Source organism: Gymnoscopelus braueri (genome assembly GCF_963280865.1).
Source record: "Gymnoscopelus braueri genome assembly, chromosome: 24".
NCBI lineage: Eukaryota > Metazoa > Chordata > Actinopteri > Myctophiformes > Myctophidae > Gymnoscopelus > Gymnoscopelus braueri.
The window spans coordinates 14,939,948-15,084,126 of NC_137626.1; the positions used below are offsets into that span (position 1 = coordinate 14,939,948).

General features: G+C 43.0%; 2 protein-coding genes across 8 annotated transcripts in view; one reads left to right on the forward strand and one right to left on the reverse strand.

The window, feature by feature from the left end:
- Positions 1-1,969: 1,969 nt before the first annotated feature.
- On the forward strand, positions 1,970-69,313 carry LOC308080136 (NACHT, LRR and PYD domains-containing protein 3-like). Of its 7 annotated transcripts, none has more exons than XM_080421896.1 (18): positions 1,970-2,040; positions 4,518-4,629; positions 12,495-12,606; positions 33,378-33,503; positions 37,367-37,422; positions 37,675-37,812; positions 57,565-57,632; positions 57,713-57,810; positions 58,139-58,279; positions 58,424-58,471; positions 58,889-60,677; positions 60,773-60,943; positions 61,044-61,214; positions 61,316-61,486; positions 61,586-61,756; positions 63,157-63,330; positions 65,331-65,386; positions 67,060-69,313. In XM_080421896.1, the coding sequence occupies exons 8-18, from the start codon at positions 57,771-57,773 to the stop codon at positions 67,602-67,604; spliced, it is 3,477 nt and encodes a 1,158-aa protein (XP_080278022.1). In that variant the 5' UTR covers positions 1,970-2,040; positions 4,518-4,629; positions 12,495-12,606; positions 33,378-33,503; positions 37,367-37,422; positions 37,675-37,812; positions 57,565-57,632; positions 57,713-57,770; the 3' UTR covers positions 67,605-69,313. The 7 variants fall into 7 exon arrangements, with proteins under 7 accessions (XP_080278022.1, XP_080278027.1, XP_080278028.1 ...); XM_080421901.1 differs by having other exon boundaries at positions 57,754-57,810; XM_080421902.1 differs by having other exon boundaries at positions 57,757-57,810.
- A 13,848-nt stretch (positions 69,314-83,161) lies between these two features.
- The window catches only part of dmd (dystrophin), a 500,806-nt gene continuing 439,788 nt past the window's right edge, over positions 83,162-144,179 (reverse strand). Inside the window, exons 69-84 of the mRNA XM_080421894.1 lie at positions 127,294-127,355; positions 126,988-127,062; positions 124,759-124,960; positions 122,197-122,282; positions 121,465-121,622; positions 120,013-120,179; positions 117,958-118,069; positions 108,811-108,947; positions 107,706-107,744; positions 104,957-105,022; positions 101,486-101,551; positions 96,640-96,798; positions 95,369-95,612; positions 93,815-93,929; positions 90,166-90,255; positions 83,162-86,546 (exon numbers count right to left, since the gene is read on the reverse strand). Of these exons, the coding sequence (XP_080278020.1) occupies positions 86,449-86,546; positions 90,166-90,255; positions 93,815-93,929; positions 95,369-95,612; positions 96,640-96,798; positions 101,486-101,551; positions 104,957-105,022; positions 107,706-107,744; positions 108,811-108,947; positions 117,958-118,069; positions 120,013-120,179; positions 121,465-121,622; positions 122,197-122,282; positions 124,759-124,960; positions 126,988-127,062; positions 127,294-127,355 (1,876 nt within the window). The 3' untranslated portion in view covers positions 83,162-86,448. The remainder of the gene's footprint in view (positions 86,547-90,165; positions 90,256-93,814; positions 93,930-95,368; positions 95,613-96,639; positions 96,799-101,485; positions 101,552-104,956; positions 105,023-107,705; positions 107,745-108,810; positions 108,948-117,957; positions 118,070-120,012; positions 120,180-121,464; positions 121,623-122,196; positions 122,283-124,758; positions 124,961-126,987; positions 127,063-127,293; positions 127,356-144,179) is intronic.

The window sequence follows — 144,179 nt, forward strand, 5'->3', positions numbered from 1 at the left end:
TAAAGTAGGGTATGCTCTAGGATGGGCGTGGCTACGTTGTGATGCTTTGATTGACAAGCTACACAACCAATAGCATTCATTCCCCACCCCCGCTCTGGTCCCTCCCAACCAATAGCATTCATTTTCGGTTGCTTAGGATATGAAGCGATATGACGCGATATAGGGTGCGTTCGGAAATACAGCACTGAGCACACTGGCCAATACAAACTAATAGGCGAGTGCGCTCCGGTGCGCAATTTCCGAATGCACCCATAGAAAGATGGCTTTCTATGGGTGAAAGAAAAATAGGCTTCATTTACAATCTGTAGAGTCTATGGGCAAAATAACAAAATTGCGGTGTGACTGCGCCATTACTCCACTACAATTAATTAAAAACTTTAGTTACTAGTTACTTTGTAGATTCTGATTTTTATTACATAACATAAATTAACCACTTCAGCCCATTTAGGCTACATTTCGGCCATTTGAAAATATCCGATCTACAAGCTCACAAGCTTGTAGATCTGCTATTTTCAAAAGATGTTTTATACATTTGAAAACTTGTGAAATGGGATATTCTGCATAATGAGTACTTTCTACTTTTGGTACTTTAAGTACAGTACACTTTACTTTTACTCAAGTAAATTTTGAATTCCGGACTTTTATACTTGTAACAGAGTATTTCTACATTGCAGGATTGATACTTTTACTTAAGTGCAAAATGTGAGTACTTTTTCCACCACTGCTGAGAACCCAATGTGTTGAGAAGAATCAGCGTTGTTCAACTTACTTGCGACTTTTTTGGTCGGACCTTTTAGACAAAAGTATTATAAATGTAACTGTGTTGTTTTACATTCTTTTGCCTAATAAAAATTTCAATCAAAAATCAATCATGCAGCAGCATATTGGACTGACTGGGGGGCTTTGAATATATCAGTCATTTTGTAAAACAGCCTCCACCACAGGACAGACACACACAGGCCTTTTCTTGTCCTTTCAGCTCCACAACTCTTTTTCTTACTGGGAATGGGCTTGGGGTCCACATTTGATAAAGGGTGCGGAAAGCGAAACAAGCCATTCACATCTTGATCCTTCCAAAAAAACTTTGATTACAGATTTGGACCAATGAATCCAACTAACAGGCGCCTATCCTATGTCTGACAGCGCTGCGCCGCCGTTTTCTGCCACAGTGCCGCCTGGAGCCTGCAAAAAAAAAGAACAGACAGGCCAGGCCAATCAGACAGCAGGCCACCAGGGATTGTTCCGCCCCTCCCAACGGCCAAACCTACTAGTCTCTTATAGTTGGGTGAGTTGACTTTGTCAACTTTGAATGTTACTGAAATAATTCACAGAAATTGAACGTTGCCTTTGACATATAGGCAAAAGCTCTCTCTCTCAATCATGTTTTCATAATACCATAGTATAGCATTATTTTAGGAGCCCTGTTGTGACTGTTGTAATGAGGGAAACATTTTGTTGACAAGATTTGATGGTATGTAGGGAATAGAAAAGCACTGGACTGCATATAGAACTTTTGTGTGACTGTTGGTAAATGGAATAATGATTTCCGGTGATTACTTAGCCAATGTGGACATGAATAATGCTGTAACTGTTCAATTCATATGGATTGCTCCTGTGACATAGTCTACTGTACAGTAGAAGTGAGTGTTGTCGTGACTACTACTGTAGGCCTACAGTGTGTGGTATATCTTTGTATTTTCTTTTTTTTTGACAAGAAACATCTCAGACAAAATGTACTATTGGTATGGTCTGAAGCACTGTCAGGCTGTCACATGTGTGCACGCACAAGGCATGTGTGTGAGTGCGGGCGGCAGGCACATTCATGTGTGTTCATGTAGCCAGCCTGAATTACAGGGCCAGTCCGGGCCTGCCACTGCGTATTCTGGGTTTTGGGTTGTTTTTCCCAGTAAGGGGGGGGGGAGAGAGAGAGAGAGAGAGAGAGAGAGAGAGAGAGAGAGAGAGAGAGAGAGAGAGAGACGGCGAACAAAAGACACACAGACAGAAGAGACGGACATTTTGCTGTTAAAACTTCTGAAAAGAGTGAGTAGAAATGTATCTTTCTATTCTAAAACCACATTAATAGGTTCATGTCAAGTTATAATAATAATAGTAATAATAAAATGTTAAATACTTGGGCTGTGAGTTATTTGCAAGGTTGATAACAAAAAGGAGATTTCATTACTGTGTCAATTACTGAAAATAGCAGATCTACAAGCTCACAATGCATTACAACTGCGACATCTACAGCTTGTAGATCTGCTATATTCATCCCATAACATGTCACATGTGACACCGTCATACAGCGGAGCATAATCGTCACTATGATCTGAAACTCCCATTGTCATCAGTCAAGAATGTGTTTCCTGTTACTTCTCACTCTGCCCTATGTGTGCGTGTGCGTGTGCGTGTGCGTGTGCGTGTCTGTGTCTGTGTGTGTGTGTGTGTCTGTCTGTGTCTGTGTCTGTGTGTGTGAATACAGAATACTTTGATAATGTTTGGAATGTATCAACATCACTTCAGTTTAACCACTTAACACTTGCGTGTCTAAGAGGCCTAATACTAATAATGAAATAAAAATGATAACTGTGTTGTCCCCATAAATCTAACCTCTAAATGTTGTATTTCATCTGAGCAATGTGCGCTGCTGCCCCAGCCTGCATGCGTGCGTATTTGGCTCAAAACGAAGTCGGGTCCTATAGCTATACCCGAGGCTTGAATCATGAGCTCTAACCTCTGATTGCCTTTCAACAAAACCATTTGATCACCAACATGTTACTAATTATAGAGAATGTGAAATTATTGTAATCGGTTGTTTATTCCCTGCGCAATGGATGAATTGTGTGTGGTTCAAAAGTCTCTCTCTCTCTCTCTCTCTCTCTCTCTGTGTTGCCATGTCTGCGTTTTATTAGCGACTTTGGGCTTATTTTTCTATGAAGTCTGTCCATTGTATAAACGTGTGCGGACAACAACTCGCTTGCTTTCAACATCAGGGCATCTCTCTCTCTCACACACACAGATAGACAGACAGACAGACAAACAGACAGACAGACAGACAGACACAACGTATTCAGTCAAATGTTCATAGACCTGGCTGCTTATTTCTCTTGCAATCTGGCAACACTGACGAAAGGGAGTGAGTAGAATCCTCAGTGTTGATGACTTCAAGTAATAGTCTGCACATATGCGGAACAGCCATTTTGACCTGTGTAAAAGGTCTGTTTGTGGTGGTGATGCGTCATGGACTTAACCTATGAATGTATTAACCGTGTATTTTCGCTTCAGCGACCAAGCCGTTTCATGCGCGTCTGGACACAAACAGCAGGCATACATTGAACTTTGAAAAGTGAATCTGTGTAACGTTAATATTAAGTAAATATTGTTTACTTTGTCGCTACCAGTGAATAATCTTTAGGCTATAATCATTCATGTAACGCTACAGCGATCATGCTGTTTTATACGTTTTTGTCATAACGAATTTACATACAGGATCTGCAGTTACCATTCCAAGTTACACATTCACATTCCCAGTTAGCCTATATTATAATTTTTCTGCCTGCAGTCTAAACCAAATGTGACGCATTGTGAGCTTGTAGATCTGCTATTAAACCCTCTACACTTGCACTGTACATGCGTTCTTTATCCATCTTCATCAAATCTCTTGCAACGTCTTGTGAGCTTGTAGATCGGCTATTTTTGGCGAATGTTCCCCCCAGAATAGGGATGCTGGGTTCAAGTGGGTAAACGTGGTTAAAGTATAACATTATTTTCAATCTATATAATGGAAACTGACAGAAGTCAAGTTTTATCCTCTTGACATAAACTGTATCTTAGGAGAAGAAGCTGTCCTACTGTTTGTCTCTCCTACACTGTCTCCCTCTCAGCTGTCCTACTGCCTGTCTCTCCTACACTGTCTGTCTCTCAGCTGTCTTACTGTCTGTCTCTCCTACACTGTCTGTCTCTCAGCTGTCCTACTGTCTGTCTCTCCTACACTGTCTCCATCTCAGTTGTCCTACTGTCTCCCTCTCCTCCCTCTCAGCTTGCATACTATCTGTCTTTCGTGTGTGTGCGTGTGCGTGTGCGTGTGTGTGTGTGTGTGTGTGTGTGTGTGTGTGTGTGTTTGTGTGTGCTTGTGCGTGTGTGTGTGTGTGTTTGTGTGTGTGTTTGTGTGTGTGCACGTGCGTGTGGTCAATGCAAGTTAATGCATGTGGATTGGCTTGCGTTTCAGACGCGTTGTCTGTCCACCGACCCCCTCCATCAGAGTGTAGCGTGTGTGTGTGCGTGTGTTTGTTGTTTGTGCTAATGTGTAGGTGGGTGGGAGGTTGTGTTTGATTGGTATGTGCGCATAGACGTCTCTGTCTGTGTCATTTTACGTAAGACTGCCTCTATCTGTTAAATCCTGTTAATAGATTGCTATGTGTGTGTGTGTGTGTGTGTGTGTGTGTGTGTGTGTGTGTGTGTGTGTGTGTGTGTGTGTGTGTATGTCTGTGTGTGTGTGTGTGTGTGTGTGTGTGGTCCAGGTGCATATCCTGTGTGAGCAGCCAATGGGGCTGCCAGTGGAACACACTGGATCACACCTGCAGTGACATGGATGACACCGTGACGGGCCCCAACATCATCAAACACGACGAGGTGAGTGACCCCTCGCAAACTGTATTCCCATGACAGTGGCTGCAAGAGCACTGCTGCCAGATTGTGCGAGAGAAACAAGCAGGCCCGGTCTACGAAAACAAGCCCAAAAAGAAGAGACTGCTGTAGGTCGCATGATCACACGCAAAGGATCATGCATCAAAATCTGTTTTACCACTTTAAAACTATATTCATTGGCTAGTTTTTGTGAATAAAAGTGAAACATTTTAAATACACAAACCTTGGGTTCCCTGGCACAAATTGTTTTCAGATGGGGGTCTGCGGACGAATGCATATTAATTTGGGGGTCCTTGACATGAAAATGTTAGAGAACCTCTGGTTTAAACAACATTAGGAAGCAAGCTCAAATAAGCAATGACACTTTAGAAACAGGCCCCCCAAAAAACGCAACCCACAACTATATTTACAATTTAGGCATTTAGCAGACACTCTTAATCCAGAGAGATTTACGGTAAGCAGGTCAATACGGGGTAATACATCAAATGCAAGCTACTTAACAAGCAACTTTACAGAAAAACAAGTCGTAATAATAAGCAGACTTGGCAACACTGCTGAAGAGCCTGCCTGCTATGAAGGTTGACTTGTGATTGACACATCACATTCCCACCAGTACACAGTAGAATATCTACCTGCCTGTAGAGAAAGCATGAAGTTGTTCCGCCCCTCCCAACGGCCAAACCTACTAGTCTCTTATAGTTGGGTGAGTTGACTTTGTCAACTTTGAATGTTACTGAAATAATTCACAGAAATTGAACGTTGCTTTTGACATAGGCAAAAGCTCTCTCTCTCAATCATGTTTTCATAATACCATAGTATAGCATTATTTTAGGAGCCCTGTTGTGACTGTTGTAATGAGGGAAACATTTTGTTGACAAGATTTGATGGTATGTTGTATGTAGGGAATAGAAAAGCACTGGACTGCATATAGAACTTTTGTGTGACTGTTGGTAAATGGAATAATGATTTCCGGTGATTACTTAGCCAATGTGGACATGAATAATGCTGTAACTGTTCAATTCATATGGGGCAGCAGCGCACATTGCTCAGATGAAAGACAGATAGACAGATAGTATGCAAGCTGATGGAGACAGTGTAGGAGAGACAGACAGAAGGACAGCTGTGTGTGTGTGTGTGTGTGTGTGTGTGTGTGTGTGTGTGTGTGTGTGTGTGTGTGTGTGTGTGTGTGTGTGTGTGTGTGTGTGTGTGTGTGTGTGTGTGTGTGTGTGTGTGTGTGTGTGTGTGTGTGTGTGTGTGTGTGTATGTATGTGTGTGTTAGTCCATGGGCCCAGGCCAGAATTTTCACTAATCAGGGACACTCAAGGTGGCAAATTCTAGTTTGGTATTTTGAAAAGGTCTATATCCCTAGATAATATTTCAACATGATAGCCCTTCCCAAGTAGTAGCTTAGTCCCAGTTATCAGCCTTCAATGACACCAACCATAGATACAAAGAATGAAAGAATCGTCTAACCTTTTTTGAATAGAACATGTCATACAGAGGGAAAAAAAACATTATTCAATCTCTTTCTTTCACTTATGAACCTTATGAACCACACATGAACCCTAGCATGCCTATTCTGGAGCAAACATTCAGCAAATGGCTTGTCTACAAGCTCACAACACCTCACGTTGTGATACAATGTGAACAATATTTTCACTATGCGGGGTCACTCAAGTGCAACATTTGCAAATTCTAGTTTTGTATTTTGAATAGGTCTATATCCTTAGATGATATTTGATCATGATAGCATTTCCCAAGTGGTAACTTAGTCACAGTTATCAGTGAAGAAAGCAAGCCACTTTTTTTAACAGAACAGGTTCTTGGGAGCTGGAAAGGGCGGTCTTCCACACCATTATGTTGTGTCTCGGTTCCCCTAGGGCGGAGCGTAACACTGGCGGAGACAATAACCTTTTCAATGCAGACCGATCCATGTGAATCCAACAATAGAAAAGGAAATGTTATCCGATCTTTGTGAATACAATTATAGAGACAGCTTTGGTAACATTGTGGGAATAATATGTTGACCTAATAAGTTTTACAAGCTGACATTGTTCTTCCTCTTTTTTATGACCAAAGCTTTCTGGGACACAGCCTGTTATTGGTATCTTAAGTATCATGGATATATTGTGAGATTTTCTTTAATTGTTTTATTTAGCAGGGTTTGTTGTTAGTTTAATGGAAGGGAAGAGCTGTCTTATCAGTGTCTGCGAGAGAAATAAGCAACCTGCAGCTCTATGAAAACTATTCCAAAAGAAGGGACTATTATTATAGGCCAAATGAGCACTTTAGACCTATACACATATACACATACAAGCTCACAACAATGCGTTGTGAGCTTGTAGATCTCTTATTTTAAAACATATATATATATATATTGAAAAAAGTGACAAATGTTTAATATTTTTTAAACATCTTAACAACACAAATCTTATACATATTAATTTCCTAAACATGAACATTTTTGAGAACCACTGACTTAAAAAAATGATAGGAAGCAAGAACAAATAAGCAACTACACTTTAGAAACAAGCCCAAAAATATGCAATCCACAACTATCAATGTTTACTAGCTACTTTACTCTCTCTCTCTCTCTCTCTCTCTATGTGCATGTGCGTGTGCGTGTGTGTGCGTGTGCGCGTGCGCGTGTGTGTGGATGTTTTACTAGCATGGGGTCAACCATGCTGAAGTCGAGGAGATGATGAGGTAGACATGTCTCTATGGTCTGAGGACAGAGAAGTAGGGAGAGTTCAGCTTCAGCCCAGCATTTAGTCCATGGGCCCAGGCCAGAATTTTCACTAATCAGGGACACTCAAGGTGGCAAATTCTAGTTTGGTGTTTTGAAAAGGTCTATATCCCTAGATAATATTTCAACATGATAGCCCTTCCCAAGTAGTAGCTTAGTCCCAGTTATCAGCCTTCAATGACACCAACCATAGATACAAAGAATGAAAAAATCGTCTAACCTTTTTTGAATAGAACATGTCATACATACATATATTCAATCTCTTTCTTTCACTTATGAACCATGAACCACACATGAACCCTTGCATGCCTATTCTGGAGCAAACATTCAGCAAATGGCTTGTCTACAAGCTCACAACACCTCATGTTGTGATACAATGTGAACAGCATTTTCACTTTTGCGGGGTCACTCAAGTGCAACATTTGCAAATTCTAGTTTTGTATTTTGAATAGGTCTATATCCCTAGATGATATTTGATCATGATAGCCTTTCCCAAGTGGTAGCTTAGTCACAGTTATCAGTGAAGAAAGTGTGCCACTTTTTTTTTAACAGAACATGTCATACAGAGGAAAAGAAAATTAAAATTTCTCTCTTTCATTCACTTCAATAATAATAATAATAATAGCTTGAATTTATATAGCGCCTTTCATAAACCCAAGGACGCTTTACATCAAAAACAATGAACAACTAACAGACAAACAAACAAAACAACAAACAACTATAAGCCATAAGCCTGAGAGTGTCTTTTCAAGGCAGCCTTAAAAGAGTCCAGTGTTGGAGCATGCGGCGAATTCCTATTGGGAGAGAGTTCCACAGGGTGGGGGCTGCCACACTGAGCGCTCTGTCCCCGAAGGTTCACTTGTTTGGCTTGGGGACAGAGAGGAGGTCCAAGTCTGTGGACCGCAGGGTCTGTGACAGAGTCGGGTCTATAGGCCAGGTACAGGACTACTGTGCAGATAATGTGGGGAGATAATGGCAAAAAAATGTATGTCCTAAAAAAGTATTAAAGCTACTCATTTGAAAAGGCTATCATGTTTCAAAGTACTTATATGGACCCTACAAACAAAATGGTGCCAAAGAGATTTTGCCACCTTACGTGTCCCTGACTTCTGGTCTGGCCCATGGACTATGTGTGTGTGTGTGTGTGTGTGTGTGTGTGTGTGTGTGTGTGTGTGTGTGTGTGTGTGTGTGTGTGTGTGTGTGTGTGTGTGTGTGTGTGTGTGTGGGGGGTCCAGGTGCAATGACACTTTAGAAACAGGCCCCCCAAAAAACGCAACCCACAACTATATTTACAATTTAGGCATTTAGCAGACACTCTTAATCCAGAGAGATTTACGGTAAGCAGGTCAATACGGGGTAATACATCAAATGCAAGCTACTTAACAAGCAACTTTACAGAAAAACAAGTCGTAATAATAAGCAGACTTGGCAACACTGCTGAAGAGCCTGCCTGCTATGAAGGTTGACTTGTGATTGACACATCACATTCCCACCAGTACACAGTAGAACATCTACCTGCCTGTAGAGAAAGCATGAAGTTGTTCCGCCCCTCCCAACGGCCAAACCTACTAGTCTCTTATAGTTGGGTGAGTTGACTTTGTCAAATTTGAATGTTACTGAAATAATTCACAGAAATTGAACGTTGCTTTTGACATAAAGCTCTCTCTCTCAATCATGTTTTCATAATACCATAGTATAGCATTATTTTAGGAGCCCTGTTGTGACTGTTGTAATGAGGGAAACATTTTGTTGACAAGATTTGATGGTATGGGAATAGAAAAGCACTGGACTGCATATAGAACTTTTGTGTGACTGTTGGTAAATGGAATAATGATTTCCGGTGATTACTTAGCCAATGTGGACATGAATAATGCTGTAACTGTTCAATTCATATGGATTGCTCCTGTGACATAGTCTACTGTACAGTAGAAGTGAGTGTTGTCGTCAGGGGCGTCACAGGGGTCACAGGGGTGTAAGTGGGACTGAGTTACTAGGGCCCCCCCTCAAAAAAAAATGTGGGTATTTTTTAAAGAAAAAATAATCTTAGGGGGGGCCACAGTGAATCTTTGTCCCCAGGGCCCAGAATTTGGTGCTACGCCCCTGGTTGTCGTGACTACTACTGTAGGCCTACAGTGTGTGGTATATCTTTGTATTTTTAGTTTTTTTGACAAGAAACATCTCAGACAAAATGTAGGCTACTATTGGTATGGTCTGAAGCACTGTCAGGCTGTCACATGTGTGCACGCACAAGGCATGTGTGTGAGTGCAGGCGGCAGGCACATTCATGTGTGTTCATGTAGCCGGCCTGAATTACAGGGCCAGTCCGGGCCTGCCACTGTGTATTCTGGGTTTTGGGTTGTTTTTCCTAGCCTGGTAAACCCCCCTCCCTCCGGAAATCTCATTTGCATTTGATTTCAGGAAGTAGGCTGTGAAACAAATGTGTGTCGCAAGCTTCTTCCATTTGACGGTGTCAGGTTATGTTTTTCCCAGTAAGGGGGGGGGGGGGGGGGGGAGAGAGAGAGAGAGAGAGAGAGAGAGAGAGAGAGAGACGGCGAACAAAAGACACACAGACAGAAGAGACGGACATTTTGCTGTTAAAACTTCTGAAAAGAGTGAGTAGAAATGTATCTTTCTATTCTAAAACCACATTAATAGGTTCATGTCAAGTTATAATAATAATAGTAATAATAAAATGTTAAATACTTGGGCTGTGAGTTATTTGCAAGGTTGATAACAAAAAGGAGATTTCATTTAATAAGTCAATTAGTCAATTACTGAAAATAGCAGATCTACAAGCTCACAATGTATTACAACTGCAACATCTACAGCTTGTAGATCTGCTATATTCATCCCATAACATGTCACATGTGACACCGTCATACAGCGGAGCATAATCGTCACAATGATCTGAAACTCCCATTGTCATCAGTCAAGAATGTGTTTCCTGTTACTTCTCACTCTGCCCTATGTGTGCGTGTGCGTGTGCGTATGCGTATGCGTGTGCGTGTGCGTGTGCGTGTCCGTGTCCGTGTCTGTGTGTGTGTCTGTCTGTGTCTGTGTCTGTGTGTTGGAATACAGAATACTTTGATAATGTTTGGAATGTATCAACATCACTTCAGTTTAACCACTTAACACTTGCGTGTCTAAGAGGCCTAATACTAATAATGAAATAAAAATGATAACTGTGTTGTCCCCATAAATCTAACCTCTAAATGTTGTATTTCATCTGACCAATGTGCGCTGCTGCCCCAGCCTGCATGCGTGCGTATTTCGCTCAAAACGAAGTCGGGCTATAGCTATACCCGAGGCATTAATCATGAGCTCTAACCTCTGATTGCCTTTCAACAAAACCATTTGATCACCAACATGTTACTAATTATAGAGAATGTGAAATTATTGTAATCGTTTGTTTATTCCCTGCGCAATGGATGAATTGTGTGTGGTTCAAAAGTCTCTCTCTCTCTCTCTCTCTCTGTGTTGCCATGTCTGCTTATTATTAGCGACTTTGGGCTTGTTTTTCTATGAAGTCTGTCCATTGTATAAACGTGTGCGGACAACAACTCGCTTGCTTTCAACATCAGGGCATCTCTGATCTCTCTCTCTCACACACACAGATAGACAGACAGACAGACAAACAGACAGACAGACAGACAGACAGACAGACAGACAGACAAAACGTATTCAGTCAAATGTTCATAGACCTGGCTGCTTATTTCTCTTGCAATCTGGCAACACTGACGAAAGGGAGTGAGTAGAATCCTCAGTGTTGATGACTTCAAGTAATAGTCTGCACATATGCGGAACAGCCGTTTTGACCTGTGTAAAAGGTCTGTTTGTGGCGGTGATGCGTCATGGACTTAACCTATGAATGTATTAACCGTGTATTTTTGCTTCAGCGACCAAGCCGTTTCATGCGCGTCTGGACACAAACAGCAGGCATACATTGAACTTTGAAAAGTGAATCTGTGTAACGTTAACATTAAGTAAATATTGTTTACTTTGTCGCTACCAGTGAATAATCTTTAGGCTATAATCATTCATGTAACGCTACAGCGATCATGCTGTTTTATACGTTTTTGTCATAACGAATTTACATACAGGATCTGCAGTTACCATTCCAAGTTACACATTCACGTTCCCAGTTAGCCTATATTATCATTTTTCTGCCTGCAGTCTAAACCAAATGTGACGCATTGTGAGCTTGTAGATCTGCTATTAAACCCTCTACACTTGCACAGTACATGCTTCTTTATCCATCTTCATCAAATCTCTTGCAACGTCTTGTGAGCTTGTAGATCGGCTATTTTTGGCGAATGTTCCCCCCAGAAGGATGCTGGGTTCAAGTGGGTAAACGTGGTTAAAGTATAAAGTTATTTTCAATCTATATAATGGAAACTGACAGAAGTCAAATTTTGTCCTCTTGACATAAACTGTATCTTAGGAGAAGAAGCTGTCCTACTGTTTGTCTCTCCTACACTGTCTCCCTCTCAGCTGTCCTACTGCCTGTCTCTCCTACACTGTCTGTCTCTCAGCTGTCTTACTGTCTGTCTCTCCTACACTGTCTGTCTCTCAGCTGTCCTACTGTCTGTCTTTCGTGTGTGTGTGTGTGTGTGTGTGTGTGTGTGTGTGTGTGTGTGTGTGTGTGTGTGTGTGTGTGTGTGTGTGTGTGTGTGTGTGTTTGTGTGTGTTTGTGTGTGCTTGTGCGTGTGTGTGTGTGTGTGTGTGTGTGTGTGTTTGTGTGTGTGCACGTGCGTGCGGTCAATGCAAGTTAATGCATGTGGATTGGCTTGCGTTTCAGACGCGTTGTCTGTCCACCGACCCCCTCCATCAGAGTGTAGCGTGTGTGTGTGTGTGTGTGTGTGTGTGTGTGTGTTTGTTGTTTGTGCTAATGTGTATGTGGGTGGGAGGTTGTGTTTGATTGGTATGTGCGCATAGACGTCTCTGTCTGTGTCATTTTACGTAAGACTGCCTCTATCTGTTAAATCCTGTTAATAGATTGCTGTGTGTGTGTGTGTGTGTGTGTGTGTGTGTGTGTGTGTGTGTGTGTGTGTGTGTGTGTGTGTGTGTGTGTGTGTGTGTGTGTGTTTGTGTGTGTGGGGTCCAGGTGCATATCCTGTGTGAGCAGCCAATGGGGCTGCCATTGGAACACACTGGATCACACCTGCAGTGACATGGATGACACCGTGACGGGCCCCAATATCATCAAACACGACCAGGTGAGTGACCCCTCGCAAGCTGTATTCCCATGACAGTGGCTGCAAGAGCACTGCTGCCAGATTGTGCGAGAGAAACAAGCAGGCCCGGTCTACGAAAACAAGCCCAAAAAGAAGAGACTGCTGTAGGTCGCATGATCACACTCAAAGGATCATGCATCAAAATCAGTTTTACCACTTTAAAACTATATTCATTGGCTATTTGTGTGAATACAAGTGAAACATTTTAAATACACAAATCTTGTATGGGGGTCCCTGGCACAAATTGTTTTCAGATGGGGGTCTGCGGACAAATGCATATTAATTTGGGGGTCCTTGACATGAAAATGTTTGAGAACCACTGGTTTAAACAACATTAGGAAGCAAGCCCAAATAAGCAATGACACTTTAGAAACAGGCCCCCCAAAAAACGCAACCCACATACAATTTAGGCATTTAGCAGACACTCTTAATCCAGAGAGATTTACGGTAAGCAGGTCAATACTGGGTAATACATCAAATGCAAGCTACTTAACAAGCAACTTTACAGAAAAACAAGTCGTAATAATAAGCAGACTTGGCAACACTGCTGAAGAGCCTGCCTGCTATGAAGGTTGACTTGTGATTGACACATCACATTCCCACCAGTACACAGTAGAACATCTACCTGCGTGTAGAGAAAGCATGAAGTTGTTTGATACTGTATGAAATTCAATGACACACACACGCACACACACTACCTGACTGCTCGACCTCATGTGATCTTGCCGTAATGTGTGTGTGTGTGTGTGTGTGTGTGTGTGTGTGTGTGTGTGTGTGTGTGTGTGTGTGTGTGTGTGTGTGTGTGTGTGTGTAGGCACGCTGTCCTGTCTGTCATCTGTGTGACATTATTAGAATAGATATTGAATGGGATTTTGGATATTGTGGCATGAAATAATTGTTGCCTTTTCCTGGTTTCAAGCCCAATGTTATATATTTTTTAGATGTTAAAAAATTAACAATCTACAAGTTCACAACGTATTGTGCTTATTTTCTTATGTTAGATGTGTTTCCGTCACAATACAATATTATCGTTACATTGTCAATATTAAGGTATTTGGTTAAAAAGAATTGTGAATATATTTTGTTGTTGTTTAATGGTCTAAAATCAGTCAGTGTTTTTATTATCAAAGAGAATATGCAGCTCTAAATTTGTCTCTCCCCCATCCCCAGTGTCAACCATAGTGGATTATGTTGTCTTAAACAAGGTTTGAGGAAGTATAACCTAAAGATCCTTACACACTGGAGGCAATTTATTTGTATTACACACACACCACTGGTGTGTGTGTTCATGGAATCAAAGCAGCATGGCACAAATACAGCTTGATAGGGCATTTGTAGAAAAACATGGCCGACACACTGTCAGACAGACAGACAGACAGACGCATTTGACTATATAGTCTTCAAGCTCTTTTTTCTAGAGAGGGTCTGATTGGACTTCTTACTGGTAGGTATAGAGTGAGGTAATTGGGTTGGGTACACAGAGCAGTAACACAGAAGATACAACAGGCAGTGACAAGTCGTGGAGACTGGAATGTGATTGTTACTATGATAACAGTCACTCTGTCTGCCTTCATCTGACTCAAGCACAGTAGGAGTGTAAGTAGACAGTCATGCTGGCTATCTGTTCATCTACAGAGTGGCCTCTGACACACTGACACCTGCTTTTTAAAATGTATTTTTTATTAACCACTTTCAATTCAATCCAATGTTATTAAAGTGTCAAATCACAACAAGTTGTGTCAAGACACTTTACATGTAGAGCAGAGACCCGACAGTCCCACCCTGAGCAAGAAATCTTGTGACAGTGGCAACGAAAAACTCCCCCTTAACTGGAAGAAACGTCAGGCAGACCCAGGCTCTAGGGTGGGCGGCAGTGGCGTAACGGAGGGGCAGCAAGTGCTGCGGTGCGGGGGGGCCACCAGCAGGGGGGGGCCCCGCCTGCGTTGATACAAATATTTCTACAGCAAAAAAAAAAAAAAGTTGATTTATATTGGTCAAATAGAACCGAATTAGACCCGAATTAGACCGAATTATACCCGAATTAGACCCGAAAATTTTCGGTGTTGTGCACGCACATGCACGTGCGTGGGCCTCACGTGAAACTCCCGCGGGGAGGCCCCGCGATTCTGCGTTACGCCACTGGTGGGCGGCCTTCTGCCTCGACCGTGTCGGGGGGAAAGAAGAGAGGGAGAGAGAGATAGGGAGAGACAGAGACAGAGGAGAGACAGAGAGAAAGAGAGAGAGAGAGAGAGAGATACAAGTAGTAGCAATAACAATAGCAAATATAATAGTTTAAGATAGTATATAATAATATAATATAGTACAAAAATAATGTTATATAGTAGGCTATATGGTATAATATAAGAATGTTGAGATAATATACAGTATAGCGGTATAGTATAATATAGTAGCAATCCACTTAATCCCTATAATATGACGAATCGTGAAAATAGCTGATTTACAAGCTCATCACTTCACTTCACATTGCGAGCTTGTAGATCAACAATAAAAAAAACACTGACATTTTTGTTTAAACATTTAATAAAAATTCATATGCTTTCCTCACTTTTATTTGGTATTTTCATTCTCTGCCTCCATCTTACTCTTGGTTATTTTGATATCAAATTGCTCATACTTAATGTTCAGATAAAGGAGGATTAAAAGGGGAAAATAATGCTAATAATGAAGTTGACAGAACCTGCTGTATATTTTAGGCTGCCAAGAGAAAACCCCCCAAAAATTGATACTTTGAAGGATGTCCTCTCTGACAATGACACATTTTCACCTATAGCGGAAGCACTGCCTATATAGTATGGGCTGTTAGCAAGATTGAAAAGGGTTTGTTCCCATTTTGGGTGGGAATCCCAATTTGTAACTTTACCTTTCAGGACGGGAACCCCTTTTGGGGTTCCTGTTGCTATTTACAGTATATAGCAAAATACATTTGTTGTACGTTTTTCAGAAAACTTAGGTCAGGATTTAGAAGGCGTTTTTAGAATCGGCCTCAGGTCTAAATGGGTTAAATGAAGTCATTATTTAGCTTAAAGCACAGGATAGATTATGAAGCAGTCTCCTTCTAATGGATTCACAAAAATAGTTAAATGGAGTTGCATAGTGTGCAACTTAATTTATGTCAAGAGAGGAGAGGAAGAGAGGGTACAGGAAATGGGAGGAAAGGGAAATGGGAGACCTGCTTAATCCCACAGGGGAAATTCTGTTTTCAGCTTCACCCAGTTGATGGCCTCTCAGGTGGTTTTGAAGAGCACTCGGGGGGGGGGGGGGGGGGGGTTCATGGACAGGCCTTGACACATAGCCAGGGCCAGGAGTCGAACCTAGGATTTTCTGTTCACCAGGAGACTTCTCCAGCCATCCAGCGTGTGCGCGTCCACAGGCGCACATGCATGTGTGCACATTGGCCATTTAATTTGCATGACAATGATTCACAATGAGTTGTACACCAGCATCTGTGACACGTTGTGAGCTTGTAGCAATTATTGATGTGAGACACGTTGCGTAACCAAGTATAAATCAGACTTTAGGATGTACAGTACTGTAACTGTCTGTGAGTGCATTGTGTCAATAATCAGATCCGTAGACTGACCCGTCACCCGTGATTATATCAAAATCCACAACCAGACCCGCCCCGCCCTTCAAATAATGGACTCGTTGTCCGCCCTGTTACCCGTGAGTACATGCAGCAAATAGCCTACAGACAGTCACTCAATTTAAAGGTGCTTATTTTTTACTTTTTTCAACGCAAGATAGCATTAGCAGCCTTCAACAATACTCAGCGGTATACATTCAGTGGTCGGGTTCATTCAGAAATCTGCGCGTCAAGTGAAGAACATAGGTGGACAGCTGACATAATTCACAAAAACCCGTTGAACAGATCCGGTTCAACCTTCAAATTAAAATCATCTCACAATGTAAACAACTACACATGGGTATTGCGTTATGCGTCGTGCGTAAAAAATAGAAACAAAATATCAGAGTCAATTTAGCAACCACAACACAACAGCACTCAATTTTACTCAACAAAAATAGTTTCATCCATGGTTCCCCATGTTGGGTGTGTGTGTGTGTGTGTGTGTGTGTATGTATGTGTGTGTGTGTGTGTGTGGGGGGGTGTGTGTGGGGGTGTGTGTGTGTGTGTGTGTGTGTGTGTGTGTGTGTGTGTGTGTGTGTGTGTGTGTGTGTGTGTGTGTGTGTGTGTGTGTGTGTGTTCACCGTGTGCATGTGGCTGTGTTGTGACATAAGTGAGTGACGTTGTTTGGGAGGAAACAGTGCTCTCATTCTTCAAATGGCCGAAATGTAGCTACAGTATATAGGACTGAAGAGGTTACTGTATGTTTTGTAATAATAATCAAAATCTACAAAGTAACTAGTAACTCAAGTTTTCAAATAATTGTAGTGGAGTAGAGTGGGCAGCATGCCAGTGTGTGTCATAGCAGAACTAATCGTGCCTGTATGAGAGAAAGCAAGTTCAACTAGTTTCACATGGCAGTCAATGACACACAAGTGCGCGTGCGTGCGTGCGTGCGTGCGTGCACACACACACACAGGAAACAGAGATGAGAGAGAGAGAGAGAGAGACTAGTGATTATATAAAGTCATAAAACAAGAAAGATGAAAGTATTGTGTGTGTGTGTGTGTGTGTGTGTGTGTGTGTGTGTGTGTGTGTGTGTGTGTGTGTGTGTGTGTGTGTGTGTGTGTGGGGGTGTGGGGGGGGGGGGGGGAAGTATCATACCAGAACTAGGAGTGTCACAGTGGAACAGTCATGCCCGCCAGGTGGGAACGGTTGAGGTGAGTGATCATTACTCACTATCGTGAGTCTGTCTGCCATAAATAGAAAGCATTTACAGCACATAGGTCGGACCACAGTGGATACAAGTCCCCAGGACTTTTTTGTGTTATCATTTTAGCCTTAATGTACATTATGACTATACCACGTGCCGTTTACATTTCTGACTAATAAAGTATTCAATAAAAGAACAGTTTGCCTAAGCAGTTAAATGATGATACCAGCGACTAGTAGTCCAGGAGCAGAACTCAGAATCAACCTTATTGTCACATCACAGGTTTACACGTGTAAAGAAGTGGGTTAAATTAGTTTTTGTTGAAAGCTTCATCTTTTTTTCATGTTTTCAGAAAGAAGAAAAGAAAAAAATGGTGAGGGGCAGGGAGAGCAAGGATAGAAAACAAACAGCAAAGAAAAACATGTCAAGGCTTGATATCAACAGCAGCAGTGGTTACTGGTTAGTGAGTGGAAACCTGTCAAATATTTGACATTTCCACATGTTAGCACTGCTGGGCAACATCTTGCTGCTGTATAGTTTAATAGGGCTGGGCAATATATCAATATTGTGATATAGACTAGATATTGACTGGAATTGTGGAGGTCGTATTAACGCCCTATGACAATTGTTGTCTTTTCCTGGTTTCAATCCCTTAAGCCATATCTTTCAAAAAATGTTCAAAAACAGCATATGCATTGTGAGCTTGTAGATCGGCAATTTTTATTAAATGTTTGGGGGAAAAAATTATACTATCGTCACAATACAATATTTTTGTTTAATTTAGTTTATTTGTAAAGTAATAACATCAGTTAAAACCAATTGAGGATGAGACACTATACATTTCAGGACTTATTTATATGCCCATATATGGTCATGTGCATATGGGACTTCAAACTTGGCGTGCACAGCGGCAAGGACTCGAGGGAATGGAGTGCCCGCCGTCAAGTAGTTCGGATATCCAGTTGTCCAGAACCGCTGATCCAATCAATATGCCCATATATGGGCATTCCAATATATGGGCATATACTGATGAATGTTGTATTGTCACTTTTACTTAAGTAAAACATTTGAGTACTTTTTCCACCACTGCTCACTTGCTTGATTGAATTACAGGTGTTAATGTTATCCCTTGGTGTGTGTGTGTGTGTGTGTGTGTGTGTGTGTGTGTGTGTGTGTGTGTGTGTGTGTGTGTGTGTGTGTGTGTGTGTGTGTGTGTGTCTCTCTCTGTCTGGCTGTCTGTCTGAGAAGTGCCAGTTTCAGTGCTACTATAATGTAACTGTGAAAATGTCCACTCACTAAAATTTGTGTAATGTAGATTTACATTATGTGGCCTATTAAACTAGGACCATTGAATCTTGTTTGTCGTATTAGTATTATTCATTATTGTTTGTTGCCAAAATTCATTAGACCCTGCTCTAAAAAAGCCAGCCCCCCCCAGTCAAAATTCTCTGGAGCCGTCGAAACAATAACTAAAGGCTTTAGGGGTGCAAAAACCCTGGGGGGTGGGATCGGAGTAGTTCAAGTGAAGCTGCTTCCTTTGCCTTACTGAGAAGAGGAACAGCAGAGGGAATAAGAGAGTGAGGTTAGTTTGAGCAGAGTGATTTAAGACGTGTGTTCTGTGGTGAAGCAGACATGACTCCTGCCTGGCCAGCAGCAGACAAATCACGTTCAACCACAAAGCATTCAACATCTAATTGAATTTGTTGAACGATCTGCAATAGCAGTTTCTTTTCTTTTTCTTTTTTTTTTGAGAGAGAGGCTACAATGTGCAGTTTGGTTGATTTTTGACTCCTTCTGTAAGGATAATTATTGTTTTAATATATGGAATACACAGAAAAAAATGCTAAAAAGACAGGAGAGGCTGTTGATTATTGTTATATATAGCTTATATTTGTGGGCTCGCTGCACACAATATCCTCACTATTTAGACTATATATTCTCCCCAAAACATTGGCACCCTACTCCTCCTACATACTTTCACTTAGAAACTAAATTTAAACTGTAAACAATCCAGCTTACTGTGGACACCTATGCTTGTACTTTTCTCTTTGAAATGTTTTACAGTTTTTGAAATATTTAACTTTTAAAGCTTAAGTGATAAAACTTAACCTTACTGTGGACATGCACACATGAGATTTTTACTTTGAAATAATTTGTAGTTTTTTAAATGTTTAACTTTAAGCGCCCAATGCATTGTCAATGGCCATGGCCATTAAACTTGATCTATACCTACCTGCTCCATTGCTCTATACTCCAGGGAGACAGATTGCTCATATGATGGTTTGCTACTGCCTGCTTTCGATTCTAAGACCTTGTGGTATAGTCTGGTTCACTATGTAATTTTGTTGGATTTTTTTGAAGATTTGCAAAACTATACATTTTTGGAAAGGTTATTGTCTAAGGAATCAGAAAATCAATGTTGCCATTTGCCCAGATGTGTATACGGCGGCCATATTGGCAATTACAAAATGGCCACCCTAAAATGTACGTTTTTTAATATCTCGGCCTCTAAATAAGCTGGAACATTGATTTTAACTGCTAAACCTACATTTTCAGGGTCAAGGAATCCAATGGTGCAAGTTATTATTTCATTTTTTTTATCATCCCATTGACATAATCCACCATATGGGTAAAAAACAGCACAGCCCAGGCAGTCAGTCAGATACTAACTGTTCTTTTTATTTATTTTAACTGTGAACTTTGGATGTTTGTGTAACCATATTAAACATCATGACATGTGTAATCATAGACAGTCTCTATGCATCATCATAATCATCATCATCATCATCATCATCACTTTCGTGCATCACAGCTTGGGAATCGTCATCGTTCTAGCACTGGCTGCTGCACTGACACATTTCAGTACAGGCTAAGTCCTTAGCTTTGCAGGAACATCTGCCAGAAGAACAGTCAGATTTACACTTGCATTGAACCATCTCAAGGATGGCCTTTGGAGCTGGGAGGACCTCTGTGGTCGTTGGTTTCAGCATGCCATCCAAGTGTTTGAAGTACCCATTTTGCAGGGGATCCAGCTGTGGATCCTGCAGAGCAATGGCTGCTTGTGCCCATGCCCTTGTTTGGACATGGACTCTCAAGATGTGCTGCTTCAGAGCTCCAGGTGTTGGAGGGAGCTTGTCACTTTCTGCCCTGTGTTTGCAGAACAGATGCCATCGCAGTTCAGGGATTGTCTTGATGTTGATACCCTTGTGTTGACAGCTCCAGTGTTGACAGCATTCCTTCTGTCACTTCTGCTTCATCCAAAAGCACTCCAGACCCAACTTTTCCCAGCCCGGATATATGGAACAGGCGTGCGGACGCCGAGGACGGGCCGACGGCAGGCGAGAGAGAGGCCTCCGGTCGGACACGGCCGGGCGGCCTGGCACCCTGGAGGTCCTCGGCGAGCCCAGGACGATCTGGGCTCGGCAGTGGCCCCCTCCTTTGAAATTCTCTCCCGGGACTATCGGCAACCTTTCCCAGCCCGGATATATGGACCAGCATGCGGACGCTGGGGACGAAACGCAGGCAGGCCGCCCCAGATTGCGGGCCTGCCGGCGGCCGCTAGTCGCTGCACTGTGACCCGGGAACCAGGCCGCCCCGAAGGCCGTGGAACCCACTACGTTCTGACCGATTGGCACTCGTAGCCCGCCTCTTGCAAGGGCCCCGCCGGCACCTTGTGTGCTTCGGCGGACGCTGCTTGCAGCCTGCGGGCCCAACCAGGCACGGAGGGACCACGTGCGGAGAGGCCCCGGCCTGTCCTCCGCACTCCTCCGCGGCCGACACCGGCCTAACGAGACCGAGACGCCCCGTCTGCGTGTGTCGCGTACTCCGGCGACCGACCAAACAGCTGCGAAACGGGCCATGGGCGCCGATCCCCCGTAACATCCTGTCGACCTGGGTAGAGGGCAAAGGAGGATGTGGCGACCGTCGCAGTGCGCGCCACCGGGAGCTCCCGCCGCCCCTCTCACGGGGGGCCTTGGCGGTCTCCGCGGACCGGCAACCCCACGGTGCGCACCTCAGCTGGGCGCGCTCTCCGCGGCGGAACAGGAGGCCTACCTGGTTGATCCTGCCAGTAGCATATGCTTGTCTCAAAGATTAAGCCATGCATGTCTAAGTACAAACGGCTTGTACAGTGAAACTGCGAAAGGCTCATTAAATCAGTTATGGTTCCTTTGATCGCTCCTCAGTTACTTGGATAACTGTGGTAATTCTAGACCTAATACATGCAAACGGGCGCTGACCTTCGGGGATGCGTGCATTAATCAGATCCTAAACCCTCGCGGCGCGGCGCTCTCGGGCGCCGCGTCGTCCGCTTTGGTGACTCTGGATAAACTCGGGCAGATCGCCCGCCCTCCGTGGCGGCGATGTGTCATTCGAGTGTCTGCCCTATCAACTTTCGATGGTACGCTACGTGCTTACCATGGTGACCACGGATAACGGGGAATCAGGGTTCGATTCCGGAGAGGGAGCCTGAGAAACGGCTACCACATCCAAGGAAGGTAGCAGGCGCGCAAATTACCCACTCCCGGCACGGTGAGGTAGTGACGAAAAATAGCAATCCAGGACTCTTTGGAGGCCCTGTAATTGGAATGAGTGGACTTTAAATCCTTTGACGAGGAGCCATTGGAGGGCAAGTCTGGTGCCAGCAGCCGCGATAATTCCAGCTCCAATAGCTTTAATATCTTAAAGTTGCTGCAGTTAAAAAGCTCCTAGTTGGATCTCGGGATCGAGCTGACGGTCCGACACCAGTCGAGTCACCGTCCGTCCCTGTCCCTGCCTTCCGGCGCCCCCCCCGATGCTCTGAGTGTCCTGCTTGGGGTCCGGAGCGTTTACTTTGAAAAAAATAGTGTTCTAAGCAGGCCCGAGTCGCCTGAATACCGCAGCTAGGAATAATGGAATAGGACCCTGGTTAATTTTTTTACTTCCTTGTTAACTTAAAACTTAAAAATTCTGTATCTAGGCTCCTGAGTACTTTTTTTTTCTCAATGAAACATCTGAAATAACTCTGGCATTCAATGTGTTAACTACTTTCGCGGCCCGTGTGGTTGGCGACTAACTTCTTAGAGGGACAAGTGGCGTTCAGCCACACGAGAAGGAGCAATTAGGAACAGCTGGAATATGAATTGATAAATGATTTTCTTATTTCAAAGATATTGCAAGAAAACAACCATATCTGGTCATTTTGGACTCAGTCATGCATCTAAGGGTTAATGTTGTAAAGTTTTGTAGCTTTATAATTACCACCATTGGATTCCTCGACACTGAAAATGTTGGTTTAGGAGTTAAAATCAATGTTCCAGCTTATTTAGAGGCCGAGATATTAAAAAACATACATTTTATGGTGGCCATTTTGTAATTGCCAATATGGCCGCCATATACACATCTGGGCAAATGGCAACATTGATTTTCTGATTCCTTAGACAATAACCTTTCCAAAAATGTATAGTTTTGCAAATCTTCAAAAAAATCCAACAACATTTTAAATCAAAGCATAAGGAACCAGACTAGTACAGAGTCAAGAGCTCTTTCAACTGAGCTACCCAGACACAAGAAACATTGTCATTCCGTAAACGTGCAATTTTTTATACTGCAGAATTTTTTACATCACCAAGTTCGCATAGGTCTGCTCTCCGATTTAATACAAAGATCTAAGCTGCGGGATGTATATATTTTTAGTTATGACCATTAATATCAACCCATGTCCCTCTGCACTCTAGCAATTACTGCACCTGGTCTTCTTCTTCTTCGAGTCCGTAGCAATCTTAGGCCTAGGCTACACGTACATGGATCTTTTTCTAAACGCAATTTTTTGGTGTTTTTGGCCGCTAAAACGGATATTTTTGTAAACGGATAAATAAGTGAAGGTTTTCCAAAACATGCGTTTCAGTGGATCTGTGTGGACATGTAATCCGGAGATTTTGAGAAACGATGACGTCATCGCGCATTCGCACATGGTCATTATAATAATAAATAATATAATAATACATAAACACCAGACCGCTCATGGTCATTATAATAATAAATGAAGAGAGAGAGAGAGCAACACTTAAAGTCTATGAAACAAGGCACGCTCATTTATGGCAAAATAATGTCATAATTAATAATAAGACAGTGGTGGGAAAAGTAGCTCATTCACTGTGTGATGAAAACCCTCTTTCTCTGCGCCGAGTAGCACACACGGCACGCACACGGGTTGAATGTGGGGTCTGTCGTCCTAAAACACAATCGCCCTGGGTCAAAATCCAGCGACCATGGAGCGGCCGCGGGTGGCCCGCTCAAAAGGTGCGTGGGGCGGGGAGTTTTGGGACGATGGAATGAATTGATGAAGTAAAACTCATCTGTTTGCGTAGCCCTGAAACATGACTGTCATACCATGACAGTCATGGTGCTTAGAGTCCCTGCTTTATGGTGGTGTTGGATTTTTGTTTACATTGCCAACTCTCACATGTACATAAACGTTCAGATTTCAAATATAAAGTGCTTACCCCTGAGCCACGGACGTTACAAGGCGATCCGGACCGCGATAAGTACCCGTATCTCCCGTATTGTTCAATAAAAAGCATTTTAATCCGATCGCGGCCATTTTCTCCAAATTTTCTCCGATGCTTTCAACAATGCGACACTAATGGTTGGGGGGTGTATTGCACTCTGATACATTACCAAAAAAAGGAAAAAAAGAAAAGAAAATGGCTGGCGATGGGATTAAAATGCTTTTTATTGAACAATACGGGAGATACGGGTACTTATCGCGGTCCGGATCACCTTGTAACATCCGTGAATCAGGGGTAAGCACTTTATATTTGAAATCTGAACGTTTATGTACATGTGAGAGTTGGCAATGTAAAAAAAATTGAACACCACTATAAACCAAGGAAGCGTCATGTGAACCAACTGTTTGCGCTGCAGCTGCGCCCTAATAATGTTGTTTTCGTTTATGTTCACGTATGCTCAGTGGTGATGCTATTAAAATAATGCAGCTATTGCAGTATTGGGCCTTAACATGTGATTAAAAATATGTATAGGCTATATGTATTTGGCCCCTCATATATAAAATGTAAATATAAAATCTGATATAAAATTGAAACTTGCAGCTGATCAATGCGTTTCTGCGTCTACGTGTGGACAGGGATTTTTTTAGAATCTTTGTCATGTGGCCAGGGATTCTTTTTAAAAACGGAGGACTAAAATATCCGTTTAGTAAAAGATCCATATACGTGTAGCCTAGGCCTTAGATGTCGTTCTGCCAGTATCGGGCACAGGCCACAGCTGATGGGGTAGGTTCTGCCAGGTCTTCTGGGCTGCACCGGGGGGGGGGTCGGCACATTCTAGCAGGTGGGACTTTCCACCACGGAGGAAAGCCTTGTATTCGTTATTAAATGGCCTGTGTGATCCGGTCAAGGCCACGCCTACTGAAAAAAAAATGGGGGGAAATCCTCTGTTTCCGGGTGTGCGGGTTCCGTTTTTCCGGTGGCGCTTTGTTTTGGTTCCCCCTGTTAGCATTTAAATGCTAAATCGAGTATAGCTACTAGTTTAGTCTCGCCAGTCGCTACGAATTGGAATAAAGGATGGATATACCAAACAAACTATTTCTACAAGCTAAACTACGCATCAAGGGTTTTATTGGGTTTTAAAATCTTTTCGTTTTTTTCCACACGGGGGGGGGGGGGGGGGGCTAGAGCAGCTCTGGAATCACCCACGGTGACTCTGAGAAGGAAGGGACAGATGTATCACCGTGCCACCATGCCATGTGCCAACATGGCTCCCCATAAGCTTCCGTTCTATCTCCTTCACAAAAACCTCCGTAGCTCCGAAACTCATTTTGGATGCACGATCGCTCCGCCATTGTGACTCACGTGAGAGATGTTATCGTTCCAGGCGTTAGCCAGGACCATCGTGCACCGTGCACGCATTGTTTTACATGGATTGCTCGTCTTGGAGTCTACAGCTTTTAAACAACGCAGTGCAGCGCAACGCAACGGTGAGATTTCTGGCACCGAACGTAAACTGTTATTATAAAATTCTGGCACCCGATGTGTTAATACAAAACCTACAGTAACCACACACAGCCGATCTACGATGTGACACGTTATGAGCTTGTAGATCTGCTATTTTCTGACATTTTTTGTACTTTTACTTTGGTACTCAAAGTATATTTTGATGCTAAAACGTTTGTACATTTCAAGCTCCAAAACTCTCACCCCCCACAGACACCCCATACTCCACCACCATCCACACCACATGACATACCCCCTATAGTCATACTTCGACTATTCAAAAAAGCAGATCTACAATGTGATGCGTTTTGAGCTTGTAGATCTGCTATTTTGGAAAAAGCTTGACAATCTTTGGAAAATGTGAGTACTTTTACTTTGGTAACTTAAATTGTGATGTCAATAAGTTTGTACATTTCAAGCTCCAATTTAACACTAATGGTGTGTAATGGTCAGCTATGCAAGCAGGTGTGTAACTGATGACAATTAGGAGAATGATAACAGGTGCTCCCAATCTGATCAACCGGAGGCAGGTCTACATCCACACTCATACCAAGTCAAAATGAATTTGTACTTTTTATACTACTATTTTTTTGGCTTTAAGCGACCCCACATTGTTTCTTTACAAACAATATTTTCTAGTTTGGAATAAAATGCCTTAAAGAGATTCTAAGTGTAAAGGTTGATCAGAATTTGCAGATTGTTGAGTTTTATTTTTCTCACACCTCTGAGAAACAGTCCAATGCAGCAGGTAAACAGCGAAGGCCTTTTAAATAAAAATTACTAAGACTTGGGAAAATAACAGACTTATACAAAACTTGAAAGACTTAAAGCACATCTAAAGACAACAAACCATACAGTGACTGCACAAAAAGGCTATCCCTTAAAGGGAATTTTGGCCCAGAGTTTTACCTTTTCTATGATGTTATGATATCCTAGGATGAATGGTAGGCCTACAGTAGAAAAATGTCATAACTCCATCCTGGGTCCGCCACAGCTAAAAACGCGCGGCAATAGGCCTTGCGCTAGATCGCATATTTTGATAGCTTTTTAAAAAAAAAATTTTTAGATCTGATGTTCATAGTGACAGAACACTATGCAACGTGATTGTCTTGAATGCACCCCAACGGAAGTCTCGCTAGACGAGATTGAAATCTCGAGATTTCAATTTCAATCTATCTTGGCACGCGTTTTTAGCTGTGGCGGACCCGGGATGGAGTTATGATTTTTTTCTACTGTACCATTCATCCTAGGATATCATATCATAGAAAAGGTAAGAAAACCGTGGGCCAAAATTCACCTTTAACTAAGGGCCCTGGCAGCTCTGTCTCAAGACTGTTAACGCTTTGCCTGCCCAAGTACGACTGGCTGTCTGTCTCTAGCTAGACTGAAAGAACGAGCCCAATCGATGGTCTTGAAGGGGGGATCCAAACCCAGCCGCCTGATTCCTGCGGCGCTTCCTATTGCTTCACCAATCTATGTCCCCGCCTCCCCTTTCCCCCGGCCTGTGCACGGAGCACGCTGACGTCGCCAAATTTAGAGCGACGCCCGATCTGCACTCTGATTAGTTAGGAGATAACAAGGTCCTAAGACCAGCGTTCCTGCAAGGTTCGCCCAGCCTTTTTTTCTTTTGAAAAAAAAAAAAAGGCATGGGTTTCCGAGGCTAGTCTCTAGCAGCCTCCATTAAATAGGGAGTGGATCCTACCACAAGTACAGACTCCAATAGATGCCTTAACAGACAATGTCACACTGATAAGAACCAGTATGCGCGCGCAGGCCGGCACCAAATGAACCCCACCGCTCATAAGATGCAATGTAAAAGTGGTCACAGCCTCACGTGTAAAAATGCATCGCATTAAAAGTTTCAGATGCTGTTTTTCTCCCAGTGTGGAGGAAGAATGCTTAGGATTTTTACTGTGATCTCTCGCTCTTGAAATATATATTTCTTGGTTTCTGTTGTGTGTAAACAATAATAGCAATTCAAAGCAGTTGTCCCCAAAACCCCACCTCCAGTGGCTGTCATAAGAACGGAGGGAGCGCTCTATGATCATGGCACCAGAACCTGCTCTTGCTCACGCAGCTGCAGCCCGTCAAGCCTAATTTATGCCCCGTCCCGCGAAGGTGTCGCGCGCAGAGGACGGCCGAGAATTGCAGACCTCCAAGCTCACAACGGTCTCACTCACGTGGTTGTGAGCTTGTATGTCAGCTGTTCTCGGCGCTGCAATACCGTTGCGGGGTAAAGTACATATGTCTCGCTAGGGCGCACCTCACTTGCCAACACACAAGAGGGGGTTGAATGAACTGAAACCGGCGCACCCCAAAACAACAGGTTTGGGGATTTGTTGGGAATTGATTACATGAAACAGTCACCTGTGCATCCAGTCTCAATGTTTGTAAACAAATAATTGGTCTATTAGCTATCAATTAGCTTTTACAGACATAATCTAAACTTTAAATAAATGTTGTACAACACTGAAAATGAATCACATTTTTACGCACCCATATAACCACTAATACTTTAACTAGAAATATTGTTCCTGAAGAAACGATGTGGGCTCGCTTTAAAGCCAAAAACCTGTAGTTATATAAAGTACAAATTCAATTTGACTTGGTATCTCTGTCTTTGTGTTGTGTGTGGGTGCAGACTTGCCTCCGGTTGATCAGATCGGGAGCACCGGTTATCATTCTCCTAATTGTCATCAGTTAAACACCTGCTTGAATAGCTGATGGTAGCAAGGGGATGGAGGGGTATAGACCACAGACATATAAAGGTAGACGCCTCCTCTGGCTCTGAAGCGTCGGCATCTCGGACGCACTTCCGCTTCCTCTATGCTTCCGGGGGGCAGCTGGAAATTTCCTTGTGCGTCACAGAAGGGGGCGTTCAGTAGGCCAATCAGAGGCAGGTGGGGGCGGGACAACTAGATTCTGACAAGTCCTGGGAAAGACGCGCTGTGGTTGGCCAGTAGTCAACACGCTGTGATTGGCCAGTGCCCGTTCCCCCCGGAAATATGGCGGCCACCATACCAAACGGGTCGCGCCAACGAACTGCAGAGGCCAATGAGGTATCTAGGTTTCTATATCTATGGTATAGACCATATTCACACGGCGGCCATATTGGAATTTAACATTGAAAGTGCCGCCACCTGGGGTGGCTACTTTCATTGACTTCATAGAAACATGGCCGCCGTGTGAATATGGTCTATAGGGGGCAGGAGTACTGGGTGCGATGTCCCCCTGGCTCCAGTGAGCTTGTAGATTAGCTATTTACTATGGTTTAAAGTGTGTGTGTGTGTGTGTGTGTGTGTGTGTGTGTGTGTGTGGGTGTGTGTGTATGTGGTGGGGTATGTTGACCAATACACTTAGTGTTAAATTGGAGCTTGCAATTTACACAATTATTGCCATCAATATTTTACCCACCGATGGGGGAGGAAACCATGCAAGGCACCTGCTCATCGGGAGCAATTAGGGGTTCAGCATCTTGCTCAAGGACACTTTGACACTAATTCTGGGGAGCCCGGAAGACTGTCAAGCTTTTTCCAAAATAGCAGATGTACAAGCTCATCACGCATCACATTGTAGATCGGCTTTTCTTTTGTATAGTTTGTATGTCATGTATACCCCCGTATGTCATGTGGTGTGGGAGGTGGGGTGGCGGTGGAGTATGGGGTGTACGTGTGTCTGTGTGTGGGGGGGGGGGGGGAGTTTGGAGTACAAACGTTTTACAAACGTTTTAACATCAAAATATACTTTGAGTACCAAAGTAAAAGTACTAAAATTTTCAGAAAATAGCCGATTTACATGCTCATAACGCGTCACATTGTAGATCGGCTGTATGTGGTTACTGTAGGTTTTGTATTAATAATAAAATCTGCAAAGTAACAAGTAACTAAAGCTGTCAAATGCTGTCATCGTAGTGGAGTAGAAGTAACAAAAATGGAAAGGAAAGTAAAAGGACCTCAAAATTAAACTGTGCATGGTAAGCACTTGCATAGTACTTGAGTAAATATACTCAGTTACTTTGCAGCACCACTGCCTGACAGCCAATGACTGACAGATTAGGTAGCAACAGCTGCACTGATTGCTAGTGTGTGTAGGTGCATGGGTTTATATTAATGGTCTTAACTAAAAATGTATACATCACACAGCTGAGATCTTTGGATTAAATCGGAGAGCAGACCTGTGCGCACTTGGTGATGTAAAATAAATATCTGTAAAGAAATGTGGCTACAGTGACTTTACAAAAACAAGGGGCATTTCTCCTCTGTCCTTCTCTCTCTAGGGGAGTTTTCAGTTGAAATAACATTGGCCGGGTTTCCCAAACGAATTTGAGCTTGTGCGCAGCCTAGAAGCTGCGTAAGAGCCTCCACGCACCTGCGCAGTAGCAACCCCGCCACGCACTGTCTTCGTTAGTAGCAGCTGTGTGTGCCCAACGTGCCATCTAAACTGGCTTCAGGAGGCACCATCGTCGTAGGTTCTCATTACGTGTGTGCTAAAACTACATTCGCGAGACAGCATGCACGTGAACACCTCCTGGACGAAGTCTACGTAAAGCCTACGTAAACTACGTAGTGCTGTCCTACGCTACACAGCAGTTTAAACACCCTTTGCGAAAGTGAAATGGATCATAAAAATACCAGAGCCAACTGTCAGATGTCCTGAAGCAGTCCACTCCAAATACAACTTTTGAATAATATATTTATGAATTAAATTTACAGCGGTGAGGTGACATCTGCAAGGTAAATAAAACACTAAAGTGTCCCCATTATGCAAGTAAATTAAATATACTTAAAATACCAAAAGTAAAGGAATGCAGAATGTCCCATTTCCCAAATTTAATATGTATTAAAATCTTTTGAAAATAGCAAATATACAAGCTTGTGAGGCGTTGTGAGCTTGTACATCTGCTATTTTTTTAAAGTTTTTTTTAACCGTTCATAAACATGGCAAGCGCAAGAGCTGTCACTTTGTGAGAGGAACTGGGGACTTTAATCATAATGTTTAACTATAAAACTTCGAAATTAAGGAAACATGTTTAGCTCAGCATCATTTATATACCTTTAGTTAACTTGGCATATGCTTAATATTTTTATCAGACGATCGGATCATCCGTGAGAGTACAATTTGTAAACTTCGGGTTCATGCATAGAGCGTTAGTGAACTCTCTGGGTACAGTCACACATGTCCGTAAAGCGTCCGTCAAGTTGCCGTACGGACGCCAGAAGTCCCATCCATTCCCATGTTAAAAAAAAAAAACGGAACTGTACTTCCGGTTTTAAACTTAACATGGGAGTGGATGGGACTTCCGGCGTCCGTACGGCAACTTGACGGACGCTTTACCGACATGTGTGGCTGTACCCACTAACGCTCTGAACGAGGGCTAGAAGCAGCGGAGCCGCCCGCCCTGTGTGTGTGTGTGTGTGTGTGTGTGTGTGTGTGTGTGTGTGTGTATATGTATGTATATGTGTATATATATATATATATATATATATATATATATATATATATATATATATATATATATATATATATAAATTAAATGCGTGTGTGTGTGTGTGTGTGTGTGTGGTCGGTCGGTCTTTTCATAGATCTATTTCGCTACGATGGGTGTTACTAGTGCCCCACGGCGCTTGTAACAAACTGCTTCGTAGGACAGCACTGCAGGGCTACGCCTCTCCCAGGAGTAGGCGGAGAGTAGGATACGCCATTCTGTCTCCCGAATGTAGTTTTAGCAGACACGTAACGCCGTGGACGTGGGAACCGATAACACGTTGGGCACAACCAGCTGCTACTAATGAGGGTAGAGCGTAGGTTTCGCCGGGTCCCAGGCTCTTACGCAAGCTGCGTAGGCTGCGCATGACCTGAAATCTACGTGGCTGCTATGGTACTGCGCAGACTGTGTGGACACACGTAAGACCCGTCGTAGAACCTGCGCAGATGCTCAACGCAGCATCTCTACGAATCTCTTTGGGAAACGCGGCCATTGACTTTCCCATTGACTTTTTGGGGTGTTTAAATTAAATATTTAAAAGTACAAGCATGCATGTCCACAGTAAGCTGGATTTTTTTTTACAGTTTGAATGGAGTTTCTAAGTGAAAGTATTTAGGAGTAGTTAGGTGCCATACATTTGGGAGAGAAATAAATAATGTAGAACATCAATAGTGTGCTCGCTGCTGCTACAGCGAGCCCACAACAAGCACACTGCTAAACACATATACAAACGCCCCTTCTCCTCCACAGTAGTTGGCACGTTCCCTCCCTTCTTAATCCTTCCATTGTGTTAGGGTCATTGTTGACCCGTTTTCAAGTTTAAATAGGTAAAAAGTACCCTTTACATTTCTTTATTGGAACTAGGCTTCATGATATCCTCAGAAACAGCTATTTTAACACAACAAAATTAATTACCACCATTTTAGTTAATTCTGATGGTCTCTATAAAAAACAGACATCTGTGGTGTTAACTCTTTGACTGCGGACGACGCGATAACGCGTCAACCGCTACTTTGTCCAGTTGGCCGTCGACGCGTTCGACGCGCTGGACGCGCGTTCATTGTTTAATCTCTGATTGCGCTATGCTGCTTAATATTCAATGTTATTTTCGAGTTCCACTTACTTCACGGACATCTGCATCCGGTTTCATGACCTGGATTCCGTTTCCGGTTTTTGATTTTTTCCCCCGGTCATTTTCGTCCAAAATAGGTAAAAAAAAAAACGGTTTTTCACACGGTCTAACAGACAAACGGACAGGTTCTCTTCTATAATCTATGGTCTGGGTGACGATCAGTCATCGCCGTCGTGTATCACATCGTAATTTTGGTGATCAGGCCATCTGGACGGACGTCACATCCGTTTTCATGTTTTTCCCTGTCTAATCTCCCAAGAAGGGTGACAGTAAACCAACGACCTGATCAAGCTGTCATGTGCTGCTCTCTAGTGGCGGATTTGTGCTGTGCCTTTAAATTATGTGTCTTTAAATTATTTTCATGAGAAAAATTCAAAATATAAAAATAAAAAAACACGAAAATTGCTGGCACTGGGGGAGTACTTTATGAAAATACTCTGGCAGTCAAAGAGTTGTTAAGGGTCAAATTTGACCCGGTAGAGAAGTGTGGCTCAATTCCCCCCAAATTGTCAATATTCAATGTTAACATATTTGAGAGTGAGAGAAACTTGTCCTCAATTTGCATTTGCTATTAGGATTAAAATATGTTTTGGGGTTTAATAAAAGTTTGGGTTTAAGAAAAATAAATTACTTTTTACCTTCTTTGGTATACGGGTCAATTTTGACCCTTAATACCACAGTCACTATTTTTAATAATATGAAAAGAAATTAAGTTAAACTAAATCAAGTTTTTTTTATTTATTTATTTTGGAAGTGTGTTCTATTATAGCTAGATAACATCATTATCCATTGTCTTCATTATAGGAAATGTAATTGAAAACGAGATATATTGAAAGATGAAACCCTAACCCTAACTCAAAATAATATTTAAAAAAGTGTTTACATGGATATGAATGCATAACAAGTCAGCTATGAGGTGGGAGAAAAAAATTAATGAAAAAAAATATTTTGTGAGTTAAATCACAGGTCAAATTTTACCCGCTAACACCAAAAGTGTATGCAGGTTTCTAACACAATGACAGGGTTAACCAAATGGACTAGCCTTGCTCTGTTTCGGCAGTTCCAGGTCTCATTCAGAGGGGTGCCAGTACTGCAGAGGAAAGACAGGTGACAAACAAACATTTCAGCTCGGTTCCAATAAACAAAGTTTGAACCCCTGAAGTCTGAGTTCTACATTGCCCTTTTAGTGTGTCTGTGTATATGGCACGGGCTGCCCCGTGACACTAAGCACGTTACAACCACTTAATGTTAAAGTTGTTGTTCATATCCACAAACTCCTATAACAGAATACTGCTCCTTCTGACCTACTGTACATGCAGTGAATAATGTAAGCTGTACTGCATTTACAGGTTTGACCAGGTTGACGTCAGAGGAAGTTACCGACAACACCCTCAGATGAACTCAGACACTCTGTCTGGATAGTTGAAGGTGGATCAGCAGCGTCTTTTCTTTGTACGTCTCCTCTGCAGATGAAGGTAAAATGTCTTGGACTTTAAACTGGATATGAATTAACCTGGATCCTAGCAGGAAATATTTCAAACGTTTCATGAGTAATTTATGTGGTTTTACATAACATGACTGTAGAAATGCCTATAATTATCTATATTCTTTTAAAATATAGATTTAATATTTACAGTCAAGATTAACTAGTACATCAATTCCTCAAGCCCAAAACTGGCATTCTTCCACTTCAGTCTTGCATTGTGCTCTATTTGTCATAATGCACCCCTTTGTCAGGCATTTGGCATCCGATGCGTTGACTCAGAGGATGGATTTATGTACCATGTTGATGATGATGAAATGATCATAATGTATTCCTACCTAATTGGTATGCAACTCAGAAGGTGCTGAGTCGGCAGAAGTGGACTTGAACCTGTGAGTCTCGCCTGAGCAAGACTTCAGCCGAGCAAGTGACTGCGCTGAGCCTGCCTTGTTGTCAATGTTTTTAATTTGTTTTAAATGTCTTAACGGGGCAGCTTTGCCTCATTTTCAGTGTTGAATCATGTTGAGTTGAGTCATGTTATCCCCTACTCTTCAAATGTAACCACTTGGTCAGGTAATCGCCTGTGTCAGAATGTGCAGAACGTAAAGGGCTCTATTTTAGCCAGTGCCTTACCCGTTTCCGTTGGCATTACCCGCTGCCCGTGAATTACGCACAAGGGAGCTGGCACTGTCCCTAAACGTATCTTGCGGCCGCTATACCCGCTATTCTTTCGTTTGCGAAATCGCATAATGGATTTTAAAACCACCCGCTTTGCCAAATTCGTTTGGTAGAGCACGCCTGCAATGGACATGTCGGGAGTCGGCAGGGTGCACAACCGCACAACATTCAAGGTCTCCCTCTCCTAATTCTCAAAGAATCTCTGGGATTCTAATTTTCCTATAATCAGCTGAAGTGAGTGTCAATTCCGTGCGTCAATTGTGTTTATACAAATATATCAATATATCAAATATAGTTTTATTGAAAGGCAATCAAAGGCTAGAGCGTATGAAGCAAACGTCGGGTATGGAGGTTGTCCAATGTTATTAGTATGTTAATAGTGCGGCAGCAGAATTCATATCGTAATTAAGTGATGTGAATGTGATTGTTATCACAATTTTACTGTAATCCACAAAAATGTGACTGTTAATTCCTTGTGTCAATAAATTGTGTTTTTATCAGCAGTTGCCAGTTAAGCTTATCGAAGACTAATACAATTTCTTTTGATCTGCGTTTGCTATAACCACACCAGACCATTTCCTTTAATTAATCCAGAACACAAGCAGATTGCTGTAATTTAAAGTTATCTATAACCAGCAATGTGTGAGTGATAATTATGTGTATCAAATATAAATTTATTCCAAGGCAACGTCTCTCTTCCATGGGCAGAGAGCAGTGTTGCCAGATTTTGTGAGAGGAATAAGCAGCCAGGTTTATGAAAACAAGCCCAAAAGAAGCAAATATAGGCCACACGAGCACTTCAAACCTACATATGCCGGCTATATGAAAATAGCCGATCTACAAGCTCACAACCGCAACCCGCAGCTACCATTATTTACAAGCAACTTTACAGAAAAACAAGCCCAACGTGGCTTATAATAAGCAGACCTGGCAACACTGGCAGAGAGGTTGAGAGCGTAAGATTGCATTGGGGATAATGGCTTGCAGTCTTCTCTTCAAGGCAGAGAAGACCACACCTATGCACAATGTAACGGGTAGCGCAGGTGTTTTGGGGTTAAGGCTGGTGTCCGAAGATGGCAACTTTTGCACTTACAACTTGTGCAATGCTAAATCCCCAAATAGTGGATTTAGCCACTCTTGGCTAAAATAGGGCCCAAACTCTGTTCTGCAGTTGTGCGTCTCAGTAGAACAGTGTAGATTATCTGCAGGTGAAGTGCTACAAAATCTGTAGTTAGTGTGGTTGCCCTAACAGGGCAACCAGACTATAGTAATCCTTACACTTTATTAGTGTGGTTGCCCTAACAGGGCAACCAGACTATAGTACTTGATGAACTTTATTCCTCTATCCGGATAAACAATACTTCGGGCTGCTACTCCTCCCACAGTTTTCATCCCCCAATGTTGTGCCATATCTCAAAATGACCGTCTTGACCTGGAATCGTGCGCTTGTATATTGATTTATTAGTGCATTAAATTTCCCCATGCGCTTTAATGTAAAAGTGAAAAAACTCAAATTCAAGTATTTTTTTCTCAGAAACCGTAAGAGCTAGAGTTACCACATTTGGAGGGGAGGTTCATAATTTAGTCCGAAATTATTGAAAAAATAATTACACTAATCGGCCACATGGTGGCGCTATAACAGTGCCCTTTACGTTTTGGCCTATAACTCTTGAACCGTAGGTCGTAAAATCAAAATGTCTTTTTCCCTGGATTCCTTGGGTCACTACGCATCTCCCCATATAGGCCACGCCCATTTGCGTCTGGATAGATTTTCCGCCATTTTGAATTTTCTTCAAAACACACTTTTTGCACCTTTTCCTATTTTTTTTTTCCAAATCTCACAAAAATCGGTACACGTGATCTATGGACTCATGCGATAAACCTATCCAAACGGCATTTTTATAGTCCTTACCGTTCGTCCGTAAATGGCTTCCAAAGTTAGCGGGAGGGGCCCATTTTACAAAAAAGCCCACAAATCACGAACAAAACGTCCAGTCAATCCCAAATTTGAATCACATGTCAAGTGTGGTTTACTCAACAAATCCACAAAAGTATTTCCACTTTGATCCATAGGGGGCGCCACAAATGCTCAAAATGTAACCTTTTGATCCAAAAACCATAATATGTTGGGGGGATCAATCCTCTCAAAATGAAACGCAAGTGATCTCAGGAGTTGCGTGACAATGTAATTGGCGCAGCCTCTGACGGTATTCCTCCCAGCGTATTCCTCGAGTCCCGGCGGCAGCGACCCGCGTCGGCGCAACCACACTCTGCAATTGCCCTGAATTGCGACGCGTCTAGTTATAATAACAACACTGCTTGGTTTTGGCTTTTAGCACAGGATGATGTGATTGTTGTGTGTGATGGATAAACATACATAAATCACATACTACTTGGGTTCATGACTGGATTGGACTGTCGGTGTGTCAGTGTTGTGACAAAAGGAAAGTAGCTGTGGCTGTTCCTTTAATAAAGAAAACATGTTTTATTTTTGTTTCCACAAATACTATGATAAAATTTTTATAATATGGACTGACGTTTTAAGATCCTTATACTGACAATATTTGTTATACTGTATAATGCAAATGATAGTGAAAAAACTGAGGAGAAGACAATCTTAACCACTTAAGCAAAAATAGCAGATCTTAGATATATTTTCACTCTTTCTACACAGGAACAAGTGGGGAATGCATGCCCCACCTGGTTATACGATACCCATTGTACCCAGTTGTACCCAATGTCACATTAGCCGTCTGTCTGTCTATCTATGTCCCTTTTATCGAATCTGCAGTTCTGGATAGCCGGATCGCTATGCCATAGCTGATATTTGCAGATGTGTACGTTCATTATATAAAGTGTTTCTAATTGTGTCTTGGCAGTGGGTCAAAATTATGTATATATATTGTTGCAGTCGGGCAGAAACCTTGTATCTCCCCGTTTCAAATGTATGTTTTATCGTAAATTAATGCCTGGCTTAGTTCATCATACAAGAGTGTTGAACAAACGTAGTGAAAATAGCAGATCTACAAGCTCACAATGCAACACATTGTGATCTTATAGATTGGCTATTTTCACTATTTTTAAAACAATAATAAAAAAAAGGAATTGTTTTGGGCTTACAAGGTTTCCACCCGACAGCAACGATATGCATTGTAATAGTGATTTCTTTGTTTTCAGTGATGTCCAGATAAAATCACCAGGCAACAGATTAGGTTGTTACTAAACCTTCCATGGTGAGTCGTGCATGAAGTGTCAGAGCTGTATGACAGCTTGAATGAGTTTTACACATAAACATTTCCTTCATGCAGTGAACAAAACATCCTCCTTGGGACTGATAACACACCATGTCACAATCCATATTTACAACTTCAATTACTATAAAATACATCTTAAACTTTGTTTGATCTTTCCCTATGCAAATATTTCTCATTTTTATGTGATTAATGAGCACCATCTAGTGGACTCATGCTTGAATTTCCCCCCAGGGATGAATGAAGTCAATGTGTATCAATGGATGACAGAGTGAAGACCTGACCAGGAGGGAGCTGTTTTGTCCTCAGTGGAGATCCTGAACACAGTGGAGCAACATCAACTTCCTGAAAAGCCACACGAGGACTGACCAGGTAATGACATTTTGGGGGCAAACAATAAGAAGAAAGAATTTGAATATTATGTTAGAAACAGCTCTGGTTCTCATTTCAAAAGATTGTGATTTATTTCAGGAACAGTCAAAGGTTTCATTTAAAAAGGCTGTATAGCTACTTTTTTAAAATTACCCGAATTCATCACTTGTGTCACCCAATGTTATTTAGAAGAATTTCATTTTCCCTCAAAATTAAAATACATTTTAAAACTTTAAAAAAAGAAGAAAAAAATTGAGCATGACCGATCTACAAGCTCACACTGTAAGCTATCAAATATTTGTCACTATTTTCATATCAAGAGTACCCTCACACAGATGTCGCCCTTCTATTGTCGAGGTCCGCCCAAGGGCGGATTTAAGAAGTTAGGGGCTCCAAGCAAAGCTCTGGACGGGGGCCTCCCGCACCCCCGCGCAAAGCGTGGGGGTGCTGGGTTGCGCGAGCGTATTTTTTTGGTTGTTTTTTCAATTAATTACATTTTAATTAATTAATTAATCTTTAATTAATTAATACATATTTTTTCATCAATCTTTTTTTATGCCACGACCCCATTTTATAGTGGAATTGTTTTGGCAACCCCACACTATTTATTTATTTATTTATTTATTTATTTATTTATTTATTTATAGTGCAATTTCAAAGTGGAAATAAAGGATATCTTAAAATAAATTTTAAAAAAAGCCTATTTTATGAATGAAATGAATATAATTCCACATTCCAATGAATTTGCCAGGATATGGTTATCTACAAGCTCAGCATCTAATAGGTCATCATATTTTACTGTCTTCATGACAAAATCTATTATTTATTTTGTTAAAAATATATTATATATTTTGTCATATACAGCCTACATTTGCAAACATTTCAGTGCTGAGTAGACCACATTACATTTGTGCAACACAATTTGAGCAATATTTGAGCATTTTAAATATCATCCATTAAGATCCATTTCTGACGGCAGACAGTTTAATTGAGACAATATGCGTCGCGATGCATCACTGCTGTGTGCAGAATGTATACTGTACAGTAGGCCTAATAGTTCCTTCTGTAGGCAACTTTAGCCAGCATACTGTATATTAGTGGTGGAAAAAGTACTCACATTTTTTACTTAAGTAAAAGTATCAATACCACAATGTAGAAATACTCTGTTAAGTAAAAGTCCGGAATTCAAAATAGTACAAAAAAGTATTGGCATCAAAATATACTTAAAGTGCCAATAGTAAAAGTACTCATCATTATGCAGAATGCCCGGTTATTATTGCGTAAGCTGCAGTAAGGTACTTACTATGGGATATCATCGCCCCCTGGTGATCACACAGAGCACACAAAGACTCCCGAATTCAATTTCCTATTGGATAGGGTCGTGTGACGCAAAACACCGGCGATCGGTTGTGGTATAAATACCACTGCGTCATATGAGCTCGTCCTCTTCTTCCACTCTGCTTACGCGACTGCGCACGGAGCCGAACTAGCACTACGGAGAAACTTGACGAAATCCAACCAACCCAAAGCAAGGGCACTACCGTGCTACTCTACGGGCGCTTTCGTAAAACAGTTTCAGTTATTTTAACTCTCCCGAGTTCCTTCAACTTTATTATTACTCTTATTATTACTTTCTTTCCTATCCTCTCCGTTTTCTCGCCACGAGGCGCATGGCTAAAGCTAAGCTAATCTAATGCTAAGTACTAAACAAAGAAGCTAGGCTAGGTCGCTACCTAGCCTTTTGTTTGTTTTGCCTCGTGCTCGACGGAGAAGGGAAGAATGGAGGCGCCTCGTCCATGCGCCATGCGAGGGTGCGACTACCTCGTAGCTGCGGATGACGACCACCGCCTCTGCCTGTCCTGCTTGGGGCCTAACCACGCCTGGCTCGCCCGTAACCGAGACGGAGACGAACACGGGTGCGACCCCTGCAGGAGCTTCTCTGAGGCCCAGCTGGAGCGACGCCTGGCCAGGGCCACCTCGCTAGCTGCCTCAGGTAACGGCTGTGTTAGCCCCGAGGCGCCGCCCGCCAAAGCACCAAGGGCGCCGGCGGCTAGCACTAGCCTGGGGGCCATGGGCCCTCCTCTCTACTCGGCACCACGTTCCAGTGGAGCCATCAGCAAGATCCGGAATGAGGAGGCCTTAAGGACCACCTCCTCATCCCCGGACCCAGACGCCGCTGTCGAGGCCGTCGGGCCGTCCCAAGACAGCGACATCCTCGTCTTCTCCCCCACCACCTCCATCGCCGCCTGGGGCGACACTGCCACTCCGGACTGCAGTGACTTCGAAGGCGGCGCCGAGGAGGACGACGACGCCCTCGTCGTGGTGGCGGACGAGGAGGGGGACGTAGGCCTCACATCCTACCAACAGTCACAGGAGGTAACGATGACCAGCCCGGTTCCTCCTGTGCCTTCGCGAGAGACGGCGGTGACCCCGGAGATTCCTGGCCAGGCGAGGATATCCGAGGAGGCCATCTCCGTCGTGCTCAAACGGGCTATCGCCAGATGCGGCCTGGCACAGCCCATGGAGCCAGCGAAGCTGTCCGTCGGGGTCCCCATACCAGGGTTCCAAGGTTTGACCCCCCTCCCCCCTCGAGCAATCGCGTCCAAGTGGCTTCCAGAAGCCTGCAGCGTCAGGGACGCGGTGCAGTTCTCCTGGGCGGTCAGGAAAGAGCCGGACAGACTGGGGTTTGTCTCCGACATCCTGACTGGGTCCGACCTGGGGGTCGCGGGCCTCCCGCCGATGGACAGAGACCTCGCTGCTGCCATCGAGAGGGCCAAGACGGGGTCGGTGAGACTGAGCCATGGGAGTGGCCCTGTCTTCGTCTACCACGGTAAGAGGTCCACCACCACCACACACGCTGCTCTCTACAAGGCCTCTGCTACGGCTGTCAAGGCCTTGAACGTGGGTTCGCTGCTCCAGGGCTCGGCCGCAGCGAAGCTTAAAGAGCGGATAGCCCGGCCCCTGCTGGACTCAGACAAAGCGGCGGATGTGCACTCCGCCTCTCTCGACGATGCAGTGGAGCTCACGAGGCTGGTCCAGCTCGCGATTCTCTGTTCCTGCAAAGCGCTGTGTGGACGGGCCGAGCCATGGCTCTCACGGCGGACCTGGAGAGACTCCAGTGGCTCGACCTAGCCGCTGGGTGCAAGGCCATACTGACTACGGGTCTCAGAGGCCTACCACTCAAAGCCGGCAACCTGTTTGACACCGCAGCCGACCTGATCACCAGGACCAAGGCAGCGGAGAAACAGCTCGAGGAGACAGCCGCAGGCCTCCTCTCACTACCCACCGCCCCCACTGTGGCCAGGCCGCAACAGCAGGGAGCTGCGGGTGGCAAGCACGCCTCTGGACGCAAGCGTGGCGCTTCCAAGGCATCCAGCACCAGAGCCAGCTCCTGGGAGCGTCCTCAAGGCTCCTTCGGCGCTCAGGATGTCAGGCGCAAGGATGAGAAACGCGTTCCACCTCCTCCAACCTTGCCTAGTCGCAGGGGGAGGCAGCCGAAGTGACACTCATCGCCCGGTTATCGGGCCCCCAGCTGATCACCCCGTCACGGCCTCCGGCATCATGCGGGGTCAGCTTCCCACTTGGGAAAAAGAACTGGCGCTTTTCTTGTCCAACCGGACGGAGTCGAGGACCAGTCCACCGGTGCGAAGAGACTAAAAAAGACAATGAATACGGTTCAAAGTCATGTGTGTCTTTATTCACAAGTGATGAGTGTACAAAGTGTGCTTCCTGTGTGTGGAATAAATCTATTGCCAAAATCACAAATGCCCATTTTTTCCCATGTCATGAAAAGTCAAGAAAGCATGTTTCCCGGGGGGAAACACTGTCCTCTGCAAACATTCATGAGCCCTCAGTGTTCGCCATGTCCTCTAACCAGTCAGGACGAAATCCCCAACACTGTAAGGACAGATACTGTGCATGCTGTAAACATGATGAGTCAATCGCAGGTAGAGAAACCTTTGCTAATGAATCAAAAAGGGGGTTCTCTGTAGACAAAACTTTAATTCCATCTGCATCACTGCAGTACCTTCTTCCGTCCGGCAGAGGGCGGCAAAACGCCTCTGGGGCTCGGAAGAGGCACAAAATGGCCGCCTCTCTCAGCCGCCCCAAAATGGCGGCAGAGAGGTGGAAGTTTACGTCACAGAGAACCCCGGTGTTACACCAGCGAAGCTCCCCAAGGGGAACATTAGTTTCGCTCCGGATAGAAACACAGCACGAAAGGTCCGTCCCCCTCGACCTCACCAACATGGCGGACGAGGTGCGACGGAACTCACATCAGCAAACCCCGGTGTTACTCCATCAGCACTCCCCGAGGGGAGTTGCGATCCGGGTAGGTACAACACCGCGGTTGGTTCCGATGTTACGTCACGCAGAGCGACAGCGTCTCACGTTCCCATGGGAACGGACGCTCGCTCTGTGACGACACCGACATTAGCCCAGCTAGCGCTAACGAGCAATGCTACAGGGCGGATGTCGACGGTGTGTGGGATTCCCCGTCTACGTCATGGGCTTCCCCCACTGTCGAACGGTCAGAACCCGACGGGGCAGATGACGTCAGCAGCCCCCATCTTCCCCTTGAATCCCCTCGCTCAATGTTTTTCCAAATGGAAAGCTTGCGAACCGAATCCTTGGGTACTACGTACCGTACTAAAAGGATACAGGTTGCAATTCTCGAGCATACCTCCACTAACAACCAAAGTTGTGTTCTCCCGAGCGTCAGGCCGAGCGGCCATAACGCTGAGGGAAGAGGTTCTGGCTCTCCTGAGCAAGGGTGCAATCAGGGGATTATCTCCGGATCAGAACCGACTGGGTTTTTATTCCGAGTACTTCCTGGTGAAAAAGAAAGGGGAGGGCGTAAGACCTATTCTGAACCTCAAGGGTTTGAACATGTTTCTGAAGGTTTTCAACTTTCGAATGCTCACAACGGCGACGTTGTTGCAAACGATACGTCAAGGAGATTGGTGGACGAGTATAGACCTCAAGGATGCCTATTTTCACGTCCCAATCTACCCGCCGCACCGCAAGTTCCTGCGCTTTGGCTACGAAGGGAAGGTGTACGAGTACACGGTGCTCCCTTTTGGCATGTCACTGAGCCCCCGGGTGTTCGTGAAATGCACAGAGGCGGCGATAGCTCCGCTGCGTCGGCAGGGTCTGCGTCTGGCGACGTACATAGACGATTGGCTGCTGGCAGCGGAATCGAGGGAACAGGTAGCGCGGCACACGGAGGTGGCCATTGCGCACCTGCAGTCCCTGGGGTTCACAATCAACGCTCAGAAGAGCGTTTTGATTCCATCCCAACAAGCCACCTTCGTGGGGATATCCTTGGATTCCACCACGATGGTGGCGCGCCTGTCCCAGGACAGGATAGCGAGCTTCTTGGCATGTGTGCGCTCCATGCGCCTGGGACGCAAGGTCACGTACAGAACATGCATGCAAGCCGCGGGTGAGTCAGGACCCAAGGTGGGATGGTTCTGCTGGTACCGTGGCCTCTCCCCCTGTTCAGAGACCTTCTGAGACAAGGCGGAGACGAGGTTTACCACGAGCACCCCCAGACTCTGGATCTGTGGGTTTACCCCATGAGAGGTCGAGTCTGACCTCGCAAGGCCTGCCCCCTGCAGTGGTAGCCACTATACAGGGGGCTAGGGCAGATTCTACCAAACGTCAGTACGACGTTAGGTAGAATATGTTTGTGACCTTGTGCCTGGAGCAATCACCTCCGGTGGAGGCTTTTCAGGCCCCTGTGAGAAGCGTTCTGGTCTACCTGCAGGACAGGTTGGACCATGATTTGGCTTTCTCTACCATCAAGGTGTACCTGGCAGCCATCTCCGCTTGCCACGATGGATTCGATGGCCAGTCGGTGGGCGCGCACTGGCTGGTGCGACGGTTTATGACCGGCGCCAGGCGTGCTAGGCCAGTGAACAGATCTTTGTTCCCTAAGTGGGACCTGACTGTGGTGCTGGACACACTGTGTCGCCCCCCCTTTGAGCCTCTTGAAACGTTGGATCTGAAGATCGTGAGTTTCAAAACGGTGCTCCTGGTGGCCCTTTGTCCGGCAAAACGCGTTGGTGACATGCAAGCGCTCTCTGTGAGCGAGGAATGCATGTGGTTTTCAGACGACGGCAAGAGGGTTTTGTTGAAACCCAACTTGACGTTTGTGTCTAAGACGTTACCAGAGATGTGGTAGTCCCTCAACGCTTTGAATACTTCTCCAAGTACAGCACGCTCATCACGGCAGTGGCACACCTGATCCACGTAGCACACACTTTCGCCCTGAAAGACAAGCAAGCGAAGAGAAATGGATGGCCCATGGCCATCATCACAAAGACCTCTCCAGGAGGAGATGGCCTGGTACAAAAGGTCAAAGCAGAACTCATCAACGACGGAACTAAAAATACTTTCTCTCGTCCTGTTACAGAAGTAGTCCTACTTCTGTGTCCAAAGACTGATTCTGTTAATTAGTGTGGGATCTTTGAAGACCCCAAGCGGGGAGTGTTCTACCCCCTACATAGTAGTGGTCATGTTTAATTGATAATTGTGTGAAACAGCACCACCCTGTGGTATATGTGCAGGGTTTCTTATTTTCTTGATCTTCAAGTGACTGCAATTAAGGTACAATATATTACACCTGTGCTGCTCAATCACGGTACAATACACTACACCTTTGCTGCCTGCAGTCAGTAGTCAATGTCTCCAGCTCCAGTGAACATGTTGTTTGTCTCCCCTCTTGCTAAAAGCAACGTCTGTGAGTAACTTGAATGTTTGATTATGTGATAGCAGGTTATGTGATGTTGTGTTTGCATTCATACAAATGTATTTTACAGCAGCTAAAGTGAAATCTGTCTGTAGATTAGCTCTGTTTGTCACATGCTTTCTGTATTGTAATAGTAACTTGAAAATGTCTGTATTGTTGTTACAGTTTCACAAAAATGTACCAGTAAACTTCATAAAGACAACGCCTTCTCTGTGGAGTTTGTTGGGAAATGTTTAGCTGGTGGGCTAGCTGGCATTTGCAGCTAGTGAGGCCTACACACTCGCTCTCAAACATTTCGAGAGCCACATCGTGGGGTGTCATGTCCTGGTCAGAACGGACAATACCACAACGATGTGTTATGTCAACAAACAAGGAGGCTTGGGTTCCCTTGTGTTGGACAAGCTAGCACGCGAGCTGACGCTCTGGAGCGTGCAACGCTTGGCACGGCTGCGCGCCACCCACGTGCCGGGCCACCTGAACACCGGGGCGGACCTGCTGTCCAGAGGGGGGCTCCGGTAAGAGGATTGGTCGCTGTGCCAGAGAGCCGTGGATATGATCTGGGCCCGGTTCGGCCGGGCTCAGGTCGATCTGTTTGCGTCCAGAGAGAACGCGAAGTGCTCACGGTTCTTCTCGATCAGGGCCAAGGACCAGTCCTTGGGAGTAGACGCTCTGGCGCACGAGTGGCCGAGCGGTCTACTTTTTGCCTTTCCGCCCCTGGGTCTGATCCGTCCGACAGTGGAGAGGATCAGGACCCAAGGTGGGATGGTTCTGCTGGTACCGTGGCCTCTCCCCCTGTTCAGAGACCTTCTGAGACAAGGCGGAGACGAGGTTTACCACGAGCACCCCCAGACTCTGGATCTGTGGGTTTACCCCATGAGAGGTCGAGTCTGACCTCGCAAGGCCTGCCCCCTGCAGTGGTAGCCACTATACAGGGGGCTAGGGCAGATTCTACCAAACGTCAGTACGACGTTAGGTGGAATATGTTTGTGACCTTGTGCCTGGAGCAATCACCTCCGGTGGTGGCTTTTCAGGCCCCTGTGAGAAGCGTTCTGGTCTACCTGCAGGACAGGTTGGACCATGATTTGGCTTTCTCTACCATCAAGGTGTACCTGGCAGCCATCTCCGCTTGCCACGATGGATTCTATGGCCAGTCGGTGGGCGCGCACTGGCTGGTGCGACGGTTTATGACCGGCGCCAGGCGTGCTAGGCCAGTGAACAGACCTTTGTTCCCTAAGTGGGACCTGACTGTGTGCTGGACACACTGTGTCGCCCCCCCTTTGAGCCTCTTGAAACGTTGGATCGAAGATCGTGAGTTTCAAAACGGTGCTCCTGGTGGCCCTTTGTCCGGCAAAACGCGTTGGTGACATGCAAGCGCTCTCTGTGAGCGAGGAATGCATGTGGTTTTCAGACGACGGCAAGAGGGTTTTGTTGAAACCCAACTTGACGTTTGTGTCTAAGACCGGCGCGGTTGCCAGGGCCCCAGCGGAACTGGGGGCTTTCCATCCTCCGCCGTTCGCTTCGGCAGAGGATAGACGGTTGCACTGTCTCTGTCCAGTAAGGGCCTTAAGGCTCTACTGTCAGAAGACGGCGGTCGGCCGTGAGTCATCTCAGCTTTTCGTCTCCTTTGGCCGGGGTCAGAGGAAGGCGGTGGCTAGACCGACTCTGTCCAGATGGATCGTGGAGGCGATTCGGTTGGCATATGTGAGTAGCGGTGCCGCTGTCCCGCTGGGACTGAGGGCCCACTCTACTCAGGGTGTTGCTGCATCTTGGGCCCTCTACAGAGGGGTGTCGATGCAGGAGATATGCTCTGCGGCTAACTGGTCGTCTCCCTTGACCTTTGCATCTTTCTACAGCCTGGACGTGGCGGCATCTGAGATGCCGCGCACGATCTTGGGTGTAGCGGCTGGCTCAAGTTAGGTGAACACAGACATGTGTGACTGCATGTGGTTTCTTCCTACTGGTGAGCAGCAGCTGGTTCAGGTCAGGGGATGCGAGGCATGCCTGGGGGCATGTTCTCTCTCACTGCCTGGCTGGCCTTTTCGGCCTTCAAGGTTAGGAACACAGACATGCCTGGTGGCATGTGGTTTCCTCCTACTTGTAGGCAGCAGCCGGTTCAGGGGGAATGCGAGCCATGCCTGGGGGCATGTTTCTCTTTCCCTGCCTGGCTGACCTTCCAAGCCCTCTCTAGACCAGCTAGGCATGGTCTGGGAGGAGGAGGCCTTGGTTTCTCTGTCACAGGCCGGTCAGACCGGGGGTCTGGTCGGGCTGGTGACTAGGGACAGGACTTATGTCTGTCAAGATCTTACCATAAATCCTTTTACATCCTGACCCGAAGGGTCGGGGTTGCCTGGGGGCCATGGTCTTGCCGGGGGCAGGGTTGGTAAACATGGGTTCCACCGGGGGACGTTTATGTGTCCCATAGTAAGTACCTTACTGCAGCTTACGCAATAATAACCCAGGGTTACGTATGTAACCCCGGTTTTATTAGTAACGTAAGTAAGGTACTTACGTTTTTAACCCCCTCTGTGCGCAGTGTGGCGTGCAGAGTGGAAGGTTTCAGAGGACGAGCTCATATGACGCAGTGGTATTTATACCACAACCGGTCGCCGGTGTTTTGCGTCACACGACCCTATCCAATAGGAAATTGTATTCGGGAGTCTTTGTGTGCTCTGTGTGATCGCCAGGGGGCGATGATATCCCATAGTAAGTACCTTACTTACGTTACTAATAAAACCGGGGTTACATACGTAACCCTGGGTTTTACAAGGTAAGGTATCACAAGTATAAAATACAATGTATTAAAATATTTTGAAAATAACAGATCTACAAGCTCACAACGTGTCACATCACTTGTGAGCTTGTAGATCGGCTATTTTCAAATAGCAGTACTTGAGTACATGTACTTTACTTAGTTACTTTCCACCACTGTCAGCACTAGATTAATTACTTACTCATCTTCTGCAAAGATGAGAAAGAGAACACATTGTTCCATAGGCCCACATTGTCTTGGTTTCAAAGAGCATGGTGGTAAATATGAACTTTTGCCCCAAAGTTTTTATATTCCATAATGTCCCACATCTGTGTTGTTTACTTTTACTCGTGCATGGGGAACGTAGGCTTGATGCACGTTAGTCAAGGGGCCCCCAGAAATCTGTTTCCTTTCAAAACGATGCGCATTTCAAAATAAGAGTTTTTTTAATCTAATCTTGTATGTAATGTGTAGTGTATATAGATGTATTGATATTGTTTTTGTTTGTTTATGTTGTTTGTGTTTGTATTGTATTGTGATTTCATATCAATACAAATTTTTCCAAAAAAATAAAAATAAACTGACGTTTAAAATTTAGCAGCATAGCAGGACAGATCTGGGATCGTTTTGACGGAGATCATACCTCTCCTATACGACCACCCGTGGCTGCTGCCATTACGCAGAGACATGCTGACACAGGCAGGGGGGCTAGATATTCTGTCCTCGACCGGAGAGTCTAGCTCTTTGGGCTTGGCCCGTCAGTGGATGAATCTGATTACCGAGGGGCTGCCTCAGAACGTCATCTCTACCATACAGTTTGCCAGAGCCCCGTCCACGCGTAACAACTATGATGGGAAATGGCACAAGTTTGAATTAAGGTGCGAGGAAACTGGCACCATACCGTTCCAGGCTCCTGTGGCTGTCATTTTGTCCTTTCTACAGGACCTCATGGACAGGGGTAGGGCTTTTTCCGCAATAAAAGTCTACCTGTCAGCCATATCGGCCTGCCATATTGGCTTGATTGGAGAGACAGTGGGTCAGCACCACCTAGTATGTCGGTTCACAAGAGGGGCCAGACGTCTCTTACCAGTATCTAAGTCCCTGGTACCATCATTGTCACAGTTTGGGCCTGTCCTCCCCCCCCCCCCCCCCGCTTGTGTTCCTTGATTGTGTGACTGAAACCGCCTGTGCGCCCAGCTGCGAGCTGTTGGCCTAATGACTGCTTGGGTGGATGACCTGCCAGCCGTCTACATCGACGATCGGCCTGTGCCCTCTCCACCCTCGTCAGCCGACGACCTGCCAGTGCCATCGCCAGCCGTTCATATCGACGACCTGCCTGTGCCCTCTGCTCGTTCCTGCTGTGCGGTACTCTACTGCTGCCCCCCCCCCCCCACCTTCCTCGGGTTCCTCTGCCCTCTGCTCCCCTCCCGTGTGAGCGCTCGCAGGCCTATACCCTCGCCTTCGCCGTGGTCAACGCCAGGGGCCCCTGCGTGGTGGGCTGGCTCTTGGTGGAGGTGGTTGCCTGGGCTAGTGTTTGCAGTACCCCGTGGCCCAGTGACTTCGAACGCCTGGCTGCTTTTGCCCTCTGCGCCACATAGTGCCAGAGCCCTGGCAGTCCCCCCCCCCCCCCCCCCCCCCCCGAGGATCTCCGTCCCTGAGTGGCCCGTTTTGTTGCCCCCTGTCCCTGTCCTGGGACGACTGGAGGCCGCGGTGAGGGGGTACCGTCACAGTTTGGGCCTGTCCTCTGCTCGGCCCTCCCCCCCTTGTGTTCCTTGATTGTGTGACTGAATCCGCCTGTGCGCCCAGCTGCGAGCTGTTGGCCTAATGACTGCTTGAGTATTTAATGAACTTCCTATATTTTGCCCGGTGCGGTTTTATAACCTTATGTCACGACGCCGAGTGGCCCTGTGTTTGCTGTCTGTGTTCTTCCTGTGTTCCGGGTCACTGTTTAATTCCCTCTATGCGAGGTGTACCTGTGTTGCTCTTTTGCCAAGTAAAGTATTATAATTTCTACAACTCCTGTGTCCGCCTCCTGCATCCTTTCCGTGTTTACTAGTGCGCACCGTGACAATCATGGGACCTGGGCCTGGTATTGGATTCCCTGTCTCGGTCACCCTTCAAACCGCTGAGTCAGATTGACATGTAACATCTGTCACTCAAGACTGCGCTACTGATGGCTTTAGTGTCTACTAAAAGGATCAATGATCTTCACGCGCTGTCAGCACATGAGAGGTGCACGCAGTTTAGTGAAGGAGCAACAAGGGTGGTGGTTAAACCCAGACCTGGATTTGTACCTAAGAACCCCTTGGTACCCATTGTCCCTGTGGCCTTGGTGGCGTTTCATCCGCCCCCCTTTGGGTCGCAGGAGGATGAACGATTACACTTTCTCTGCCCGGTACGGGCTCTGAAGATGTACATTGAAAGATCAAAGACTTCTAGGAAGTCGGATCATCTTTAGAGGAGTCTCCATTCAGGACATCTGTGATGCGGCCAGCTGGGCTTCGCCCTTGACCTTTGCCAGGTTCTACAGTTTGGACATAACTGCGCCTCCAGTGGCGCATACGGTCCTCAAAGTAGCTTCCAGGCATGAGGCAGAACCATAGGCTGTGATCAATGTCTCCCATAGCGAGACATCGAAGTGAAATATAGAATATAGAATCGTAACCCCGGTTCTATGATATATTGAGCGAGATGTCTTGCCAAGACACCCTTCTTGTTAGACACGAGAAGAAAAGAGTGTTATCTTGAAAGTGGTGAAAACTGACACGCCCCGACATATAATACTGAGGAGGGCGGGACCTTTGTTAGGGACGCATCAGAGTCCAGCCAATAGGAATTGCCTGGAAGTGTATAAAGTAATGCTTCTTTGTTCACGCCAGAGGGCGCTCTCCCATAGCGAGACATCTCTCTCAATATATCATAGATCCAGGGTTACAATAGTAACCTTGTTCTTGTATTCTTGTATTTGTTTTACTGAGTATACGGTTAGAAATAAGTTTAGGGTTAGTTGTAGTTTTACTGAAGTTACGTTTTGGAATAAGGTTAGGTTTAGGCATAGTTTACTGAGGTTACGTTTAGGAATAGCAAATTAATACCACCGGATTTGCCCTAGGGCAAGTGTGTTTTGGGGCGAGTGTTTTGGTATTTGTCTGTAGTGGGCAACTGCGCGTGCATCCGCAATAATGCTATCAGGATCAGATTATTAGATATTATCAGATATTATAAGTATATTGGGCTTAGTACCAAAGAAGTTTTACTCTGGGAAGGTGAAATCAGACTCCTCCATTCATTGACCCAAGTTTATATATTTGTTGGCCAAAGACCTTTTGTAATTTTCAAGGTTTCTTTATTATTACATCTATTGTTACATATACATGAGAGTAAATGTAAATGTCATAAACTCTTCACAAAAAGTTCAGAAACTTAACTTCAGTTGATTATTTCTCCTCTTCAATAATACCAATTGGCATTGTATTTTATATATTTTTTATTGTTGATTAGTGACCTTTACAACTAGGTATAACTTGTAATAATTGTGCTATCGTTGAATGAGCAAGAAATAAATAATATCTTGTGGCCACGAGGCCACAACATAGTATTTTGAGGGAACGAGTTGGTGCACGGTTGGTGCAATTGATACAGTAGCCAGGCGCACAACGGCACAACATTCAGAGGCTCCCTCTCTCCTAATTCTTAACGAATCTGTGATTTTAATTTTCCTATAATCAGCAGAAGTGAGAGTGTCAATTTCTTGTGTCAATTGTGTTAATATAAGATGATAGTATATTCAAAGAAGACAATGATTTGTGTTGTGTGTCACGTGCAATGCCATTTGCTTGGCCTGTGACTGGCCTATTAGTCCGGCAGCCCCTGAGTTGGGATTGAGAAATGTGGTGTATATATTTGTTGTTATTGGTCCAACATACTGTTTATATCTGTCTGTCTACATACATTTATGAAACCACCTGCTGACCAGCTGTCAGCATTGGGCAAAAAATATATATATAGAGGACAGATCGAGGACATACGCGATATGTTCTATGTATATGGAGCTGAAGATGTGTTTCTCAGATCACAAAAAGTTAATATTGTAACACTAAAGGAGAAGATTTTTGATAAGGTCAAACTTGCGTACATATCGACAAATTAAACATGATTATCACACCGAAAACTATGTTTTATTTAACCTACCAAAGAAAAGAAGATCACTCTGTGCTCAGATTAGAGGTGGTATACTGCCACTTTACATTGAAACAGGTCGCTATGTTGGGTTGGATGAAGAAGATCGAATCTGCCAAATGTGTGATCTAAATGAAATAGAAAATGAGTATCATTTTGTTTTGTATTGTCCTTTTTATTGTAGGGTCCGTAAAGAGTTGTTTAATAATGTTAACTATGCTGATATGTTGGACATCAATGACTCACAACTTATTAACTGCTTATTTGAAAAAGATGTATTTAAACTGGCAAACTACCTGGAGAAAGCCTGGGATATGAGGAAAAAAGCATTGTACAGCCAGTAGGAGACATGTAATTCATGTTATGTTTTGTTTTGTTTTGTTCGGTCGGTAATTGTTGTATATGATCAGCAATACCAGTAACCAGTATATGAAACTATTTTTGTGAATGAAAAGGTGTCATATAATCCCATGAGGGATGGGCCACGAGGTGGCATGACACTTAAATAAAAATAATTCATTCATTCATATAGGTGGGTATATGTGACCATACCTCTTTATTACAAAAATAAACTAATTGGACACAGAAATGTAGTTTTACATTTACTTTTCATATTGAAATGTAATCTAGGCCTATTCTATGAAAATCAACTTGGTTGCTAAAAAATATTCTATTTTTGTAATAGAGAGGTAAGGTCACATATACCCACCAATAAAAATGTTTTTGCCCAATTAGTCCAGGGGCCAACACTGATATTTTCACAAATTGGTACCACCTAAGGTGACCGTAAAGTTTTTGTATTTTTGTCTTCCTACATGTCTCTAGTTTATATTTTGGTATGATAGCCCTTCCAATCTTGTAGCTTAATGGCAGTTATCACTACCTACCGGCTAATGTATCCGGTAGGAGACACAAAGTAGAATATTTGTGTCTCCTACCCCGGGCATCAAATTATTGCGACAAAAAACAAAATATATCCATGTATTCAAGGCTTCATGGGGTGTGCAATTGATAACTTCTCAGATTTTTGGTGTTTGCAAAAAGACAGACAGAAAAGTTGACCCTCCTTCGATCTAGAGTGGTCATAGCTGAATGGGTAGAGAGTCCCCCTGGAAAACTTAAAGGAGGAGTTCACCCAAAAATTTTTTTATTTTCTATCAATTGCACACACCATGAAGCCTTGAATACATGGATATATTTTGTTTTTTGTCGCAATAATTTGATGCCCGGGGTAGGATATTCTACTTTGTGTCTCCTACCGGATACATTAGCCGGTAGGTAGTGATAACTGCCATTAAGCTACAAGATTGGAAGGGCTATCATACCAAAATATAAACTAGAGACATGTAGGAAGACAAAAATAATGTTGAGAATTTGAGCCTATCACCTGCTTAGCTTTCCAAAAGTGCTTCTAGTCAGACGCTGCAGGAGGAGGGGGAAAGATGTTCACTTCAATGCTGTAGCAGGCCATTTTGTTGTAGATATGGTCTCCTCCCTCTATTCAATTATTCTACTTTGATACAAATGTAAACAATAGACATAGCCTCCTACCTTTATTAACTGGTGTGCTGTGGTTATAGAAAAACGCCGATCAATCGACATTGTATTTGTCTTTGATAAGCTTAACTGGACACTGTACACCCAACGTTTGCTTCATAAGCTCTAGCCTTTGATTGCCTTTCAATAAAAACATATTTGATAGACATTATTATCACCCACATGTTACTGATTATACAGAATGATATATTATTGTAATCCATAAATTATTTCCTGCGCAATGGATGAATTATGTTGCGGTGAAAACTCTTCAGCCACACTGAATAGCTTGGACACTATACCAACATTTGCTTCATATTCTCTACCCTTTCATTGCTTTTGAATAAAAACATATTTGTTCGACATAATTACCACCCAGATGTTACTGATTATAGAGAATGTTATATTATAATCATTTATTTCCTGCCTAATGGATTAATGAAACTATAGGTTACTACCGTAACCCCGGTTCTATGAAATACTAAGCGAGAGGTCTCGCTATGGGAGAGCTCCCCCTGGCGTGAACACAGAAGCATTAATTTTCTTGATACACTTCCAGACAATAATCGTTGGCTGAATTCTGATTCGCTCCCCTGACCGGAGGTCCCGCCCTCCGTTCTATATAATCAGGGGGCGGATCTTAACTCATTCCTTCAGAATAAGACTGTCCTCTTCTCGTCTGCCTTTAACAAGAAGGGGGTCTTTTCGAGACCTCTCGCTTTGTATTTCATAGAACTGGGGTTACGCTAGTAACCTATAGTTCTATATTCAATACTTTGCTTCAAGGTCTCGCTATGGGAGAGATTTCATAAACTCCCTGATTATAATCCCGAAGTTTCGAGTTGCCAGCCCAAAGCATGCCTAATGCCTGGAAGTGACACCTAGGACCGTATGCGCCACTGGGGGCGCAGTTACGTCCAAGCTGTAGAACCTAGCAAAGGTTAAGGGCGAAGCCCAGCTGGCTGCATCACAGATGTCCTGAATAGAGACACCTCTAAACAGAGCCCAGGATGCCACCATACCCCTCGTGGAGTGTGCCCTCAGACCCACTGGGGGCAACGTACCACTACTGGAGTAGGCCAACTGAATGGCCTGCACAACCCAGTGGGAAAGTGTTTGTTTCGAGACAGGTTTACCACGCATGCGTGGCGCCCAAGCCACAAACAACTGGTCCGACTTCATCGAAGTCCTTGATCTGTTTACATAACACTCTCAGTGCCCTTACCGGGCAGAGACAGTGCAGTCTCTCATCCTCCTGTGACAAGAACGGGGTGGATGAAACGTCACCAAGTTCACAGGGACACTAGGCGCAAGCGGGTTCTTGGGGATAAAACCAGGTCTGGTTTTAATTACCACCCGGCTGTCGCCATCACTAAACTGCAGACACTCACCATGTGTTGACAAGGCGTGAAGGTCACTGATTCTCTTAGTGGAAACTAAGGCCATCAGTAAGGCAGTTTTGAGCGCCAGATGCTTCATGCTAATCTGGAGCATCGGTTCAAACGGCGCCTTAGACAGGGCGTCCAGCACTAGACCCAGGCCCCAGGAGGGCACCAGGGACTTGGATACTGGCAAGATACGTCTTGCCCCTTTCATGAACCGACATACTAGGCGGTGCTGAGCCACCGTGTCTCCACGTATGCCAATGTGACATGTCGAAATGGCTGCCAGATAGACTTCTAAAGTGGAGAAGGCCCTGCCCTTGTCCATTAAGTCCTGTAGAAAGGACAGAATGACCGTCAAGGGGGCCTGATAAGGTATAGTGTGAGTCTCTTCACACCATTGCTCGAACCTGCACCATTTCCAGTCATAGAGTCTACTAGTAGTCGGGGCTCTGGCACGCTGTATAGTCAAGATGACACGCTGAGGCAACCCTTCGGTGCCCAGGTTAATCCTTTCACGGGCCAAGCCCAGAGAGCCAGGCTCTCCAGGTGTAGGCAAAGGACCCGCCCCCTGCCGGCTTTAGCATGAGCTTGCGTAAAGGCAGCCCCCGGGGGCGAACGTCCCCGGGGGGAAAAAAAACGTTCAGAACCCAAGATATTATGAAGATTTGCTGCTCCATTCACTTCTTGTTTTACTTATTACTTAAAAAGGCTGTATCTCGGCTCCTGTGTACTTTTTTTTTTACTATGTATTTTTGGCCCAGACATGTTATTTTCAAAGGCAGACAATTAATGTCGACTAGGTCGTGATGACCTCGTTGACATTTGTGAAACCACACAGTGCAACCCTCAGTGATTAGCAACCACCAGGGGATCGATCATACTGCAGATGAATATTCTGTGACTACTTGAAAATCTAAGAAATTGAAAAATCTCTGGCACTGGGACAACACAGCCAGAAATAAGTCTGGCACTGAATGAGTTAAAGTATTTGGGAAATATTCTGTATCTTGGCTCCTGTGTTTTACTATGTATTTTTGGCGAGACATGCTATTTTCAATGGCGTATAACAAGCGAACGGGAGGTCGCGGAAGCACAGTGAAACCCTCCGTGATTAGCAACCATCAGGGGATCGATCATACTGGATATAAATATTCTGTGACTACTTGAAAAGATAAGAAAATCGTTAAAAATGCTGGCAGAGGCTGCAGCCTGTTTTAGAAAACCCCTGGCAGTGAATGTGTTAACATTTACATTTTGTAAAGTTTGAATGTGCAAAGTCCTAGCCGCCTGGCCTGGTGGTGGAGCACATGCACATGGGATGAACTGCAGGAGGTGGCGTCGTCCACCGTCACCCCCGTCTTCAGGGCAGCTATTGCTGCTGCCGCTTCCCGTGTTCGCTCTTATGGGTGGCTTTGCAACCCTGCTCCTGGGGCGGGCCCCTGGGGCCTCTCGGCGAACGGAGGCAGTGGATCAGGTCCCTGGTAGTTGCCCTGGCCTCTGTGGCCTCCAGGCCTGCTGGCAGGGACGGCAGGTGACATTGAGTGCCACGGCCTGGGGTCGGGGCTCGTCGATTTGCAGGTGTGGTGAAATGTGATGTCTTCCTGGGGATGGAGGCCCTCAAGGCCTCTCCCTGCTCCTGCTTCGACTTCCAGTTGGCCGCCAGGGCGGCGATGGCGTCCCCAAACAGACCCTCCTGCTCCGCGGGTTGGTCCATGACGCCGATCCGTTCCGTCTCGGGGAGGCGGGAGAGGTCTAGCCACCTGGCTCTTTCCGTGGTGACGGGGAACGCCATGGCGCCGAACGTAAGGGGAATAAAGTCCTTTGCCCTGGCCCCCCCTATGCCGTCGAGGAGGGAGGCCTGCGGTGCGGCCCTTTCTTCTGGACGGGGCCAAACCACGCCCGAGCGTTCTGCCGCTCGGTGGAGTAGCTTGTGCACGCTAGCTTTGTCGAGCTCTAGGCCCGGCTCAGCCGACGGGAGCAGCTTCGTGGTGTTTGACGAGTGGACGCTGTGTGGACGGAATGGAGGTCCTGCTGTAGGAGGGGGAAATTACGTTGTCCTCCTCGTCCTCCTCTGGAGAATCGAAGGAGACTTGGGTGTCTCCGTCATATTCGTCCATGGCTTCGTCCTCGTATGGGTCGAAGATGCGCTAAAGCATATCCTCCTCGTTCAGCGGATCGGCCATCTCCATTGTACATTCCCAACTCAGGGCCGGGGATGGAGCGCGGAACAGAATTCCTACCCCTCGAGTAGCCCCCGCTTCACGTGGGTGTGGCCCAGACAAATCACACACTGGGTGTGCTTGTTGGTGCCCGGCATCGCATCTTTCACAATGCTTCCGCGGGGGGGTGGCGGCGTTGGATCGGGTCCTACACCTGGTCCCGGACGCCATGCTCTTAGCTCGGCCTCTAGGGCTTTGACTAAGGCGTGGGTGGGAAGTGAGGTCGGCTCTGGGCCTCGACTCACTCTGCTGGGTAAACTCTGAGGAAGGCTCCTGCTAACCACGAGTTTCCCGTCGAGCTAGCTTTGGTAGCTGCAACATGTGGAATCAAGATTAGCCTCGGGCTATCGCACGTTAGTCATTCGCTAGCTTTCCGTGCTAACGAGCGCTACTAGGCTAAGCTGGAGTTAGCAAGCTAACTTGTTAGCGATCGAAGCTAACACGTAATAAAGAGCCTGAAGCTACTAGCTCAGGAATATTACGGAAAGAACCATGTGTTTTAGCACTTACGGAAGTCAGAATCACCTGGATTTGTTAGCGTCTCGCAGTCACAGAAGACGATCCTGGTCTGCTGAAACTTAGTTAAGCTAACAAACCTTCGGCGAAACTGAGGAAACGCTCTGCTTTCAGACGAGAAGAGGGAATGAAGGAATGAGTTAAGATCCTTCCCCTGATTATAAAGGACGGAGGGCGGGACCTCCGGTCAGGGGAGCGAATCAGAATCCAACCAACGATATTATCTGGAAGTGTATCAAGAAATGCTTCTGTGTTCACGCCAGGGGGCGCACTCCCATAGCGAGACCTCGAGGCGGAGTATTGAATAAAGTACTGAACGGAGCGAATGGCATCACGCGCAACACAAATCATTGTCTTCTTTGTACAGTGTATAGCTGTTTTATCTTTCACCATCTGTATCTTTCTAATTCAATGTAGTCAAAGTGGAAGTACTGTAAAACTACACCGCCTGATCTCTGATGAGAAACGCCATCCCAATGGAGACAGTGAGCATTATTTATTTACCTTTTATATTATGACTAAGGGATCAATGAAGTCAATGTTAATGTGAATCAATGGATGACAGAGTGAAGACATGTGACCAGGAGGGAACTGTGTTGTCCTCAGTAGAGATCCTGAACGCAATGGAGCAACTTACTGAAAATCCAGATGAGGCTTGTCCAGGTAACAATGACATTTGAAAATATGATTAATTAGGTTATATTATGTTTTAATTTCTAGTGACATTATTGCGACACATTATTATCAGAAAGAGTTCGCTTAATTTCAGGAGCAGTTAAATGTCATATTAAAAAATGCTATCTACATAAATCACCTGAATTCATATAATTCATATGTGTTTATAAAGTCTGTAGGGTGTATTTTGTTTGCCAATAAGTTGTTTTTATTTTTGTTAGTCATGTAAAGCTGTAATTATTGCATTTACTTTATCTCTCTGAGAGTTTGTAACATTGAATGGGATACTTTTACACTCAGAGTTTTATTAACACAGGTCCTTCAGTGGTACCTGCAGTTCCTCCAGCTCAAGTCAAAGCCCAGAGTGGAGGCATAGTGATGTCTCCTACCATCTCTGGTCACATTGGTGGTTCTGTTAACATCAACATCACTGTCAACTCCACAGACAGAGACAGAGGTACATATTTGTTACCAGGCAAATGTGGTATTTCTACCGTTAAGATATGAATGTCATTCTACCTAGATAATGACAGTAGTCCTACTGCATGAATGTCATGCTCCCTCACAGAGCCCACTTCATTATTCTCTTCTCGTTATGCAGGATTTGAACTTCCATCTGAAGACTCGGCTAACAATCCTGCTGAGAGCAGTAAGAAAGTCTTTATTTACTGCTTTATTATAACAATATCACAAAGTGATGGCAACACAAGATACATTTGAAAAACCATACAATAAACAATGCTGTTATTACTAGCACCAGCCTTTGTTCAGTGACCCTTTTAACCAATTGAACCCTCTTATAAGATGAACATTCGGCAAAAATAACCAATCTAGAACCTCACACCGTGTTACAGCGTCAACACCGTGATGCGTTGTGAGTTCGTATATATTTTCAGAGAATATATTTAGTTTAGACCTTGGGAATACGGTGAACTAAATACAAGGCCCATATGAATATGGTCAACTAAGTAAGTAGAGTTTAGTGGTTAACTTGAGAATCACCAACCCTTCTCCACAATTACCATAACATGCCCTTAATGATGTCCTTTACTCTTTGGTCCTTTAGAACCCCTTGCTGCTGTGTATCAAGAACGGTTTAAGTCTAATCTGAGGAAGAAGTATCAGGTTTTGTGCAAAAAACAAGGGAAAAAAACACTTCTGAATGACGTTTTCTCAGAGATCTACATCACAGAAGGTGGGAGTGGCGAGGTCAATAAAGAACATGAGGTCAGACAGATTGCACCAGCATCCATGCAACCAGCAATACCAGAAAAGATAATCAGCTTTGAGGACCTGTTTAAAACATTACCTGGAGAAGATGACCCAATAAGAACAGTGATGACGAAGGGAGTGGCTGGCATCGGTAAAACAGTCTTAGCAAATAAGTACGCTCTGGACTGGACAGAAGACAAAGCCAACCAAAATGTCCACTCCATGTTTCCATTCTCTTTCCGGGAGCTGAATAGGAAGAAGGACACAGTTTTCAGCATGTTGGGGCTTCTTCATCATTACTTTCCTGTAACCGAGGAAGCAGAAATCTGCAGCTCTGACGGGTCCGGAGTTGTGTTCATCTTTGATGGATTAGATGAATGTCGGATTCCTTTAGACTTCGAGAACAATGAAATCTTGACCGATGTCACAAAGCCAGCGTCCGTGGGCGCACTGCTAACAAACCTCATCAAGGGAGACCTGCTACCCTCTGCTCACATCTGGGTAACCACTCGACCTGCAGCGGCCGATCAGATACCTATTGATTATGTTGACAGGATGACAGAGGTGAGAGGCTTCACTGATGCTCAGAAGGAAGAGTATTTCATGAAGAGATTCATTGATAAGGATGTGGCCAAAACAATCTACTCACAAATCAAGAAATCACAAAGCCTCCACATCTTGTGTCACATCCCAGTCTTCTGTTCCATCATTGCTGCTGTTCTGGAGAATGTGTTAAGAAAAGGAGAACAGGATGAGAAAGGAGCAATACCAAAGTCCCTGACTGCAATGTTCATCCACTTCCTGGTTGATCTGTCCAAAAAGAATGATAGAAAGTATACCGACAGCACTCAGACGCTTTCTGATAGGAATCCACAGAATAGTGATGTAATTCTGTCTCTGGGAAAACTGGCTTTTGACCAGCTGGAAAATGGCAACCTGATCTTCACTGACGAAGACCTGAAAAAGTATGGCATTGATATCAGAGATGCTGCTGTGTGCTCAGGAGTTTTCACACAGATCTTGAAAGAGGAGTATGGGTTGTACGAGGACCAGACGTTCTGCTTTGTCCATCTGAGTGTTCAAGAGTTTCTGGCTGCTCTTTATGCCTATGTGTCATTCATCAACAATGGTGACAACGTACTGTCAACCTTCAAGTTGTCAAAGCTATTTAGAGGCAAGGAAGATAACTTCTACCAGAGTGCTATAGACAAGGCCTTAGATAGTCCCAAAGGACACCTGGACTTGTTCCTCCGTTTTCTGCTTGGCCTCTCATTGGAGACCCATCAGACTCTCTTACGACGACTGCTTGATGTGAAGACAGGAAATAGGTCTAAGGCCAATAAGAAGGCAATTGAGTACATCAAGAAGAAGATCAGGAAGAATCCCTCTCAAGAGAGAAGCATCAATCTGTTCCACTGTCTGAATGAGCTGAATGACCATTATCTAGTGGAGGAGCTCCAACAGTCCCTGAGTTCAGGAAGTCTCTCCACAGACAAGCTCTCCCCTGCTCAGTGGTCAGCTCTGGTCTTCATCTTGCTGTCATCAGAAAAGGAACTGGACGTGTTTGACCTGAAGAAATACTCTGCTTCAAAGGAGTGTCTTCTGAGGCTCTTGCCAGTGGTCAAATCCTCCAACAGAGCCCAGTAGGTGCACTGGTAATAACAGTTTAGATTCAAGATTATGTTATTTTATTTTAATAGAAAAATAAAATACAACAATCATTTATTTTTTTCTTCAGGCTGAGTGGCTGTAACCTTTCAGAGAGATGTTGTAAGGAGTTATCGTCAGTTCTCAGCTCCAGCTTTAGTTTGAGAGAAATTGACCTCAGTAACAACGATCTACAGGATAAAGGAGTGGATCTGCTCTCTGCTGGACTAACGAGTAAACACTGTAAACTTGAGACTCTCAGGTCAGTAGGTGCACTGATAATAAATGACACTAGATTCAATATTATGTGATCTTATTTTAATATTAAATAAAGTATAATAATCATACATCTTTTTCTTTAGGCTGAGTGGCTGTAACCTCTCAGAGACATGCTGCAATGAGTTATCGTCAGTTCTCAGCTCCAGCTGTAGTTTGAGAGAAATTGACCTCAGTAACAATGATCTACGGGATAGAGGAGTGGACCTGCTCTCTGCTGGACTGACAAGTAAACACTGTAAACTTGAGACTCTCAGGTCAGTAAGCACCGATAATAACTGGTAATAGATTCAATATTATGTGATCTTATTTTTTATTATAAAACAAAGTATAATAATCATAGATTTATTTTCTTCAGGCTGAGTGGCTGTAACCTCTCAGAGACATGCTGCAATGAGATATCGTCAGTTCTCGGCTCCAGCTGCAGTTTGAGAGAAATTGACCTCAGTAACAATGATCTACAGGATAGAGGAGTGGACCTGCTCTCTGCTGGACTGATGAGTAAACACTGTAAACTGGAGACTCTCGGGTCAGTAAGGACTGATAATAACTGGTAATAGATTCAATATTATGTGATCTTATTTTAATTTAAAATAAAGTACAATAATCATAGATTTCTTTTCTTCAGGCTGAGTGGGTGTAACCTCTCGGAGACATGTTGCAATGAGTTATCGTCAGTTCTCAGCTCCAGCTGTAGTTTGAGAGAAATTGACCTCAGTAACAATGATCTACAGGATAGAGGAGTGGATTTGCTCTCTGCTGGACTGGCGAGTAAGCACTGTATACTGCAGACTCTCAGGTCAGTATGCCGGACCCTGTTCCAGAAGTGAACATTTAAATCCTTGTTTAAATACATGGGGAGTTTACCCTGACAACTGTTTCAACCCAACCGTGTCAGTGTAGTAGGAGAGTTGAAAATCACCAGCATACTGATATACTGGGGTAAAGTAGAAGAACAATTTGCACCAACAGTCACCTGCCTGCTTGGATCAGGTCTACTGGCCCTGAGTTGCTTGTCTATTGTCTATAGACCTCTCAAAAATGTATATAGTTTAGGCTTGTATGAATGAATGAATAAATTAATGAAAAGAAACATTTATTTTGGGACACTGATTTCATAGACATTCTGCTACATCACGTTCTGTTTACAGGGTATCAAGTGTATTTAATTGACTAGCTTACAAGTGTCAAAGCTCCATTCACTCCATTTGCAAGTAAAACAAAAGATAGTACCTTAAGGCAGTCAATAGCAAAACCACTCTTTGGTCACACACTAAACATTTCCCAGTTTTTATTTGATGTGACATTTGAGAAGTATCTGTCCTTCTCTTCCCCATTTAAATTCCTGTGTACCTTCTTGACTTACTGGCAGCACAAGGCATTTGGTGCTGATGTTCCAGCGGTTTGTAAGATTAGCGACAGACAGACACTCTTCTGGAAGACTCACCTCAGAATCGTGATGCAAAAATAATATAACCACTGTCTACAGCTGCACTTATACTTGAACACACACACACACACACACACACACACACACACACACACACACACACACACACACACACACACACACACACACACACACACACACACACACACACTCTGAGAGGCCTTTCTCACTGTTTTAGAATGCTGTCCTGCACCCACTTCTACAGCAGGTGTGCAGCAACTGAGAGAGAAAAAACAAGACTATAAAGTTTGACTTTTACACATCAAAGGACTGACACTGAACTGATCAAGATATACACTTCTTAAGTTTTAACATAGCAAGGAATCCTGAATGAAATAATTATTTGTTGCAGGAAAGACAATGCAATTTATGTACTTTTACTGTAAGTACTTTTTTTCCTCCACTTTGAAACAGAGAAACATTGATGATACACAAGACCCTGGAAACAAAACAGAGCGCGCGCACACGCACACGCACACACACACACACACATACAATAACTTCACTTCATGTTTCATTTCATAATTTCAGTTGTTTAAATAGTATTATGCATACACGTACAGTGTGTGTAAACTGCACTGTATGTGTGTGTATATGAGTAGCTATGTGTATGTATGCGTGTACAGCTGTCTGTGTGTACAGTCATACAGTAGTTAACAGTACGTAACTGTGTGTGTGTGTGTGTGTGTGTGTGTGTGTGTGTGTGTGTGTGTGTGTGTGTGTGTGTGTGTGTGTGTGTGTGTGTTTAGATTGTCAGGCTGTCTGGTCACGGAGAAAGGCTGTTCTTCTCTGGCCTTAGCTCTGATATCCAACCCCTCCCATTTGAAAGTGTTGGACCTTAGCAAAAATCATCCAGGAGACCGAGGAGTGCAGCTGCTGTCTGCTAGACAGAAGGATCCACACTGCATCCTGGGGACTCTCAGGTATGGAGACACTTGATGTCACTCAGGGCTCTATTTTGCAAATTTTAAGTACCAAGTCTTATGACTTAACTTAAGACCTGGAGGCATGGCCAATGCTGTTTGGCTATTTTGAGTGACCAAACAGCATTGGCCACACCTCCAGGTCTTTTTTTTTCTTCACGGAAGTGAACAGTGAACCCCTCCGTGATTAGCAACCATCAGGGGATCGATCATACTAGAGATAAATATTCTGTGACTATTTGAAAATCCTGGCAGTGTGGGCTTTTTGGGCCATTTAGTGAATGGCAGCGACCCTCAAAATAGGGCCCTCAGAGTCCTAGGCCCTATTATACGTGTCTTAACTACCGCCAGGTCTTATTCCTTAATTTGCGCACTGCACCAAGGCGTTACGCGGTAAAACGGCCTTGAATTACTCATGGGTGTGTTTGGGCGTTACTTTAATCAATCCAACCAGAGTATCCGCTGCCAAGTGTTATTTCCAGTGCTATTTTCCGGCGTTAAGCGGTGAGACCAAAATAGAAAGAAACCTCACATTGAATGTTGATGTCTAATTATATGACTGTCTCATGTCCAAAACACATAGATATCTCTCGACAAATCAACAAATATTCACATTCTCAGTTGCTTATTATTAAAGCATCACCCCCTTCTATCTATCTCAGTGCAACAAGTGGACACACATCGCATTTGCTCAATGCTGCTACCGATGCCCAAAATATCTGATCTCCAAGCAAAAAACAGTTGCCGCGTGTGCTGTCACCGGCCGACGTTTTCTTTTTGCTTGGTATATGTCTTATTCCTTAACACATTCACTGCCAGGTATTATTCATCCGCTGGTGCCAGCGTTTTATACCTTGTTTAGACCATCTTTGGAGAGCCGCAGAAGCCACGACGTGCACGCGGATGTAAACAAACAGTGTCTGGGGGGTGGGGGAGGGTCTCGTCTATCCACCAGAGAAAAAACTTTTTACCGCGATCGGCCATTTTGTTTCTATCGCCCGTTAAAAATGGCTCGTTATCACCAAAAAAAAGGAAATCAGAGCTGGATGTGTTCTTCTACAAATCCTAATATAGGAATGGACGGAAGTGACGTTTTTTGGGATGACGTCACATCCGTCCATTCCTTCTATCAGAGTTGAGGGATCCTTTTTTAATTTTTTTGTATACGTGGTTCTACGTCAATGGCGGTCAACGGTTGGATCTGAAAGGACGTAGATCTACGTCCTTGGCAGACAATATGTGTTAAGTGTTTGCGTTCAGCGCAACTTGTATAATAGGGATTGCGCATAAGATGGTGGCGTTATCACTTAATTACCGCATAAGACGTGGATTTAAGATGCACATAACTCTTTGACTGCCAGAAATAAAACATAATTTGCTAAGCCACTGCCAGCGTTCGAGTACACCATCAGTACACCATCACCGTGATGGTATAGTATTGCTTAAAGGTTCTATGACATTCATTTTCACTTTTTTTATTTTTTATGTTTTTTGGGGGGTTTTATGACCTCAATTACACCCAAAAAATCTGAACTTTGAACATTCAGTGGATTTTCTGTGGTCTGGGGTTTTCTGAATAATTAGGCTGAAAAGTAATCTGAGCTTGGCCCTTCGACAGTGAGGTCACAGCCGATTAATCCCGCCCACTCTCCTCCTCGCCCCTCCCCTCCCCTATCCTTTCCTTTGGGGGGGGCGGAGCAGAGGCGATGATTGACAGGCAAAATCCCTCACCAGCGACACCCGCAGGCAAAGATTTCTTTTTTCATTGCAGTTGAAAAGGCTTTAGAAATGTGAGAGAAAAACACCTGCCATGGATCAATGGAGTGGAATTTTTTGTTAAAACTTTCTATACACGTTTGAAGGACCATGACAAAGACTTTTAATGTGTGGTAAAACTGAACGTCATGAAACCTTTAATGTTTAATAGTGTGTAATCATTATCATTTATTGTTTCTATTTTCGAAGAGCAAATAATGACTTTGTCTCTCCCTCACCCCCAGTGTTGACCATGATGGAGTGTGTTGGCTGAAACGAGGTTTAAAGAAGTGTCCAACAAGTAAGTGTGTATTCAGTTTTATTCATTGAATCAAAACAGCACACATCCATGTACCACATTCTGTCAGAGGTTTCAATTAATTAGTCCCCCCAGGATTCCGCAGATAAAAAGTATTGATTCCACGGAGAACAATCCTGATTCTGCGGAGACCAATCCTTGATTCCGCGGCTTGATAGTTAATTTTCCGCAGACTTTAAAAACAACCTAAAATTACCAGTTATCAAGCAAAAATAGATTACGTTTTAATAACCAAGTAAAATCCTTTATGAAATAGATACAATTACAATGTTATACCATTCTAAAACACTAAAATACCGTGGAACCTAGTAATTGAGTCAATGCTACTGGTTATAAATAGAGGTGGTCCGATCAGGCCGATAGCAATCACCAATCCAATCATGTGGGAGGGCATTTCTATTTTTTATTATTATTATTATTTATTATTATTAGGTTGTGAGCTTGTAGATCGGCATTTTTCACAGTTTAAGTTTCGAAAATAATGCTCAATTAGTTAATTCCTACTGTATTTTTGTAAGTTTGGGTCCACTCTTATATAGATGAGTCAAAAGTAGCCTACAACATTTTTCTTACAAAAAAAAAACTGCAATAAATTCAAGTAAAGTATAGACACTCAAAATATGTTCTTTAGTAGGCCTACAGTACTCAAGTACACGTACTTAGGTACTGTCCACCACGTTCTATTTGTACACTCTCAGAGTTATAAATGGGTTAGTACCATTTGGTTCCATCTGTAACCTCTCAGAGTTCTATGTACATGGGCAGTTAGCACAGGGAAAGTACTGTAATCAATTTGCGACGTGTTGTAAGCTTGTAGATCTGCTATTTATGAATAGCCATAAGTGTAAAATACGGTAGTGCTGAAGTGGTTTATTAATGTTTTCAATTAATGATGTAAATGCAAAGTAATAATAACTAAAGTTGTCAAATAATTGTAGTAGAGTAAAAAATATATATTTTTCCCGCTGAGATGTAGTGGAGTAGAAGTATAAAGTATAAAAAAAGTAAAGTAAAAGTACCTCAATATTGCACTTGAATACAGTAGGCTACTAACTTAAGTTTCTTTCCACCACTGCATATGGGTTAGTGTCCAGTCGGTTCAATTTGTACCCACTGACAGTTACAAAAGGGTTATGGTCCATTCTGTTCATTGTGTACCCTCTCAGAGTTACAAATGCGTTAGGATTGATTTGCTTCCATTTGCACCCTCTGACAGTTGTAAATGGGCTCGAGTCCATTTGGTTCCATTTTGTATCCTCTTCAGAGTTATGAACGCGTTAGGATATATAATAAATTGGTTAGGAACCATTTGGTTCCATTGGAACCTCTGACATTTACAAATGAGTTAGGGTACATCTGGTTCCGTTTGAAGCCTCTCAGACTGTCAAATGGGTTAGGGGTCCATTTGGTTCCACTTATACCCCTGACAGTTACAAAAAGATTAGGGTCCATTTGGTTGAAATTGTAGCCTACTGTACGACACGCTGTGAGGTTGTAGATTGGCTATTTTGAATAGCTTAAATATAAAATAGGGCATTAGTGGTTAATGTATGTGAATTATCATCTTTTCATTTATTATTAATAATAATATTCATACATCATTATTAAGTTGTATTTGTAAACTGCTGTTGTATTGTATTTTGTTTTCTCATCAGATGTGTGTGAACTCACACTGGATCCAAACACAGCACACAAAGAGCTCACTCTGTCTGAGAACAACAGGAAGGTGACACGTGTGGAAGAGGATCAGAAGTATCAAGATCACCTAGACAGATTTACAGTCTTGGGACAGGTGATGTGTAGAGAGAGTCTGATTGGACGATGTTACTGGCAGGTAGAGTGGAGTGGAGATGTTAAGATAGCAGTGACATACAGAGGAATGAATAGAACGGGGTCTTCGGAAAACAGTTGGTTTGGACATAATGACAAGTCCTGGTGTCTGGACTGTGAAGGTGATGCTAACAGGTACACTTTGTGGCACAATAACAAGCTCACTGTCGTCCCTGTCAGACCCACTGGCTCCAACAGAGTAGGAGTGTATGTGGACTGGCGAGCTGGCACTCTGTCCTTCTACAAAGTGTCCTCAGACACACTGACTTACCTACACACCTTCCAGTCCACATTCACTGAACCCCTCTATGCTGGGTTCTACTGCAAGGGGACTGGCTCCTCAGTGTCTCTGTGTCAGAAAGAGGTTTAGGTGTGTGTGTGTGTGTGTGTGTGTGTGTGTGTGCAGGGCCCGATACAGAAATTATGAACTGGGGGGGCATTAACAACACATTAATCGCCAAGAACGTAGTCCTACGGTCCGTTAAATCCAACTGTTAAGCGCCGAGACCGTAGCCCTACGGGCTGCGGTCTTTTCGCGCATGCGCGGTCCGGGTGCACTTTCGGATTTTTTTTGATCCACTTCCGTTTCCGGTTTGATGACCGGAAATAGAATTATTTGGGATCCGGTTTTGACGATCACGCCCGCTCCCATTCTACAGACGAAACTGAAACTCAATTCTCTTCCTGTAGTTTTTTCTCCTCGCATTTCACTGTTTAACGTAATCCGCTCTAACTACAACATGGATACCCCGTTTGACACGCGATCTTCACTGGGAGATACAGGGAGATCTCGCGGATGTAAACAGACCGTGTAGAGCTCAATCTTAAGGATTTTAACAAGATCTATGGCGACATGAAAAAAACAAAAAAACAACAAAAACACCTTGGCACTGGTGAGTACATTATGAGATTAACCTCTGGCGGTCGATGTGTTGTTAATAAATGCTGGGGGGGCGGCTTTTTTTTTGTTTTGTTTTGTTTTTTTTTTCTGTTTTTTCGGCTGTTTGTGTATTACTGCTTCCTATTGTTCTTTTGGGCTTGTTTTCCTAGGCTTCTTTCTCTCGCAATATCTGGCAACAGTGCCCATGGAAAATCAGGGCAGAGGATTATTTGAATTGTGCAATGATACATGATGGAATATGATTAAGGATTATTTTGATTATGGTAAGCTCACATTTCATATCATGACATAAATGTAACTTTCAAAAAAAAAAAAAAAAAAAAAACATTTTTTATTTTAAAGATTTTTTTTTGGGGGGGCAGTCAGGGCATTTGGGGGGGCATTGCCCCCCCTTGCCCATGCCTAGATCCGGCCCCAGGTTCAGGTCCTGTGTCCTGGAGGAACACTGACACTATTTCTCACACACGCACGCGCACACGCACACGCACACGCACAGTCCATTAGGTCACATTTGTACTCTCTCAGAGTTATGATAGAACAATGAACACTGAACAGACTGTCGAGTCATGCAAGCACGCACACACACAATCACAGTGAGGTAACTTGCTGAAAATCTGATCTACAAGCTCACAACACATAGTGCCGTCGTACGACAATATAAAGTAGTCTTGAGGGAGAAACACAGCTGTATAGTACAATGCTCACAGTTACACATGGGTTAGGATCCATTTGGTTCCATTTCTACCCTCTGAGGATTATAAATGAGTTAGGGTCCATATATCCATTTATGTCCAATATAGTTGATATGTTGTTCAGAGTCACAACTAAATGATGTTTGCTGTTTGTTTCATGTTCACATAAGAATCAAGCATGCATAGAGTCAATCGGACATTTATTATGCCATGTTGTTGCTTTTTAAACTCTGTCATATATAAACTACATGATGTTTGATATAAAGATGTTCTGATTCTCTTCATTCACGTGGGAGTCTTGGCTTTGGATGTCTTTTTCCTTGAAGTGTCAAGAACAGTAGAAAATGTCACTATTGATATAAATATTGTCTTGCCGTAATCACTCACTATGTAAGGTTGAGTTGGACAAGAATGTCACGATAACTGCTAATGATGTTTGTAAATTGTTAAGTATTATGACAATAAACTTCAACTTGTTTCATTCTCTTTGAAAAGCACATCTGTTCATTATTCATATTTTCTAATACATAAATAATTAATATCCTTTGTCTAAGATTAATCACATCACAATTGTGCAAGGGTGTGGGGGGTACCAAAGATAGTTAATATATAGCGTTACAATCATTTTAACCACTTTAACCATATGTTATACTTTGGCCATTCAAAAATAGCAGATATACAAGCTCATAGCGTGTCACTTCGTGCCACGCTATGAGCTCGCAGATCTGCTATTTTTTTTAAATCATGAACATTTGTGCAAATCTTTGTTAAACATCTTAACTCAAATCTTTACTTCTGGAGGTCCCTGGCACAAAACCTTTTCAGATGGGGGTCCGCGGCCATATACATTAAAGGTTAAAGCACTTTATAGAGTGTTTGTTCAGTAACAGGGGTCTCCCTGTCTCTCCAGCTCTTTAATAAACAGAAAATACATTTTCAGGTGGGTTTCCAATCAGGAAAGAGAAGCCATTTATCAGCTTACATTTTTATAGTGTTTCAGTTCCAATTTTGTTTGCTCATTTCTTTGTGTCATCACTTCCAATTTCACTTAATTTTACTTAATCTATGTCTGTATCCTGTCTGAGTTCTCTATACTGATTGGATAAAATTGGTGTCCCGACCTGAAAATGCATTGTCTGTTTAATAAAGAGCTGGAGAGACATGGAGACTCCTGTTACTGAACAAAAACTCTATAGCAATGAGTACTATGAGAATATAGAGCTATTTAACACTTATTTTAACCAAATAAAATCACTCACCTTTAAAGATGTCAGTCTGTCATCCAAAAACAGCTGTACAAGCGCACAACGTGTCATGTCATGAGCTTTTAGATAAACTATTTTCACCAGATTTTCAGCCCTGAATCAGTGCATGTTTGCATTTAATACAATGATGGCTCTGGGGAAGAAGCTCCGTTTGAGTCTCTGTCTTTGCTTTGATACAACTGTAGCGCCTCCCAGAGGCCATCAGGAGACAAGGTGAATGAGAGTCCTGTCTAGTTAGTTTCCTGGTGAGACGAGGAGCTACGGACATTTTAAATGCAGCCCTACCCTTCTTGGTAAGACTTTATATTAAGGTCGAGTCTATAATGTGTTATAACCACACTTATAAGGCATTATAGGTTAATATAGCATCACAATCATTTTAACCACTTTAACCATATTTTATGCTTTGGCTATTAAAAAATAGCAGATCTACAAGTTCGCAGCGTGTCAGATTGTGATGCGCTGTGAGCTAAGGTATGCTATTTTTGAAAAATCTTGACAATTCTTTTTAGATTTTTGAATAAAATAACTAAAACAAAACATGTTTAACACACATCTTCACTTCTGGGGGTCCCTGGCACAAAATATTTTGAGATGGGGGTATGCGGCCAAATACATATAATTTGGGGGTCCTTGACAAAAAGCGTTTGAAACCCCTTGGCCTAAGAGGAACACTATCCTCATCTTGAGAGGGGCTGCCACTGCTGAACATCATTGCTGTCAGATGTAAACCTTGTATGTCCAAAACAATAACTTTTCAAGAAACGGAAAAAACAACCTGTGATCCAATGGATCTAATGTAGTTATTATTCAGTCACAATCTCTCGTTAATACTTTTCAGTTGTTAAATGTTATTAAAAAAACCCACACTCACACTTAACCACTTTTACTTCAAAGCTGTTACTTTCCTCTTCTAAGCGCTGACATGTTTACCATTGAGCTAATAGAGCTGGCCTGCTTGCTCAGGGGATACATTGAATCTTGACCATCAGGTCAACATTTGTGTCAGATCATGTGTCTATAGGTGTGTCTATAGGTGAGACATGACCTTTGACACGATCTAAATGTCTCAATAGCAGAGCAGGGATATAAAATACAACCACCCCAATTGTATAAGTTATATTGTATTAACATACTCTACCTTACAGATTGGACTAAATTACATTGTATTCATTAAAAAAAAAGTGACATAGTGCCGCTTTAAGTTCGTAATCATCGGTATCACAATTCACTAATAAAAATAAAATCACAAGGTTTTTTAATTTTTTTTACATTAGCACATAATTATGCTACTGTATATTGATTTTATCATATAAATTAAAATCTTAGTGTATTCCAATTATTCAGGGGCCCACTTGCAATGCGTCGCGATCCGACGAGTTGTGAGCTTGTAGATCGGCTATTTTTGCTACTTTTGTGTGACACTGTAGTAGTGTAGTATGACAAAGTAGGACATTACTTTACAGAAAAAGTGAAAAAAAAGGTTTAAGCATTGAGATACAAGGTTTCTGCCTCACAACAACGATGTGTAACCTAACTATAGAACACCTACTGCTGGGCAGAAACCTTGTATCTCCGTATTTTAACTTACTGCAGTGTTTAAAATATTTCCTACAAGCTCACAATGCGTCGCGCTGCAACACGTTGTGAGCTTGTAGATCTGCTGTTTTAGCCATTTTTTAAATATTTGTAAAGTGAAAGTGGTTAAGAGCATTTGTTGTCAAAGTGGGGTTCCAGGGGGTCCCCAGCAAAAGTAGTTAGCGTCACAATCATTTTAACCACTTTATCCATTTATATGCTATCAAAAATAGCAGATGTACAAGCTCAGAGCACATCACTTTGTGCCACGCTGTGAGCTTGTATAGACCTATCTGCTATTTTTTTTTTATCTTTGGAAAATGTTGAATATATATATTTCTTTTTTTAACATAAATCTTCTCTTCTGGGGGTACCTGGCACAAAACATTTTCAGATTGGGGTAAATATACAGTATATCAATTTGGGGGTCCTTGACATACACAACCACTGGTTAAGAGTGTCTTAATCTTTTTCATGTCAAGGACCCCCAAAATGATATGTATTTGGCCGCGGACCCCCATCTCAAAATATTTTGTTCCAGGGACCCCCAGAAGCAAAGATTTGAGTTAAAAATGTCGCTTTAAAAGAATATATATTCAAAGATTTGTACACATTTTCACGATTTTTCAAAAATAGCAGATCTACAAGCTCGTAGTGCGGCACTCGGTGCCGCGCTATGAGCTTGTAGATCTGCTATTTTTTAATAGCCAAAGTGTAAAATAATGCTTTTTAGCTCAAATGAAAAAGTGACACAGATGCGTTCCAGGTCTTAATGGGTTAACAAGAGCTTGTGACTAAGGAAACTAAGACAGGACTCTCAAGCACCTCGTCTCCTGATGGACTCTGGGAGGCGCTACAGTTGTGTCAAAACAAAGACAGAGAGACTCAAACAGAGCTTCCTTACCAGAGCCATTATTATATTAAATGCAAACACATGCACTGATTCTGGGCAGGAAATCTGGTGAAAATAGCCGATCTACAAGCTCATGACATGACACGTTGTGAGCTTGTACAGCTGTCTTTGGATGACAGACTGACATCTTTAAGGTAAGTGATTTTCTTTGTTTAAAATAAGTGTTAAATAGCTCTGTAGTCTGATATAGTACTCATTGCTATGGAGTGTTTGTTCAGTAACAGTAGTCTCCATGTCTTTCCAGCTCTTTATTAAACAGGTCGGGACAACAATTTTATACAATCAGGATAGAGAACTCAGACAGGATACAGATTAAACAAGTGAAATTGGAAGTGATGACACTAAGAAATGAGCAGACAAAATTGGAACTGAAACACTATAAAAAATTAAACTGATAAATGGCTACTCTTTCCTGATTGGAAACCCACCTGAAAATGTATTTTCTGTTTATTAAAGAGCTGGAGAGACAGGGAGACCCCTGTTACTGAACAAACATTATAGAGCAATGAATGCTATCTCTATAAAGTGCTTTAACCTTTAATATATATGGCCGGGGACCCCCATCTGAAACGGTTTTGTGCCAGGAACCTCCAGAAGCAAAGATTTGAGTTAAGGTGTTTTACAAAGATTAGCTTTTTGTGTTCACGATTTTTCAAAAAATAGCAGATCTGCAAGCTATGAGCTTGTATATCTGCTATTTTTGAATAGCCAAAGTATATAGTTAAAATGGCTAAAATGATTGTGACTCTATATATTAACTAACTTACCCCCCGGTACCCCCCCGGGGGGACCGATGCTTTAAGTTTTTAAATCAACAGACATAATCAGCACAAACGCTTGCACAACTGTGGTGTGATTAATCCTAGATATAAGCATATTAATTATTTGTTATCTAATTTTTGGCCAATGTAACTCCATGACCCAGGGGGGTATCGGCCTCTAGCGACAGTGATGTCAGACTTCGGTGCTCTATGGGGTCCTTAGCAAAAAATGTGGGCCAAATGTATATTAATTTGGGGGTCCTGGACATGAACATGTTTGAGAACCACTGTTTTGAAATCGGTCTAGTTATTGTACTTCAGAACAAGTGTTCTTGTGGAAATGGAGAAGCTCTTGTTCATGTGAATATTGCCGTAGATGTACAGTACCGTATCCGTCTTCCCAAAGGCTGTTCTTGGGCCTGTTCAGGCTGCCCCCATGGTGGTTCTTTTGGCTTCTTTTTCTGTAGTGTCTTGAAGAAAGGCAGGTAAAGTGGAAACAAAAGGTTCAATGAAGTACTGTAATAATACATTTGGATGACCGTTCAGAAATGGTCTTGTTGCCACTAATAATAGGTCTACCTGGTGGATTGACATGGTTCCTTTTAAGAGTGGGTCCACGGGACCGCCTGGAGAGCCGGGTGTCCCCCGGAGGCGGGGGACCCCCGGACGGGAGCGAGTACCCAGGTTCGGGGCTCCCCAGCGTAGCATCCCATCACGCAAATGTTTTGATTTATTTTATTTTTTTGGCAATAAAAAGTAATTATTTTCAGTGATCCATAATTTTTTACTTTAGCAGTGTCTAGCAGCTCTCTGAGTTCAGAATTGACTTTGACCTCTTTATTGATAATAAACAAATGTAAAATACAATACCTTGTCACACAATTATCAGATGGATAAAACACATTTCAGGCTTTCAAAATGTGCTGGGAGGTCTAGATCTAACTAATTTGTTCTGGGCAGTCTGCCTGTTTTTATCTTGGGGGTGCTGGTGTACCAAGAAGAATAGGCATAGTCAAAATGGCATTGAACCAGAGCCCCCGACAAAATCTCCAACGCGTTTCTGTTCGAGATGACTTTTTGTGCCATACTTTCTCCGGATAACCTGTCAGTCTAAGTGTGATCTCAGCTCCTGACTGGGAGATTTTTCTATGTCCTTGATGCGAGACTAGTAGAGCTGTATCATCGGCATTCAGCATAAAGGAAAAGATCACAGTTACAGGCTGATTTCATATCATTGACATAAATCAAGAACAAGAGAGGACCCAAAATACTCCCTTGGGGGACTTCACAAGTTGGCTGGATGGAGAGGCACTGTTAATACCCAAAGCCTTTAACTTGAACGTGTTTGCTATGGTGTTAAAACAAGGGTTTGACATGACAGGACTGTAGGAGACTGAGTTGGTGTGTGTGTGTGTGTGTGTGTGTGTGTGTGTGTGTGTGTGTGTGTGTGTGTGTGTGTGTGTGTGTGTGTGTGTGTGTGTGTGTGTGTGTGTGCTTAAAGTACCAAAAGTAAAAGTACTCATTATGCAGAATGTCCAGTGTCAAGTTTTCAAATGTATACAAATCTTTTGAAAATAGCAGATCTACAAGCACACAATGCGTCGCATCGTGACGCATTGTGTGCTTGTAGACCTTTTCAAATGGCCGAAATGTATATAGGGCTGAAGTGGTTAATGTATGTTTTGTAATAATAATCAAAATCTACAAAGTAACTAAAGTTTTCAAATAATTGTAGTGGAGTAAAAGTACAATATTTGCCTCTGAGATGTAGTGGAGTAGAAGTAAATGTTCTGAAATTTGGAAATACTCTCCAGTAAAGTAAAAATTCCTCAAAAAAAAACTTTTGAAGTAGTCACAGAATATTTATCAAAATGTCATCGCAACCTCCCATTCACTGTTATACACAGTTAAAAATAGCATGTTTCGGAATTTTTTTTTTCAAAACTCGTCGTTGGCAGGCTGAACCATAGCAGAATTCGACGAGTTAACTCGTCCATGGAAGGCAATGAGTTAACAGTCTGATTCCTTTAAAGGGATAGTTCACCCCCAAAATGATTATTTTTCATGGATATTTGTTTTGTTTTTGTCGCATTCCTAAGCCAATAATTTGATGACCGGCAGTGGTTCCGGTAGGGGACACAAAGAGTTTATTTTGTGTCTCCTACCGGAACCGCTGCCTACCGGTCCGCTGGTCATCAAATTATTGGTTTAGGAATGCGACAAAGACAAAAAAAAATCCATCAATTCAAGTCTCCATGGGTTGAGTAATCGATAGATGGTGAACTATCCCTTTAACGATTCCTATATTTAAAAAAAAAAATCTATATAATTAAAATGTTTGATAATCCAAAAAAATCTATCATACTGTACATACAGTATTGCATTCATATTATTGTAGTGGTTCTCAAAGTGAGGTTCAAAGTGAGGTCCCGGGAGCCTCTGGATTACTTGAGGTGGTTCCAAATGGACCCTTACAGGTCTGTAACTCTGAGTTATTGGGGGTCCTTGAAATTAAAAGGGGTTTGAGAACCAGTCCAGCTGGTATTGTAATTGTACAGCTGACGTGAAGAACACATACCAGCTCTGACAGTGTGAGAACTGAATCCCTCTTTTAATGATGGGTTTTCTGTGACTGTGTGTAAGGAAGGAATAATTGCAATGTATGGACTATGCCATTAGGGCGAGGTAGTCTACGCATGTAGGCTAAGACCGGGAACGTATCCGTGTACATTTTTTTTTCTTTGGCTATTCAAAAATAGCAGCTATACAAGCTCATATGAGCTTGTAGATCTGCACATTCTTTGTAAAATCGTGAACAATTGTGCACATTTTTGAATATATATATATATTTTTAAAGCGAATCTTTTTAACTCAAATCTTTGCTTCATGGGGGTCCCTGGAACTGAATATTTTGAGATGGGATACATATAATTTTGTGGGTCCTTGACATGAAAAAGTTTGAGAAGCACTGATATAGAAACGTAAAAAAAAACGGTAGGATTTATAAGATATTTGTAGAATCCCCAGAAGCAATTATTTGAGTTACAAATGTTTGCTTAAAAAAATAATATATATATTCAAAGATTTGCACACATTTTAATAAAAAAAAAAAAATAGCAGATCTACAAGCTCTTTCCCAGTCTAAATGGGTTAAGCAGAGCGATTTATCAATGTCCCCGTATGGTGCTTTGAAACAGTCTTTGTTTTAGTTATTGTTGTTAGATATAATCAATTGTTTTGTTTTTTCAAATGCCCCCTCATCGATACTCTGCTGGTGCCAGGCCTGAGCAGTCCACACAGAACTCCTTAACCACTTAAAGCCCATATGGTTGAGCGTAGTAGTCCCTCAGGACTCTATACTAGCGTCTTTTCTGTTTTCTGTTATTGTGGGGAAAGCTTTCACTGAAAATAGCCAATTGACAAGCTCACAACGCGACGCCTCGATTCAGTGAAAGCTTTCCCCACAGTACGGATGCTGGGGTTTAAGTGGCTGAGGGGGTGAAAAAATAAATAATCAAATGTATTCAGTCACCAAATATCTCATATTTTGTGAATGTATTGATTTTTCAATGCATGTTTTTTTCTTATTTTTTAATGAATTCACAATCTCAGATCCACTGAAATATAGAGCCACGTGGAACTCATATTTGGATGACAATATGATGCCAAATTGTTGATACAGAGATTCACTGACAGCGATTTGGGTCTTTCAGTTTTAACTCTCCTTTTACTAATTTGAAATAGTACAGAGTTTACCATACTGTTATACATGTTACCATTTGGGCTTTTTGTGCCAAATCTTGCTTGGCTGGGGGCTTGAGGGGAGGCTTTTGTTCGGGGCCACCAAAACCTTGGGTTGGCACCGGCTCACATCCGAGAACTCCTCATTGGACTCCAGACCCTCGGGGCAGCACAGCTTAAGGAGTTTGTCTCGAAGTTGGGCCGTGTTGCCCTTGAGCGCGGCAGCACCGCCATCTGCGATCCACTCCTCACACTGTGCCACGATCTCTGCCCGTTTCAGGTAAAAGTGCCTGTGTATCACCTCTTTGAAACACGGGGAGGGATTGCTCATCTGCTCCAGCATGGCCCACTTGACGGTGGCCTGCCGTATATTGGCGTTGTACTGGCGGGAGCTGTTGGTGCCATTGGGGGTGCCACGCATGCCCTCGTAACCCGGCTCGTTAAAGTACGGCTCAGGCACCAGGATCAGAGACTGCAAAGACACCAGTACCTGCAGAAGGGTCGATGTCTGTGGGTTCCATCTCTCTTCTGGTCTCCCCGACCAAGTATTGAGGATACTTAAACATACATATCCGTTATTGTAGAGGTTAGGGTTGAAGCGCACGCTTTGTCCCCCCGTGGTCTTCAGGTTGATCAGTGGAGGGGAGTTGGGATAATCCTGGGGAAAGTACACATCAAACTCAAAGCAGCCGTTGGCGTATGGAGAGTCAGGTGGGCCTGTGATGAGAACCTTCATGATGTCCAACCTTTCGTCGTCACATCGGACAAACACACTGGAGGAGGAGGAGAGAGGCAGAGAGGTGGAGAGAGTGACGGCCTCCTGTGCCAGGCGGCGGGCACGAGCAGCACTGTTGGCATGACTGGTATTGGTATTGTTATCCGTCACTTGAGGCTTGTAATGGTAGTTGACGTGGAATACCATCTTCCCATCATTGTCCTCTGAGGCCATATCAAAAGTGTCGAACTGGAGCTTCTTTGTGGCAGCAACGTACTTCTCCAAGGTGCGTAGGATTGACAGGGGTTTGGGCTGGAAAGACACCTTATTTGAAGACTCTACCTGCTTCGTATCCTGGTTGGCCTGCCGTAGGCTGGTGGTAACGGCGCAAACCATCTTGGCTGTTCTCTGGATGTCCGACACCAACAGTGTCAAGTCGTCAGTCTCTGCATCTGAACCCTCCGTCTTCACCGCACCTCTGCTCTTGCCTTGGTGTTTGCCACAAGCGGCTGCATACGTTCCGTATTCTTGTTTGTTTGTTTGTTTGCTTGAACTGAGGCAGTTGGTGTACATATCTATGCAGTTCTTCATCTTGGCCAGCAGCATGCTCATGGAGGTCTGTCCCTCAGAGCACTCCTCCTCCCCAGACAGGGGCAGCAGTAGAGGCACCAGGGCTGCGCAGGTAGAGATGGCCCACAGTAGCTCCAGCAGCGCCCGATACAGGGGCACGTGGAGTGCCATGTCCATCACAGAGTCGTTACGTAGGTAGGAGGACATGACCGGGATGAGGCAGGACCGGCTGAGCACCTCCCGCAGCATCGAGGGCCAGGCTGCACTGCTGCCGTTCGTCCCGTTTCTCCCTGTAGGGCCCTCGCCACCATGGCCACCCGTAGAGCCTGCTGGGTTGATGTAGCTGGCCAGCACCTGTAATAGGCAGCTGACATGCTCCTCTTCCAGGCGCCGTTTGGACAGAGACTGCTCTATGTCCCAAACAGAGGCTGTGGACCCGGAATTGAAGCCTGTCCCCTTGGCCCAGTACAGCTTTTGCTTCTCAGTGGTGAGAAGCACCCGAGGTTCAGAGGCGATGGCCCTCGCGTTTGGGAAGTGAGGCGAGTGGTGGCTGACGGCCGAAAGGCAGGACAGGATGTGGTTGATGGCACCGACCTCAAGGGCCTTGCGACGCAGCAGCAAGCCGTCCTCTGTGGTCAAGGGAGTGCTGCTGAACAGTGCCTGCAGCAGGTGAAATGGTAACATGTTTGCACCCATGCTGGCAAACACCTGCAGCGGTGACTCGATGGGACTGGCCTCCAGCAGAGACTCGTCCATGGCCGTGTCCGGGCCCAGTTTGACCGTCAGGTCAATGGAACGGTAATCCGGAGGCAGCTTGTGGTTGTACAGGACGGTCAGCAGCTGGGCCAGGGTCAGCTCCACTGGGAGGGGATGACCTGGAAGGAGTTTGTGGTAGAGGTGGAAGACAGACACGCTGGTGGGTTTGGCAGTTGGGTCCATACCAGACGAGGAGGTCATCTGACAAACTGACAGCTTCTTCATGAATTGTCCCCGCTGAGGTGTGGACAGGACATGTTTAGACTCGGACTTTAAATCAGAGGCCACGTTAGCGCTGTAGCTATCTTGGAAACCACTGTCTGCTTTCATCTTTTTCTTGTCTTTATTTTTCTTCCTCCACCATTGCTTTATCTCTTTCATTTCTTCCCACTTTTTGTTAATCACCGGGGCTGTAATGCTTGGGGTGTCTGATACCTGGTCTAGGACCTCGGCCAGTGTGGTGGAGATGGGCAGATGGAGGGTGCGGTACTTGTGGCCTGCTCCATACTTGGGGTGCTGAATCACATGGCTGGTGCCGTTTCTGTCCTTGCATCCTTGATACAGTGGACAAGAGGACTGGACAGAAACCGTGACTTTCTCCTCATCCAACATGAGCTGCGAGAAAAGCTGCCTGATGAAGCCAGAGAGGTTTCCAGACTTGGGCACATTCCCTCGCTGGGATGCCGGTTGGTAGAGCTCACACAGCAGCTGTGCCATAAGCCGCTGGTTGGTGGGGTGGCAGGAGATGCACTGCAGGAAGAAGGCCACCGTGGTGTTCTCCAGAGTTGTCCTTTGCTGAGTGGTGAGACCACTAGCCAGGCCCGCCGACGGCAGTGAGTAGCAGGACCCCGAAGGTTGAGGCTTCATTGCCTGAGTGCCGCTCACACAGGCACTGGCTGTGTTGGCACCCGGGCTGGCACTGGAATGGCACAGCAAGAAGAGCAAGACTGACCAGAGCTGGCTGACCTCCGGTCCTCCTAACCAATCTTTCATGGCGTGGCTGTTCCCCACTTCTGTCAGGAAGGACAGCATCGGAACGGCCAGCTTCGCCGACAGAAGTGGTTGGCTGGGTGCCTCAACCTGGGAGGTGGCAACTGCGGACAGAGGCAGTTCGGCACTGGCTAGGAGGCCACAGCAGAGCTGGTACAAGCTCCGGACCAGCAGGGAGGGGAAGCCAGAGTCTAATAGCTGCTTAATGGCTCCTGGGGACTGTGAAGCAGCTGCTAGTGTAGCAAGCTCTGACTGTGATAAATTGATCAGCAGCCTTGCATGCTCCGAGTCATTTATGATGTTGGCATCATTCTGCTTCTTCTTCTTGGAACGGCGATTGTGTTGTGCCTGGTAGTGGCTGGTGCCGAGCGCCACAATGCCCATCCGGGACATGAGCACGGAGAAATAATCTGGGTTGATGTGGCACATGGAACACAGCAGGCTATCCACAGCCTTTTTCATCACCACGTTGCAGGGCAGAGACATGGACCAGTTGTACAGCAGCTCAAAGAGCTCTCTGTCCAGTAGCGCAGGGAGGTCATAGTCGACAGGCAGCTCATAGCTGTGCCACAAGATGGCCGCAACACATTGGAGGTGAGAGGGCGAAGGCTCGAGGATGCCATACTCCCCCAAAGAGGACGCGGCTGAAGCCCCGCTCGTTGAGGGAGAATGGCCTTCGACGGAGTACGAGCCCCTGCTCACGTCACGGACCCATTGTAGAAGTGAGTGAATCCTGTCTTTGGTGCCAGGGTCCTGGGTTGTACCGAGCCGATAGAGCACGTCTACGGTGGAGTCTGAGGAGACACCATCGAGTTGTCCAAAGGGTAGAGGACTGTCCCGACTAGCAGGGTCGGTGCCGAGGTTCCTGGAGGACGTGTAGCCTGGAGCTGTAGCCTGAAGCATGACCTCTGATGGCTGGGCCATCATAGGGCTGCTGGAGGTCATGGTGCCTAGCGGAGCAAAGTTATGGAGTCCCTCAGTGGCGTCAGGCTCCAAGGTCATGACTGTTGCTTTGAGACCGTCGTCTGTCACCTTTCCTGGAGCAGAACGCGGGGACTTCATGATAGTGGAGGCCATGTTGCAAGCTGTGTTGACTAATGGCCCGTGTGACCACGTTTTTACAAATTAACTGGACACCACCCATGTCATGGCCCGTTGCCTAACTACAATGATTTGAACGTCATGTGGTGTGATGATTTGCGCTGGTGTCGTGCATGTTCATAATTGGCCTGTGTTTACTGCGTTATTGCGTTGGACAATGTGTCGTGTTTCGTGAATTGTCCAGTCCATATATGGGCATATCTCTGTGCCCACCACAGACAGACAGACAGACAGACACACACACCACCCGGCAGGAATGTAGTCGAGCTTTTTGAGCTGCCTGCACATTCAACGTCCACCTCACCCCCATGCATACACCTGGCTTACCTGGCTGCATGCTTTCAATGCTTTGCACGTTCAACTTCCGCTTTCAATAATTTGCACGTTCAACTTCCACCTCACCCCCACACCTTACCTAGAACGGTAACACTTTACTTAAAGTTTGTGTCTATAATGCATTATAATGAGATTATCCATTATGTGCTTATAAAGGCATTATAATACTAGTTATAAAAGTTTATAATCATGTATGACAACTTATAATGTTTCAAACATTATAAGTGCTGGTCATACTGCATTATAAGCTCAGTGGAACAGCACATTAACTACTTTAACTTAGTTAGTTATAAAGTGTCTTTGTTATGTTATGCATAATCATAAACATTTATAACTAGTGTTATGAAGCATTAAGTGTATTATAATGCATTATGATGTATTACAATGCATTCATTATACATGTGATTATAATGTATTATAGACCCGACCTTTAAGTAAAGAGTTAACGCTATAAGTTGTAATGCATAATTATAAATAATTAATAATATAATATAATTTAGTGTTAAAATGCCTCATAAGTGCATTATAAATGTGGTTATAATGCATTATAGACCTGACCTTAATATAAAGTCTCCCCAAAAAAACGTATTTTCAGATACCTGGTTGTATGCTGGTTGTGACATCAAGGCATTATGATTTGAATCGCGGTTCAAGTATGACAATATGATACTGTAGTTGCTCTCAAATATTGCATTGCAGGATTTGTTTTATGTTGTGTATGTATGTATGTATGCCCTATCTTGCATGCATACCACTTTTACCTTTTATGCCTAAACTTTTTGGGTGTTTTTTACTATTTTGGAAAACATTTCAAAATAGGGGAAATAGCCGATCTACATCGACACGTGAGCTTGTAGATTGGCTATTTGAACGATTTAAAAATGTTTTTCAAAAAAGTTTAGGCATAAGGGGTAAGGCAACACAACACATTTAAATATTCAACATTTATATTTTATTTAACTGTCTTTAATGGCTACCAGTATATTACTACTATAATACCAGCTGTATTATACTTGCATTTAAAGGACGACTTTACCGCTTTTCAACCTATCTTCATATAATTGGTCCTCACTAATACTCATGATAAAATGGTAAAAAAAAAAATCTACTCGGCCTGTGTCTCATAGGAGGACTGTGGACAGTCCAGAAACCAGAAACCGTCTAGTGACATCATCGTTAGGCATGATTTTTTTTCCCAACAAGATTTCACATTTTGTATTTAGATTTTTATTAACACGAGAACAATGGCTTCTTTTATTGCATTGCAACTTTCCAGGAATAGAAAGCCTGCAGTTTCTATTAGCTTGGATTCCCCATTGATGATGTCACTGGTAGATGGGACTCTGAACTGTCCACAGCCCTCCTCTGAGACACAGACCAAGTAGATTTTTTTTTTACCATTTTATCATGAGTATTAGTGAGAACCAATTATATGAAGATGGGTTGAAAAGCGGTGAAGTCGTCCTTTAACAAACATGTAATAATCACCTAATTTTCATCCACATATCCATAAGTGATCGTTTAAAATATACATCAAATTAAATTGAACATAAAACGAAACAAAAATCATCCCAGCAGCTAGAACAACAAAGGATTCACGGAATCAGCTGGATTCAACATAACTGCGTGCTTTATTGATACACAGTAAAGCATTTTATAATACAGTAGTAAGGCATATATTTGGTGGAATCTGATATGTTGTGAAAGTTCGACGCGTTATTGAAAAAAAACTGAAACAACGATGGGAGGATTGAAACAAACAAAACAAAACGTTAGAAAGTAAAAGTCAATCAAAAAAATTCAGTGTATGGGTATCAACAACACAAAAAAAATGAACTCTCTGCTCAAACTGCGGGAACACACCGCCAAGGACAACGTCTCTCCACCTTGTCAAAGTGGTAACACGTTAAACAAATGTCTGGCTCCTATTTTAGTCACACGCTACCAACAGCTCACACTGCACAAAAACAAAAAAAATACCTTTAACTGAATGGAAGACGATAAGTCAAAAACAAAACACACACCTCTATGACAATCCCTCTCTTAGAGAAAACAAAAGCCTAGTTACAGTATGTCCCAGGTATGACAGTAGTGCACACTGATTCATACAGTATATCGTCTCTGTCGGGTGGAAACCTTGTATGTCCAAAACTGTTCAAATTCAAATAGTAGCAGATCTGCAAGCTCAAAAATGCGTCGCTTCGCACTGCGATTCAAGCTTGTGGATCTGCTACTTTTGATGCTTTTGTGTGACGCTGTCGTATGATCAAGTAGGGCGTTGATTTACGAAAGAAAAAAAGAGGTTTCTGCCCGACAGCACTATATATAATAGTCACTGTCGGGCAGAAACCGTGTTTCTCCATGTTCCATCTTACGTTGTTCATAAATGAATGCCGTATTTTATACTTTGTTGTATGACAGTGTCATGCGAAAGTAGTTAAAATTGATAGCTAGATCTACCATTTTCATTATCTTTTAAATGTTTCGAAAAATTTGGAACAGTTTGAACGTTGTTACGTCTGTCTGTGAAGAGCTTGTAACTAGACAATATAACAAATAAAAGCCATTAGAAATTGGATCCAGTGGAACACTAGCCTCGTTCCCAGCCCTTACTCTTCTGCGAAGAGAAAAGCCTGGTCACAACCTAATGCAGAGACTGTCTATAGGGGCGGGACTTCCGTCAGACGTATTTCCCCCGGAAACACAGTCATTTCCTTGGGCAGTACTTCCGCCAAATTCCGGTACCTCCGTTTAGACACTCAACCGGCTAGGTCTTGCCCAGCGTGGTGGAACACAGGTTCTTCTGTTCCGTTTCTGAAAAGTAACGGGTTTCCACCACGACAGCGATGAATATACTGCATCATTTATCTACTCATTCATATAAAACGCGGTACAGAGCAATGAGAAATGCAGTGTATTATTATGAGTGGACATTCAGATTGGTGGCTCCGACAGAAGAGCCTTAATGCCTAAGCCTAGTTCATGCCCCGAAGCTCCGGAAACGGCCGAGAACAGCAGAACTAACAAGCTCACAAGGCGTCGCTGATGTGACGCCTTGTGAGCTTGTACAGTAGGTCTGCTATTCTCGGCGACGAAGCATAAATTAGGCTTCAACGCATAAACATGGAGGGATCAAACAAGGGCATTCAACACCTTCCCCAGTATAACCAATGCAACCGGGAGTACTAACAAGGGATATAAAGTACAGTAGAGTAGCCGTCGCCTCATAAATGGTGGGAACTCCAGAATTTCAAATGAGGTAGAGCTTGCATTTACTGGATTTTGTCAGAACTTTTTTTGACAGAAAAAAATGTTTCTCCTAAAATCAGGGTGTTATAGATTTCAATCAATTAAATACGAATGAAACAAAAAACAAAAAAAACAACGACCTCTAGGTTCAAGCTAGCTAGCAGCCTCTTAACACTGTAGTGCTCGGTTTTTCAAATAAATAATAGGAGATAAACTTGCTTGTTTAATTTCTCCTAACTCCTTACAGTACTCTTGATATAATAACTTGTACTCTACTGTATATTATTGTGTGTTCCCTGGGTCAGAAACAAAACAGTTTTTTTTAGACTTGAAGAGGCTAAAAAGCAGGAGCCGACTTTTCCATTAATTAAAAATCTTTCTTTTGAGTTTTGCGAAATGATGTTCGATTTAGTCAGTGAGGTGAACTGTCACAAACTTAAAATCTTTGTATTTTGCCAATTATTTGGGGACACACTTGCAGTATCCTCACGGCCCACAGGTTGTGACAGTTCTGAACTGGGCCTCAATTAAACATCCCTCTGCTTACAAGCACAGCACCTGGTGTTGAACACGACTACAGGCTTCAAAAACCGTAGTCTGGTAAGATATTAATGGTTTACAGTAAAAATCCTGAGTGCCAATTTAACTCTGATTGTTTACAAATGGAAGCAAACGGACCCCGTAATTACAGGTCCGTTTGGTTCCATTTGAAAGCTCTCAGAGTTACAGTGCCAACTGGTTCCATTAGAGTTAAATTAACCCGGAGGATTAGACTATTTGAGGAGGGATATAACTTATACAGTATGCATGTACGGATGGATGGATGGACGGACGGACGGACGTCAGGACAAAGGGATGAATAGATAAAAGGACAACTCAATTATAACTGAGGTTTGTCAGCCAAAGCAACAACAAAATAAAGGGGGAAAAAACTGTAATGTTATGTGAAAATTAGGCACCTACACACACATACAGTACACATACACGCACACACACACACACGCACACACACAGAAAATATTCAGGATGCCTGCATTGCCTTTGACAGTAGTATATACTCTGTGAATAGAAAGACATATTTTCCTCTTTAAAAAGCACCCATTATGGTTTACAATCATTCTTTTTTCCATACAAATGTCTGAAATGCATTTTTTGATTTTTTTTTTCTTCGTATTTGTTTGTCGGGTTTTTTTCCCCCGTTACAAACAGATGGCAAACACACAACCACGTCCAAAACGCCCACTTGTCTCACCGTTGACGCCATGTCGCCTTCTTTTTTTTCAGTCTCTCTCTTTTTTTTATACAATTGCATAGAAGTTTAAAAATCTGCTTCGTTAATAATAAAACAACTTCAGGGACTTTGTTCTCTCTTTTTTTTAAGAAACTACTGAAATCTACAAGTTATAGAACTTTTGATTTTTACGTGTCGTTTATTTTTTTTTGTTTCGTTTTCACTGTCGTTGCTGCAACCGCGCTCCTTCACAAAAATAGACATTATATATATTCTCTTTGTAAACGGTGTTTGTCCGATCCAGTTGTTTTGACTAGAAAAGCATGCAACAAGTAGGTACAGAGAAAGGGAGGAGGGGGAGGGGCTGGGCAGGGACAGAGGTGGGGGGCGGAGTCAGAAGGGCAGGGGCCTCGTGCTATTCGGCGCTCTGCTCGTCCGTCATCACGCTGACCAGTGACTCCATGGCGCGGCCCAAGTCGTCAGCCATGTGGAACAAACTGCCCACGCTGGGACCTGGTGAGAGAGAGAGAGAGACAGAGACAGAGAGAGAGACAGACAGAGAAAGAGAGATAGCTTTAGACCGGGGGTCTTCAACAGGGGGTCCGGAACCGCTAGGGGGTTCTCAGAGTTACTACAGGGGGGTGGGATAAGAGCTTTTAACCCTCGCATACCTATTCTGAAGGGGAACATTAGCTGAAAATAGCCGATCTACAAGCTCAGGTTTAGGCGTGGAGGGGGAAAAGAGCAGACCAAGTACAAAGCCTACGGTCAAGTCTACTAAATGTTGAAGTGGTTTAAATGTCTGAAAATACACATTAACATGAATCCAACAATAGAAAAGATAATGAGCAAACAAACATACAAACAAAAAAAAAAACATTAATTCACACAACAGTGATGACAGTGCTGTCACACAAGTCTATGAAACTGTATAGGGAATCTGTTAAAAAATCTAAATGTTCTACTATATGTAGTGGGGGGTCCTTGCTTCATCTCTCTCTCTCTCTCTCAGCTAAGGGGTCCTTGGCCTGAAAAACGTTGAAGGCCCCTGACTTAGACCTTGGTTCTCAAAGTGGAGTCCGGGGGACCCACAGTGGGCCCTTGAGGGGGTTCTAGGGGGTGCCCAGCAAAATGAGGAATAGTCTAAACACTTAAGCCCTATTTCATTTTTTGGCTATTTAAATGTGGACAAATCTTCTCTTATGGGGTCCCGGGCAAAACATATTTCAGATGCGGTCTGCAGCCAAATACTTATCAATTTGGAAGTCCCTGACATGAAAATGTTTGAGAACCACTGTGTTTAGACACAAACTGGGTTTCATCAACCAGTTTTATGCGCATTTTGGATTTTGCACATAAAGCCCTGAATGGAAAACACTTGAAATAAAAATTGAAGGAGGCGGATTTTGGGGCTTTATCGAATAAATGAAATGCGCAAAAAGGGGAAGGGAAACACTTGCTGAATAAGTTTTGAGGTAGAAGGCATTTAACTCACATGACTAGCGATTTTGCACAGTTATAACTTCATATTTGTATTATATTTAGTATTATAAGTAGGCCTATATTATAAGTAGAAGCCACGTCGGTTTTAATACTTTGCCCACATCAAACCAGACATGTTTCCGAACGCACGTAGATTCCTGCATTTCCATTTGAGGCCTACCTACAGTAAGAGGATACAATTAATGAATGTCACTGTGTTCATGGATGAAGTATGCTTTAAAGATCTCATCATGATAATAGCCTACTCACCTACACGAATGAGTTGTTTGGATGTGCGCGATTTGCTGCTCCATTAATGAACGGCTCGCACTTAAGTCTGTGATGCTTTTTGTCCTCATTTCCAACTTTGAAACTCGGGTGAAACTTTGATCCAAATAAAAGGGGGGTTTATTTCAGCCAAGGACCGAGCTATTTGTGGGAAGCCACGCCACGGCGTCTCCATATTCTAAGTAATAACTTGGTTGCTCAGGTCTGCAAAAATACAGCAGAACTGGTACTGTACCGGTGAGGTGAGTACTCCCAATTCAAGCACGTCTGTCTCATGACATGTAATGCCGTTACAGCCCGGTTGAAATACATGTTTTACAGCCTCTGCACAACCAGCAAACTTAGAGCCCAATGGCCTACCAGGCAGTGCGTGTAAAATATTTTTAGACAAAAGAGCGTCAAAAAGTAATTCATGTCCAATAAAATGCGTCTCACGTGAGTGGCAAAATACCGCCACCAACTGCTTATTTCATGAACCATCGCGTACCATGAGGGGAACGAGTATAAATTCACTTTGACTTTTTCCGACTTTATGGAAATTCGCTTCATATTTGCGATACGTTTTAATGGAAACCCAGTTGCAGACACCAAAGAGAGACTAACATACAGACAGACTGTGTTCAAGCTGAAATTGGGCATTAACGCATCTGTGTCATTTTAGATTTCTTTGGCTATTCAAAAATAGCAGATATACAAGCTCATAGCGCGGCACCGAGTGCCGCACTATGAGCTTGTATATCTGCTATTTTTGAAAAATCGCGAAACAATATTTTTTATATTTTTTTCAAAAAACTGTTAGGATTTAGAAAACATTTTAAGAATCGGACTCAGGCCTTAATGGGTTAAGCTTTTAAGAGGCACACAGGTCAAGTACTTTGTCTCAAATGTGGAACAAAAAAGATCGAGTGATTAAAGGTTAGGAAAGAAAAAAGATGAAGAGAGAAAGGTAGACAGACTGAGATACTGACCTCTTACTGGTGCCCCCTTCTCCCTCCTGGACCATGGGGGGGATAAAGGTAAGGAAAGAAAGGGTGGCCAGAGGAGGGAAAAGAGAGGGGGAAAAAAGTCAGCCTGGTAGTGCCAACAGAGTAAGAGGACAGATGTGTGCTACTGGAGAGACTAAGATAGATGCTGAAGGCTTAAATCAAACAAAATCAAATAAAACAAGAATGAACGTAACGATAAAAGGCTGTGGTCGTACTGGGCAGCTCTCATGAGTGGCCAACGGGACGCTAGCAAGCTAGCTAGTGGAGTGATATGTCACAGTAAAACGGATGCTGTTGAAAATGGAGCCGTTTTGATTGTATGAAGGCTAATGATAGGCTCTATGCACAGCAGCCATATTGGAAAAGAATTCGGGACACTTCCTTACTTCCTTCACAGGTTTTACCAACGTTGCTAATTAAGGTTGTGTTCCATGCAGGTCAAACAGAGCCAGGGTGCTGATCTTGTTGCATGTTGGCTCACTGGAAACACTCCGCTACGCCAGTGGCTGTCAATGTGGGGTCCAGGGACCCTCATGGTTCCTTGAGGGGGATTCCAAATGGCCCCTTACGGGTGTGTAACTCTGATAGTGTACACATGGAACCAAATGGACCATTACGGGTCCATTTGGTTCCATTTGTATACTCTCAAGAGTTATGGGGGTGCTTGAAATTAAAAGGTGTGAGGCCCACTGTGCTACACTAAATGAAACAGAGCCTTCATTAGAATCACTGGTAACTCCTGTGAAGGAAGTAAGGAAGAGGCCCAATTTCTTTCCAATATGGCTGCTTAAACTATGACCAATTAGGAGTCATGACTGTCTTTGTGATATTAAATGGATGGAGCTGGATTGAGTTGTTGCCGGTGTGTTTTGCACCACAAGGAACTACCGTAAGTTAGCTACTACGTGGTTTTTGCTTTGTGTGCCTTAGAGGAAGCCTTTCTAACCAAAGTACAACATATCTTCAGCAGGAAGAGTGGACCATCTCACAGCAAGGCTCCGGACGTAAACATTTAGTTCTTAGTCTGAGGCACGTGCACAAGTTGGTTGTGCGGGGGACTTTCAAATGGCCGGCCTCTCTAACAGGAGGGCCAAAGCAGTTAGCGAGGTTGGTACTGCTCAGTATCAGCTATTATATAGGAAGCCGCTCAATTTGGAGGAGGCGTTGTTTCCCTTGTCCGTGACAGATGTCTGCTGTTGTCTGACAAGTACTGTATGTCGACTACACTGTATGTAACAATGTGCTGCCTTTTGGGCACTTTGTGCTCCGTTTTCTTATTGTCTGACTGCACTGGCAGCGTTTATGTCCATTGCACAAGGTGTTTATTGTACTTTTATGTGGACATAAATAAATATTTTGTGTGTGTGTGTGTGTACCCTGGCTGTGAGGGAAGGAGTTGTTGAGCTGTTCCATCACTTCCTCCAGTCCAGATGCATCTTGGGAAGGGCTGGATAGCTCATCGTCGCCTGAAACGGAAGGCAAAAGCAACCACGTCAGAGAGGTAGGTGTGTGTGTGTGTGTGTGTGTGTGTGTGTGTGTGTGTGTGTGTGTGTGTGTGTGCGCGGAGCTCAGTCTCGGCTCTTCAAGGCTGTTGTCATATCTGGGTTATGTTTTGTGCTTTTGTTTGAAACCAGCTGAAACCAGTCAAACGTTGTGTTTTTAGTGAGGCAGACTGCAGCAGATTGAACAGCCTGTAGTGAGCAACACAGACTGTAGAGGGCAGCAAAGACCGCACATTATTATGCCCATTATGTTTAGTGTTATTATAATGTCGCTGTGTCGGGTGGAAACATTGTTGTCCCAAACAGTTACTTTTCAGGATATGTAAAAAGAAAACCTGTGTTCCAATGGATCCAATGTAGTTATTAATTAGTCACAAAGCTCTTGCTCAATATTTATAAAACCCACAGACAAATGTAACCACTTTCACTTTCAAACTGTTGTAAAAAAATATAGCAGATCTACAAGCTCACAATGCGTCGCGATGCGACATGTTGTGAGCTTGTAGATCAGCAGTTTTTGCTACTTTCGCACAGCAAAAAGTAGGAGGACATCCATTTACAAACAACTAACAATACATAACAAATTCAAATATAGAGATACAAGGTATATTCTTGGAAATGTTTTTAAACCATGACCAGGCATGTTATACCACACATAAAGCTACGACTTTATTTTAATGAATGAAACATTTTACAGGGTTTCCCACATATTTATTTTTACATTTTCAGAACTTTTCAGAAAAAGTATTTCATCCCATTTCCAGGCCTATAGCAATCATATGGTGCAATAATGAGGCTCTTACAACAGCGTGCTATCAATGCACCAAGACTGACTTGAGCGAAGTTGTCACGTGACAAAAAAAGAACACATCTACGGGTACAGCGTGCTGTTAGCGTGTAGATCTATTATGTTTGTCACGTCGACGTCCTGTTAGGCCTGACCTCGACTAAGTCGACTAGTCGACTGGTTAGTCGCGGGGGGTCCGAGTCGACTAAGTGTCTCTTAGTCGACTTTAGTCAAAAATGTCAAAAATGTTTTAAATAGTTTTTTGGCCAAGTCTACACCTGCAACCACACGTAACTTCCACTTTATTCTTCTTATTCCTCGTCTTTGTATTGGTATTGTTTGTGTTGGAGCGCCTCAGTGCGGCTGCAGAGTTCATGTGCAACCTCTTCCAGAGAGAGATAGAGACACTAGAAACTCTGCTGGAGACAAAACAAACTGTGTAGACTTGGCCCTTTGAAATAAAATGTATTTTGGCCCAAAAAAAAAAAAAATTGGCAATTGGCAATTAGTCGCCAATTAGAGTCGACTAAACAAATCCTTAGTCGGGGACAGGCCTACGTCCTGTATACATTAGATCGCACTCACGCAGCTCGTACATTTTACCATGTTACGTAGTTCACGTAATGTTAGATTAAAAACAATGTATATCCAAAACAAATCAAGCTAATTTAAAAAATATTTCCAGGAATTTCCTGACCGTGGGAACCCATTTTTAACCAATATGTATCTGTATGGTAGAGTATGTATAACTAGTACATTATGCAGTGGTTGGAAGTTGTCTCCTTACTACTTCCATTGAGACATTCAGACCCTGGTATCGGGTCGGACACCTACCGGGTGACAATGTCAATAAAGTTATTTGAAGCAGACGATGCACCAACATATTGTAGTTTTGCATTTACCTCTCTCCGCCAGGAGAGGGAGGCAACAGACATAAGTAACATTTACAGGTTGTAGCTTTTGAGGCATAATGACATGCCTACATAACAGTCTTTCATCACTGTTTAAAGTATGACATATGAACCAGTACTTGTTGTTTGTTTGGTTTTGCCTCATGTTTTTTTATAGAACAAACATTCAAGTTTGTTTGGCTCCTGTGTGTGTGTGTGCGTGCGTGCGTGTGTGTTTTTACTAATTTTGCCAATCATCACCAGCGGACCGGTAGGCAGTGGTTCCGGTAGGAGACACAAAGAAGACTCTTTGTGTCTCCTACCAGAACCGATGTCGGTCATTATTGTCTTAAAAAAAAAACCATGAATTCAAGTCTCCATGGGGTGACTAATTGATAGAAAAAAAAGTCATTATGGGTGTGAACTATCCCTTTACGGGTTAGGATTCGGCATTTAGAGGTTAGGTTTAGGGGTTGGCGCACGTTAAGAGTTATGCCTGATTTATATGTAAGTATAGGTCATAAATCATATAGATGTAGGAGACTACAGTCTCCAAAAACATCCACTTTGCAGGTACTCATTGTTAAGCCTGAGGTATACTTACATTACTGTATGTATGCAATAGATCAGTATTCTTTTATGTTTAAATCATAATCGCTTTTATTAATCTGCAAAAAAAGAGGAGTGCATGTTCTTTTCACAGTAATATATACATTGTGAGCTTGTAGATCAGCTATTTCCGGTGTGTCTAAATCGGGCCTTCGTTTTGACCTCGAGTGCCGTGACCGAGTTGGAGACGTTCAATTATGGTCCAAGGATCTTGAAGATGCTTTCTACTTTCTGGAGGCTATGAGAGTTTACGTGCACGGTTGTAACATTATTGGACGTGCACACTCTTGTTCCGGTCGATAGGCGTCAACGTTTTGATTGTCGGTCTGTATTCCGAGAGGCCTGCAGGCAATAAAAAAAGCTTTTCATTTTGCCTTGTTTACTGCAGAGTGCTGTGGGACTGTCTAGGGACTGGAGTGAGCTTGTTTCTTAGGGGTTTTTTTTGCACCGTGTCTCTACTCATTACGTCGCTGTCAGGTAGAAACCGCGCGTACGTCCAAAACGTTTACTTTTCAGGGAATGGACAAAAATAACGTGGTGTTCCATTGAATCCAGTGTAGTTATTTAGTCTCAAGCTCTTGCTGATACTTCCATATTTATAAAATAGAAAACACTTAAAAGAGAAACACTTAAAAGAGCCTGTAAAAAAGGAAATGCCCTGTTTTGGGCATTTCCTGATGAGAGCAGTGTTGCTGGGCGGGGCTAAACACCTCACCTTTCAGTGATGTCAGCAGTGTCACTGATGGCATAATTCCTAACTACACCAACTACTCTTCTGCCAAGGTGTCTATGTTATATCCTAGAGTGTATCGCCCATCTTTTGGCAAGAATAATTCTTTCACTGCCTTCAGTGGACACCCCTCCCCCCCTCCACAGCCCTTAGCAGAAACACTACAGCTTATTTTTCATGACTTTGAAACCAAATTGTATATACTTAACCCTTAAAAAAAAAAATCATTCTAATTTGGCTGGGTGGTTTATAACATATTATTCTGCGGTCAGACAACGTTTGAATACATAATACTGTTTATAGGCCGACTCATACTGGGTTAGGGTACTTCCTGTTTACGGGACTCTTTAAATGTGATGTCCTCCCTACGATAGTAATACAAACGTGTATGCGAGTGAGTGAGAGTGTGTGTGTGTGTGTGTGTGTGTGTGTGTGTGTGTGTGTGTGTGTGTGTGTGTGTGTGTGTTTGCGTGTGTTTGCGTGTGTTTGCGTGTGCACGTAGCTCACCCATGGTGTCTGTAGTTTGGCTGGCGGCCACACGGAGCAGCGGTAGGGAGGTGTCAGACCTCTGGGAGGAGGTGGAGGGAGATGATAGGGCCGTACCGTTCACCTTGGAGTCCGTCTAACACACACAGAGACAGACACACACACAAATTAGATTTGAGTGGCACACACACACACAGCACGTTAAAACGGCGTGCCCAGAACTCAATATGTCAAAAAATCAAGTTGCGTGTGTGTGTGATGATGAGGACCTGGCCGCCAAAACACCGACAGGCTATTATTAGCAGCCTCGCAATTTGTTAGAGGAACAGCCAGAGCTGGAGGTCGTTTTGTTAATTTAACTCTGAGAGTGTACAAACGGAACCAAATGGACCCTTACTGGTCCATTTGGTTCCATTTGTACACTCTCAAGAGCTACAAATGGATACATTTGTATTTGACTGTATAGCGGGGGTTTTGGGAATGTGTTATTTATTTTTTTGCATCGACTTCCCACTCTCTGCAGAAACCATCTGGTGGATCAGCAGGGTCCGTGTTCCAAGCCCGCCCACCGGCACAGCTTCTGGATTTGATCCCATTTCTTACATGCATGTGACGTGTGACGCTGCCTGCTGGGCTTTACAAATGACGCTACTTCAAGTGTTTCCGTGTGTGTGTGAGTGTGAGTGTGAGTGTGTGTGTGTGTGTGTGTGTGTGTGTGTGTGTTTTAGCTTGCGTGTACGACAACCTGCTTCAGTGTGTACACTGTATGCATGCATTAGCGTGTGTTCTGGCATGTGTACCGCCTATCCATGTTTTTCAGTAGCTATAGGCGACAGATATACATTCGTATGAACTGGTGATAGAATTTTACTTATGCTTAAATAAAATAAATAAAAATGTTACTTTTCAGGATTCCAATTTAAAAAATTGCAAAAATATCAGATCTACAAGCTAAAAACGCATTTTTGAGCCATTGTTGCCATCTTTAACACATTGACTGCCAATCGCGTAGATCTACGCGAACCTATTTAAAGCCGCCACGTGCCAATCGCGTAGATCTACGCGAAGTGTTTTTTTTTTTTTTTTTATGTTTTCGATCCACTTCCGTTATCCGGGTTCCGGTTTTTTCGATCGTATCCGCTTCCTGTCTAGGACGAAACCTAAAAGTTGATTATCTCGGTTGTTTTTCTCCTCGCTGATCACTGTTTAGCGTGTTTAGAACCAAATGAACGCGCACTTTTAACGTATCTAGCGAGGTCTGTGGCGACATGAAAAAAACAATAAAACGCTGGCACTGGTGAGTACATTATGAAATTAAACTCTGGCATGGAATGTGTTAATAGCATTAATTTACGAAAAAAGTTAAAACACGGAGATAAGAGGTGTCTGCCCTCTGACAGTAGTATATGCAATGTGGCCCTCTGAGTCTGGAGTGAGTGTGGAAACATAGTGGCCCTCTCCATCATCAAAGTTGCCCACCCCTGGTCTACATACATAACAATTACATAACATATCATATCTATCTACTGTATCTAGCTGTTGATCGATCGATTGACCGATCGTGCTCACACCGACCTGCTCCAGTAGCTGTCTGAGTCTGTGCAGCTGGGACTCCAGCTGCTTGTTGTGGTCCTCCAGGATCTGCATGCGCGCCTCCAGCCGGCCCTTGTGCTGCCGCAGCAGCTTGGCCTCGGCGATGAGCTCGGCGTCGCGGGGGCTCTGTGGCGACACCGGGAGCATCTCCGGCGGGGAGGGCAGAGGGGACAGGCCCTTCCTGTCGTGGGCTTTCTTCAGCCGGTCGTACTCCGACTGCAGCTTCCTGGAGAGGGTGGGGGAGGGGGGGGGCGGGATTAAACATTTACTTGAGTAAAAGTACAAAAGTATTCGCATCAACATCTACTTAAAGTAACAAAAGTAAAAGTACTCCTTATGCAGAATGTCCCATTTCACAAGTTTTCAAATATATTTAAATATAAAAAAAATAGCCGATCTACAAGCACACAAAGTGAGCTTGTAGATCGGCTATTTTCAAATTGCCGAAATGTATATAGGGCTGAAGTGGTTAATCTATGTTTTCTAATAATAATCTAAATCTACAAAGATTTATACAAATCTATACAAAGTAACTAAAGTTTAATTGCAGTGGAGAAAAGTACAATATTTGTCTCTGAGATGTAGTGGAGTAGAAGTAAACATATTGGAAATTGAAAATACTCAAGTAAAGTACAAATATCTCAATATTGTACTTAAGTAAATGTACTTAGTTACTTTACACCACTGGTTATAGTTAACTAAATTGAGTCTAGAAAATAGTCTTTATACAAAAAAATTATAAATAACTGAAACTGTATGGTGTGTTTACTAAACTGAGTTATCTGAACCCAAAGAGACATCTAGACATTATTTATTAGCATCCACACTATGTTGTAAGTTGTAAATAACACATTTTAGTTTATAAATGATTCTCATGGCTCTGCAGCGCACGTTCATGAGTTTTACTCACATGTGGCTCGTGTTTTTACACGATGGAAGGTCAGTTACTTTTGTTTTTTTATGTTAATGCGTGTGGGTGTGTGTGTGTGTGTGTGTCTCCATACTCATGTTTGGAAGCCTGGGCCATGTGTATAAGCTGACCACGAGTGGCCTAACAATCGCTGGCATGACAAAGAGCAAAGCCAAACAACTTCCTAAATATTGCTTTTCAGCTGTTATAGGCAGTTTGTCTGTGTGGAGGAGAAGGTGCCATGTGTATCCTTAGGTGCCATGAACTATCAACCCCGTTATATTTGTTTCCCTGTAAATTAATTGTTATTTGTGGATTCAAATAAAGAATTAATGTGTGTCACCTGTTCTCCTGCTCCAGGTCATTGAGGACTCTCTCCAGCTCTCCCTTCTCCTCCGTCTCCATGGAGACCAGGATCTGGGCGGGGCTTCTGGGCTGGCTGAGAGGAGAGCCTTGGTTCAGAGACTGGCAGTAGTGCTGGATCAACATGTGCTCATCGTCACTGCAACACACACACACGTTTGAGTTAATATACTTGTGAGGACATCAACATGTGCTCACCATCACTGCAAACAACACACACACGTTTGATTGTACATTTTTATTTTAAACATAAATTTTTGTATGGTCCTCTTGGGAGGACCAGGAAAATTGTCCTCAAATTTGACTATACTTTTGGGTGCATATGGCCCTCGCAAGTATAGTAATACACACACACACACAGATTTGTATACAGTACATGCACGTGTACACAGAATGAAATAACACCACACACACAACATGGAAACACACACAACACGGAAGAGATACATAGGGGCAGTATTTCCCCCAACGCCACAGACAGAGGGCGCTGTTCTAAAAGACAACAGAGGAAGAGAGAGAGAATAACCTGACGAACAAACGTCCAACACACACGTTGGAACGACAAAACCAATGGGAAAAATCCTAAGCATATCAAACCCCCATGTTTGATATGCAATAGGCCACGGACCCTAATACTCTGAGTGCACACATGGAACCAAATGGACCCGTAAGGGTCCATTTGGTTCCATGTGTACACTCTGAGTTACAGACCTGCAAGGGTCTATTTGGTTCCCAACTATCAATCATTTTGGAGCTTGAATAACCATTTATATCACCCACTCTGTTAAACCTGTGATGTGATGATAAAGTCCGATTCTGATTTTGTTGGGGAACCCCATGGAATCGCCCCACGGACCCCCTAAGGGTCCCCGGATGCACCTTTGAGAACCACTTATTTATTGAGAGCTGCGTGAGTCTCTTCCCAATCCCAATGGAGAAGTGCAGTGACCTGCGCCCACGTAGGAGACCATTTTGTGTACCATTTTGTACCTGTATAGTGACAAGGTGTGCGATGGCGTATCTGGGTAGATCAAGGATCTTTGGGAAGGTGAGAGATAATTTGATTGGCTACACTCTGGCCAATTGCCAAGTGCGACCCGCGTGTATTTAGGAGTATAGTTTTATTTTTATTTTATGTTATATTATAAGTATTTTCTTTATTTTCATCAAAACTAGAAAAGGAGGGGGAAAAAGGGACACTTGGATCGATTGTTGATACGATAGGTAAAAGAATGTTATAACACCCTGCTGTGCCCAAATCAATAAATATATTGTCTATCGGGTGGAAAACTTGTTATGTCCAAAACTGTTACTTTCCAGGTTTCAAATATAAAAAATAGCAAAAACACTAAAAGTTAGAATATGGAGATAAGACGTTTCTGCCCGACAGCAACGATATATAAAGAAGAAAAGGAGTTGAGCTCGGCCTGGTGTGTTTGTACTGTATGTTTTTTGTGCCACTCCAAATGACTTTGATACCCTCCTATTTACTGTAGGATTTCCTGACAGGGAAGTCAGTTATTATGAGTTGAGATAGTACTCTGCTGGCATGTTAAATCCATTAAGACTGGGAACACATGTGTGTCATTTTAAGATTTCTTTGAGAATTTGTGCAAATCATTTGAATACATTATTTTTTAAAGCGACCACGTGTAATGCTATATATCAGTGGTGTTCAAACTTTTTCATGTCAAGGACCACCCAACCTGCCTATATCCGTGGCTGCAATATGATATGGCTCAGCATTCAAATGCTGCTCATGTAGAACATTCAGCCTTCCTCTAAGATTTACTTTTAGGCTTTTTATGCCTTTATTATAGATAGGACGGTAGGCTGACAGGAAATGGGGAGAGAGAGATAGAAGTGACACGCGGCAAAGGCCGTCGGGATCGGGACTCCAACCCGCAACTCGCTGTCAGGCTACATTGTAGCCTAGGTGCCTGGACCGCTACGCCAGCGATCCGGGCCACATTCAGACTTTCTTTAGACTGTAAGCAAATCTGCTTCTCAAATAATTGTCTTTATAGGACTGACTGTCCACATTGTTAGAGGCGATCGAATGGGATTTGTGTATTTGTACATGATGGACTTATATCCGCATTGGTTGCTGTGGTAACGATGTAACGATAACAGGGACGAGTAATGCTTACCACTCCGTCGTAAGACTGTGTCACTCGCCCAAAAACATGTACCGATCTACAAGATTGTGAGCTTGTAGGTCTGTATAACGAACGTCTTTACAAATTCCTCTCGCACTCTGATTGTGATGTCATTGTTGTGTGTTGCATCGCAAAGTCACATAAAGGACAATTTGACATCCTTTTCGAGCAGCTAGAAAGACAGACCCATCTATAGAAATCAGAGTTGAATCACATTTCAAACCACCAATTTGAATGTGGTTCAAATCTGGTTTGCAAAAAAATCAGTTTCCAGGTTGTTGTTTTCTTTGCTGTTCAGACTTGATAGAAGCAATTCGATTCCAATCTGGATAACCACTTGACATGGAGAACCACTGATATAGCAACATACTGTTAGGATTTAGAAATCATTTTTAAATATGTATTTGGCCGCAGACCCCTCATCTCAAAATGTTTAGTTCCAGGAACCCCCCAGAAGCAGCGATTTGAGTTACAAATGTTCGCTTTAAAAACATATATATTCGAAGCTTTGCAAACATTTTCAAGATTTTTCAGAAATAGCAGATCTACAAGCTCATAGCGCGGCACTCGGTGCCGCGCTATGAGCTTGTATATCTGCTATTTTTGAATAGCCCAAAGAAATCTAAAAATGACACAGATGCGTTCCCAGATTGAATGGGTCAACGTCCTACTTGATCATACTACAGCGTCACACGAAAGCATCGAAGGTAGCAGATCCACAAGCTCGAGCTTGTAGATCTGCTACTTATATGAGCTTTCCACCCCAACAGAAACGATATATTACTGGTCAACGTGTAAACATGATACGTTGGCAGCGAGGGGACAAAAAAATGCCAGCGGGCAACGCCATGTCATCTGTTTCACTTTCAGATCCAAACCCTTGAGTTTTTGGGTCAGTGGCAGCAGACTGTGAGCAAATTCCATGCCCCCCCCCCCCCAATAGCTGATAGTTCACTGAAACTTGACTTGTCCCCGTTTGTATTTTCATGTACTGTTATTTGTTTACTTTCATGCACCATGACACAGCATGAAATGTTTTTTGGGTCACTTATGTTACCGTCTGTATGCACTGCACCAAGGGTCTTCTGCATCTCTATGTGGGTATCGTTGCTGTCGAGCAGAAACTCCATCTCCATATTTAACGTTTTCGTGTTTTTTCGTCAATTAACTCATTAAGACCTGAGGCCGATTCTAAAAAATGTTTTCTAAATCCTAACAGATTTTTTTTAATAATAAAAAAAAAAAAATATATATATTCAAAGATTTGCACGCATTTTCAAGATTTTTCAGAAATAGCAGATCTACAAGCTCATAGTGCGGCACTCGGTGCCGCGCTATGAGCTTGTATATCTACTTGTATATCTACTTGTAAAGCTATTTTTGAATAGCCAAAAACATCTTAAAATGACACGGATACGTTCCCGGTCTTAGTGGGTTAATGCCCCACATCAGTTGGAAATAATACATTTCGATGTGGTGTCATAATTAAACTTAATGTTGACACCCCGACTTAGCAAGAAAATGAAAACATGGCACTTCATGTCAAAAAAGGTTGCCGACCCCTGTACTACAGCGTCACACAAAAGCAACAGAAGTAGCAGATCCGCAAGCTCGAAACACGGCGCAAAGCGACGCGTTTTGAGGTTGTCGATCTGCTACTTTTTTGCTGTTTTTTTTATTTGAATCCTGAAAAGTAACAGTTTTGGACATATGAGGTTTTCAGATTGTAGGTTACCAAACTCAAACTACAGGCCAGAGTGAAGACTTCAAAGTAATGGACAAAAAACCTTAAAAAATGTGGAGGTTCTAGACACCAGCAGCACATTTAACATCTCCCAAATCCAAAGCAGACAGTTAGCGAAATGGAGAAGAGTAATGTCCAAGCAATTGATATTAGATTGGAATTTAGATATTTGCAATATCTGTGCGTCTGACATTCTCTCTCTCTCTCTCTCTCTCTGTTCTGCGTCATGAATATGTAAACGGAAAATAAATAAATATACAAAGGAAACAAAGAATAAACACAGGACAAAGATCATGCATGAACGGAATACTGCAGCGTCTATACCGATGTTGGCTTTGAAATATAAAGAGTATACCGTCTAAGTATGTAATACAAAACGTTGCTACCATATACATAAGGGAAAGCAGAAACGGAATAACATTTAAGTAGATGTTAACATACACTTTTTCACACTTTAAATGTATGAAACTCTATATCACTTATTGTAGTGGAAAAGCCAAAGAGGAGTTTAATATTCTCACTCAACTTACTCCCAATTTGAATTTCCGTTGGTCTCCATCATATATACTGTATCCCCATTACAACGACCCAGATACTGAACGTCAGCACCAATATTACAGCGTAATACCGGACATTGTTATAACTCGTAATATCCAGGGAGATTTGCAATGGGAATACAATGATATAAGACAGCTTAAACCTGAGCAAGGGAATGTTCCAGAATAGCATCATCTTGCATGTGAAAGACACACCCCTCCGCTACTTAGTTAACGACTCAGCCAGTAGGAATTGAGAAGCTGTGGGAGGCGGTGCCAATTCACACAGCAGGCCCAATCGGTGAGTATAGGCAGGTTTTGTCAAACCAACAAACAAACAAACAAATAAATGAACAAACTAAACAGAAAAAAAAAAGCGGTTCTCACATGCTCTCATTGGGTGAGATACTGTCATTCAGATAAGAGCCATTACGGTTCTCCATTTCTGCTAGCCTGCGGAGGGGAGGGGGAGAAACAGAGCAGAGCAGAGCAGTCAGTCAGTCAGTCCCAGAGGCCTGGAAGGAAAACAACCAGCCCACTGCTGAAAACAATAGATTCTTTTTTTTTTTACTAAATTCTCTAAGAATGTCTCTCTTTTTTTTTTAACAACAATTATGAGAAAGACAGTTGCATAAGGTCAGAGTGGAGAGACCAGTGGTGGAAAAAAAGTACTCACATTTCTTACTTAAGTTAAAGTATCAATACTGCAATATAGAAATACTCTGTTACAAGTAAAAGTCTGGAATAAAAAATTTACTTGAGTAAAAGTACAGAAGTATTGGCATCATAATGTACTTAAAGTACCAAAAGTAAAAGTACTCATTAGGCAAAATGTCCCATTTCAAGTTATAAAATGTATACAAATCTGAAAAAAGCCGATCTAGAAGCTCGGCTATTTTCAAATGGCGGAAATGTATATAGGGCTTAAGTGGTTAATGTATGTTTTGTAATAATAATCCAAATCTACAAAGTAACTAAAGTTTTCAAATAATTGTAGTGGAGTAAAAGTACAATATTTGCCTCTGAGATGTAGTGGAGTAGAAGTAAAAATATTGAAAATTGGAAATACTTGAATAAATGTACTTAGTTACTTTACACCACTGGGAGGGACCCTACATTCAAAAACTCTCATAGCCAGAAGCAAATGAATTTGCTTCAAACCAACCATTCTAACATTCATGGGCAGATTAAAAGCCTGCTACTTAGGAGACTTAATCCCCTCTCAAGCATAGTGTCTCTCACTCAGGATGCGGGTGTTTGTGTATGCTTTACCTACAGCAAAAGAACATAGAATCCTGACCTCATATTTTTGCGTTACCCTACCGCACCGCTCTAAACCTGCTAGATCGTATCCAGGATCCAATGGATCTATATGTAACAGAGCTAAACTCAGGGACTCTGGGGGGCGATCGTCAAGTCATTGTGTGTGCAAGTCATTGTGTGGACGAATCTGTGTGTGTGTGTGTGTGAGAGAGAGAGTATTGCCACGGCAACAGTCAAACTCTGGTGGTAAACAAAAAAGTCTTGGGTCTCAAACGTCCGGCTTGTGGGTCAGACCTCACGGGGATTCCACAGACTGAATTCCAAGACTACACTGGCTGACGAATTACGGGACCGACTATTTGGAATAGACTGCTTCTTGTTCTCTCCTGCGTTTTTTCCTTTTTTTCCCCCTTTTTGCACACCACATAATCTGCACAGTTAAAATCCAGAATGTCGCTTTAAACTCTGGGACACTCTCAGGATGTTAATGAACACCCGGGATTTGACTGTGTGCGGGTTTAAGCTAAATCGCCAAACCTTTTTGAGTTAAGTGAGCTCTCTGTTCGGCTCGCCACCACAAGATGACAACATTGGTGGCAGTTTCTCCCTCTGTTGTGAAACGGTCATTAATTTGGTGTCTACCAGTACGTGCTGCGGTCGCCGACAGAGTATACTTGGGAAAATGACTTGGGACCCAATGGCTTAGCGCAAGGGTTCCCAAACTATTCAGGCCGCGACCCCCCACCCTGACAAGCACTTCGAATTGTAGGAGTTGAGGCTTTAAATTGACTTTAGACTCGGTTCCACAGATACAAATTGTGAAAATAGCTGAACTACAAGCTCACAGCGCCTTCTAGATCATAGATCAGCTATTTTCAAATTTTGTTTTCTTTCTTAGGTAATATTTGACAATGTGTTCAATGTTTGACACTTTTTGTCACTTTCGAAATGGACAGATACCCTGAATACACTTATACTGTATGTTGGTTTGCTTTACTGTTGAGTGGAGGAAAACCATGTGGCACAATAAGCTATCTGGGGGCCACGAAAAAATCCTTTGGAGACCCCCAGTTTGGGAACCATTGGCTTAGCGTCATGTCAAAATGTACTACCGTCGACACACTAAGTACTGGAGGAAGAGAATGAAATGGAACAGGTCTTATCCATGCACAATTATATTTACCGTTAAGTGAGTGAGTGTTTTATCTTTTCTGCAGGGGGACTAAGGGGGACTAATCCCTAGGCTGCTTTTGTGAAACCTTTGTGGGTCCACTGCCATCTACGTAAAATCAGCTAACGGCTTAAAGGTTGAGCTTGGTTAACTCTGATGTATATGCAACACAACTGCAGCCAATAAACGTAATAATAATGTGCGTTTTAGATTTAGGTGTGTCAATGTAGTAAGTATTGACATGAATATTGACTATTAGACTTGTAGATCTGTGTGATTGGGTGGGTTTGTGTGGGTGGTTGGAGGGTGGGAATACCCTGTAATGTATAGGATGAATGTGGTGTTGTGTATTGTTAAAAAAAACACACAATAAAAATATTGATATAAAAAATACTATTGACTAGTCAACTGTCATTTGGCATGATCACATAAGCACATACTGTATAATAAATCTAACCATTATTTTAAACATGGCAGCAAAATTACAAAATTGGCCTCGGGTTTAGCTCCGCTTTAATATGACAAATGTGTGGTGTAGAAGAAAAGAAATGCCAACAGTTCCCCTGAAGATTAGGCGGCCTCAAGAGGAATTATTGACATTACGAGATCATTGACATTACATTGTAAGCGTTTTAGCAGAAAGCTCTTAACCCATTACGAAGCTGTGTCATTTTTGGATTTCTTTGGCTATTAAAAAAATAGCAGATCTCATAGCACCGAGAGCCGCACAATGAGCTTGTAGATCTGCTATTTTTTTGCAAATATTTTAATATATATATATTTTTAAAGCAAACATTTCTTACTCAAATCTTTGCTTCTGGGGATTCTACAAATGTCTCCTAAATCTTTTTTTTTAAGACTTATGTTGCTATAATATCAGTGGTTCCCAAACTTTTTAATGTCAAGGACCACCAAAAATTATATGTATTTGGTCTTGGACCCCCGTCTCAAAATGTTTTGCTCCAGGGACCCCCCAGAAGTTGTAACAGAGTTAAAAATGTTCACTTAAAAATGTTTGAAGATTTGCACAAATTCTCACGATTTAAAAAAAAAATACAACAGGCACTCTGTGCCGCGCTATGAGCTTGTATATCTGCTATTTTTGAATAGCCAAAGAAATCTTAAAATGACACAGATGCGTTCCCGGTCTTAAAGGGTTAACCAAAGCGATACAATTGGGCTTAAGCACGGGCGGCTAAATGCTTAGAATGTACACGTCTCACCACCATCCATGCACTGATCATTTAACAACACACTGAGCCAACTGCATTAGTATGGGAACAGTGGAGCCGAGGTGCATCATTACTGGCTGTAACTACAGTGTCGTACGGACCCCCCCAAAAATAATCTAAAGCCGCACAATACTCCGAAAATACCCCCTTATATATGACGGCACTTCTTCAGGCTTTGTGGGGAAAGCTTACCGGCTTGCGTAGTGTTCAATCCTGGTGTGTGTGTCATCGTGAGAGAGCTGGGGAGAGGAGCCAGGCCTGGTGACGCCAGAAAGAAATGGATAACAAGACAAAGAGAGACACGGAGAAGAGGGAGAGATACACACACAGACAGACAGACAGACAGACAGAGAGAGAGACAGAGGGAGAGCATTCATTAAAATTGACCAACATAGCCTAATATTGATAGCAACACTTGGACACAAAGGCACACACCACACCAGTGTTAATTTTGACAGCATATTCTGATTTAGTCTTAAGTCTTTTGAATAACACACTATTTAGCTTTTTAGTCATCTGAAATTGTTTAGTCTTAGTCTAGTCGACTAAATATCAAAATCTTAGTCTTTTAGTCGTATTGTCAACAAAATGAACACTGCACCACACATTGAAACACTGTGGAGACACTGTGAACTCTGGAGAGGTGCACAAAGCAGACACGTGGTATTTCACAAACACTTCCCACAAACACCCTGGTACACTGGGCTCGGAGACGGTGTTAGCAAATTCTTATTTAGTCTTAACAAACCATTTAGTTTTAGTCCTATTTTAGTCATCTGAAGTTGTTCAGTCTTAAGTCTAGTCTTAGTCGACTAAACATCAAAATCTTAGTCTTTTACTGTTTTAGTCTTAGACAACTAAATTAAATGAACACTGCCAGTGTTAATTTTGACAGCAACCCTTTCTGCTTTAGTCTTAAAGGTTTAATGACATTCACTTTTACACCACATTCAAAGTCTTTGTCCTGGTCCTTCAAAAGTGTACAAAAAGTTTTAAGTGAAAATTCCATTCCAGTGATCCATGGCAGGTGTTTTTCTCTCACATTTCTAAAGCCTTTTCAACTGCAATGAAAAAAGAAATCTTTGCCTGCGGGTGTCGCTGGTGAGGGATTTTGCCTGTCAATCATCGCCTCTGCTCCGCCCCCCCCCCAAAGGAAAGGATAGGGGAGGGGAGGGGCGAGGAGGAGAGTGGGCGGGATTAATCGACTGCGACCTCACTGTCGAAGGGCCAAGCTCAGATTACTTTTCAGCCTAATTATTCAGAAAACCCCAGACCACAGAAAATCCACTGAATGTTCTAAGTTCAGGTTTTTTGGGTGTAATTGAGGTCATAAAACCCCAAATAAAACATTGAAAATAAAAAAAGTGAAAATGAATGTCATGATACCTTTAAGGTCCTTACACACCGGCGAATATGCGAATATACGCAAAATTCGGACTCGTTCCGAATAATTAAAAGACGCTTTTTTCGCTCCGCGAAACTGGTGTGGAAGCTTGCATTGACTTTATAAGGTTTTAAAAAAAAACGTATTATTCGCATGAAAAAAATCACCCGGTGTGTAAGGACCTTTAGTCTTTTGAATAACACACTGTATAGTTTTTGAAATTGTTTGGTCTTAGTCGACTAAATATCAAAATCTTAGTCTTTTAGTCTTAGTCAACAAAATTAACACTGCTCCATCTCCATACAAATTGTGCTAAAAAGGGGGGCGCATCGTCAAAGCGACGCGCTGCACTCATTATGCATCGCGCCTCATGCCAACAACAGGCGAGATTCAGGGATTTTGTTCAATCCATTTCAGCTTGGGCTGGATTTATGTAATGTTGCTAAATCTTTTTTTTTTCCTGTTCTGTGGCAGATTTTTTTTGTGGCTTTGAAGATTGCTTCATTTCCATCATGTTTGCTTTTCAGAAAATCCACTCATACAGTGAATGCCACTGGTGAGAGAGAAGCATTTTGAGGAAATTGTCCAGCATTTTGAGTTGCTCCACATTTTCACTACACTCCTGATGCATTGTGGGGAATATAGTTAATTGTAAGTCTCACGCAGAGAAAATCACACTGGTGTAAAGTAACTAAGTACATTTACTCAAGTACTGTACTTAAGTACAGTTTTGAGGTATTTTAACTTTAGTGGAGTATTTCCAATTTTCAGTACTTTTACTCTACTCCACTACATCTCAGAGACAAATATTGTACTTTTACTCCACTACAATCATTTGAAAACTTTAGTTACTAGTTACTTTGCAGATTTGGATTATTATTACAAAACATACATTAACCACTTCAGCCCTATTTAAACTTTGGCTATTTTCAAAAGATTTTAATACATTTTATTCGTATTACCTTGTGAAACGGGACATTCTGCATAAAGAGTAGGCTACTTTTACTTTTGGCACTTTAAGTACATTTTGATACCAATACTTTTGTACTTTTACTCACGAAAAATTGAATTCCGGACTTTCACTTGTAAACAGTGTTGGATTCACTAGCAGCAAGCAACACAAACTACCCTCTCACACACACACAATGGTCACATGAGGAGAGTGGCAACAATCACATGAGGGTGTGCGTGTGTGCGTGTGTGTGTGTTTATACTTGTATTACTATACTTGTGAGGGCTAAATGTCCCCACAAGAAATTGTTAAGACAATTTACAATTTCCTAACCTTAGAAGATTCAGGTTAGGGTTAGATTTAGGCACTTACAAAGGATAAGTCAGGGTTAGATTTGTATCTGATTTATTACTTAGCTGTGTAGCTATTTTCGGTCGTGCACCGAAAATAGCAGATTTACAAGCTCACGCGTCGCTCTGCGATGCGTAGGGGTTAAAAATGGCCAAAAACGGTAAATCACTAATACAGAAATACAAACATGTGTGTGTGTGTATGTGTGTGTGTGTGTGTATGCGTGTGTGTGTGTGTGTGAGCCAGGTACTCACGCATGGTCTACGGGCCAGAAGTTGATCAGTGTGACAGGACTGCAAGACAAAAGAACGTCGAGATGGTTTGGTGACACAGGAAGTGGGAAGGAAGACAACGCAGCAAAGCATGATGGGACATGTAGTATGAAAACAACGCCGGTTGGTTGACACGAGACAATGCAGCAAAAGATGTGTCATTGTGCACCTACGCACGCGTACACACACACACACACACACACACACACACACACAAACACCATTCCATTCACCACTGTAAAGAGGAATGTATTGATTCACCAATAATTCTAAGATATCAAAAGTAGCAGATCTACAAGCTCGAAACGTGTCACTTCGCGCCGCGTTTCGAGCTTGCAGATCTGCTACTTTTGTGTGACGCTGTAGTATGATGAAGAAGGGCGTTAATTTACAAAAAAAACACAAACAAATAGAACATGTGGAGAAGAGGTTCCTGTCGAACAGCAACGATATGATACATTATCGTTACAATCTGAGTGCTTTGCCAATTATTTGGGGGCCCTGCAATACCCTCATGGCCCACCAGTGGGCCCCAGGTTGAGAATCGCTGTGTTAGACACAGTGGAAAATGGTGTGTGTGTGCGCGTGTGTTTGTGTGTGTGGGGGTGTGTGTGTGTGTGCGTGCGTGTTCATGGAATTAGCTCAATTGTGCATTTCTAACAGTGTGCATGTCTGTCAGTGTGTGTAAAGATACAATAATTACAGGTTGGGTAGGCAGCATATCTGCAAAAGAGGGTCAAACAAGGACAAGCTAGCTCGCTCTCTAGGTCTCTCTCTCTCTCTCTCACACACACACACACACTCACCCTGCTGACATGAAAAACACCCATGGGTGCTTGCTTGTTATGTGTGTAAAAGAGGTTTGGTTTACTTGTGTGCGTGCGCGCAAGTGTGTGTGTGTGTGTGTGTGTGTGTGTCCGCTTGTGCAGACAAAGTGTATCAGGAAAACCCCAATTATGCGTGTGCGTGTGGGCTGGTGGCTCCATTTGTGTGTCATGGTGTGCCTGTGTGAGTGTTTGTGTGTGCCTGTGTGTGCCTGTGTGTGCCTGTGTGTGCCTGTGTGTGCGTGTGTGTGCGTGTGTCTCACGTCTCCATGTTGTCCCCCTCCAGGATGGTCTGGACAGGCAGGTAGCCCATGCGAGGATGTTTGGCAAAGTAACGCTTTGTCCTGAATTTGTTCTTCAGCACCTTGGCAAAGTCCCTGACGTCCTCTCCTGATGTGGTCTACAGAGAGAGAGAGACACAGACACAGATTTGGACTTTTATTAAGGCCACGTTTACACGGCAACGATCAGAATAGAAAAAACAGAAAAGTGCTGTTGCGTTCTCACTTTTTATTCTGTGTCTACACGGAGACGCAACAGTGATTGAAAACGCTGTAGTGTGCATGCCAGGTGGCGGTGTGACGCGCTGCCAGATATACCAGTTACGCATGCGTAGAACCACCTCCGTTCTACTTCCTATCACAGCTGTTTGTTTTTACACCAATGCAGCACGGTTCTACCAATGTAATAGCAGCAGCATAGGTGGCGTGAGCCCATGACATCGCACGTTTTGCGGATTCCCCCGTGTTGCCCGTTTACATGGAGACGCGAGGTGGAGTTTCACTTTGTTGCGTTTTCAACCCTCGATAACGCCGTTGCCGTCTGAACAGAAGGCACATCTGATATATTCTATTTTTCCGTTTTCTAAACAGGGCCTAAAACATCTCAACTATAACTGCATGTTATAGGCGCGTTTTGAGCTTGTATATCTGCTATTGTTGCAATGTCTTTAACCCAGAGGTCTTCAACAGGGGGTCCGCGGAGGTACTGCAGGGGGTCCGCGAAATTGTTGTTTGATTAAACAATATTTTTGTTTGAAAAAAAGAAAAAAATATAATTCTTTTTTTACCCAAAATGTCAAATTGTCTTTAAACATAACATGAATCCATAGCAAACAGATAAATGGAGGCACAATGCACAATAACATCGTATGTTTATACATATTTTGTAGAGTATTTCTTATTTTGCACACCTACTGGGGCAGGTGCGTATAGGAGCAGGCAATATAAAACACAATTGTATACATAAATATAAAATATATGTGTAGCCCCCCTACCCTACGAGGTAGGGGGTCCCTGCTCCATCTCCCCATCAGTTTGGGGGTCCGTGGCCTGAAAAGGTTGAAGACCCCTGCTTTAACCCATTAAGACCTGAAGCCGATTTCTACAAATGTCTTCTAAATCCCAACAGTTTTCTGAAAAACGTATATGTTTCTATATCAGTGGTGCTCAAACTTTTTCATGTCAAGGACCCCCAAGATGATATGCATTTGGCCACGGACCCCCATCTCAAAATATGTTGTCCCAGGGACCCCCAGAAGCAACGATTTGAGTTAAAAATGTTCGCTAAGAATATATATTCAAAGATTTGCACATATTTTCACGATTTTTCAAAAATAGCAGATCTACAAGCTCGTAGCGCGGCACCAGTGCCGCGCTATGAGCTTGTAGATCTGCTATTTTTTAATAGCCAAAGTGTAAAATAATGCTTTTTTAGCTCAAATCTAAAAATGACACAGATGCGTCCCAGGTCTTAATGGGTTAATTAGAATCCTGAAAAGTAACATTGTTGGACGTATGACGTTTCCACCCGACAGAGACGATAACAGGGACATAACCTCTAGAGTCATCTTCATAAAAGAACCTTCTCTCTCACCCTTCTAACACGCTGAATACATAATCAAACATGAGACCCCATTAACCCGTTCAATCCGGGATCGCATCTCTGTCATTTTAGATTTTTTTTCCCTTTGGCTGTTCAAACATAGCAGATATACTAAGCTCATAGCCAAAGTATCAAATAATGGTTATAGCTCAAATCTAAAATGAACACATCTATGCGTTCCCGGATTGAACGGGTTAACACGTCCGTTTCATAAGAGAACCGAAATGTTCCCGGCCCAACCCCCCCCCTGCGAGCACTTTGAACAAATACTCCATGATCCACCCGTGTCAAAAATGCTTTCTCTTGATCAAGGAAGGGATGACCCCCCCCAAAAAAGCCATGTAACAAGAGTCTAGACAGGTCCGTCATGTTCCCCTCATTAAAAAAAACACATCGTCTCAGCCAGGAGTCATTTTTGGGTAAACTGCTTCGGACAGCACGTCAAAAAGTCAGAGGAGAGTCCATTTTAGTTCTTTGGTGCTTAACCCATTAAGACCTGGAACGCATCTGTGTCACTTTTTGATTTGAGCTAAAAAAAAAAGCATTATTTTACACTTTGGCTATTCAAAAATAGCAGATCTACAAGCTCATAGCGCGGCACCGAGTGCCGCGCTACGAGCTTGTAGATCTGCTATTTTTGAAAAATCGTGAAAATGTGTGCAAATCTTTGAATATATATATATTTATTTTAAAGCAAACATTAACTCAAATCTTTGCTTCTGGGGGGGGGGGTCCCTGGAACAAAATATTTTTAGATGGGGGTCCGCGGCCAAATACAAAATCATTTTGAGGGTCCTTGATATGAAAACGTTTGAGCACCACCGATATAGAAACATAGGTTTTTCAGAAAACTGTTGGGATTTAGAAGACGTTTGTAGAAATCGGCTTCAGGTCTTAATGGGTTAATGTCTCTGTCGGGGGGAAACCTCATATTATGTCTAAAACTGTGACTTTTCAGGATATCAAATTCAAAAATAGCAAAAGCAGCAGATCGACTAGCTTGTAGATCCGCTACTCTTGATGCTTTTGTGTGACGCCGTAGTAGGATCAAGTAGGGCGCTACTTTACGAAGAAACACAAGTTAAAATATGGAGATAAGAGGTTTGCCCCCCCCGACAGCGACAGCATGAAAACAGAGATTATTCTACTGGGTCACAATGTTCAGGAATCAACGTAGTACAATGCTGAACAAGAACAGACCAGTCTCTTTCCCGCATCTCCCCGAACCACATTGTTGTGTGTTACATGCCCATTAGCTAACAACCGCAGACGCCGTGTTTCTTTTTTTTTTCTCCTTCGCACATTTTCTCCCCAATAAAAAATCAAAGCAATAAAACGAGCCATCCGTTTCCCTCAGCGTGTGTTGAATCTGGCTCTCGATAAGCACAACCTTTGCTCTGTTGTCCTGGAGGGGAAAAATGCCACGGTCCCTATGGCTACACAGCTCTGATCAATTCTCCCGAGGCCACCCTCCTGTCACTCCCCACCAACTTATATAGCCTTATACTCTGTATAGTTAAGTAACAGTATCAAACTTCCCATGCCTTATACTCTCTGCTCCCCCTGCCTTAATCCATTAAGACCATCATGTAGCACTGTCAATGTATTGTGTGATCTGTCTATGTATTGTGTATTTATGTTATGTTTTGTGATTTTTTTTTTGTAACCTGATGGCTGCTTGGGGCTATGAGCTTGTAGATCTGCTATTTTTAGAAAAATCATGAAAATGTGTGCAAATCTTTGGAAATATATATTTTTTAAAGCGAACATTTTGTAACTCAAATCTTTGCTTCTGGAGGATTCTACAAATGTGTTCTAAATCCTAACAGTTTTTTTGGGAAAAAAAACGTATGTTGCTATAATCAGTGCTTCTCAAACATTTTCATGTCAAGGGCCCCCAAAATGATATGTATTTGGCCGTGGACCCCCCCATCTCAAAATATGTTGTTCCAGGGACCCCCCAGAAGCAAAGATTTGAGTTAAAAATGTTCGCTTTAAAAATATATATATAGTCAAAGATTTGCACAAATATTCATGATTTTTCAAAAATGGCAGATTTAGAAGCTCATAGTGCGGCACTCGGTGCTACGCTATGAGCTTGTAGATCTGCTATTTTTTAATAGCCAAAGTATAAAATAATGGTTAAAGTAGTTTACACAGATGCGTTCCCGGTTTTAATGGGTTAACTCACCAACTCGTAGTGTCCTAGGCCTGACATAATTACTACATAATCGCCTAATCACAATTATTTGAGATAATCGCAATTAAGTATTAGTGAGGACCAGTTACAGTATATGAAGATAGGTTGAAAATGGGTGAAGTGGTCCTTTAAGAGTTCTTTATCCTAGAGCCGTTAAAATAATGGTTCTTTAAAGAACCTTAGTCTGAAAGGTTGGTCTGAAGAAACGGGTTTGGTTCAAGTTGGCACTTTTATTTTTCTATCTGTAGGCAGAATGCTAACATAGCTGAGGAGGGTTCCAAATGGACCCTTAGTTACAGTTCTGTAACTCTGAGGGCGTGCAAATGGAACCAAATGGACCCGTACGCTCTCAGAGTTTATGGGGGTCTTTGAAATGAAAGAAAGTTTGAGAACCACTGGTCTACAAAACTGACCGCACACATTTCATCCTTCATTAGTGTTACTATGCTGCCTAAAAATAATACAGGCTGCACTCACCCTGTCCCCCTTTTATTGTGACCTGTGTAAACTGTTCCCTGTGGATTCTTAAGCCTCCCTGTGTCCACTAGGTCACTTATCCTGAACAAACAGCCAACATGATTAATGCCATAACTCATTACCAAGCCCACTTTTCTTCTTTCTTTCTTTCTTTCTTTTTTTACCAGGGACAGTGTACATCAATCAACATTTCAGTTTGCACTTCTATGTAAATGCGGTAAAGAGCAGTGGTGGGAAAAGTACTCAAATTCTTTACTTAAGTAAAAGTACCAATAATGCAATATAGAAATACTCCGTTACAAGTAAAAGTCCAGAATTCAAAATTGAATTGAGTAAAAGTATAAAAGTTATTGGTATCAAAATGTACTCAAAGTACCAAGAGTAAAAGTACTAAAATGTTTGAAAATAGCCGATCTACAAGCTTGTAGATCTGTTATTTTCAAATAGCCTAGGTATAAAATAGGGCTAAAGTGGTAAATGTACGTTTCATAATATCATAATTTATATCTGAAAAGTAAATAGTAACTAAAGTTTTCAAATACTTGTAGTACAATATAAGCCTCTGAGATGTAGTGGAGTAGAAGTAAAAGTATTGGAAATACTCAAGTAAAGTAAAAAATACCTCAAAATTGTACTTAAGTACAGTACTTAAGTAAATGTACTTAGTTACTTTCCACCACTGGCTAAGAGCAAACTTTCAGGTTGTTATCGATACAAAAAGACAGCTTTGTCAGATGTAAGAAGGGGAGGGGGCTCCGAGGGGGAAAAAAGGTTGGAACACATCCATTCTAAATTGTATGTGGTGACAAACTATTCCTGTCGGAGGTGGTATTATTTGTTCAGTCTGTAGTACCTCCTTCACGTTAGTGCTCTAGTAGTAGTAATACTACGTGGAAGTAGTAACGCGGTTTATGGATCCTTCACGTTTGTGCTCTTACAGTAGTTAGTAGTAACACGGTTCACAGATCTTAAAACATTTATCACAGTCCGGGGAAACAAAGCCTGCCAGTGGTGAGACTTTTATTTATTTATTTCTTGTTGCCCTCATTGTATGCAGGACAGGTCTGCCATCGCCTGCATCTCAATCTCAGGGCTGGCCAAATAACCGGAAAAATATATCGAAAAACCCACATTTTTAAACATGTTACCCACATGTCTATCTTGGGCACATTTTCTATCAATTTGTGATTCATGATGTGACGTGCTGTGAGCTTGTAGAGCTCTATTTTCATTTGCCGTTCGAGTACAGAATAATAAAGTAGGCCTCACGTGGTCAAGAAATCGCTTTACTCGTCAAAACCTGCTCATTGGAACCAGGCTCTCTGTGTCTACAACATTGGCTCTCAAAGTGGGGTCCGGGGTCCCCAGCAAAATGTGTTAATAATCATTTTAACCATATTTTAGAATTTGGCTATTAAAAAAATAGCAGATCTACAAGCTCATAGCGCGTCACTTCGTGCCGTGCTATGAGCTTGTAGATCTGCTATTTTTGAAAAATCCCTGGCACAAAATATTTTTTAGATGGGGGGTCCGCAGCCAAATACATATCATTTTGGGGGTCCTTGACATGAAAAAGAACCACTGGTCTACAACACCTAGCTGACTCCGTCAGTTCCTCCACCACCCTTTTGCCTGCCCCTCGCCCTTAAAAAAACCCTCCATCCTCTGCCACAGGCTGACATGGCCTGAGAGAAGACTCTCCTGAATGGCGGGCTGCGGGTACATCTCTTGTACACTCACACTCAAAACAATGCTGTGAGTGGAAGTGCTCGCATGTACAGCATCATGAGAAGAGTCCTCAACCCCCGTACTTCACATCAAAGCTCACATTCAAAAAATTCTGGTCCAGCGCACTTCAGATACATAAACACTTGTTCTATGTGGAGATTGGCACACACACTTCATTCTCTGGATCCATACACTTGAGAACAGACCCTCCACACACACACACACACACACTCCTGAGAGAGAGCGAGAGAGAGGAGAGGGAATATTGCGCCACCACTCTGTCTCATAAGGTATGGCAGTGAGTAGATCTCGAACATTTTCATGACAAGAACCCAAACATGTATACTAGGTAATTGGCCACGGACCCCCATCTGAAAATATGTTGTGCCAGGGACCCCGATAAGAGAAGATTTGTGCAAATTCTTTAGAAATGCTAGGTTATAGGTTGTTGGGGGGGTTTTATCTAAAAATAGCCGCATGACGCGTTGTGAGCATATAGATCGGCTAATTTCGAACATGTTGTTGCCACAAATCTGTTTGCAATGTCACACATTATCAACCTCTCTCTCTCTCTCTCTAATTAATGATGTTTGGGTCCGTCTTTTATTCTTTGTTTTTCTCTAGAGAAAATGGGCGAGACACGAAGTCAGTCCTGACCTTACAGTGGCAACGACAACTGATCTAAATAAATTACCCTAAAGGAAAAGGCCTAATCTTAATAAACAATGCATAAATCTGAGTCTGTGTTTTGGGAAATAATGGCTGTCGTTGTAAATGTATGAAGTCCAACAACAGCTGTCATCTCGATGTGCTTGTGTGTGAGACAGAGAGAGAGTGAGAGTGAGAGAGAGTGAGAGAGTGAGAGGGAGGGAGAGGGAGAGGGATAGAGAGAGAGAGAGAGAGAAAGAGAGAGAGAGACCATTGAGAGTGTGTTGTAACTTTCAAATGATGTTTCTGACAACAACCGAGTGGGTTATACAACTTCAGCATGCTCTACTTATTTGGAAAAAACAGCCTTTATGTCGCTCGGTGAAGGAATTCGCTTCAATGCCGGCGCTTCCGTGACTCTGTTCTGCTACATTGTCGGTCAATTTTGCGCGTCTATTGTGCGAAATTAATACATAGGCTATAGTTGTAAATGTATAGAATCTACCGACAACAGCAGTCACACAGCGTATAGTATAGCGCTAGACGCCGACGCTTTTGTTCACGCCTCCGATCCCCAGAACGCTGTTGTCTGGGAAGAAACCTCTTATCTCCATATTCTACGCTTTTGTGTTATTTTTTCTCGTAAATGAACGCCCTACTTTAGTGGTTTTCAACCCTTTTCATATCAAGGTACCATTATTTATTCGGGCACTTGAGCCACGGAACCACCGTTTGATGAGATTTAGCCTCTCAGACCCAAAACGTACGAATATGTTGTTATCGTTGGATACGATTTTGTCCACAATTCCATGCTGTATTTATGTGGTACCCATAGGAGAGATAACAGGCAAACTTTGATCAAAATAACAATTCTTCTACATTCTCTAATTGTGTAGACTTCTTCTAAATTAAGTATAGCAGATTTTTAACAATAATTTTACTCTTGAGAGCGTAAAATGAAACCAAATGGACCCGTAAGGGTCCATTTGGTTTCATTTTACGCTCTCAAGAGTTAAAGATCTATAAGGGGTCCATTTGGTTACCAACTCTCCATCATTTAGCTGGGGACCACCTGGAACCCCCTCAAGGACCACTGGTGGTCCCCGGACCACTGGTTGAGAACCACTGCCCTACTTGATCATTCTACAGCGTCACACAAAAGCATCAAGTACCACCAGATCCACAAGCTCGAAAGGGCTTGTGGATCTGCCACTTTGGATGCTTTTGAATTTCAATCCTGAAAAGCAACAGTTTTGGAATTTGTACATATGAGGTTTCCGTCCCGACACAGAGACGACATGTAAAAACCACATGCAGAGGAGGCGTCTTTGTTTGGCTGTGGGTACAAAGAAAAAAAATCCATTCACGCCATTATTCTAGGATCTCTGTATGAAAGTGGCTCGAGAAAGAGAGGGTGAGAGAGCGAGAGAGAGAAGGCGAGAGTGAGCGAGAAAGCGGGGGAGAGAGAGATAGAGAGAGAGAGAGTGTTCAGATTGAGAGAAAGAGAGAGAGAGCTGGAGATAAGGGGGAAAGAAAAAGAAAGGGGGGTGGGAAGAGATAAGGTGGGGAGAGGAGAGAGAGAGAGAGAGAGAGAGGGAGAGGGGAGAGAAAGAGAGGGGAGGGAAGTGGGGAGTGAGAAAGAAATACTGGAAAGGGGACAAACAGGTAGAGGGACAAGGAATGGTAGAGAGAGAAGATAGAATAAGAGCGAGAGAGATAGGCACAGAGGGATAGAGAGAGGGAGACTGCATGTTTAAGGCGGGAATGTTAAAAGAGGTAGAGGAGGGTAAAGGGGACGAGAAAAAGGACAAAAGTGAGGCAAGGAGAGAGCGAGAGAGAGAGAAAGACCAGGAGAGACAAAGACAGCCTTGTTCTCCAGATGGGTGGATACACACACACACACACACACACACACACACACACAGGGAGACTCACGTGCAAACACACAGGCTGAACCAATATATTCTTCCTCAGAGCAAATCCTTTAACAAATAGAAACCTATGAGTTGTCGTCCTCTGAGACCCCCCCCCCCCCCCACAAACATGGGATCTGTCAATGAATTATGTGTAGGAATGAAAGTGTACAATTCACAGGAACCTTCCTAGTTAGGTAGTATTTTAGTAAATAGTCCTCCTAGTTTGGCAAGGGGTCTTCAACAGGGGGTCCCTCAGATATACTACATGGGGGCCTCCAAATCTTTGTGTGATAGGAGTTTTATTTTTTTTATATTAACCACTTGAACCCTAGCGTCCCTATTCTGGGTGGGAACATTAGCAGATCTACAAGCTCACAATGTGTCTGCGACGCGTTGTGAGCTTGTAGAGCGGCTATTTTTGGCGAAGCATTGAGGGTTTAAGTCGTCAAATGACTGAAAACACACATTTAACATGAATCCAAGGGGTCCTCGGCCTGGAATAACGTTGCAGACCACCTGACTTGGAGAAATGACAGTGAAACATGGTGATGACGTACCGGGGTGCAGTACTCCACCATGGGGTATTGCATCTTGTGGCCCTTGGCTACGCGGCCGGAGAAGAAGCAGCTTTGGCAGATGTCATAGTTGAAGTGTTTCAGACTCCGATACCTGAGACACAAGAAACACAGAAAGCGGGGGGGGGGGGGGGGGGGATGGGGGGGGGTGGAGAGAGAGAGAGAGAGATGGAGAAGATGAAAGAGTGAACAGAAACTGAAATATTGATGACAGTGTTTTTCTCCCTACTTTTAACATTTAAAATGTCATGTACCGTCTGGTTGACGGATCTGATTCAGAATGACTTGTGGAAAATTCAACAATTTTTCTTTTTACATTCAGAGTAGCCAATTATTTATCTTTTTTTACTTCTTTTTCTCCACAATTTGGTTGTTACGCCAATTAATTTCTCCCACCGGTTGCCACTGTTGTTGCACCCAGAGCCATATAAGGAGAGTTGCGTCACCTCCTTTTCACTTCATCGGGCCAGTCTTCTACAGAGCCTTCTATTGGCGAATAGTGACAAAGCCTGGAACCGGAAGTTTACGGAGTGCACTGGAGTCTATGAGCGTATCGTATATCGAGTTTACATGAACCACGTGACCGGCGACATTTTCTGCCCCTGAAGTGTCGCATGGGGTTGAAATGCCTAATTTATACTCAGCTGTGTGCCGAAAATAGCTGATCTACAAGCTCACAGAGCTTGTAGATCAGCTATTTTCGGAGTGTGACACCTGCACACAACCAAACACAAAATGACTTGTCTTAGTTCTACTGGATCTCTTCTCCACTAGTCCCTCCCTAACATTTGAGTCTAGTTTTTACTTGTTGACAAAATTGTCAATATATTTAGTCTTAGTTTTAGTCGTCATAGCTTATTTTTTATTTAGTTTTTATTTAGTTTTCCTCGGTGAAAAAAGGTAGTCGACAATCTTTTTTTATCATAGTTTTAGTCGATGAAAATAACCCTGTGCTACCCTAAATGAAACGGAGCCATAATTAGTATCATTGGTAGGACCTTTCTTACCAATGATAGGTTTCCTGTTTTCCCAGAATGCCGTTCGGCAACACGTTACGCAAGTGTTCATGACGACGACCGCGACACGTCTCTGGTTGTTGTTACTATGAGTGTGAAAAAGCTGGCATCTCCTGCCTCTGACTGCTGCTCTGGCTTTGTGCCCGTAGGATTATTTTTCGAACGTCGCTTCAAAAACCGGCAAGTCTGGAAAGAAACACTTGCTCTTTTTTTTATTATTAGCGGGCTGACACAGAAAACATGCGGTTTTTAGATGGTTCCCCAAAAAAAATGAAAAAGAGTTTCCATTGTAAGCTGCACTGGAAATATCCTGACGTGGCAGTGTCTATGTTTGGCTAGTTACCCATAGGAATATGTAAAAACCACACCATCCACAACACAGTAGCACTAGCAGCGACGCACGGCTTATCACCAAAGTCTGTGTTCTAGGGCAGTGATTCTGAAACTTTTTTCATGCTAAAGGGATAGTTCACCCACACAATGACTTTTGCTATCGATTAGTCACCCCATTCCTAAGCCAATAATTTGATGACCGGCAGCGGTTCCGGTAGGAGACACAAAGAGTCTCCTTTGCGTCTCCTACCGGAACCGCTGCCTACCGGTCCGCTGGTCATCAAATTATTGGCTTAGGAATGCGACAAAAACAAAAAAATATCCATGAATTCTCCATGGGGTGACTAATCGATAGTCACATTTTTGGGTGAACTATCCCTTTAAGGACCCCCCGAATTAATATGTATTTTGTCACGGACCCTGCCCTGAAACGATTTTGAGCTAGGGAGTGGACCCCCATAAGAGATCTGTGTTGGCAAATAAAATAGTTTTAAAAAATAACCTTTCTACAAGCTCAAAATGCATCGCAATGAACGAATAACCAGTGGCTGAATAGATTTTGATGCCATTTTATCCCATTTTGCTGGGGACCCATTCTGAATAGGTCCTTTCAGGTAGAACAGGGATTCTCACACTTTGGGACAGGTAGGACACTCCTACCTGAAGCCTATGGGTGAGACACTCCTACCTGAAGCCTATGATGGGACACTCTTTGCAGATGTTGCACTTGGCCTGGTGCTTGGCCGTCTCGGCGGCAGCCACGCGGTGAAGAACCGGCAACCACACCATGGACTGAGGCTCCAGACGCATCCAGTCCAAGAACATGGCCGCCTCCAGCTCTGGTTTATTGTTGGCCTGGAGGGACGGGATGGGAGAGGAGAGGAGGGAAGGAGGGGAGATAATGAAATGGGAGAGAGAGAGAAACAAGTATTGCTTGTTATTCACTATTGTTAGGATGTATGTTATTCACTTGTTGTCTGTGTATACGTAATGCTGTGACTTGTTTTATGTTATACATGCTTTGGCAATGTAAAACATATTTTATCATGCCAATAAAGCATTTTGAAATTTTATTGAGAGGGGGGGGGGTGAGAGACACAGGGACATATGGGGAAGGAAGGACACCGGAAGGCACAGAGAGTCAGAGAGACAGATGGAGAGAGAGACAGACAGACAGAGACAGAGACAGAGAAACAGAGAGGTAGAGTCAGAGAGAGACAGATGGAGAGAGAAACAGACAGACAGACAGAGAGACAGAGGGGGGGGCACAAGTGGATGAGTTTTATTTCACTTTTCAGCCCCTCCGTCTCTCTCTCTGACAAGCGCGCACACACACACACGCACGCGCACACACACACACACACACACACACACACACACACACACTCACAGACCAGGTGGTCTTTTTCTATCTCATTTGTCCCACGCCACAGATTCGTTAGATTCACACCAGCAGTTTTGTGTCTAGTGTATGTGTGCATGTGTATGTGCGTGTGAGCATGTGCATTCAGCCCACTCAATCAACTGAAGGTGAAAGTGAAAAAAAAGAAGGAACAAAACATTCAAACGCCTCCAGTCAGGAGAACTGCACCCCACATGCAGGATAAAATAAGGGGAACTCTGGGAACACTGCTGCACTTTGTTGCCAGCTAAAAGATACCAGAGATTGGATAATGGAAAGGTCAGGTTTGTTTGCATAAAGTCTCAAAGCGTCACGCTGCTAAAGTGGAAAACAAGACCTCGGATCCCAGATTTGTATCTCTTAACCCATTGATACCTGGAACGCATCTGTGTCACTTTAGATTTCTTTAGGCTATTCAAAAATAGCAGATATACAAGCTCATAGCGCGGCACCGAGTGCCGCGCTATGAACTTGTAGATCTGCTATTTTTGAAAAATCGAGAAAAAAAAAAATTGGTTTTTTTTTTCAATTTTTTTTTAGGATTTAGAAGACATTTCTAGAATCTTCTCAGGTCTTAATGGGTTAAGACCAGTGGTTCCGGAAAATGCGGTTGGTGCGGATATATACATTGGATAATATAATGATTGCGGTTGGATAACGGGTGGATAATTAATGTGTACGCGCGGATTTGGGTGACGTGAGAGCCCACTAATGTACGTGCATGTTGTGTTTACGTACAAACTGGAAGCAGCTGCGGACGGACGGCTCGATGTTGGAGCCGCCAAAGGAGGCGACCTCCCCCAGCTGTCTGGGGATCTGGATGGAGTCGTGGAGGAGCAGACCCAGCCTCCTCTGGTCACAGAAGCCCGTGGCGCTGGCTACCTGGCGGAACAGGACTGCATGGACATGGACAAGCACACACACACAGACAATGTTAAACAATGGTGGACAATAACTATGTACATTTAACTTAAAGAGTACTTAACTCATTCAGTGCCACTGGACGTCCGTTAATATAAGCCCTGAGTGCCACTGGACGTCTAAGACGTGAAAATAATCTAAACTTTTTCTCTTTTTTTTTGGAAAAAAAATTTCAGAACCCAAGATATCATGATTTGAAAATATTCTGCTCCATTCACTCTTTGTTTAACTTCTTACTGAAAAAGGCTGTATCTGGGCTCCTAAGCACTTTTTTTTTACAATGAATTTTGGCTGTGGCACTCAGAGCCAAACTGCCATAAATAAGCCGGGCACTGAATGAGTTAAAGATTGTGTAAGTGATATTTTTCGGTTAAAATAAAACGCGCACACACAACTCCCTAAGAGATCAGCAATCTTTTACATTATCTTAACATATCAGTACTTGAACAAAAACTAAATGACAACTAATAAGTACAACTAATAAGTTACTTTCCACCACTGTGCGTGCATGCGTGTGTGTGTGTGTGTGTGTGTGTGTGAGAGACTCACATCTGTATTTGTCTTCCAGATGGGCCTTGCAGAGTGAGATGATTCCAGTTTTGAAGGACAGCGTCCGGATCTTTCCAGTGCGACCACTGAGAGACACAACGACAACACCGGCTCAAGTCATTCCATTCTGAATCAGGTGTGTATTTCCCACTTGTGTCGTATTTGTGTTAAATGTAAATGGTAAATGGTGCCTTTATATAGCGCTTTTATCCAAAGCGCTTTACATAGATTGTGCATTACATTCACCCATTCATACACCGATGGCGGAGGAAACCATGCAAGGCACCAACCTGCTCATCGGGAGCAATTAGGGGTTCAGCGTCTTGCTCAAGGACACTTCGACACTAACTCTAGGGGAGCCCGGGATCGAACTGGAAACCTCACGGCTTCCATCCGGCCACTCTACTGGCCACTCTACCCCTGAGCCACTGCCGCCCAAAATACCGCCGGCCATACACAAATGTATCCGTGTAGGTCTCATGTGTAGCGGTAGGATTATGTGTACGTATACATGCGTGTGTTCTGTCCGTCTGTTTGTATGTATACTGTATTATGTATTTGGAGTGAGCAGTATCCATTGTATTCATTCAGTCCAACAACAGGCGATAATAAAGTATGCTCCATCACGTGTCCATTTCCATTCCTTTTTTCCATTGTTGTGTTTTGTGTCATATGAGGGAGCGACCATGATGTAGTACCACCCACATTTAGAAAAAACATGGGAAAATTCTACTACTCTGCCACCAAAATGTGGAGTACCCTGACACCATCCATTAAAAGGATGTGAAACACACTGGTTTCTTTCAAAACTGGGCCGAATAAATATAATGTCCCATCTCCTTTGTACATATTGTGCTTGTATTTGTTGAATTTTGTATGCTATGTTGATTAATTGAACACATAGGAGCACAATGGAATCAAGTCACAAGACGTTTTTTGTGTTATCCTTTTTAATGTCTGACTAATAAAGTATTCAATCTATCAATCAATGTATATCTGTGTGTCACACGTGCCGCTGTATGATATGTGTACGTATATATCGTTGCCGTCAGGCAGAAACCTATTTTTTTCCCATAAATGTATGCCCTACTTCATCATACAAGAGTGTCTTAGTGTGCATTATTTTACACTTTGGCTATTCAAAAATAGCAGATATACAAGCTCATAGCGCGGCACCGAGTGCCGCGCTACGAGCTTGTAGATCTGCTATTTTTGAAACATCATGAAAACGTGTGCAAATCTTTGAATACATATTGTTTTAAAGCGAACATTTTCAAACTCAAATCTTTGCTTCTGGGGGGTCCCTGGAACAACATATTGTGAGATGGGGGTCCGCAGCCAAATACATATAAGTTTGGGGGTCCTTGAAATGGAAAAGCACCACTGATATAGAAACGTATGTTTTTTTCAGAATACTGTTGGGATCTAGAAGACATTTGTAGAATCGGCTTCAGGTCTTAATGGGTTAAAGCGTCGAGCTAAAATGTTTGGGAACCACTGATCTGGACACACAGTATCTGACAACTTGAAGGATAGTAATACCATATCAGGAAGAACTATTTTGAACTCGATTCAGTTCAAAGTCAATTATATAATCCACCAAGGAGACAAGAGCTGTCCTTTGAAATAAAACTGAAATGTAAAATGATCCTTTTCCTGCTTCAGAATGACTCCATCTGAGTCGTTATTTTCACGTTTGCACTTCCCCCACACATATCCCCCGTCTTTAGCTCCGTGTGCGTGTTGTTGTGCGTGTGTGTATGTGAGTGTGTGTGTGTGTGTGTGTGCGTGCGTCCTTCTATTACTATATTTGTGAGGGCCAAAGGTCCATACACGCGGTATCGCAGAATTTGAGAAGTAGACATTGTGAGGTTTCACAATGAAAAATGCTTGTTTTATGGTTTAACAAAAATATTCAGGCTTAATTTATACTTAGTCGCTTATATATGTTTATATCCAGTGGTGGAAAAAGTACTCAAATTCTTTACTTAAGTAAAAGTACCAATAATGCAATATAGAAATACTCAACGTTACAAGTAAAAGTCTGGAATTCGAAATGTACTTGATTAAAAGTACAAAAGTATTGGCATCAAAATGTACTTAAAGTACCAAAAGTAAAAGCACTAAAATGTTTGAAAATAGCAGATCTACAAGCTCATAACGCGTCGCATAGCGACGCGTTATGAGCTTGTAGATCGGCTATTTTCAAATAGCTTATATATAAAATAGGGCTAAAGTGCTTAATGTATGTTTTATAATGTAATAATCTGCAAAGTAACTAGTAATTAAAGTTTTCAAATAATTGTAGTGGAGTAAAAGTACAATATTTCCCTCTGAGATGTAGTGGAGTAGAAGTAAAAGTATTGACAATTGGAAATACTGCGGTAAAGTAAAAGCACCTCAAAATTGTACTAGAAGTACAGTACTTAAGTAAATGTACTTAGTTACTTTACACCACTGGATATGATTGTATCCAATTAATTCTTGTTAATTAATCGTCATGTAAAATGTCGTCATAACAGTGACAGCCCTGGTGTGTGTGTGTGTGTGTGTACACCTTACGTGTCGTAGACGTTGAGCAGCCAGTTGAGGCACATGTCCACACACAGCGGCACTTGGACCAGGTGCGTGTTGGTGTGCTCCAGCCTCTGGTACAGGCCGGTCAGACAGGTGACCAGCTGGGCGATGTCCAGCAGCTGCTCGTTCTGCTTGAGGCCGTGCTGCTCGAACACCTCACACGCTATGGGCATGCCCAGCAGGTCCACTGGAGAGAGAGAGAGAGAGAGAGAGACACACACACACACACACACATTGTTATATAGATCAGGGTTTCTCAAAGTGAGTGCCGGTGTGCCGCAGAATACATAACCCATTAAGACTTTGGGAAACTTTGGCTATTCAGAAATAGCAGATATACAAGCTCATAGCGCGGCACCGAGAGCCGCGAAATGAGATTGTAGATCTGCTGAAAATAATCGGTAGTTGCAGCCCTGATAGACAGACAGACATATACAGTATTTAGTACTGTAAATATAAGAATATAGATATACTGCGTGTGGAGGGGCTGTTGGAAGGAGAGAGCGAATGAAAGCGAATAAGCGATCACCTAATAATGGAGGCATCTCAAATCAAGCTCTCAAGACTAAAATGTGTAAACGAAATAAGGACAGACCCTGCACTGACTGCAGTTTGAATACATGCTTGTAACGTTCAAGAATATGTGTGTGTGTGTGTGTGTGTGGGCAGACACACACACACCTCGTAGGTGGCTGGTAAATTCAACAGATGCATTGGCGAGAGACAGGCTTTGATGAGTAAATAACACCCCACCCCACACACACACACTGTGGGAGAGATGGGAGTCAAAACAATAAAGGAGAAGAGAAGAGGAGAAGAGAAGAGAAGAGAAGAGAAGAGAAGAGAAGAGAAGAGAAGAGAAGAGAAGAGAAGAGAAGAGAAGAGAAGAGAAGAGAAGAGAAGAGAAGAGAAGAGAAGAGAAGAGAAGAGAAGAGAAGAGAAGAGAAGAAGAGGAAAGGAGAGAGAATAAGAGGAAAGGAGATAGATGGATGATACAGGTGGAGAGGCAGATGGAAAGACAGATGAAGTGCAGGGAGGAGGGAGGTGGGAGCTGAGAGAGAGATGGAGAGATAGGGAGCAAGAGATAGAGAGATAAGATAGATAAGATATAAGATAGATAGGAAAGACACAAACAGGACAAATCTGCAGCAGAGACGCACTGATCCCTGTGCATCTGTCATTCACATGACATAACGTCCCCAATTTGATGAACATACGAGTCCAGAATCAACAGAAGAGACACAAAATAGATGCCGAGGCTCGTCAGGATGCAAACATATATATCCATTTACAAAAGTGAAGCCAGTGACACAGTGACAGTTTTTCACTGTCACTTGCTGTAGGTGCACTATTTTCTATTCTTGCTTATGTACTGTATGCATTAGCCCTACCATAAAGGGGTTTAATGGTAGGGTAAGTGATATTTTTTGGTTAAAACAAACGTTTTTTTGTAAAAAAGGTTAAAGCACTATATTGTGATAGTAAGCATTGCTATAGTGTGTCTGTTCAGGAACAGGAGTCTCCATGTCTCTCCAGCTCTTTAATGAACCAAAATAATGTTTTCAGGTAGGTGACAAAATTTCAGCCAATCAGTGACATCTTTTTTTTGGTCAGTGGTCTGTTCATTCTGCACCGGTATGCTGGCCTCTCGCACCTTTGCTTTGTTCAGCCTTGAGTATAATAGAGTACAGGAATTGAATTTGATGCACGTAGATCTGATATTATCAACGGTACGTGAACATTCTGTTTAGTTAGGGATGGTTTGGTTTGGTACATCGGACTAAAGCACAGCCGGGCCCATCTTACCAATGAATCCTAGCGCATTGGTTCTCAAAGTGGGGTCCGGGCAGAGGGGCCCCCAGCAAAACCCATTAAAACCGGGAACGCATCTTCTTGTGTAACCACTTAAACCATCATTTTATACTTTGGCTATTCAAAAATAGCAGATATACAAGCTCATAGCTATGAGTGAATGAAGCAAACATTTTTAACTCAAATCTTTGCTTCTGGGGGTCCCTGGAACAAAATATTTTGAGATGGGGGTCCGCGGCCCAAATAAAAGAAAACACTGATATAGCGACATACGTTTTTTTCTGTTTATTTAGAAGACATTTGTAGATGCGTTGCCGGATAGAATGGGTTTAAGTGGTTAAGTTATGGTTAAAAAAGAAAGAAAAAAAGGCAATGGAGGAGAGACAGAGAGAGTGAACTTACGGCAAAGGGCTTTCTGCAGGCGTCGGAGCTTCATGGCTGTGCGGTACGCCGAGAAGCGAACGTTGTTCAGGTCCGCTGCAGAGGAAAACACACACACACACACACACATACTATGATCATTCTGGGCGATTGGATCTGTAATTGAACGTACTGGGCTAATGTTGGTTCTAGCAGGGCTAGCTTGAAGCTTGAACCGGTTCTATGGAGGTTGGGTTTGTTTGAACCCGAGCTAGGAGACATTGAAACCCAGTGAGAGACAGAAAATAGCTGTGTGTGTGTGTGTGTGTGTGTGTGTGTCTGTCTTACCCAGGGACTGGTAGAGTTCCGCCATCTTGGGATGGTCCCAACATGTTGTCTGGGTCTGGTGGCTGAGAAGGGGACAAATAACACACAATGGTCAGTACACAGTCACACAGTTTGTGTGTGTGTGTGTGTGTGTGTGTGTGTGTGTGTGTGTGTGTGTGTGTGTGTGTGTGTGTGTGTGTGTGTGTGTGTGTGTGTGTGTGTGTGTAGAGAAATAGGATTATATACGAATTTAAAAGCGAGACATGGCCAAGATCACTTACAACCAGAGTACGGCATACAGACTAAAATAATACGTAAGGATCTGTGTACCTAATTCATTCTATATCCGATCTGAAGTCAAAAAATAGGAAATTGGCTTGTGTTTTTTTTTTCAATATTACAACTGGGAAAACGAACATTATCCATGTTTTCATTTGGTTTTTGGAAACTCAATATTGAGAGTTTCCATATTGATTGATTTTCAATTTCCTCTTTTTGATTTCAGATCGGATATAGACTGAACGGAAGGCACACGGAGCAGGAATGAATATTAGATTAGGCGTCGTTGTCCCAGAGGGATGTGTTTTCATAGCCTGCTCAACATGGAAATACATGAGGAACAGCAGCATACAGCACAACATAAGAGTAAAGACAATACATAGTATCTCCATAAACACATCCGTATTTCCCATCACACAACAACATGCGAGGCACTTTGTTTAACCACTTAACCCATTCAATCCGGGAAACGCATCTCTGTCATTTTAGATTTCTTTGGCTATTCAAAAATAGCAGATCTACAAGCTCAAGCTTGTAGTAGATCTGCTATTTTTGAAAAGTCGTGAAAATGTGTGCAAATCTTTGAATATATATATTTTTTAAAGCGAACATTTGTAACTGTCAAATGTCTTTATTCTTTCTGGAAAACTATTGTTTCTATATCAGTGGTGCTCAAACTTTTTCTTGTCAAGGACCAGCAAAATTATGTTAATGTTTTTGGCCGCCGATATATGTGTCAAAATATGTTGTTCCAGGGACCCCCAGAAGCAAAGATTTTAGTTAAAAATGTGCACAAATGTTCAAGATTTTTCAAAAAAAATGCAGATCTACAAGCTCGTAGCGCTATGAGCTTGTAGATCTGCTATTTTTTAATAGCTAAAGTATAGAAATAATGGTTATAGCTAAAATCTAAAATGACACAGCTGCGTTCCCTGGTTGAATGGGTTTAAACCACAGCATCCGTATCGTGGGGAAAACCTTCGCAGAAAATAGCCGATCTATTTTCAGCGAAAGCTTTCCCCCCTCAATAACAGAAAAGACACTAGTGTAGAGCCCTGGGGGACTCCGGTCAACCATATAGGGTTTAAGTGGTTAACGCTGCAAGTGGCCGAGTGGGACAAAACTCCTGCTGAAGCAGTGAAGCGACGCGTCTCCCTTCTCAAAAAGTCCTATATCTCGGTCCAGATGGCGTTATTGTGAAGTGATGATTGAGGGGGTGATCGGTGTCATCTGCTATTTAGGGCAAAAGTTACCAAAATGAAATGTGCTTATTATAATACGATTATTCGAACATTCGACCACGCCCCTACCCTGTTTTTCATATCAAAAGTCCCTAAAATTAGATTTTTAATTACTTCCTGTAAACGCAAAATAGAAAATAAATAAATATTACACCCATACTAGGTATCATCTGAAATGTAGTTACTATGGGCAGGGTTTGGATGAAAATAATAGCATAAAAAAACCATTGCAACAATGTAAAAATAATCTATTTTATCCTAAAAAAAACGATTATTAGAATATTCGATTATTCTGACCCATCCCTGCTATTTTGAGTGCTAGGCGTGTGATGCTCTGCCGGTCAGGAAATAAGCTTTTGAACCGGTTGGTAATACTGGCTCAATTATCTATATACTGCTCTTGTTTGATGATAACACTGTGTAAGACAACCTGACAATAAAGTGGAGCTGAATTGAACCAAATCAGCTAAGCCTGCAAACGCAGGGCACACACCCCCCACATGGTAGTTTGGAGAACATCGGGATCACATGTATACTGTACCCGTTTTATGTCCCTGATGAAGTAAGCGCTACGTAGTCTGGGAACGTGATACATTGACCAAACAAAGCAAAAAAAGACCACACTCACTAAACTAAATGAAGAATACTTGTAATCGGAGCTCAGAAGTTGCAGCAGATCCTACTGGGGAAGTGCACACAATGCCGAATAATGAGAAAAGGTGGCTTGGATCGTAACTTAAAACTAGCCCAGGGATAGAGTCAGCGCAGAGCAGGTTTTGGGAGTGCAATAGAGTTTGTCATCCTCATTTTGCATGGGGTAAATGTGATGATATATTACAGTGTATGCACTTTAACCATGGAGACCATATTTTGGCCATGTCATTATAGGCATTAGGCAAAAAAGTTCACAAAAAATTACAAAATATTTCAAAGTGATGTGCCGGTCGGTGTAAAGACAGATAAGATAATCTGGCAAAAATAAATGAAGTAAAATACTAAACAACAAACAAAACAAGAACCACTTGAACCCCAGCATCCCTCTGGTGGGGGGGGACATTAGCCAGAAATAGCAGATCTAAAAGCTTACAATGTGTTGGCGACTCGCGTTGCAACGCACAGTGAGCTTGTAGATCTGCCATTTTTGGCAAAGAGATTTGGTGTAGACACAAAAAAAAGACAATTTAGGTCCAGTTTACAAAGTCTAGAGGGTGTAAGTGGTTAAACTATTTAGACCTGAGGCCGATTCTAAAAACGCCTTCTAAATCTGAAAAACTTTAAATATGTATTATGTTTGTATTATTTTTTAACCCATTAAGACCTGGAAATGCATCTGTGTCACTTCAAATTTCTTTGGCTATTCAAAAATAGCAGATCTACAAGCTCATAGCGCGGCACCGAGTGCCGCGCTACAAGCTGTGTAGAGTGATCTACAAGCTATGAGCTTGTAGATCTGCTATTTTTGAAAAATCTTGAAAACATTTTTTTTTAGATTCTTTTCAAAAAACTGTTAGGATTTAGAAAACATTTTTAAGAATCGCCTCAGGTCTTAATGGGTTAAGTATGTTGCTATATACTGTACATGGCAACAACAACCCCAAAAGTGGTTTGAAAGGTATGGTTATGTATATGGGTTCCTGGTCTAAATGAGTTAAAGCGCAATGCACTGTGAATGTTATTATCACTGCTGCTTCTGTTGGTTCCAGTTTGTAGTTCAAGCCAAGGTCATGACTGGAGTCATCCTCCCCCCCGCTGTCATGAGACTGCATGACTCTAGACAATACTAGCAACATTAATGTCAGTAAATGCAAGATTACAGTATGTGTGTAGCCAAAGCAATGTCTCTCTCCTTCTCAGCTACCCTATTTTGCAGAAAAAAAAGAAAAAAAAACCGTTTACTTCTCAGGATTCAAAATAAAAAAATAGCGAAAGTAGCAGATCGAGAAGCTCAAAACGCTTCGCTTCGTGCCGCGTTTCGCGCCGCGTTTCGTGCTTGTGGATCTGCTACTTTTGAAGCTTTCGTGTGACACTCTGTAGTATGATCAAGTAAGGCAGGGGTCTTCAATGTTTTCAGGCCAAGGACCCCCTAGCTGAGAGAGAGATGAAGCAGGGACCCCCCTCTATACTGCATAACATTGTGTTTCAGATTAAACTTTTTTTGTTTACTTGGTCTGCCATTTTTGGCTAAAGTTCTCCTCAGAAAAGGGATGTTAGGGTTTATGTGGTTACGGTAAACAAATTAAATCATATTGGCGGACCCCCTGTAGTAACTCTGAGGACCCCCTAGGGGTCCCGGACCCCCTGTTGTTCTGCCCTGACAGCAACGATATGATGCTAATCTGTGGCTCTATGTGATAGCGCCATAGAGCCAGCCGAGTCGTGGCTAATGACTGTAGCCAGACGCTACACGGCCATGTCCAGTGTATAGAACATCCCTGGAGCTGGACACTCTTATTCTCCATCACATGCCTTCCTGTTTGTTACCCGTCCCATACTAGCTGACTAGTCTAGGGTAGCCAGACAACTGTTCCACAATCTCCAAATGCTATAGTCTATATAGAATAGAGTCTGGAACTACACATCCTGAAACCAAGAACGGAAGCCGTCATCAGTTTGTCATTTCCGTTCACGAATGAATGTGTGTGTGTGTGTGTGTGTGTGTGTGTGTGTGTGTGTGTGTGTGTGTGTGTGTGTGTGTGTGTGTGTGTGTGTATATAGCAATAGATAGATAAGGGAGAGTCAGAGAGAGATGTATCCATATGTTCTATGTTATGGATGTATGTTTGGACTACTGCGGGTTCCATATAACCAGAATATGCTATGGCCAAAATACCAAAATAGACCATAATTAATTGTATACTCACATTTTAATATGGTGGAAATTATTGTTATTAATTATTGTGTACTCAAAATATGTTCAACAAAATAGTGGATATATTTGTATCAACATGTTGATTGATTATGGCGATAATGATTTTTTTTTTTATTATAAAAAAAAAAAGGCAATTGTGTCATAATTGTGACAGGCAGGCGTAGTCTAAAAGAGCCATAACACACAGGTTTGTTGGGGGGGGGGGGTTAACCCAGGTTAAGATCCAGAGAGCTGGCTGGCGTCCAACAGGGCGGGGTAGTTGGACACTGACAGGTCCATATAAACATGACCAGGAGGTAGCCGCCTGCCAACGTTGTCTTTGTTGGAATGAATGAATGAATGAAGCGAACGGAACACACAGACTGCAATAAAACACTCACTGTAGGGGGAAAGAAACGCCCCTCTAACAGCCATAATTCTAGTCTAAGGTGTGTCGCACGCTGTCGGTGGAACCCAGCCCTGTGCGGTTAAAACCCATATGTTAAGAGCCAGCCAGGCGTAAGCAGCGCTGGTGGAAAAAGTAATTTAGTACATTTACTAAAGTGCTGTACTTAACCCATTCAGAGTTTTCTGAAAAAAAGGTATGTTAATATATCAGTGGTGCTCCAACTTTATCAGTGGACCCCCAGAATTATATGTATTTGGTTGAGGACCCCCATATCTCAAAATATGTTGTTCCAGGGACCCCCCCAGAAGCAAAGATTTGAGTTTAGTTAGCTTTAAAAAGAATTATATATTCAAAGATTTGCACAACTTTTCACGATTTTTCAAAAAATAGCAGATCTACAAGCTCGCAGCGCGGCACTCGGTACCGCGCTATGAGCTTGTATATCTGCTATTTTTTGAAGAGCCACAAGTATAAAATAATGGTTAAAGTGGTTATACAGATGCGTCCCCGGTCTTAATGGGTTAAAGGGATAGTTCACCCCCAAAAATACCTTTTTTCTATCGATTACACACCACCACCTTGAATTCATGGTCATTTTTTAGTTTTTGTCGCATTCCTAAGCCAATAATTTGATGACCGGCGGGAGACTCAATGGAGACTCTTTGAGTCTCCTACCGGACTAAACAAAAAAAGAGCAGGCCGAGTACCAAGCCAAAGGTCAAGTTTACAAAGTATTGAGGGTTTAAGTGGTTAAATGTCTGAAAACACACATAACATGAATACAATGTGTAGTGTGGGGGTCCTCTCCCTCGGCTAAGGGGTCTTCCTTGGCCTGAAAAACGTATTTGAAGTATATTCCGATGCCAATATGTTTGTACTTTCACTTAGGTGAAATTTTGAACACGTGCATGACTCTCTAGACACGAAATTCAGAGTACTTCTCCCACTACTGGGCATACGCTTGTGCACGCACACACACACACACACACGCTTGTATTACTATACTATACTATTACTATACGTGAGGACATCAACATTTTAGGAAGCCGATTTTATAAATGCCCTACAAAAAAAAAGGGTAATTTTTAACCGTAAGTCTAAAGCCGAAAAATAGCAGATCTACAAGCACACAACGTGTCGCGCTGCGACACGTTGTGTGCTTATAGATCAGCTATTTTCCGGTGTGTGACGTCGCCGCACAGCTACGTAGTTTTTAACCATGTAAAAGCACCAGGAAAATAGTCCTCACAAAGTCTATTTATTTCTCAAGTTCTACAATACTCGCAGGGACAGTTGGTCTTCACGAGTATAGCGATACACCCACACACACACACACACACACTTGAGATAATGAGGAGCGGGCTACTTAACAAGGCCTCTGCTCTACATCAGCCTACTGACAGTACGGTATATCAGTGTCAGTCAGCATGTCATTAGTGTGGTGCTCCAGCACCACTCGGCTAAACATTGCTTTGTACAACAAACCTCACACACACACACACACAGCGGCACAACGTTAATAGCTTTCACACGCTGCCCGTCCAAAGTGTGCCAGACTGTACTGGTGGTGGGGAGGAGGGGGGGGGGGGGGGAGGACGGGTTGCAGTGGCATGGCACAAATATCCAGCATGTGTCTGACAACATTTACAGGGGAGTGAAAGTATAACAGTGTTGGCATCAAAAAATAAGACTCAAATTTGTCCAGATTTGTCACTTTCAAAACTTTCAAAAAAGTCGCTTACAATAAGCAGTGGTGGAAAGGTACTAAGTACATTTCCTCAAGTAGCCTACTGTACTGAAGTACACTTTTGAGGATTTTTTTTTACATTACTGAAGTATTTCCAATTTTCAATACTTTTACTTCTACTCCACTACTATACATCTCAGAGACAAATATTTGAAAACTTTAAGTTACTAATTACTTTGTAGATTTTTATTACAAAACATACATTAACCACATTAACCAGCCCTACATACATTTTGGCCATTTGAAAATAGCCATCTGAAAATAGCCGATCTACAAGCTCACAATGAGCTTGTAGATCTGCCTTTTTTTTTACTTGTGAAATGGGACATTCTGCATAATGCATACTTTCTAATTTTGTACTTTAGGTACATTTTGATACCAATACTTCTGTACTTTTACTCAAGTAATTATTTGAATTCCTGACTTTTACTTGTAACAGAGTATTTCTACATTGCAGATAATTTTACTGAAGTAAAATAATTGAGTACTTTTTCCACCACTGATAATAAGCATAAGCGGAAATGGCAACACTGTCCAGGGGGTGTACATGTACATCATGGCTGGGGGGGATGCACTCGTTACATCAAGTTGCCTCGCGCTATGGAAACAGGAAATAGCCTCCTGACCTATGGGGCCACATGGCTGAGGAACTGTTTGTTCCCAAGGCTACCTACTTATTTGTTGCCATTTCCTCTGCTTGTTATTATTTCCGACGCTAGCCCTCAGCAAATACATCTGAAGTGCCCTCGAGCAAGGCACTTAATCCCCCAGCCGGCACCAGGGGCCCGAGCTGCTCAAAAAGACCAATGGCTATATCATCACCGTTTCCACTGGCTCCACTGAAACAAAGATGATCTCAGCTCTGGCTTTTTTCGGTTTTTCATAAACTGCAGAGGTTTCCAGGGTTTAATGAGCCTAGGCCCGGCGCTGGCCTGGGCACTGCGACACGTTTTCTCACGTGGCGCTCGCTCATCCAGTCTGTGCATTGTACGTGTACCGTAGTCCGGGGCGTCCCTATTTTGGGCCTCCCCGGGAGGGCCGGCCGGCGGACGTACCACGTCATCAAGCTCATGTCATTATGACTCAGCCATAACCATAAGAGGAGTTCCCAATGCAGCTACACCCAAATATGGAGTGTGTTGTCTAACCTCAATGTGTCGTCATGGCATCAGGCACAAACAAATCAGTCAGCTCCATATATGGTGCTCTATAACAATCACAATCTCCATATATGGGCATAAAGGGGACAAGGATACAGATATCTCCATAATATGGGCCACGTCGCTAAATGTTCAAACATTTTCACAACACTGTCACACAATTATTAAATAGGGCTGCAAAAAAAGCTGCAATCCGTAGCTTTCGCGTCCTAACCGGGCCAGACGAGCGCCAACAATTCTACTGCCGAGTTCTACAGAAAGCTCATTTGGGCAGAGGATAAATTGCATTTTGAGCTTCATGTGATACAGACTACAGGATCAGACGACAGGATCTAAATGTGTCAATAGAAGAGGAGACTCCAACCACAACGGTTTTGTGAGTTATTATTGTATTAACCTAGTCTACTGTACAGATTGAATAAAAATAACCTTTAATAACATTTTACTTTATTCACTAAGAAAAGTTATATGGATTGAAGCTTTAAGTGGTTTAACACATGGAATGCTTATAGTTATTTCAGATTTTTTAGCTGTTTTATGCCAGAGATTTTTCATTGAGAAAAAAAAAGTACTCAGGAGCCGAGATACAGAATTGTAAAGTTTTAAGTTAACAAGGAAGTGGATGGGAGTCTAAATCTTCAAAAAATCATATCTCCTTGGTCTTTGGGTCAAAAAAAAAAAAAAAAAAAAACGCATATATGCGTTCTTGGCACACACAAGTGATGGATTCAAAAGAACGCAAAGAACGCATATATGCGTTCTTTGCATTCAATGTGTTAAGTGGCGCGCACTCATCAGCAGCACCTCCTCAATTGTAACCTACTCCATCGAAAGTGTCCCCATGTTACACACTGAGGACACTCTGTCACACTCCCTCACTTTCAGAGAGAGAGAGAGAGGAGGAGGAAGAGAGAGAGAATAATGCTTGGTTTTCTAACCACAGCAATGTTATTTTATACGGCAGATCAAATGACATGGAGGCTCATGAAACGTTCCTGTTGTTGAGGAAAAAAAGGCCCTGAAAGTGCATGACATCAAATGTCGTCATGTATGAGTTGGAAGTGGAACCACCCGTCCACCGCACAAACATCATCTACTGACTGTCTGTCCACTGCACACACATCTACTGTCTGTCTGTCCATCTCACACAGACACATCTACTGTCTGTCTGTCTGTCCATCTCATACACACACATCTTATCTACTGACTGTCTGTCCACCGCACATTGCTATGTACCGCGGCTGCTGTATGGTCTGGCACCACAATAGGTTGAAGAACAAGTGGAAACCTTGTATAAACCAAAAAACGTTACTTTTAAGGACATTTTAAAAAGAACCTGTGTTCCAATTGATCCAATGTAGTTATACTATTTAGTCACAAGCTTATTATAATAAATATTATATTATAATAAAACCACAGACATACTTGTGAAAATAATACAAATTGTGACAATAGCTAAAACAGCATGTCAGAAAAATAGCAGAGCTTGTAGATCGACACTGTCGTACGGTTAAGTATAATAATAGGGCATAGTAATAGGGCATCAATTCATCTTAAAAAATGGAATATTAAATATGGAAATTAAAGATTCCTGCCTGACAGAGATGATAATGTTTTATTGGGGGGTGGTTGTTTGTGTGTCAGGGCATGGGGGCTGGTGGAAATACACACACACACACACACACACAGTAGAAAGGAAAAAAAAGAAGGACAAGCTACAAAGGAGTGAGACAGATAGGCACAAGGGGACAAACTCAAAACGCGTCGCTTTGCGCCACGTTTCGAGCTTGTAGATCTGCTACTTTTGTGTGACGCTGTAGTATGATTAAGTATGGCGTTAATTTACGAAAAATATGGAGATAAAGAGGTTTCTGCCCGACAGCAACGATATACTTTGTCCAGACCGCTGCTCTCTGGCCTTCTTAAACACCGCGCCGCGACGCGCTGTCGTCATCATTGGCCAATATTTACTGCTACTGTCACATGGACATCTGCACGCTTCTTACACTGTAGCATGCAACAGCCATTCAGCACACAACTTAAGTTGGATCGAAATTAGAGCCATTTACCAACCAAGGCCATCCTTAATGCTTCGCGCCGCGCATGTTGACAAACACACTTGCGCACACACACACACGCACACACACACACCATGATGCCACATATTGCGGCTAACCGGGCAGCTGAATAGCTTATCGCGCCCAGAGTGACAGATAGGCATTTTCAATAATGGATCAGCCCAGAGACACACACACACACCTGAATGTCACTTCTTCTCTGGCCAGTCAATTACAGCTCTGGGGTGAATGATTAAAGAGAGGTTTATGGCCTACAGGCTGCCACTCTGGGCGCCCGATCAGTGTTGCCAGATTTTGCGACGGAAACAAGCAGAGAGGTCTACCAAAACGAGCCAAAAAGAAGTGACTGTCGCATGATCGTGATCATGCACATCCCCAGGCGTTCCCCAGCAAAATGTGTTAATATAGCATCTAAATCAGTTTTACCATATATACGTCGACCATTTGAAAATAGACGATCTACACGCTCACAACGTATTGTGAGCTTGTAGATCTGCTATTTTTCAGATGGAGGTCCACAATACATGTAATTTTTTTTTGTTGAGAACCGCTCATTTAAACGACATTAGGAAGCAAGCCCAAATAAGCAAAAAAAATTTTGAAACAAGCCCAAAAAAACGCAGCCAGCAACTACCGATATTTACAAGCGACTTAACAGAAAAATCTGAATGGAGAGCAGAGACCTCGAGCGATATGTTTTATGACAACAACACAAAGATAAAGGGCAGGAAATCAAGTACCGTATTACATTACAGTCATTTAGCAGACTCTTTTATCCAAAGCAAAATTAATTGGGAGTCTTTTGTCCAAAGACAAGTAATTGCCTAGAACAGCAGGTTCTCAAACTTTTTACAGTGGGCGCCAGTTTGGAATGCGTTAGGCGATGGACACCGCCATAACTCCCAGAGAGTTATTTTGTACACTCTCAAGAGTTACAGATCTGTAAGGGTCCATTCGGTTCCTAACAATCAATCATTTAGCAGGGGACCCCCTCGAAAGCCCCTCAAGGATCTAGGCCTGTCACAATTGTTACATAATCGTATGATCGCAATTATTTGAATAATCGCAATTATTTCCACGTTGCAAAATGTTCATACTGTATATTTTCAAACATTTTCAAAGAATAGTGGAAAGTTCAAAACGTGTCGTGCTGCAATGCGTTGAGCTTTTCTTGTGTGCAACTTTTGTTCGCGAAGCCTAAAAGCCAAACAGAAATGTCATTTTTATTCATAATGTTCCAATGTTCAACGACAGAAACACAATCAAATCTTTCATTGCAAATATTTGAGTAAAATGTCATAATCGTGACAGCCCTACAAGGATCCCTGGGGGACCCCCACTTTGAGATCCACTGGCCTAGAAGACCCCTAAAAAGTTACTGTACAGCCGATGGACGCTAGCGTTTCCTTTTGAAAGCCGATTGTCGCCACAAACATTTCCTTCCCCATGTCATGCACTGTAAACATCGTTTTCCTTTTAGAATAGCATACACTCGTTTGACGTTTATGTTTCGTGACACGTAGGCGTATTAATTACACTGAACAAACTCGAAATTACAAAGACGGGCAAAAGCAAATATTTACAGCAAAACTCCCTCTATAAACAAAACACAAAGCACCCAGGCTATATTATGCACACATGGTTTCACAAAGCAAAAAAATAAAAAAAGGAGAGGAGAGCGGTGTAGTGGGAATTCTGATGACATGTCAAATCAAATACTATGTATACAGTAGATACCGTATGTAGACTTACAAGGTCATTGTGAACTGAGATGAACTTAAAGTTTAAGCCTTAAAGGCATAGTTCACCCAAAAAATACTTTTTTCTATCATTTAGTCACCCCATGGAAACTTGAATTCATGGATATTTTTTTTGTTTTTGTCGCATTCCTAAGCCGATAATTTGATGACCAGCGGACCGGTAGGCAGCGGTTCCAGTAGGAGACACAAAGGAGACTCTTTGTGTCTCCTACCGGAACCGCTGCAGTCATCAAATTATTGGCTTAGGAATGCGACAAAAACAAAAAAAAAATCCATGAATTCAAGTCTCCATCGGGTAACTAATTGATAGAAAACAAGGGAACCAGGGGACCTGGTACTGCCAGACCCCTAGTGGTTGAAATCTGAATGGCCGGAAGTCTGAATGGTTTCTAAACTATGTCACGCTAAGCTTGGGCAATCAAAAAGAGGGACATGTAAGAAAACGTTTTTGTCCATATATGGACGAAAACGATAGCAAAAGGGGACCGACAAAGCCACATGTAGGCCTGACCCCCTGGGTCTGGCAAAAAGTCATTTTGGGGGTGAACTATCCCTTTATGGTGCTAAAGGTGGGTTTGAAAACAAAGTCAATGTATTAGGGCTGGGCAATATGACATCAAATCAATATCACGATTATGTCAAACTTTTACAGCCACCTGAATTCGTTTGAGTCTGACATCCTACTGATACAGTTTAGGGATGCCACAATCTGACCTTGAGCCAATTCGAAATTCGGACAGCCCTGGCGAATATTATTCGATTATTCGACGGCGCCGCCACACCCCCCCCCTGATGATAAAAAAAAAAAAAAAGAAAGAAAAAAAACTTTTTTTCTTCCCACCAGGTCAGGCAGGCCACTAGGAGGTCCTTCCGACGGCCAATCCGGCCCTGAGTGTGTGGCTGCAGCAGCACTCTGAGTCTGCACAGACAGCGCAGCTGGCTTCCTCCACTTTACAGTAAAACAAACTGTGGCCATTTACAATTATTAAGACTATAATATTACTATTATTAGTATTAGCATATATTTTGATTGAAACTAAGGCATAAAAAAGTAAAAAATAATAAAATAAAAAAATTAAATAATAAAAGAAATATATAATTAAAATCGAATTTTAAAAATCATTTTCGATTATGGAGACTGTAGCCTGCTGCAACCCTCCTGATTTCGTGTATAAAGGGGCGTGTGTATAGAGCCGGCGAGAGACGGCGCCTGATCCCATTGGTTCACCGATCTGTCCGTCAACCCCCGCCCCGTTAACACAACATTACGAGCGACGCCCACTGCACTCTGGTTGGTTGGGAAATGAAACACTTCCTCATACCCAGTACAGGCTATAGTTGGGCCAGGCTTTTATTTTTTAGCAAAACTAAGCAATAAAAGCCTGGAGATCGAGGCTATGGAGACTGTAACGAATATTCGAAAATTCGAATAATCGGTGGCATCCCTAATACAGTTAGATTAGATGACATCCAGACTCCATATATGGTTATATGCATACGCCTTGTCCTGGGGACAACCAGCAGCAGCTTGCCTATTAGATCTCAGTGACCTTGAGAGGGGACATATCATTTAACTAGGTCAGAAATATAAGACGGTGCTAACCCATTAACAGATTTAAAACAAACAATAAAATCTTCAAATTCATTCTGAAACGTACAGGGAGCCAATGAAGTGAGGTGTGAGGCCTGCCCTGAACCTCTAGTTTACTATACTAGAGGTTCGGGCCGCTACGGGGCATCTAGTGTTCGGCCCTCACACCTACGTCGCACCACCATCGATCCAACCGATATGCCCACATATGGAGATCTCTATCCGTCGGTCCTGGTCACCTTTAATGTCCATACATGAAGATCGCCTGGTCATCAGTATATGCCCATATATGGGCATGCCTTTTGTGCCCATATATGGAAATCGAACCGGGAGCCTTCTGTTCCCTACCGGCAGCTCTACCGGCAGAGACACTGCTGCTCCTATAGTCATAGTACTCATGTCATAGACTGGCCTCCAACTACTATGATGATAATGGATACTGCACTATACGTACTCTGACAATGGGGCTGTCACGATTACAACATTTAAGTTGACGATTAATTGTCATACAAATAATTGCGATTAACGATTTAATTGCGTTTTTGGAATTGACCACATGAATACAAATTGAATTGCTGTATGCCTTTTAGGCTTCGTATTCAAAAATTGCACAGGTCAGATATGACAAATGACTTATACAAATAAATTACATACTGACATATTGAATCATTTTACTTAGAGTAAATAGCTGATCTACAAGCTTACAAAGCGGGTTTGAAAATCTTTCAACATGGAAACGATTATGAAAATTATTGCGATTATCTCAAATAATTGTGATTAGGCGATTATGTAATAATTGTGACAGCCAGGCCTATGGGCACGACGCCGGGTATTGCATAACTGAAAGGGCATGCATTCCAACAGGCACACACTTGTATCTCCCTAATAAATGCCCCAAATCTGTACATGCATCGTGTGTGTGTGTATCTGTCCTTCCTGTTATCTCGAGACTGATCGACTTCAGACTTGGCGTGTGTGTATCGCCATTCTGTGCTTCCATAACAATTCAAAATACTTGTATTTGAATTTAAAAGAAAATGTCAAAACAAGAAAGCACACTTTTCTTTTCCTTTTCATGCTTAATTTGCACATTTACTGGAATAAAGTGGGCGTGCTCCCAACTGCACGTTCTTGACATCTGGGAAGACAGCTGTCTTATATACAAATACATAAATGAAAACTACACTTTGGAGCTTCACAGGAAATTGCCAAACAAAGATTCTAAGTGTAAATAATGGCATTTGGCTGAGCGAGCCGTTATCAAAAAGGCTGTTTTAACTGGGAATGTCGGAGCTCACCTGTAGAACTGGCCTGAACTGGTCTATGCTCTGGCTAAATCTCATTTGAGAAAGACTAGCTTTAGTTTCTGTGGCCCCTAAAACATATAACAAATCAAATTAACGTTAACATGCTCATACACTGTCGACCTTGGAGGGCAATTTGAGAAGGGTAAAAAAAGAAAAGAAAAAAAGACAGAGTCCTTGTCACTACAAATGTTTTGGCTAATGTTTTGTTCTCTGCCTTTTTCTTTTATGTCTTTGTTATGCTTTTGTTATAGTTGGCTCGGCAGGCAGAATGAGCTTGTATCGCTCAACGTGGCCCGGAGGGGGGGAAATAAAAGGTAGGATTGGATGAATAGAAAATGCCCGGATACTGAGGAGTTCTCAGGTTTCATCAATAGTCTTTTTTTCTTTTCCTTTTTTCTAGACAAGCGAACGCAGCACATGATATGGGCTTGCGTCATTTGGGTTCCATCCATAAAAAAGAAAAAAAACGTAATGGCTTTTTTTAGTCTGGTGTACGGAAACGGGCAATGTTACTTGGCTCACTGCCAGACGTGGGTGGGTGGGTGTGGTGAAGTGTTGAGTCCGGTTAACGGTCACACTTTACTTCCAAAACACTGGTAGTGATTGAATGAGGCTCATAAGCTGGCTAGATTCCAAGGGCCCCCGGGTTGCTAGGGGGCCCTCCAAGGGATGTCAGTATCTGTGGTTCAACAAATATATCGCCGCTGTCGGGTGGGAACCGTGCATGTTCAAAACCGTTCCTTTTTTATTGTGAGGATTTAAAAAATAATTTTTAAAACAGTGAAAATAGCCAATCTACAAGCTCACATCGCCTCTGTGAGCTGGTAGATTGGCTATTTTTCACTACTTTCGTGCGACACTCTTGTATGATGAAGTAGGGCATTACTTTAAGAAAAAAACATAAAAAGTTGAAATGGAGATACAAGGTTTCTGCCCGACAGCAACGATTTGTGTGCGTGTGTGTGTGTGTGTGTGTGTACACACACACTGTCATGGCATCCCAGAATTCCAAGCATCTCCCCCTAACTCTGAACATGTATGTTGAGTTGATAGGCTTCTAAAAGGTAGGTATAGTCTCTCGACCATGAGCAAGCCTCTTGTGTGAACTCTCACACACACACAACTATGGAATGCATTAAGTGGCATAAGTCATACATCAATAAAGGATCCACCACACACACGGACACACACCTACACGTGACACGGACACACACACACACACACACACACACACACACACACACACCTAGATGTACACAATAGGATTTCTAACGTGTCTGAGCACCTCCGTTATAATCCTGCAACCGGCGATGAATCAGTGAGTATACTTTCATGCTTCAGCTGTATTTAGCCAACGCGCACACACATACACACACACGCGCGCGCACACATGTTTGTATTACTAGACTTGTGAGGACGTTAACATTTTGAGAACGACAATTTTATGAACGCCATCCTATAAAAGAAAAATCTTTTTTTTAACTGTAAGCCGAAAAAACTGCAGATCTACAAGCCCTTGGGCAATAGTTGCACGCCACTGGCACACAACTATGTGTAACTATAAATCATGTTTTGCTCTAATTCCAACACCCTAAACCTGACCTCTAAATGTCTAATGCTGACACCTAACCCCCAACCTGAATCCATGTATAGTTGTAAAAAAAAAGAAGAAAAAAAAAAGAAACATACAATTAAAAAGAACCCCTTTTCTTGTTAAGGACCAGGAAAATAAATCGTCCGCACAATGTGTATTTCTCAAATTCTACTATACTTGCGGTTGTGGGGATATTTGGTACTCACAAGTATAGTAACTCTCTCTCTCTCACACACACACACACACAGCTACCAACCTGCAATCACACCGATGCAAGAAAAAAAGGAATCTGCACCAACCGAGCCCGGCATCCTCTTGCTCTCATTTCACACCAATCTGACAGAGAGAATGCATGCACACACACACACACACACGAATGGGGGGGGGGGGGGGGGATCAATCACACAGAGGCACATGGATGTATGTATGCGTGTATGTACAGTATGTTACTGAATCCATCATCATGCATCATTGTCTCCTTGGTGAAAATGGAATAGGCATGTTTTCATATCAAACATCTATTATGCTTGTGTTGCAGGAAAAAAAAGGCCCTATACCCTCTATCCCTACCCTCATGGAAAGTAAAAATAAAAAAGGGGGGGGGGGGGGACGGCATGAAAATATGAATATCCCAACAGCAGCACGTCAAATCACGTCACACGCACGCACGCACACACATACACACATCCCCATAAATGGAGGATTCATTCAAGAAATAGGCTGTGTTTGCACTTAACTGGCACATGCAGTGTTATTTGCACTGGTGTGTGAAGGAATGCAATGCAACACTACGGGCTGCTGATGTTGTCTGTATAATAGACTATACTGTGTGTGTCTCTCTCTCTCTCTGCGTGTGTGTGTGTGTGTGTGTGTGTGTGTGTGTGTGTATGTGA

What these genes read in the sequence shown, in the direction of transcription:
- LOC308080136 (XM_080421896.1), top strand. Translation starts at nt 57,771, where the DNA reads ATGGAGCAACTTACTGAAAATCCAGATGAGGCTTGTCCAG. An exon ending in AAATCCTCCAACAGAGCCCA is followed by an intron (nt 60,678 to 60,772) that starts GTAGGTGCACTG and finishes TTTTTTCTTCAG; the next exon opens with GCTGAGTGGCTGTAACCTTT. An exon ending in TTTAAAGAAGTGTCCAACAA is followed by an intron (nt 65,387 to 67,059) that starts GTAAGTGTGTAT and finishes TTTTCTCATCAG; the next exon opens with ATGTGTGTGAACTCACACTG.